General features: G+C 31.0%; 9 protein-coding genes and 14 long non-coding RNA genes across 36 annotated transcripts; 13 read left to right on the top strand and 10 right to left on the bottom strand.

The window, feature by feature from the left end:
- The first annotated feature begins 9,762 nt into the window (after positions 1-9,762).
- LOC121118203 (uncharacterized) lies at positions 9,763-11,907 on the top strand. The gene is made up of 2 exons (XR_005864367.2): positions 9,763-9,997; positions 10,083-11,907. It is a non-coding gene; the product is annotated as an uncharacterized lncRNA (long non-coding RNA).
- A 7,306-nt stretch (positions 11,908-19,213) lies between these two features.
- On the top strand, positions 19,214-31,206 carry LOC121117789 (uncharacterized). Its single transcript, XM_040712283.2, has 4 exons — positions 19,214-19,459; positions 19,517-19,672; positions 28,747-28,934; positions 30,871-31,206. The coding sequence occupies exons 1-4, from the start codon at positions 19,375-19,377 to the stop codon at positions 30,964-30,966; spliced, it is 525 nt and encodes a 174-aa protein (XP_040568217.1). The 5' UTR covers positions 19,214-19,374; the 3' UTR covers positions 30,967-31,206.
- Positions 31,102-33,983, bottom strand: LOC121117790 (uncharacterized). Of its 2 annotated transcripts, XR_011780141.1 has the most exons (3): positions 33,275-33,983; positions 31,785-33,217; positions 31,102-31,653 (listed from the first exon to the last, which is right to left on the bottom strand). It is a non-coding gene; the product is annotated as an uncharacterized lncRNA (long non-coding RNA). The 2 variants fall into 2 exon arrangements; XR_011780140.1 differs by having other exon boundaries at positions 31,785-33,983.
- Positions 33,984-33,994: 11 nt separating this feature from the next.
- Positions 33,995-41,216, top strand: LOC139905424 (uncharacterized). Its single transcript, XR_011780142.1, has 2 exons — positions 33,995-40,444; positions 40,508-41,216. It is a non-coding gene; the product is annotated as an uncharacterized lncRNA (long non-coding RNA).
- Positions 41,217-42,755: 1,539 nt separating this feature from the next.
- On the bottom strand, positions 42,756-43,880 carry LOC121119013 (7-methylguanosine phosphate-specific 5'-nucleotidase B). Its single transcript, XM_040713624.2, has 3 exons — positions 43,592-43,880; positions 43,303-43,529; positions 42,756-43,246 (listed from the first exon to the last, which is right to left on the bottom strand). The coding sequence occupies exons 1-3, from the start codon at positions 43,878-43,880 to the stop codon at positions 42,830-42,832; spliced, it is 933 nt and encodes a 310-aa protein (XP_040569558.1). The 3' UTR covers positions 42,756-42,829.
- Positions 43,881-45,533: 1,653 nt separating this feature from the next.
- Positions 45,534-47,272, bottom strand: LOC121119012 (uncharacterized). Of its 3 annotated transcripts, none has more exons than XM_040713622.2 (2): positions 47,081-47,272; positions 45,534-46,767 (listed from the first exon to the last, which is right to left on the bottom strand). In XM_040713622.2, exon 2 carries the CDS (start codon positions 46,759-46,761, stop codon positions 45,634-45,636), a length of 1,128 nt encoding a protein of 375 aa, XP_040569556.1. In that variant the 5' UTR covers positions 46,762-46,767; positions 47,081-47,272; the 3' UTR covers positions 45,534-45,633. The 3 variants fall into 3 exon arrangements, with proteins under 3 accessions (XP_040569556.1, XP_040569557.1, XP_040569555.1); XM_040713623.2 differs by lacking the exon at positions 47,081-47,272 and adding an exon at positions 46,984-47,028; XM_040713621.2 differs by lacking the exon at positions 47,081-47,272 and adding an exon at positions 46,826-47,017.
- A 297-nt stretch (positions 47,273-47,569) lies between these two features.
- Positions 47,570-49,279, bottom strand: LOC139905425 (uncharacterized). Its single transcript, XR_011780143.1, has 3 exons — positions 48,540-49,279; positions 48,347-48,486; positions 47,570-48,284 (listed from the first exon to the last, which is right to left on the bottom strand). It is a non-coding gene; the product is annotated as an uncharacterized lncRNA (long non-coding RNA).
- Positions 49,280-57,492: 8,213 nt separating this feature from the next.
- Positions 57,493-59,516, top strand: Cdc6 (Cell division cycle 6). Its single transcript, XM_040713478.2, has 2 exons — positions 57,493-58,364; positions 58,628-59,516. Exons 1-2 carry the CDS (start codon positions 57,597-57,599, stop codon positions 59,351-59,353), a joined length of 1,494 nt encoding a protein of 497 aa, XP_040569412.1. The 5' UTR covers positions 57,493-57,596; the 3' UTR covers positions 59,354-59,516.
- On the bottom strand, positions 59,339-62,069 carry LOC121118883 (uncharacterized). Its single transcript, XM_071888546.1, has 2 exons — positions 61,060-62,069; positions 59,339-60,995 (listed from the first exon to the last, which is right to left on the bottom strand). Exons 1-2 carry the CDS (start codon positions 61,344-61,346, stop codon positions 59,558-59,560), a joined length of 1,725 nt encoding a protein of 574 aa, XP_071744647.1. The 5' UTR covers positions 61,347-62,069; the 3' UTR covers positions 59,339-59,557.
- A 23-nt stretch (positions 62,070-62,092) lies between these two features.
- Positions 62,093-69,056, top strand: LOC121118882 (uncharacterized). Of its 3 annotated transcripts, XM_071888545.1 has the most exons (11): positions 62,093-63,762; positions 63,892-64,339; positions 64,403-64,550; positions 64,617-66,843; positions 66,915-67,050; positions 67,115-67,337; positions 67,408-67,742; positions 67,810-68,069; positions 68,128-68,266; positions 68,326-68,505; positions 68,570-69,056. In XM_071888545.1, the coding sequence occupies exons 1-5, from the start codon at positions 63,580-63,582 to the stop codon at positions 67,044-67,046; spliced, it is 3,138 nt and encodes a 1,045-aa protein (XP_071744646.1). In that variant the 5' UTR covers positions 62,093-63,579; the 3' UTR covers positions 67,047-67,050; positions 67,115-67,337; positions 67,408-67,742; positions 67,810-68,069; positions 68,128-68,266; positions 68,326-68,505; positions 68,570-69,056. The 3 variants fall into 3 exon arrangements, with proteins under 3 accessions (XP_071744646.1, XP_071744645.1, XP_040569410.1); XM_071888544.1 differs by having other exon boundaries at positions 63,366-63,762; positions 64,403-66,843; XM_040713476.2 differs by lacking the exons at positions 62,093-63,762; positions 63,892-64,339; positions 64,403-64,550 and having other exon boundaries at positions 65,173-66,843; positions 68,128-68,505; positions 68,570-68,800; positions 68,859-69,056.
- A 5,468-nt stretch (positions 69,057-74,524) lies between these two features.
- On the bottom strand, positions 74,525-125,445 carry LOC139905423 (uncharacterized). 2 transcript variants are annotated; one of them, XR_011780139.1, is made up of 4 exons: positions 124,845-125,445; positions 124,653-124,792; positions 75,303-75,456; positions 74,525-75,240 (listed from the first exon to the last, which is right to left on the bottom strand). It is a non-coding gene; the product is annotated as an uncharacterized lncRNA (long non-coding RNA). The 2 variants fall into 2 exon arrangements; XR_011780138.1 differs by lacking the exons at positions 74,525-75,240; positions 75,303-75,456 and adding an exon at positions 123,880-124,591 and having other exon boundaries at positions 124,845-125,419.
- LOC121118379 (putative oxidoreductase YteT) lies at positions 80,882-83,031 on the bottom strand. Of its 2 annotated transcripts, none has more exons than XM_040712947.2 (6): positions 82,846-83,031; positions 82,589-82,684; positions 82,300-82,530; positions 81,964-82,223; positions 81,570-81,889; positions 80,882-81,495 (listed from the first exon to the last, which is right to left on the bottom strand). In XM_040712947.2, exons 2-6 carry the CDS (start codon positions 82,649-82,651, stop codon positions 81,023-81,025), a joined length of 1,347 nt encoding a protein of 448 aa, XP_040568881.1. In that variant the 5' UTR covers positions 82,652-82,684; positions 82,846-83,031; the 3' UTR covers positions 80,882-81,022. The 2 variants fall into 2 exon arrangements, with proteins under 2 accessions (XP_040568881.1, XP_071744644.1); XM_071888543.1 differs by having other exon boundaries at positions 82,589-82,679.
- On the top strand, positions 85,513-86,926 carry LOC139905422 (uncharacterized). The gene is made up of 2 exons (XR_011780137.1): positions 85,513-85,958; positions 86,013-86,926. It is a non-coding gene; the product is annotated as an uncharacterized lncRNA (long non-coding RNA).
- Positions 88,978-90,733, top strand: LOC121118413 (uncharacterized). 5 transcript variants are annotated; one of them, XR_011780136.1, is made up of 3 exons: positions 88,978-89,033; positions 89,364-89,615; positions 89,807-90,733. It is a non-coding gene; the product is annotated as an uncharacterized lncRNA (long non-coding RNA). The 5 variants fall into 5 exon arrangements; XR_005864436.2 differs by having other exon boundaries at positions 89,339-89,597; positions 89,853-90,733; XR_011780134.1 differs by having other exon boundaries at positions 89,339-89,615.
- On the top strand, positions 94,581-97,621 carry LOC139905421 (uncharacterized). Its single transcript, XR_011780133.1, has 3 exons — positions 94,581-96,649; positions 96,704-96,843; positions 96,906-97,621. It is a non-coding gene; the product is annotated as an uncharacterized lncRNA (long non-coding RNA).
- LOC121119116 (uncharacterized) lies at positions 107,438-109,529 on the top strand. Its single transcript, XR_005864681.2, has 3 exons — positions 107,438-108,421; positions 108,491-109,244; positions 109,306-109,529. It is a non-coding gene; the product is annotated as an uncharacterized lncRNA (long non-coding RNA).
- Positions 112,841-114,152, top strand: Rrp4 (exosome complex component Rrp4). Its single transcript, XM_040713750.2, has 3 exons — positions 112,841-113,038; positions 113,107-113,540; positions 113,604-114,152. Exons 1-3 carry the CDS (start codon positions 112,947-112,949, stop codon positions 114,005-114,007), a joined length of 930 nt encoding a protein of 309 aa, XP_040569684.1. The 5' UTR covers positions 112,841-112,946; the 3' UTR covers positions 114,008-114,152.
- Positions 114,909-118,922, bottom strand: Tango6 (transport and golgi organization 6). 2 transcript variants are annotated; one of them, XM_040713747.2, is made up of 4 exons: positions 118,305-118,922; positions 117,919-118,174; positions 115,437-117,859; positions 114,909-115,374 (listed from the first exon to the last, which is right to left on the bottom strand). In XM_040713747.2, exons 1-4 carry the CDS (start codon positions 118,469-118,471, stop codon positions 115,212-115,214), a joined length of 3,009 nt encoding a protein of 1,002 aa, XP_040569681.1. In that variant the 5' UTR covers positions 118,472-118,922; the 3' UTR covers positions 114,909-115,211. The 2 variants fall into 2 exon arrangements, with proteins under 2 accessions (XP_040569681.1, XP_040569682.1); XM_040713748.2 differs by having other exon boundaries at positions 118,318-118,840.
- LOC121118507 (uncharacterized) lies at positions 120,211-121,787 on the bottom strand. The gene is made up of 2 exons (XR_011780131.1): positions 121,659-121,787; positions 120,211-121,595 (listed from the first exon to the last, which is right to left on the bottom strand). It is a non-coding gene; the product is annotated as an uncharacterized lncRNA (long non-coding RNA).
- Positions 121,929-123,300, top strand: LOC139905420 (uncharacterized). The gene is made up of 3 exons (XR_011780132.1): positions 121,929-122,336; positions 122,391-122,530; positions 122,593-123,300. It is a non-coding gene; the product is annotated as an uncharacterized lncRNA (long non-coding RNA).
- A 104-nt stretch (positions 125,446-125,549) lies between the features above and the next one.
- On the top strand, positions 125,550-126,482 carry LOC139905569 (uncharacterized). 2 transcript variants are annotated; one of them, XR_011780438.1, is made up of 3 exons: positions 125,550-125,569; positions 125,623-125,762; positions 125,825-126,482. It is a non-coding gene; the product is annotated as an uncharacterized lncRNA (long non-coding RNA). The 2 variants fall into 2 exon arrangements; XR_011780437.1 differs by having other exon boundaries at positions 125,820-126,482.
- Positions 126,483-127,088: 606 nt separating this feature from the next.
- LOC139905419 (uncharacterized) lies at positions 127,089-129,747 on the top strand. The gene is made up of 2 exons (XR_011780130.1): positions 127,089-129,230; positions 129,293-129,747. It is a non-coding gene; the product is annotated as an uncharacterized lncRNA (long non-coding RNA).
- A 2,592-nt stretch (positions 129,748-132,339) lies between these two features.
- On the bottom strand, positions 132,340-132,957 carry LOC121117060 (uncharacterized). Its single transcript, XR_005864037.2, has 2 exons — positions 132,752-132,957; positions 132,340-132,702 (listed from the first exon to the last, which is right to left on the bottom strand). It is a non-coding gene; the product is annotated as an uncharacterized lncRNA (long non-coding RNA).
- Positions 132,958-133,569: the final 612 nt, after the last annotated feature.

The raw sequence follows: 133,569 nt of genomic DNA, 5'->3' as shown, positions 1-133,569 counted from the left end.
ATATTGCCTGTATGAGGAAATGATCATCTGTATATATATAATAGAATTTGTATGTGTTTCCTTAATAGGTGCCCACACTGTTGACCCTATGAAGCCTGGCATTTTGTATAGATATCTCTCTTGAACCTGGTCAGGCTAAGACGGGATGCCAATTTTCGGGGAGATTGTCATATAATGGGGATTTATTCCATACCCAAAACACAAAAAATGTTTTTTGGAGCACAAAAGAGACTAGATAAGGGGTTCAGTTATAAATCAAAAAGTGACTGGGGTCTAAAAAAACCCTAAGCAAATAAGGACGTTTTCTAAATTTATTCAAAGTAAAAAAAGGTAAGTGCAAAAAAAAAAAAAAGAAATCGTTCAAAATTGCAGTTTCATTTTTTTTTCTTTTTTTCAGGTGGAAAAGAATGGATTTCCAATAGGATATTGGATTCGTAGATGAAATAAAGTTTGTAGAAATTTGTCTGGAAATTCGTTTGCATATAAATTTGAGCCATAAAAATGGATGTTTGAATGGGGATTAAAATTTTATGCGAATATTAGTGACTTGCATTGAAAATAAAATCTTTACTTTCTTTATTATTCTTGATTACTTTTTTTATAGAAATATTTTTTAAATCATAATATATGGTGCATCCACAAAAAATCAAGAAAAGGAGAAAATCCTAATGTACTTTTTACTTCACATATATTTTATGGATATATTTGTTTCATCTATAGACTTTCTATGCAAATGTTTGGAATGAGTTAAAATAGCTTTAGCTTAGAACCTTTATTTGATATAAGATACTTATATTGTCCCCAACGTGTCCTTTCAAATAAAATTTATCAATTTATAATTATTTGAGTGTGACGATTTGGCTTTTATTTATCGATGAATACAAATGTAATAACCACAAAATTTAGAGTAAAATGACACTAGCCTACTTTTGTGTTGACAGGCCACATATACACAAATACGTGACTTTCTGATAGTTACACTCATGTAGTTGTAGTGTAATAAAATTTCATATTATGTTTATATTTGTCTTTCAGTTGGGGGGGTTGAAGAGGGTACAAGTACAGATAAATTAATATATAGAGGCGACGCAGTTGGTAAATCTCTTGATATAAATTTCATCTGGATGTAGGGAAGTAGAGAACTAGGGATGTTCCACACGGTGACACCTAGCTCACACAATAATATATATTGTATTTTGTTGTCAGCTATCTATTTATCGGTTTTCCCCCCTAATTAGTGTTCTAAACGTTGACTGGTTGAATTAGAATTACCACATCTTAAGCTGTGAACAATTCCCCACAGTTATTGGATTATATTTCTATAGTTTAGAAGAATTGGCTAACTACCCACCGATTTTGGGTCTTTTTTTCTGTTTCTTTTCGGAGAAAAGGTTGCGTGGTACAATAAAGGTGTACAAAGGACATCCCTTCCCAATTTATTTATTTTCATAGCAGCTCCTTCATCCGAGCTTCATATTTAAAAAGTACATCTGCCTCACAATACCAAACTACAATCAAAAATAACTTGTCTCTATTTCTTTCTCAATGCGTGCAAACATTGTTTCGGCGGAGCAGGCCCCCTAATGCATCCCCTGTAGTTACGAAACTGGTTAATTATGATTAAAATGATATACAAATGTTTGCCATGTATTATTTTATAAATAATATAATAATAAAAACACATTTTTATCACTGAACTTGGATTAACTCGATTTTCCATTCATACTCCATTATTGCCACATCAATATCATAATTCATGTATTAAACCGTTACGTTTGCATGATATGTACAATACATGTTAAAATCTATATATTACCTATTTCTACTATTAAATAAATAATGGTATTCCCAGCTATAATATAATGCAACAATTCCTATGCTGTTTTTTTTTTTTTTTTGTCAGGTGGGATTTTCCTACTTATCTTATCCTTTATTAGTGTTCTGAATATTGATTGGTTGAACTCACATAATCTCTCGTAAAATCAATAAAAACTATTCTCGTGCATGAAAGAAAATTTCATAATTGGTCAATCTGAAGTACTTAACATAAAGCAATCTTCGTTGTATCTCTCAATCATCTCTTCAAATAGAGAAGAAAAAACCCCAAATTAAAGAGTAACTACAATAGCCAATTCTTATATAATTTCATTTAATTGTAAAGAATTATCAACAAATTATTCAAATTCAACCAACCAATGTTCAGAACACGAATAAAGACATACAAGAGTAAAATGTTCACAGTTGATAAGAAATACTTAAGAGTTTATAGCCGTAGGAACCGAATGGGAATATAGTTGAATGTTTTCCCAACATATGTTAAAAATTATAATAAAAAATTTAACACCCCCCCTAAAAACGAACTCCTATAGCTTTGTTGTTGATGTTTTGAGGATACCATCGGGTTACAAGCTGTGGCAGAGTAGCACAACTTTCTCAGGGCGGCCATGTGTAACTTTAAGAGGCACTACGCTACAGATTTACAAAATAGGTTTTTTAGGTGAATTTTGGATTTTATATTTGTTTTGGAAAATAGATTTCGGATCTTCATTTGAATTGACGCCCCCTTTCAAAATATTTTTGACTTTTCTTCCTTTCTTTTCTTTAAAAAAAAATTGAATATTTAAAAAAAATAATAATTTACTTATTCAATCCATTTTTATTTAAATATTTCTTTTATGACTTTTTATTTATAAAATACATTTTGTTAAAGGAATTTCCGTGATTTTTATTTTTAATGAACTTTTTCAATAAACTAAAAAAAAATTAATTTAATTTGTACGTCTAACTTTTTTTGCTCTATAAAATACTATGGTTACAGAGTTGTGATTTTCAATCCCATATTAAGGAATGACACAGCCATAAACATATAATGTAGGCCGGTGGCCCCTGAATTATAGACATCCCCCTTTCAAATAAATATCGGCCCTAGATATCTACATAGTTTAAAGAAATTTAGATTATATGGGTATTACTTAAAAGATAAGTGACAAATATACCAAATAAAAAATTTATTAAAAAAATATTTTTTTATTTAATAAATGTCCCAGTTATTATTTGTAAAGTCGATTTTAAGTGAAAAAAGTGCGTTTGGTCTCCCTACTATAATGTGCAATAGGGGTTTTCTATGATAATAATAAAAAAAAAAAAAAGTCAATTTAAAAACAAAGAAAGATCAAAGTATATTTCCTTATTAAAAAAATATAAGAACATAAACCAAAATCAAAGTTAAATGTTTAGATTGATGCATTTTTAAAAATGTTATATTTTTCATAATAATTTTGGAGTTTTTAGGATGTATCATTTTGATTACACATTAAACACACTTTGTTTATGTCTTCAAATTTTCAATTGTTTTAGTAAATAACGTTTTTCGAACTGTAATTTAAAAAACAACCTTTGGCGATTTATGTTTTTAAAATATCAATAAATGTATCTCTACCCCCAAAAAATAGATTTGAGTAAAACAAGTTACCTGAGTAACCTGAGTGGTGTCTACATGTACATTGTACATACATAATATAATGCCTTCTCACTCCCGTCTCTATGACCTATATATTATATATTTTTTACTCTTTAACTGCCTTATGCCATGAAAGAAAAGAAAATACGAGTTGTAGGATAATTTTGATTAAAAATCTTATTTACAGATTAAATTTTTACATCGTCTTCCCATAGGTTAAACTTCAAGTACACGTATAATATATAGATAAATAATATCAAAGAGTATGGTAGACATTGAAGAAGAATACATGGATTCAACCAAGATTCAATGAAACAAGTTTTATGTGCTCTTGCCCATTTTCATTCTTTTGTTTCATTTGGTTGTAAAAAAGTACATTATACATAAGTACAATGTACCTATGCAGGTACATTAGGGTGTTTAATAAAATTAGAACATACGAGATGGTTGTTCCTCATACACTCCTGGGTTCTTTCGCCAAAATATCACAGAAAAATATACAGTGTATTTTGTTGTCAGCTCGAAATATTTCTGCTTCTTTTCTTCTAATTAGTGCTTTGAAAGTTGGTTAGTTGAATTAGAATAAGGCCCTTTTAATTTGTGAACAATTACCGACAATTGTTGATTTATAACTCTATAGTCGAGAAGAGTTGGCTAACTACCAACTGATTTTTGACCTTTTTTTCTTTATTTACGAAGGAAAGGTCGTGTAATATAATGAAGGTAATAACATGCACCCTTTACAAAATCTACCCTCCTTCAACAAAAATTAATGGTTCCGATAAGTGAATAGATTCCTTCTCAATAAGAATAATAGTGATCTCACTAAGACCCAGAAGAGAAACAACAATGGTGCAGCTAGTTTTCAGGGATCTATCAATTGTATTCCACTGATTCTGGAGTCCTTTAAAGGTTTCAATTTTATGGCCGGACCCATTTATAAAATGAAGGTTTTTAGCTCGACTAATTTCATACTAGGTAAAGAAGGAACACAGTCTCTACGGACTCTTATATATGTTCCATTCAAGAAAAAATTTGTTTAGATTTCTACTCTGTCAACAAAAAAGAGAACTATAATGATTTTTTTGTATTTTTCGATTAATTATCGTCAACTTCTATCAACAAATTATTCTTATTAACTTTTTCAAGGCGTTGCAAATTGCACTTGCTCATCAGAATAAAATAATTAGAAATTGGAAGTGTTCCTTTGAAAGGCCATATTGGGAGCAATATAGGTCAGTTTCTTAAATCAACCAAAGGTTATAAACTACCTATAGCTAAAATTCTTGGGGATCTTAACCCATCCCACAAATTTGAATAATAATAACAATTATCTCATTTCTTGATTTTGTTCAAGATTGTTTTTATGCCAGAGCACCACATTTTTTTTCATGATCCAATGGATCAGGTTAAAAATAAATGAGGATAAAACTTCGTTACTCTTTCGTCTCTCCGTATTGAAACACCCTAATGTCTTTACAATGTTCGAAAACTAGTTATGTATATACAATGCACAGAGGCCGAATTTCATATATAGAGAGTGAAAGGACACAAAACTATGTAGATTATAACCCAATGACAACAATGAGAGCTAATGCAGCAGGATATATAATACAGGTATAAATACTATGATTAATAGTCTTGCATTCCAGTTCTGCGTCGAGTCAATATACCAATTTTCGAGTTTGATTTTTTGAGAATTTTCACATAATGTGTGAGATTCATTCCATGTCAATTCATCATTTTTTCTTTGTGACTATGTAATCTTATCTCACAGATTTCTGTCATTTTTATACTATTTGTTAAGATTAATAAGACTATACTCTTTGCAAAATTTTAAGTCATTATCTTCATCAACAACAGAAATAGGAGAGTTTAAAGATTAGAAAATTCGAATCCGGGATCAGAAAAAAAAATCTCCTCTGTTAACTTCTAATCTCTATAAATTCTTTATTTTTCTACATAAAATTTTCAAATTTGGAATACTTGAATATTATTAATCAAGAAATTTTTAGATTATAAAAAATATCATTTGTTGAAACTTATTAGTGATCTCGTCGAAATTATTTTGATCATTATTCGATTGAAGTAAAAAAAAAAGTTTAATCGAGGAAAAATTTTTTTTTTTTTAGGATTTATTATCTAAAAAAAATCCTATGGACGCCCCTGTATTGGCTTGAAATTTTGTATAGAGTCTTTATATATAGTGTAAACAAATTGTTTAAAAATGAATCAAATCTCTGAAATAGGTTCACAAAATCAACATAATTTCATGAATTGACATTATTTCTCCTTTCTAATACATACCTCAACACTTATTTGAATAAAAAGACGAGCCGCTTAAATAGTTTTTTACTATCTGTTTGAGTTATGCTTACTATAAATGTGACTAATCATTATTTGAATGTCTCGAGTTTTGATTATTTGAGTTCAAGTAAAGTCTAATTTTCAAGAAAATATTTAGAACGAGCTCTATTCGATAATTTTTTTAGGGTAGGAGTGGGCAATCTACGAGTAACAAGCCACATTTGGACAGGCAAATACTTTTTTGACTCTCTAAAAAGCTTCTGATTCAGGTGAACAACACAGTTATATAGTTTAAAATATATAATATATGAATCAAATACATAGTAATCTTTATTGTATGTATATCTCAACCTTTCCTCCTAAATGAAGAAGGGTAAGATATCGAAAAGCCGTAGTTAGTTGGGCAACTATCTACAAATGTGGAACTATTCTTCATTTAATAATTCATAAACAATAAATTATTCGAGTTCAGAACACTGATACAGCCACTGTTAGAAGTAAAAAAAATGGCAGCTAACAAAACAATAGATAATTGTTAATAATTTGGAGATGGGTAAGGTTGGTAAGAGGAACATGTCTCCTACATAGTTTCTATAATCTTAATTCGGTACATTTATCAAACAATACATATATTTTCAGAGGGCCCCTCATTATATATATTTTATTAAATTTTCATTTTTTTTATGTAGTAATAAATATAACTGGTTTTTTAAATGTGCCCAATAAAATTTACTATTTCCTTACAGTTCCCCTTTCAATACATATTTAGTCCACTTTGGTAGAGAGTTTGATGCAGAGGTGGATTTATCCTTTTAATTATAATAATAGTGTGCCCTTTTTTCTAAGTTCATACTTTACATTAGTATGCTTAAAATGCTTCCGTAGGCCTTAAGCAATGCAATTTTCCTTTTCAAAAAGTTTGACCTTCCAACTCCCCTATAAGTACAGTTAAATCTATTTTTTTTATATGTGTAAAAATTGTGGCCTTTGTTTCAAAATAGATCTAAAAATATTTGTTGATAGCAATTATGAAATATTTATAACATAAAACAACTTAAAAGATGAACAAACCAGTTTTGCTTCAACACAACTACATATTTGATGATTATCTAAATAATTACATATAATATGTAACTAATAAATCTTTTTATAAAATATTATAAATGAGGAAATATTAATATCTGTAAGGAATGGTAATCAGATATACGAGATCTAAAAAAAAATCGTTACTTTTCTAATTCAGAATTCAATTCTCAATTTCTTAGGTGGGTACACATTTGCATTGTTTGTTTGTTTTTGACAGATGAAAGATTAAAGGTATTTTGGTGTGCTCAATATTTTTTTAGTGGTAAAAAAATGGAAAAAATAAATCAATATAAGGGATTTTTTTTTTAAATCTTTTAAAAATGCTGATGTTGTTAACAGACGTAGTGGAAATGGTTACCAACATAATAAAAAAAATGAGAATCAAACTGAATTATTAATTGAATTAAAAATTAGAAATTTACGATTTTTTTAAATATCAGATTGGAATGGCTTACACTTTTCCCGCTCATTGGTTCATTTTTTTAAGCAAAATGACTACAATATGATCAATATTTGTCCAAATTTAGTTGGATTTTCCCAAGGAGTTGTCACTTTTAAGATACCAACGATGACATTTCTTTATCATTTTTTCTCGTTACGTATCCAATTTTGTATTCTTGTGCATTTATGGTGGTTGCGTAGTTAGTAAGAGTGATTTATGATATTCTTAGTCATAGTGACCGTAGCAGATAAAAAAAGTATTTCTTGTAGCAGAAGAATTATAAAATAGTGTTAGGTTTCGGTCTGAAAATCCTAGACCGATCTGAAATTGTTATATTTTGTTGGAAATTAATTTGGTCCCAGAAAAAGCTCGGTCTGGATCGGTCTCATATAAAAATTCGGTCTACATCGGTCAAGAGGAAAAGTTCAGTCTAGTTCGGTCCCAAAAAATCGATCTACACCGATTTTACTGATTAAAATAATATAAAAGGTGTTTAAAAGTAGCAATGGATGAAAACCAGGTTCATCGATGTACAATTATGTCTGAAAATAAATGAATATATAGTTTGGTGTTTCTACCTTTTCAACAAATACATTGTATTCCTCAAAAAATAAATAAAGAGGAGCAAACAGGTTCAATAAATTTTAACCATTTGTATCATTTTCAATGTCTTTTCAAAAGAATAATTTGAATACATAGTGGATATCTTTTGAAATCCTTCTTTTCGTAGATAATATATATATAAAGACAAACCATGGGCTCATTAAACAACTTTATACCTTTTTTTTTCCTACTCACACATGAAGAATGTAGAGCTTTTTTCTATTTAAAAAACTTGTAAACAAAAGCATCCTAACAAAGTAAAACAAAATATTAAAAAAAAAGTATGAAATTGGTATGGTCATTATCGTCTTTGTTTAATAACAAGTCTTGCATTGAAGGAAGAAACCAAGCTCTTTCTGCCCGAAAGTAACGCAAGCAACTAATCTCTGGAGTTAAAAAGTAGCGAAAAGTTTGAAAGCTAAGATAACATAGATTGACAGGGTCATAGGAACCAGTCATTCTTCAATGCCTTCAAATTGGAAACGATGCTCAGCAAAATTGAAGAAATCCTTTACTCTGCCAAATAACAACAGATTCCGATTCAAATACATATAGTAACCATCTTATAAAGGGAGCTCGATATTGTAAGGAACTTTTAAGAAAATAAACAAGACTTACATTGTAACCTTTTTTTTTTTTGGCCGATTGGAGTGACTATGGATGACTCAACTTTAATTGAAATTTTTTTCCTTTAATTATACAAATTTGCTATACTAATATGGAAGATAACTCCCCAACAAATCTTGAGTGTTACTTTGCTTTTTTCATGAGTAAATTTACACCTAGTTACTTAATACTCTCCTCAAGATTGAAAGAATAATGATAACAGCTTGAGAAAAATAAAAAAAATATTTTTCAAGTTGTCAACAACAACAAACCTCGAATACTAAAAAGTGCTTCGGATTTACAACCCTAAATATATTTACTCCTTTTTTTCCCCATTACAATGTGACGCGCTGAGCTTTAGCTATATACTCCTGTTGCTAAACTTAATTTAAAGACACGTTCATTATTTTTATCAAGGTATATGGAATAGAACAATTTTTGATTTGTTGTTGAGAGGAGTAGCTTACGTGTGACGTAGTTGGATCATAGTTGGAAATATTTTACAAAATTAAATGTCATAAATTTAAAAAGAATGGATGTCCACACGTTTCCTCTTCAAAAAATCTTCCAGAATTTCTTACTCGTAAAATGGATTCTTGTAAAAGAAGTGCTGTGATTTGTGCTGTGGCTACTGCTTTTCCTCTCACATTGATTCAGATCAGGAATGTTCTTACCATCGATTTCAAGGCTGAACTAATGCTGAACTATGGAAGGGGTTCGAGCAACAAGCTTCGGAAAAGCTTAAATCCTGAAACGTTTCCCGCCCTTCACATAGTTCCCGAGAATCCTGTAAAAATAATCGAGGCTGATACATCCAAAATTAGAAGAAAAGAAAGGAATACCTTCAAATTCAAATCGAGTAAATACAACTTGTTAATTGTAATTATGTATAATTTTCTAGGCTCTTATCCAGAAATACAAATAAGATGCTTCATAAATTAATCAATAACATCCGCAAAGAAAACTTGGATTCAAGTCTTGATAAGGATCATTCTGAAGAATCCCCTTTACCTGAGGCTATGGAAGTTGAACATTCATAAGAATAAATACAGAAAAATGTGCTAATTCAGGCTAATATTGAGGGGATGAATATCTTAATTTCAGGAAAGAGAAGAAAAAATTGCTTTTGAAAATAAGTAGGCTTCAAAAAAGAGTTATTTCTCTTCAAAAGAAAAATCTGTACAAGAAGATATCAAAGAGAAAGGAATCACAAGCCTTAAAATATAAGTTACAACAGCGATTTTCATCAAGCCAAGTCAATGTGTTATTGAAAAGCAAGATGAATGCAAGGCAAAAAAAAAGTGGACTGAAGAAGACATTCAAAGCTCTCTGATTTTGAGGTCAATGGCAGGAGGAAATATATATAGTTATCTTTAGATGAAATTTCCCTCCCTGTACCAGCTTTATCAACTTTGAGAAAATGGATTTCAAAATTTAAATCTGCCCCTGGGATTGAACATACACTTTTAGATATTTGAGGGAAAAAATGAATAGTAAGCGCATCTAAAATTAAATTACAATTGCAGTATTGGCATAAATATTTATAAGTAAATATTTTAAATTGTTTTTCTCTTCCAGAATTTTCTCTAAAGAATGATCAGTTTAAAGATCTTGGAGTGCTGTCTTTTGATGATATGGATTTAAAAAGTAGTTACGATTTCTCACTTTTCTATGATCAAGTCCATACAAGAAAAATGGGGGACTGCGTACCACATTAGGAATCACTGAGGATTCTCCGTATTTTTGGAATCCATCGGACACATGAAAGAAGATTTACGTCTTTCATGGTGTGCCTCACCTAATCAAACTCCTGAGAAACCATATATTGAATAAAGGGTACCAGTTACCTGATGGACCCCAAATCACAAATAATGATTTTATAGAATTGACAGCAAGAGATTGTGAAGAGCTAAAAATCGCACATAAGAACAAGGATATCCATCTGGAATGGGATGGTAGTCAAAGATAGTGTGTTTTTCTGGCCACACAATTGTTAAGTCATACAACAGCCTCAGTATTTTTAATACCTTTTTCTAGCAAAGAAGTCCCAAGCTTAGTTTATTAAAATGGTAGATTCCTGGTTTGATGTCTTCAATAGTAGGAAACCCATTGATGGTAAAACAAATTCTTTGGATTTGGTATCCATTTGGATGAACAAAAAGAGGTCCTCAAAAAGATGAAGGAACCTATAAAGAATATCCGGGGAATTGGTAAAGAAAAATCCCTTTTTCCTTTCCAGAATGAAATTTTGATTTCCATATCACCTTTGGAAAAAATATTCGAAGATTTGAGGGAATCATCTGGAATAAAATACATCCTTACTTTGCAGTTGAATCAGGCATGCCTTGAAAACTTTTTCTCGTCTTTGAGGGCTCTCGGAGTCTCCAATGATCATCCAACTAGTGTTGATTGTATAAATCGATTTTGATTAGTTATCCTTGGCCAAGCTGATAGGATCCATATTGTATCATCAGCAGCTCAAATTGAAGATAAATAAAACGATAATTTCCTTGGCTGTTTAATTAAGGACTTGGAAAAAGAAGTGAATGAGCAAAAAATGGATTAGGAAGAATATGATGATACTTTACTATTAGCAGCTGAATTAGCCTTCCATCCTAATTTAAAACACAAAGTATCAACAGATTCTTCCTTTTCTGCCTTGGACTGTGGTATTCAAACAATTCGAGGCCTTCTTTGAGGCTTATCATGGACCAAAAATTTCAAATCTACCTAAAGTTATTGAGTCATTAATATCTCTTCTCCAAGTGTCAGCTCCAAATTTCCCTCAGGATGTCGTAATAAAATATGCTCGATTAAGAACCTTTATTAGAATTAAGGAACTAAATAATAGTCTAAATGTGCAAAAAAACAAAGAAATTGGCCGAAAATTAAACAAATTATCACATTTTTTAACATAACTTTTTAAAAATTATATTAAATTTCTTATAATTGGTTAATCACAAATTTACCATATGTTAAACTTTTTTATGCAGATGATTTTTAATATTTAATAAAAATAAACATTTAATCTTTTTATTATAAAATTATATAATAAATTAGACAAACCACCCCCTACAAACACTGATAATCATGATCTAACTACGTCATAGCGTCAAATTACTTGACACACCTTTAGTGTTCAAAAAGCATAATACTCTATGACCCTGATTTTTATTTTTTAAATATACTCGCCTTTTTTCATATGTATATATGACGCTCTGAGTTATAGATCGTTGTTAAAAATTATGCCCGGACACTTTGCCGAAAGCCACTTTACAAGATGCCGTTTTAATGAACGGAAACTTTGCCTAAAAAAGTAATAAATATACTCGATGCTGCAATACTTTGTAAGTATTATTTCTATTTATGCTTCTCCAATTTTAAAATATAAAATGTTTAATTATTTGTCTCGAATTGTAATCATTAAGTGTTTATTAATCAATAATTGATTAATTCATTTCATAATGAGGATCTTTCAACAACTATCTCGAACAGCTATTAGAACCGTTTTAACAAAAATCATAACAACCGCCCAATAATTAAATGAAATTAGAAAGGAAAAAAAAATGTTTAAAGAGCAGGAGTTTGAAATGAATCAATTATAAATTAACTAGCTAAGAATTAGCCAGCGTTGCTCGGGCTATGGAAATCACATTAAAAATGCTCAAATTAATTAAGAAAATTAAAAAAGTATTCAGAAAATACTTCTATATAGATAATAATAATTAAAATATAAATGTTCCGTTGTTGTCAAAAAAAATCCTGATACTTCTAATTGTCTTGGATTCTTCACACTATATCAATCGGGTTAAGTAAGATAATCCACAAAGTCTCATAATAGGAAGTCCAACATATATGCATCTAAAAAATTGCATTTATAAGAAGTTAATTTTTTTTTTATTACAAAAAATTCCCAAATCGAAATTCGCGAAGATAATTGCAAAAAAAAGTGCTAATTTTGCAAAAATTATATAATAAAATATTCCGGAAATTAAAAATACGTTATTAGAAAGTTAGAGTCAAAACATTTATGTCCAAAATGTATTGTTTTGTAGCTTTTATTTTAAAAAAAGGGAAAATTAAAGTTTGATGAAAAAAAAGTCACAAAATATGAAAAATTATTCAAAAAATGGTAGATATTTAAGATTGACCGCAATTTTTATTTCATAAATTTATATGCAAACCAATCTCCAGAGAAATTTTTACAAACTTTATTCTATTTATTAATCCCATTTTCATTCGAAGTTCACTTTTTTGGACTTGAAATAAATGAAATTGCAATTTTCGCAGATTTCTATTTTGCCCGTAACTTTTTTGATTTTGAATTAATTTAGAAAACGTAGTTATTCGTATAGTTTTTTTGAAACGCCAATCCTTGTTTGATTAGTAACTCAAGCCCCTATCTAGTCTCCTTGAGCTGTAAAAAATAGTTTTTGTATTTTGGGTATAGGATTAGCCCACCTTATATGACGTCGCCCCAAAAAAATCGACGCCCCCGTCTTAGCCTTAGATGATTGCGATTCGTTGCAAATAGTTGAACATTTTATATTTTTGAAATTGGAGTAACATGAATGGGAGTGATAAGTACAAAGTATTGTAGCATAAATCCTTATCAAATATATTTATAATTTTTTCGGAAGTATGTCCTAGAACCGTTAACAATGAACCTTCATCAGATAATCAATCAAAAAAAAACAACTGACAATCTTTGTTTCATCAATACAGATAAATTAATGAATGGGAAGTACTGCCAATACGTAGCTACTTAATTTCGTCTTTTTTTTTCCTTTTCCAAGTGATTGACTCAAGTCGAACCTTTAATGATTCGCCTCAACACAAAACTGAAGCTAGAACCTAAATAAAATCAAATGAAGGTATCTTTCCATGTCACTTATTGGTGTCTTTTTTTTAATTAGTCTTACTAAGCCGTGTAAATTGATGGAGAATAAATGAAATTTACCTAATGGTACATCCGACAACAAACAATGACCTCATAGATGTTGAGGAAATCCCACAAGGTTAATATTATATGGTCATTCATAAAATAATAACGGGGAACATCTATAAAAGCTCCTGACCTTGAACATTATTTTTAAAGAAATAAATAAATGGCTGTGCCATTGAAATCATGAATGAAAGGTCAACCCTATAATCTATTTATGTATGTAGAGACATGAGTCATCAACTTTCTTTTGCGCTTTGATTATTATGGTTGGCCAATGGTATACCAAACCGTGTAAAAATAAAGAATTTGTTGAGTTAGGTTTGATATTATTATCTATGTTAAATGTAATAATAAGTATTCAACATTTTCATTTAAAGAGTATGCATATTTTCAAGTAAATGCGTGGCTTTACAGTCACAAAAATGATAAATATACAAAAAATACAAAGGTTTAAACCCTGTTGCTCGAACCAAGGAGGGAGAAAGAAATTAAATTGAAAATGGTCAAAATTAATTGAGAAAATCAAAAAATTATTCAGAAAATACTTCTACATAGATACTAATAATTATAATATAAATGTTCCGTTGTTCTCGAAAAAGATCCTGATAATTCTAATTGTCTTGGATTCTTCACAATATATAAATCTGGTTAAGAAAGGTATCCAAAAGTCTCATCATAGCAACCCCCCACCACCCAAAAAAAAAATACTCTTATTATTGGCTAACCTTAGTTTATCACTATGATTTTTTAAAAAAATATATTGTGTTATAAACTTCAAATAACATACCACCATATATGCATAAAAATATTGTAGAGATGAGAAGTTCATTTTTTATTTACTTCAAAAAATTTCTAAATCGAAATTTGCGAAAAAAATTACGAAAAACTTTTTTTCACTAATTTTGAAAAAAAAAAAAATTATATAGCATTTATTGCAATTCGAAGGAGAAGTATAAGCCTACCAATATTTTTTCATGCTTGCAAAAACAAAAAAATTATGAAGAATAATGTTGGTGTAAAAATATATCTCGATAAGTGCTTTATTTTTGCAAATACTACAAAAAATATGTTATAAAATGCTCCGGAAATTCAAAATACTTTATTTTATAATTGCAGTTAAAAATTTTAATTCCAAAATGTACTGTTTTATAGCATTTATTTAAAATTGATGTTTGATGAAAATATCAGAGAAAAAAGAGAAAAATATTGAAGAAAGTTGAAAAATTATTCAGAAAATGACAGATAATTTAGTTAAATATCAATTTTTATCAATCAAATTAATTTGCAAACGAATTTCTAGACAAATTTCTACAAACTTTATTTAACTTATTAATCCAATATTTCATTGGAAGGTCATTTTTTTGCACCTGAAAAAACCCGAAATTCCAATTTTCACCGATTCCTTTTTTGCTTATAACTTTTTTGATTTTGAATAAGTTTAGAAAATGTATTTATTCCGTATAGTTGTTTTTTGAAACGCCAATCCCTTTTTAATTTAAAATTGACCCCCCTATTTGTGTTTGATTTAAGATTATTTTCCTTGCATATGGTCTTAAAATAGATTTATATATATGTTGTGTTGCAACGTCTGTAAGAGTTGTAAACTCTATAAGTACATTGTAAAGGTTCCAATTTTCTTCGTTTTAAAATGCATAAATAATAATTTATAATTAAAACATTGTTCATTCTAATTACTAAATATACATTGATACTATCATTTGATTTTGATCTATTAAAACTATCCAGTAGTAATTTATAACTGTGGACATTTCAACTTTATAATGTGCCAAAGAATACATACGTATATCTGAGAAAATTTGTATAATATATCAATCATCCATTTAAAATTATTCATCTCCTTTTTGGTTGCAACTTGCATACAAATATACCTATATTGCAATTGAAAGGACGTTCTTTGTTGTTATTATATTATGTAATGTTTTATACAATTTATCATATGTATATATAAAATAGAGTTTGTGTTTCTGTCCTTTATGGGTGACAAGACCGTTGAACATAGCAAGGTAAAATCTTGCATAGGTGTCTCTTTTGAACCTGGTCAACCTAAGACGGGGTCCCGATTTTCGGGGGTGGGGTCATATAAGAGGGGCTTATTCTAAACCCAAAATAAATAAAAAAGTTTATTGAAGCTCAAATAGACAAGATACAGGGATTTAGTTATAAATTTAAAAGTATCTGGCGTCTCACAAAATAGCTAAATTTAAATTTATTCATAATCAAAAAAGTTAGGGGCAAAAAGAAAAAGGTGAAAATTACGTTTTTTTTAGGTACAAAAAAATGGATTTTTAATAAAATAAGTTCGTTTGCATATAAATTTTACATATAAAAATCTCTCATTTTATTTCATAACTTTTGCAATATTTTTAAAAACAACCAGTTGTCGATGGTTATTTTTTCGACGACATTCTTTTCTATAACGTTTTTGTTTTTGCAAGTACGATAAATTATTGGTAGGTTTGTGTTTCTCTTTAAAATGTCAATCATTGAGTTTTAATCCTTTTTTTCTATTTTCTTTGCAAATTTCGATTTGGCAATTTTTTGAATAAATTAAGAAATTGACTTCTCATTAAGCCCATTTTTTTATGTATATATGTTGGTATGTTATTTGAATTTTATAAAACAATATTTTTTTAAATTCATAATAATATATATTTTATAATGTTTTCCCACGGGGAAGGGGTCTAAACATTAAGAAAAAATAATATTGACCAAACTGAGTACTGATTAGTTAAATTTCTATATTCACTCAAAAAGGACAGAAAAAAAACAACTATTAAAAGAAGAGTTAATGTATCAAAGAGGAGAAACCACATTTTTGGCTCGAATACAAAACTAATCATATGTAACACCGAGTCAAGGAATTAACTTTCACTTAATATGACAGTTATTTTTGAGATCGGGCTGTCTCCAAACTAAGTTTTTTAAAAGATTTGGTCATGCTGAAAATAGTTTTTTTTTTTAATTATTATTTTTTTGTTAAAGCTTTTATGTAGTACTTATAAGTTTGTCTATTTTATAATATCAATCACGACGTTATCTACTAAATTTTTTAATTATTATTTTTGATTATAAACTGTCGATTTGTATATTACTCTTGCTTCCACTTTTTAAGGTTCTAAAAGTTGATTAACTTAATTTGAATTAGTTCTTGTTATACTGTGAACAATTCCTTGCTTTCCTCAAAGAATACTCCAACAGTTGGGAACAATGAGTTAAATAGCTACAAACTAATTTTGGGCCTTTATAACTTCCTCAACCAAGTTGAATGTTTTGTTTTCACTTCGATCTGTTTATATGGAGGATTATGGGAAAAGTTACGGACTAATTTTGGTAAAACTTAGGTGGAATTTCTTTTCTATTATTCTACTTTCTTTGACTTAAATCCATATGGAATAATATAGATCACAAAATGATTTTCAAATTTTTGAACTCATTAACATTGTATGTATATTATCAAGACTCAGATATTAGTATATAAACATTTTTAATTACAATGGTTAAAAAATACCGATATTCACTGTACATTTAAAATTAACTGATAAGTAATTACACATACAAATCTTTGGAAAAGAATTAAAAAGACTCAATTTCATAAGGATCTTTAAATACAGATGTACATTGCAGTGGTGTCTCCAGGGAGGAGGAATGAGTTAGCTCCCTACCTTATAGACCTTATGGTCTATAAAAAACCAAATCACCCCCCTCTCCTAAATAAAATAATCCTGCGGACACTCCTGCAAACCCATAGTCATATATTTATAAAATACTATTTTTATTGAACAAATTATCATGTACATATATCAAAGATAAAGTAACCGGACTCTCACAAAATTAAGGCAGCATAAGATAAGGGTATACTGGTCGTCCATGAAGTCTATTGAGACATTAAGTCTGCTGTGTGATAATAGCAAGAAACTAGGAGGTAATTTCCACTCTGGACATACTGTAGAGATGAAGTGCTAACTTTTTTGATCCCACAGATGATGTCCCCTATCCTTATCATGTTCATACGTTTTTCACTCCTTTTTCACTGTTCTTAACTTCAGTTATTCTTTTTTAAGATAATTTTTTCTTATGATTTAAAATCAGAAGGCAAAATGATTAAGCTCATTTTTTTTTTTTTTTTTTTTTTTTTTTGCAATATCACATTTTGATGTCTCAGATTGTGATGAAGCTTCACTTGGAAAAAATATTCCTTACCATATTTTTGGATATATTGTTTATTTCATTTTAAGAAAAGAGGAGCCAATGATTGTTGCAGTGGTATGCTCAGATCATCAAAGGATTTAACCATTTCAATAGATGAAATTTATTTTGATTTGTTTTAGGATAAAGTCAATAGAGGGGTACTAGTACCAAGTCATTCTATGTTTCTCACAGTTGCCCTCATCTATAACGTTCTCAAAATCATATTTGATAGGGATGTTGTAAGATAAAGTTTCCTCCCATAAAAGAGTATTGACATTAATTTAGGTATGGCTACACTGGAGGAAATGCTAATTACTCAAGACATGTGACATGGATTATCTGCACAAAGTGAGATAAAGGTCGTGGTTTTTAGACTTATTTGAAATTAATTGTTTCAAAATGTTTTATTTATTTTCAAAAAATGATGTAAATAAAAATTAAAAAATACATTTTTTTTAAAAATCAATAAGGACTTAAAAAAGCATTTTAATAATTTTTGTATTTTTGATTGGTTTTCTAATTTGTCAATTATAATAAAACTTTCTGGGTATATTATATTTGTATCTTTATTAATGGATATGTCATTCAGCTTCTTAATAACGCTCGTATCTTTAGATGTTTTTGAAAATTGATTATGATACAATAATTTTATTTAAACATTTTTAAAAAACTTTATTTACTTCAGTCTCCTTGAAAATTGTCATTATACATATTTCTAATTGGAATAAATTAAAGCTCATTGTATTGTGGTACAAATTTGAATTAAGTTTCAAAAAATGCTACAGAGTACATATTCGTACGTGAGACTAGATTTGTAGAAAAAAAATCCTTTAAAAAAAGTGCCTATTTATCTAGTACTAAACTCCCTGTACATCTGATAATGATAAAAAAGACGAGGAAATATAGAGAAAACACGATAAAAAGGCATTAAAATTGAATAATTCAAGTTTTATTATAATTATATCCACAGTGTTTCATTACAAAATTATTTTTACTCCATTTCGATTCTAAATTTTATCTTTTTCGTTCATATTTATTATTTTCTTCCATTATAACAGTGTAGCTGTCGTTTCTCACTTATTTCATGCATGAACGAGAAATCCATGAGTCTTGTCTTCCTATATTGCTTTGTCTCTATAAATGTACACTTATTGTGTTGTTGTGTGTGAAGTTGACAATAAAAATAATTCGTTTGTGTTGTAGAACAAGAATGAATATAACAATCATTTTATAGACAAGAATTTCTCTTGTTGCAACTAATGAAGCCCAACCAAAGAAATATTATAGTCGTAGCATCATCTAGACATTGTTACTATAAACATTAAGAATACAACCTAGATTAATATCTAAGCTGTTCTTACAGAAAAAACTTTTTCTCAAAGGTGATTCAATATCTGAATCACATCGATATGAACTAGTTTTTCTTGTTTCTGAGCCACTAATTTCCATGATAATATATTAAATGTATATATGATATGATGACGACAATATTCTTACAACTCATTGAGGGGTCATATTCCAAAATGATTGTAGAGTCAAACACAAGATGTGTGTTTGTATGTTAGAAGAAGGGAGGGACGCACTCAAATGACGTTCCTTGCCAATACATAGTACATATTTAATATTAAAATAAAACTCTCTATAGATAGAGGAAGTTATTTGAAAAGTAATAGAAAAATAGTTCGTTTTTAATTTTTAAAAAGTGAAAACGTGATTATGAATCCACGAATCATCTCTGGGGTCTTCCTTCTGATCTTCTTGGCTGATGTCCAAGGGAAAATATGTTGGAAGGAATGCACTGGTAATAAATGATTAGCTCCTGTATCTGAGAAACAAATAATTGATTTATGTTCATTAGAAATGGGTATCATATCCTCAGCTGATATAGATGGCTGCCATCGTCGATCTGGAAGAGATGGCCGAACTCCGAGGTTTCGTTGCAAGGGAATTGATGGTCCGCCTTGTACTGTAATAAGGGGTGAAACAGTACATCTTAATTTGGAATTCCGTCCAAGTAAGTTAATATTTAGGGTCTGAATAATGATAATATCCCTTTTAATTGAGAGTCATCCACCATTCACTCAAATCAGTCCTCTATACGGGGTTACCTCATTAATACTAAAATATACATTGTATTTTGTTGTCTTTTTTTATTTTTGGCTTCTTTTCCTATTATCAGTGTTTTGAAGGTTGATTAGTCGATTTCAAATTAGCTCTTGTTAAGATGTGAATAATTACTTACTATTTTTTTTAAAATAATCGTACATTTGGGAGCAATGATGTCATTGGCTTGCTACCAACTAATTTTGAGTATTTTATTACGTTTGTTTTTGTAGGAATAGTTGCAAGATACAATAAAAGTAACAATGTGTAGTAGGTACAGAATATGCATGATGTACACGTATGTATGGCCAGGCTACCGCGTTAGATCTGTAGATGGATGAGTAATTACTTCTCCTTGGGCAAAACAAAAGATAAAATTGAGTAGGATCTACTTATATACTTATATATGGGGTTAATTGACTGATGTTATCATCAAATAAGTTCTGTATTTATATCCTTGTAAATTGATTGATGGATTGATTATTGCCTATTAACTATAAGCAAATATTTGTACTCTTGGATCACCGTTCTAACTCTAAGTAAATCAGTCTTATTTGTATGTAAATACATGCCTACTTAAATATGCTACAACAACATACAGACCTATAAATCTGTTTGAAGAGCAACTAATTGGAAATATTCATCTCTGTAAATATACATAGGTTACGTTCATACATATATGTGCCTCCATTAAACTTGTTTTCATTCTTTTCAAACTTTGTAATATAATTTGTAATCGATCCTCAATTCCACTCCGAGTCCAACAAAGACTTACACTTATAATTCCTCAACAAATTCTCATTATTGTTTCTCATAACTTAATATGTCGGGTCTTTTGTTTTTCATGACTTTACATTAAAACTTAATAAATATTATTGTTTTTAGAGAATAGGATGTTTTTAAATTAATTTGAGGGGTTGGGGATCCCTCTCTAGCATTAATGAGCACACGCACTTTATACTTAATACATTTAATATAAAGAATGTTCCCTCTTGAATAATTAAATAATAATGACAACTTTGGAAAATAAATAAAAAACCTTGTTCAGGTTGTAACTACCAAAAGTCTCGCGCTCGTCTATGTTCATTTTTTTACAATGCATCCCTATTATGAGTCCTTGTAATATAACCCAAATTTTCTAATGCGTTCTAAAATGCATCATTTTCTAGGCTGGGAAAAAGTCATTATACTGTGAGTCAAAGTCGAGTATCACAATTTTTCGCAAATCTGGGTCCAAGTCATTGACATTCAGATCAAGTCCAGTTGCAAGACTTCAAAATATGAACTCAAGTCGAGTTGCAACTCGTGTCCCAGACTCCACCTCTTCATTATTCTTAATTTAGGCCTAATCGAAGTATTTATTTTGCACACAAATATTGGATCGTGTTTGATGTTCGAAATTGATTAATGGTGGCGTTACTGGTTTATATCTATTATTACGTTTGTTCCAAAGATTGTTCGATGGAATGACTTTTACTTCCAATTACAACGTGTCTTTAAGATTTGGGACGGGATCGGACGGAATGTCAAGATTTTTGGACCACTTCATCCCTACATTTTTTGATTGACACATATTCCTTACTCAAGTGTTTTCCTTGCATAAATTACAAATTATGTATGTATTTCTGCTTAAAGAATAAGACTCCATACATACTTCACATGTGTATATTAATTACTTTATCAAGATATGGAATTGACTTTTTCATATTCAGAATTAGCCATAAGTAATTGTTTTTTCAATAATATTTGTTTTGCAGAAATTTTTTGCAGTTTTTATCATCATCATAAACTAACTCATCCATGGTATCACAGCTTCTACAATGATTCACGCTCTAAAGACTATACACATTTATGCTCTATACTATTTACTTCTGCAGTGTTAAATCTGGAGAGAAACACAGATAATCATTAATAAAAGAGTCCGCTTGTGAGATCAAAGGATTGTCAACCATTCTCAAATAACAACTTTTTGAGTTATTGACTTTCCTTGAAAATGCTTTGTTATTTTTGGATCAGGACTAATTCTAAAAGGATAATTTAACCTGGAGTAATGAGGATAACTCTTTTGTATGTTGACTGTGATATTTGAGTGCATATTTTCAAGTAATTGAGTTGGTAAGAAGTAGAAATTTTATAATAACTGTCAGGTCTTGGCTTACAATATCTACCGGATGTAATATCACTGAAGGTAGGTATGTTCATTCCATAAGAATTAGCCAAAAGAACCTTTCGAATGAAGTAAATGAAGATAAACTTAATAATATGTAATACAAGTTTATGCGGCATTAAATTTATCCTAATAGCCATTCCATAAGTGAATCGTCAGTCTTGAGAAAATGACATGATAAGTCAATTAGTTATCACCTTTTAAATAAAAGGATCTCTCTTATGTGTACATACATAAACTATTTCATTTTTTTTATCTACATACATATATTTACTTACTGCGGGAGTCCTAGCATTGCTTGGAGTTATTGGTTAAACAGAAAATTTTCCAAGGCCTTTGTATGGTAGATTGGACAAAGTTCCCTTTTTCTTAACAATCATTAATTATGTCCAAGTTTTAATTTAAGAGTGTATTTAGAAATTATTATTTAAAATTAATATTTTTTTAAATATATTAAAAATTCCAACCACAAACATTAAAGGACTTCTTTTAAAACAATATTTTCAGTACTTCCGTCTTGCATTAAGATATTTTTTTATTAGCAACATTGTAGCACCCAGAGTATAACTTAGTATGGCTTTATATATATGTATTTTAGTAGTACACTCTGATCTTTAGCTACACACATGACACACTCGTTGCTATATTTTATTTCTTAGATTAAGTAGTCACGACGTTCTAAAATATGAAGCACCCACTCAAAAGTGGCTCATCTGCAGACAAAGTTTGTATGCGCAAATCTCATATATACATAAATTATATAATACTAAGTAGATAGCTCTTAAGTTGAATCAATATTACTTTTTTAAGACTTATTGACAGCAAATAGCAAGTATTTTTGCTATTTATTTTTACAAAATAGTAGATTTTTCAGTCAATTCAATCCAATTGTATCTCATTGTCAAATAATGAAATGTCTTAATGCCTCCCTATGGGCTCATCCATGAAATTCTAGATACATAGTATCTAGAATTCCATGACATATCTCACATACTTGAGAGCCCAAATATAATAAACCAAAAAAACAAACTCAGATATTCTATATTCTCAATTTTATGTTTTTGGCACCTCAAGGATCAACAAGATTATACAAGTAGTTTTTTCCTGTTTATTTTAATTGTGAGACGTAGAAAACCACGTATTATTTTTGAACGTCACATATGTATTACGTAATTCGCCACGTTTTAGATTTCCTTAAAATAGTAAGATTAACCAAAAACATAAAACCTTGATCAATGTATGTACATCGATGTAGGAAATATATATGTTACCATACTGGAAAAATGCAATACAATGTGTCTAAATATGTATTAATAATACCTACGTATACTTATATTTGTATTTGATTTTAGGTGTTCTATCTCTTGGTATTTCCGTATCAATCCCAAGAATTATAATTGTTATTGAAGCACTTTGCTTTGTATTTAAATATGTTTTGTTTTTCTTCGATTGAATAGTAGAGAGAATATGTATGAGAGTATGCCCAAGAAATCTATAAATAAACTCCAAAATAGAAATATTTTCCTGTATAATTTATATATACGCAAAAAAGAGTGTCCTTAATTTGGGACATGCAAACAGTCCCACCGGGCCCCTGTCCAGTATTAGAGTGATGCAACTTTCACAAGAAAGGCTATGTGTAAACTTGTTATTTGTAGAGGCTTATTTCATTTAAAAAATTAGATTTTTGTTCGGGGAACTTATTGGATCTTGTATATTTTTAAGAAAACAACTTTCGGATTTTTTTTTACGATTTTGCACCCTCTTTGAAATATTTTTAGATGCCTTTCCGGGATGAGATTACACTTGTAGTATATTTGGCTACCAATAAAATATTCGCATCAGAGTATCCATGGACCCTTTAGCCCCTACTATTCGACCACTGCCTGTTATTGGTCCTTGAAAAACATACCATATTTTAAAATGCCATCAGCATACGTATGTAGGAGTTCGACTTGTTTAGATGATATTAAATATTCATCATAGTACCTTGTATACTTTTTTCATTTTTATTTTCGTATAAAGGAATTATCACTTTTTTTTTTCTAAGTTAAAATAAAATATTTAAATCTTAACATTGGTGACCCCGACGTGATATCATGCCTCCTTAAAAATCACATTCTCATAGTCAAGACCATGCAGACAATGTCCCTCAGATCGAACAAAAGTACGTAGCGGAAGATGTCAGCAACTTAACTCTTATCGTAGCAGAACTACGTCTTCCCAAATTCTCGGCGATTGATCCGGAAAATTGGTTTCAAAGAATTGAGCTGGATTTTTTTGATGGCTTCAGCATTACCTGGTGAAGTTTTTAGGTCTATTCCTATTTTAAAAATTGACACTGGTAACCTCTAGCTTTTTAGCCTCGGCCTCTTTCAACGACACAACAGAAATATTTTACGTTTGATAGGGAATTATTAAGTGTTAAAGAAAGCATCAAACCTTTTCTATGGGGTTTGGATGGGCAAGTTTTTAAAGTTTTCACGGACCACAAACCTTTAGTCACTTCGATTGACATTCGAATCACTCTTGGGCACCAAGACAGTTCCATACTTTTGCATTCATAGCCGAACTCAATTGTGATATCTAACACCTTTATGGAAAATTAAATCATACTGCAGACATTCTTTCTAGAAGTATAAATAACATCACAATAGGCCCAACCTTCATTGAAGATATAATTGAGGATCAAAAGAAACAGGACCCTAATTTACTTAAGTTTAAAATTAAACCTTCTTTTAAATACATTGCAGGAACCCTACTTGCTGGTTTTGTCAATGTTGACAAATTCTGAGTGGCTGTGTCATCTCCAGAATTGCGTCAAAGAATCGTTTATTCTGTACACTAGGACAATCATCCAGGATTCAAAGAAATGTTAAGGAGGATTTCACTTTTTTATGCCTGGCCTAATTTGCGAAGAGACGTCAGAAACTTCACTAGAGAGTGTTTACCAAACCTTTCAGAACATAAAAACCAACGTTGTCTTTCAATCCCCCATCTGAAAGACTTTCCTTTATTCATGCAGACATAATCTGTCCATTCTCACTAATTCAGGGACAGCGCTATGTCCGAAATATTATGGATCGTCTCATAAGGTGGACAGAAGTGATACCTATTCCAGATATAACCTCCAAGACAATAGTCAATAATTTTTGAGTGGTTGGATTTCGAGGTTTGGAGTTCCAGAAACCATTGTGTCTGACAGAGGAACGCAGTTCACAAGTTCATTATGGATGGGTGTTTGCAGGACACTTGGAATTGCAAGCAACAACATAACCTCGTATCATCCAGAGTCCAATGTACTCATAGAACGTTTCCACAGATCGTTTAAGACCAGGCTAGTAGCACGAATGCTGGAAGAAAAAGAAGATTGGATCAATGTACTACATGTATATCCTTACATTTATTTGATCGATAAACAAAACACACTCACATTCTACAGATCATGGCCAGTTTTCTTCAGGGGTAACAGAAAGAAATCTTCTTTAGTATAAACATTTTCAAAGTCAAAAAATCCAGAGGAAAATACTTTCAATTTTCAGATCTATGAATTTGGTACAACCGTTGGCATAAGAGACCCCTATATTTATTTATTTTCAAACTAAAGGAAATTTTCACCAATTACGTTTTGAGTTTTGCTGTATATAAATGTTTAAATTAAATACACTGTACACGGGCAATTCCACAAAACACAATTCATAAATGGTTATTTTTCGGAAACTAATATCTCCTTATTATGATTAAAAAATAAGTTTATCAGTATGAATGTAGGAAAAATTGTCACTTTATTTAGTTTTCCTTGATGTATATCACAAACATCTAAGAAGTTGAAGTTCCCACTAATGTATATAATAAACATATTTTTGATCTACGAAATAATAATATTTTTAGTTTTTAGTGAGCCCTCTTGAGACTAAAATACTCAAGACAGAAACAAAATGTCAATTCGGTCTTGGAACATCACATCATATAAAATTTCATTTTCTCAAACTCTTAGTACTATTCTTTCATTCCCAAGGAGAAAACACGAATTGATATAAGTATTGAGTAATTAGATGTGAGTGTGTTTATGAAAAAATGGAAAATAACACTGAAGATTTCATGGGGAAATATTTTCTTCAATATTAAAGCCAAATTTGTGTTTTAGCCGACGCTTAATAACTCCGGGCACTGCCGAATACTACCGATAGTAGTATATGACTGTCAACACTAAAGTAAGCCAGAAGGAGTTTCCCCAAATTGAGTCTGGATCAGGTTAATAGAGTTACAAGGTTATATAATAACCTTTTCCGACAGATGTTTGACTTCCACCACACTTTTTAATAGAGACGGCATAGCGTATAACGTATAACTGTTAACAAAAGTACCTATATATCACCTTTCTTGACTGATACTGTTAGAGTACCGCTTTTATACTCTATGACGTCAAAATCTGTATGTCTTACCTACCAGTCGGTACTGTACATCAAATTGAAAAGTATAGCGAGCCTGATTACATGAGGGTCTAACATTGTATTTCTATTAACCTAGGTCTGGATTACATCTGTATTCTCTGACTCATTATGTTCCATTTCTTTTTAATAAAATATTTTGATTAATCTTTTGGAGACAACGCAAAATAAGCTTAACAGTAGCAAAAATGTATAAATCAATAATATTAATAATAGTTAGTTGGATACATCAAATTGTTGAATTTATGAAGTAAAAAATAAATGTATATTTCTCTTTTTTTTTAAATAATTAATCAAAAAAAAAAAAAAAAAAAAAAGTTGTGTTGATGTATCACATGTATTAGTAAAGATTGAGAAGCTATTAAATATATGTACGAAGGATATCCAAGGATGTTATAGGAAGTAAAATAATAAACTGCGAATTTTTCGTTTTCATAATTTTTGTTTAAAATTACTTTTGCGTTGGCACGGCCATATATATCTTTACATTTTTCGACAATTTTTTATTTATTATTATTATAATAATTATTTTTAGATTATATCTAAATTATAATGATGGCACAACAATAGACAGGAAATATATCAAAATGGTTCTTTTGCACAGTTTTGTATAACAAGTATTTCTTTCATGTTAAAATAAGTCATTTGATTATTTATTAATATAGATTAGGTCGTCCAATTAAAAGGAATGTTTTTATTGTCTGTTATGAACTACATAACGTACATTTATTTTTCAATGCTCCCCTAAGAAATAAATAAATAGATATTGTAGTTTGAGCGTTTGTATACATCTGCGACGCTGAACTCACTAACAATATAGATTTGAGTCTTTTAGTTACAATGCCTAAGAAACCGGGGGCCTTATATGTAAGGTGAGTGTCCTTATTTTAGGGTGGAAATCTATTTCTCCATAGACTAGAATAAGGTTGGGGTTTAATTGGAGTCATAGACGTAGAAAACGGTTGTAGCAGTCCCACAATAATTTAAAAATTAAAATTATTTAAGGAAATGATAAAAGATACTTAATATAAAATTGTTCAAAATTGAAAACAAAGATACAAAAGTTTTTCTTTTTAAACAATATTTTTAGTACTTTTATCGTGTTTTAAGATGTATAAACCTATATTACTATCAAATAAGCATCCAAAAAGATTTAATTTTTTAACTTATTATATCATGATGTACTGAATTTCAGATGCGTTTGTTGTTACATTTTAAAAAAGGTCAAGTAGAAACGCAGTTTAAAATATTAAATAATATTAAAAACATGGACTATACGCCAGCAGCATTTTATGTCCAAATGCCCCCCCCCCCTCCCCTTGGTCCATGGAACGGACAGGCTCATACTAGTAATGATATACAAATTAATTAAACGCCTCATGGATAACATAATCTCATTTTTTACCTTGGTCAAACAACACACAAAAATATTGTTAGCGTTATTTTTTATATATATTCATTGTCATTTAGCTTCTAGTCGTAGAATAATTTCATGGCTAACTTATTCATTTAGCATGCAAATTTTAAGTTGAAACTTTGTTTCATTACGTCGTTAACCTTTACAATATCTTGTAACGCAGGGGTGTTGATAGATTTTATCATTGGGGGAGCCCCAAAATTATCGACATTGTTATATAAATAGGTTTATTATATATACGAGGGTGGTATGAAAAGTTTCTGATTTTTTTTGTTTTTTTTTCTTCAACATAGTCTCCTTGTAGCTCTAAACACTTCTCCCAGTGATGCTATCATATTTAATATGGGATGACCTCTTTTCCAATCCCTGGTTATAAAAATGTTAAATAGTCACGTGACAGTTCATTATTCTATAAAATTGTGAAATATTGAATTGTCAAATCCATTGAAGACTGGATTAACTTCTGTAGTTTTGTATGTGCCCATTTTGAAACTATGACGGAAAGCTCCCATTGACTTTGTGAACTTTTCTTTAATAGAATATTTTGATATTTAGTAGAACTTAAGACCTGTATTTTACTAATTTTATGGTATTCAAGTCAGTGTATAAATTCCACAATGGTAGATATATTTATAAGTCGTCTTTGAATATAATAATATATTATATTATTACATTTATAAATTGAAAGTGGGAAAATTGAATTTTATAGGATCCCTCCCAAGAAATTGAATTTTTTCCAATATTGCAAACTGGTTTAAACGATTGAACTTTTTATTATATAAATTTTAAAACGATGGTCATTTTTGATATAAAAACGATAGGAATACTCCAAATCCTTGTTAAATATATTTTTAATTAAAAATTTTTTTTTTTAATTTCTTTGACCATATAAAATATTTTTTTTGTAGGACAACAAATTATAAAACTTTAATTTTATACTTATATCTTAGATCGTGTTCTCAAAAATGTGACTCAAGCAGCCTATTGGGAATCATCATTTGGAATGGATATTCCTTGGGCTGGCTTAGCAACAAATGCTTGTACATTCATGGTGAATAATGAAGGCTGTAAGGAGGGTGATCAAATGGCTTATCAAAGCTTTTCGTATCCCATATTTATCAATGAAATGTATCCTCCGGTACGTATTTAATTACATGTTTACTAGTGTTGGGTTTTAATCTAAAATCTTAGACCAGTCACTTAGATCGTTATATTTTTTGTTGGATGGAACTCATTTGGCCTTTTATGTAAGTTCAGTTTGTAAAGGTCACATAGAAAGATTCGGTCCAACAAATAAAAAATCGGTCACCTTTTGAAATTAGGTCTAGACTTATGATATGGATGAATGGTTGAGGACGTCATGTGTGACTTATATGACTAAGCTATGACGTATTACTCAATTGATGTACTTGTTCCAAATTGTTTTTGTACTCTTTGTTTTATAAAATAATGAACACATCAACAATTGTTGACTAAATACAAAATTTAATTGCTCCTTGTATGGGACTGAGAAAAATCGCTTCATAAAGTGAGGCGGTCCACAATTTGAAATAGATTAGATTTGAGATCCCAGTTTCTATTCAAATATTGATGCAAATAGGTCCAGAAATATAATTATCCCTACATATGACGCCATACAAATCATATTTGATACTTAAGATTTGGAATCTTCGATTTGAGTAGCTTGACAATTTTTTGACTCAAAAATGCCATGGATCATTAAATTTAAAAAGTATTTAAGTTTGACTGATTTTTGTCCCCAGTAATGGAAGATTATAATTTTGACAAAGCAATAACCTAAAGTTATTGTCTATATGGTTATTACTCAGCCGGAAGGAGGGAAGAGAAAATCGGCTTCAACGAGTTACAACACAGATGTTTAAATACATTCATATTATGATCCTGCATTAACGGTATTTAATAACGAAAGAGAAAGTGGAACAAATCTGTAATTGTATGTTAGTACTGAGTATTTTCTTCTTTTTTGTGTTCATTTAACGATCAATAACTCATGAAGTTAATAAAGTATTTAATAGGCACTTCAACATAAGTTAAGTCATTAACAATTTTTGCATGAGTGATTGTATGCCTACTCTACCTTGGAATTTTGAACATTCATTTAAAAGTAATTTACTAAATTGTTGTTCTTATTAATGCGCATTTTAGTTATGGATCTACTTTGGAATTTATTTTACTCGCCTCATAATATTATGGAATTAAAGAAAGAAAAAATGTCCAAAAATATAATGTTCAATATGCCCCATAACCCCATAACGTTATATGTTTACAACACTGGAAGGTCATAATTAAGAAATTTGATGTTTTTCTGTTTAATGACTGTTTTATGACCTTCCACACAAAACAAGATATTATGATTTTTCTTAAAATTGAGAGTATTCGTATTCTTCGACGAATAATTATCGTCAATTTCTTTCTATGTACAAATTAATTTTTTATTCCTTTGGTAAATTGTACTTAATATAATCATAATTGATCTTCACAATAAAAGAAAGTGACATTGATAGATTTGATTTGAAAAGACATATTGGAACCAATATGACGCACTTAAATCAAATATAATGGACTCAATGCCCTAACGATTGATTGAAATATGTTTATGAAACATTGGGATGTATGTACGAGTACATATGAAGCAAAAATTAATAAATTGGAATTGTCTCTTTTTCTTTATTTTTGTTCAAGATTGCTTTTTATTTTAATACATCACATATTAACAACATACAGTCTAATATTTCATGGACATATTTTGATCAATTATAGACTTTCTATATATATATATATATATATTTTTAATGATTTTAGTTACCAAAGTATTCATTTGATTCATAATACCCAAAATTTGTCTTATTTTAAATTTCAATTAAAATCTATCAATTTCTAAATTCTTCAATATGACAATGAATTTTGGTTACTTCAAGTGGGATTTGCACTACCTCTAAAGGGTCTATAATTTCTTGATTGAGAATGATTATAACTCAACGAAAAATACAAATTGCTTTAATGTTGATATTTATAAATATAAATTCATCGTTATTATTTTTATATTTATTTAGGGAACTTATAATCTCCGATGGGAGTTTACCTCACGGAATGAAAAGGGGATGGAGGACTCTCTTAGCTGTTTTCGATATGTGATTCGCATTGTCTAAAGAACAACAGTAATAATTATTCAAAAGACAATCAGGGATATCATATCATATTATGTTGATGAACTCTGTTAGAAACGTTTTATCCATCTACGATTCCTTCTCGATCTATAAACAGAATATCTAGAAAAAAAGTCATTTTTGTTCTTAAAATATATATATATATTTATTTCACAATAAAAAACAATAGTAGATGATTAATTTGTACATTTCTATACTTTCAAAAATAAATTTCTAAAAGCATTCATAGGGATAGAATTTGTTAACCCATATGTTCACCAGAAGAATGATATCGTCTACTCCCACCAGGGTAGGAAAAATTCCTTCTTTCTGAAAATCTTTGGAAGGAAGGGCTACCATCCACAATCTGTGTCCCTGTTCTTGGTATCAAATTTTTCCCTACAACTCCTCCAAGATAGGATCTTTTTTGTCTTGATCTTTGATAGGATGGAGTCTTTCGCCGTCTTCGTTGTTTTTCATAGTGGAAGGGTGCTGATGGTTCAAGAAAGAGTCTATTGGACCAAAATCCGGATCCTGCGCCAGGATAAGGTGGCCATTTACCTCCAGTTAATGAAGTTCTTTGTCCCGAAAGTCCACCACATCCAAGACAGTCTCCTTTAGAATTATGGATCAAAGTGAAGAATAGGGTCAATAATACACTTATCCCATAGTTCTTCATTTCCTTTTTTGCTAGAAGAAAATATGTATTTTAAAAAATAACAACATAGGTAATCATTAAAATGATAAATAGATTAACATAAAATATTAAAAAGAATAAATTTTCTGTCTTTTTTTTTTAGATTAAAAAATCAACTACTGACACGTAAAATTGTATTTGGAACTTTTTGTAATGATCAATATGTGGAGCTTGTCTACACTTTGAGAGGAAAATATAAAGTGAGAAGGCATGTATTTTTTCAAATTACTTTTTTAAAACGTATCTATGGGTCAGCGTCAAAAGCGGAAGATACGCAAAGAACTTTCATGGGACATGAGTACAAAGAGAACAAGTAAATTTGGGTCTCAATAGTAGAAAAAACATAGAGAAATTTTGAGGTAAGTATACAGGAATCTATGTAATTAAAAACCTTCTGCTCAGTTTAATTCAGATTTGTTCTTCAATACTGAGTAATTCCTCATAAAAACATTGATGCGATGATTTTCCACCAGTAATTTATATTCAATCGAAAATCATCACGGAGGATCTTATCATCATGCTGAGCAAGGATTTTATAAATGGAATTAGATAGTAATAATGATCAATAGTTATTTAAGAGAGCTGATTCTTTCAGGGTCGCTTTCAGAAAAGCACATTTTTAATTTATAGTAATAGGGCATCATCAAACTCAAAAAAAAGTATGTATCCACAATCTGGCGCAGATGTACCAAGTTGTATTAATAAACAAATAAGTATATAAATTACTAATAATAAACGCAGGATGGCGCCACTATCCTCTAGTATGTAAAGAAAATACTAACTAAGAAATAAACCATTAGGCCTGTTCAAATTTCAACTTTTTTTTTCAAACTTTTTAATATTTGACTTTTTCCTGTTCTTCAAGATCTATAAAAACTAAATATACTAGTCATTTGGATTTTGAACCACGTTTATGCCTGCCACATTGGGTTTTTAAATTTATTGTTAGTGACTCTAAAAAAAACTTGATTTTTTTAAAATTCTTTTGATTGTAGCTTCGCAATGGCTTTTCATATAGCATTGATATGGGAATCAAATCAAAGCCAATAAACTGTACTTCAATTTGTTTATATATGTTTTTAACCCTTTATTTGTGCCCATGCGTAAATTTTACTTAAGATATTTGAAAATGCGTGCTTTTTATATTTTTTCCTCGGTCTTTTTATGTACTCTCCTACTTTATTATTATCTTGACGTATACGTATACAAAAATAGAAAAAATATTTTTTTCCTTGAACAAAGCTAATAACTCTATACTAAAAAGCAATACAATGTACAATACTAGAAATACATTAATTCTTAATGGCTTAAATTAGACTTATGCACGATTAAAACATAAAAATATGCTTAAAAAATCCAAGATAGAATATACGAACGAAGCGCCCAAGACCGTGGCTAAGGAAGGATTGACGACCAAGGAGTTATTGCTGAGTGTTTGATATAATTAACAGGGATAAACTTACTATAAGATGCTACCCCTATGGTCAAACCCTCAATTCTGCCCTCTATGAACAACTCGACCTCTTGAAACTGGTGATCCAACAGAAGCGGCCAGCACTGGTGAATAGGGGAGGATTAGTGTTTCATCAAAACAACGTTAGACTGCATACATACTTGATGACGCACCAGAAGCTCCGGGAGATTGGATGATGTTGTGTATGACAATACCTGGATAAATATATATAATTAATATCGTATACTCAACGCCGAAGTGATGAGGGGACCAGAAGCACGGGACTGCAACGTGAGGAACTTAGGAAAGGAAGGAACAAGAAGAAGGGGACGGGAGGAAAGAAAGTAATACTCTGGTAAAGGGTTAAAACAGAACTGTATTCTGATAATAAAATATAATACATTAAAAGAGAATACTTAAAATATGAGATCAACATTAGCTTTACATGTATATTCAACAGATGGGAAGTTACTATGCATCCACCCCTAATGTTCAGAAATGGCACCAAGTGACTGCCATCTGTTCCTGTAGATGCTAAATGCGCTGGGGGTACAAATTTGGACTCAATAGAGGCCTGTGAAAATTGTTTACCTGAGTTTTTTTGATAATAGGGACAAGAGATTGTATAAAAAGGTATTATGAGGTTAAATTCTCGTTGACAAGAAGTTGTCGAACAGCAGCATGTTGGTATGTATCTTGGCACCCTTTTTTATAAAGATATAGTGTAGGTTTGTCCGGCGTTGTCCAGGACATTAAGAAATTAAGACCGCAAAATTGTAAGAATAGTTCTTGCTGTATGTTTAATGGAGTTTAATGTTTAAGGTTTGGAGAAGAAAAAATATTGAAGATAAACTATCGTTTTAAAAAGTGGACAAATTAAAAAAGGTTTTAAAGATACATAGAGTTAATTCTTAAAATTTGACGTTCTTTATTTTTTGTTTTATATCATGCAGAAGAATTAATAAATAATTTTAATTTTATATATAGAACCAAAACATGAACAATTTCTATGTTGTTCATTTTTTGCCAGCTGTCAATTTACTACCTTTCTTAACTCTTATTAGTGTTAAGAAACGTTGATTGGTTAAATTCAAGTTATTATATGATTATTTAATAGCTTAACAATAGTTCAGTATCTAATATTAAAAAAGAATAGTCCAAAAGTTTTGAAAACTGTATATTTATTAGGTATAAGTTAATTTATGGCCTTTTTTATTTCTCTTTTTAGAAGAAAGTTTGAGAGATACTATAAATATTACTATTTATTTAATTATTATAAATTCAAATTTATAACTTTATAAAAAGTAGAAAATTAATTTGAATATATATAAAAATATATCAATTCATTTTTCTTTCAGACCACATTCCACGAGTCTGTCTCTAAACGCGTTTCTCTCAACGAAACAAACAGTGCTAGGATTGGTGGCTTCAGTAAAATATATTTAATACTAACTCCCATTTCAATTCATTCTTTGTTTTCAACAAGTATCACAATGGTTCGGCCACTGTGCTCAATTTTGAAGTAAAAGATTTTAACTGCTTAGCAGCGAAGTTGTCAACGAAGATATCATCGACTACTTTATGAACATTCGGGATGTCTTCTAGAGCTATGTCACACCGACTATTGTACGAGTATCCCGTAGAAATAAATCCCATTGGAGCTCTCTTAAAGAAATATTTTTCGTATGGAGTTATAAAAGTTGTTCATTTCTGGTTTCTCCTTCTAGGGGCATCTGCCAATAACAATCCACTGCGTCAAATTTTGTGAAAAACTGGGAATTCAGGTTGATTTCAGAAACGCTTCCTTTGGAGTTTTGATAGCATGAACTAATCTCTTAACATGTGGGTTTAACTTGGTTAAATCAACTGTTAATCTCACTCTACTATTCTGTTTATGTATAATAACTATGGGGTGGCAATACTCTGTTATTTCATTCTCTCCTTTCACGATCACATCCTTTTTGACCATATCATCCAACATATTTTTCGCTTGTCCACGATAGCAAAATTAAGATGTGATGCAATTCCAACGATAAACGTTCTCGTACCATCGGATAGTAAGAATTGTCAATCCAGCGAAGTAGAATTATACTTGTCAGCCTTTAATCCTGAAGACTATGTGGCATGTGTTCTAATGGAAATTATCAGCCCTCTAACAATTGCATCAACTTTGCATTCAATACCATTTAATTTTAATATGCAATAAGTTGAAGTTAAAATCATATGCCATGAGATAGCATATCCTCTGAAGAAGGATCCTTATCTATAATGAGATAATATACCATCCAGGGAGTGAGGAAGCAATATCCCTACAACGGATTCTGACGTTTTAGAAAGGAGATGAAGGCGTTTGACTCAAGAAGCACACAAAATTTCTCTGATTTCTCCTTAAATTTTTGGGAAGCTCTTCTTATTATTTCCAATATTCTCTTAATTTTAAAATTATTTGGGACATCCTCTTCCATTAGCTTTTTGTTGTTCTTTATTTGCGCTTCAAACGATCTTATTTGTGTACCTCTAGATCTTCAAAGTTCGATTAATGAAGATATTTTATCTGTTTGGGACATCTTTGGAATTAAGAGACGAGCCTATCTACACCTACAAGTTCTTCTGTATCAAGTCTCACGTTGCCTAGGACTTTTCTTCTTTTTATTAAAATCTTCTGTGTTCCATTAGGACTACCAACTGCAACATGTGTTATCCGATTATATCGAGGGTTGACTTAGAATAATTACGGAGACTTCTATCTAGGTACATGCGTATCACATATATCTATATTTATTATCGGTGAGATGTATCTCTCCGATTATAACAATAAACATACATACTATAGGCGGGTACGGCATTTATCGTGCGTTTTTTGTATACGTGTATACATATATTAATTATATATGAGAAATTCCGTAAAAATTTTAAGCACAATGAACACACAATTTCAGGACTTAAATGGATCCATAGCACAAGTCATGAGTACCTGAAATTAAGCCCTGATTTTTTGCCAAACATTCACCTCAAAAACACGTTCTGATTTTACCCCTTAGCTATAATATGAAATATAATAATAATAACTAATTGGTTTATATGAATCAAAATATAGATGAGTTACTATATTTTTATTTTCAAAATATTATCTGATAATCATGTATTGATTAATTACGTAAATCTGATCTGGATCATCGATTCCTTTATTTAAACTTTGATAGCAATAGTGTTCTTGAACGTAAAAATTGGTTTAAAGTATCAATAGAAAGTACAATTTATAGACTTTCATATATGATTTTTTTTTATAGTATTTTTTGTTTAAATGAAAATATTTAAAATGGGATTATATAAAATGTGTTAAAATTCAACTCACACCACCTTTTAACAAACTTATAAATGTAAATTAAAGAAATATATAAACTTTTCATAACAAATTTTGCCTGTTTAATGTGTTTTTATCAAACAATTTAATATTAACGATAGTAACTTTTAGTTGTTAAATTACTCTATGACTGTATTTATGATAGTAAAAACTTATCACTTCCTTATAACTATTATTCATGATAGTAATTTCAGAAGGGGTGTAGTTTTCCACGGGATAACTATCCTAGAAACACGCCGATGCAAATGGAGGGGCAACTTTTGAAATTCCGGAGGGACCTAAAGCATCCGTCCTTACAGACGCCTCTGACAGGAATATTCATGTTAATGTGAATTAACCACTCTAAAAAGTACATAATTATTATTTATGTCCCTTTGTATCGCACCGACTACTGATCAAGAAAAAAAGATTTTGACAAAACACCCAACCACTCATCTACTATGACGTCAATATTAAAAGCGTGGTGGAAGTCAAATATCAGTCGTACACACGTTATGGACCATAACTGCCAATAACTTTTGTTTATTACCTTTAGAATTATATTTTCCGAGGCGAGATATTGAGGGGTCACTGCTGATCAGAAGTTTGGTGAATCGGATCTGTAAGGCTGTCAATTCTTGATGATTTTCTTGAGTGATTAAGTATGGTATTTCTATTTTTTATTTATTTAATGCTTCTTCAGAATATAGCCTACTTTGAAGAGGAAACGGCTCAATTACATGTTTTTCATGCATAAAGACTTTATTGATAGATAGAGGGATAAAATTATATATAAATATTAGTTGACTTACTAGAGGAGGAAAACATGTTCCTCCTAGATGTTATCGTCCCAAAATAAAAATTGAGATAGCAAAGATTTAATCATGACGAAAAACTATGAACATGGATATATATATTTTTAGTGTACCTACTTTCTATATTGAACAGTGCGCGCAAGTCTTTATTGCTTCTTGAACCCTTTGGGAAAATCCTTGATATTTTTTTTAATAGATTAAGATATTCATTATATGATAATACAAATATTTTTTATAAATAAATTTTTTTAAATGACTCATAACATTTATTTTTTACTTCATATGGAAACCTTTGAGCGCTAAATTGTGGAGGGGTAGCTCCCCCCCTCCCCCAATATATTTATCTTCGTTTATTTCTATTTTCAAGAGGCAACTTTCCCTATGGTTAAATCTTTCTTATCTCAATGTTTTTTTTTATAATACCCTCTAAATTGTTCTATCTTATCTGTAGCAAAATCCTTATTTTGGAAAAGTCTGCAAATATGCGCAGCTTTTATTTTATTTTATACTCTTCAACCATTAAGGTGTTGTTGTTTTTTTGTTGTTCTTTTGCACGCTTATTCTTCTATACTGAAACATTAGGTATATAAATAATTGTATGTACTTAAATTATAAAAATAGTAAAATTTTCAAAAAAGAAAAAAAATATTTTTTCAAATAGTATATGAATATAAAACTTAGGAAAAATTACTTTAAAATAATTACCTTTAATTAATGTATTAACATATTTTTATTTAAAATTGTGAATAAGGGTCTGAATAGCCTTCAAACTTGAACTCGATTATATTATTTTATATGCATATTCTCATACTTACGAATTAAGTTATAAAAAAACAATTCTACTGTTCATTAAATTGTTTTATACAATTTATTTTCAATTAAAATTAGTGATGCACTAAGAGTAGAATTTTGCTGCCTGAGTATTTTTGAGTTTCTCAAAAAAAATTGAGGAATTGTGAGCTATACTCGATACTCGCCTGAATACTCGTTACTCGCTTGAATATTCATTATTCGTCTGAATACTCTTTACTCACTCTAACACTTTTTGTTCACTAAAAACTTGTCACTAAAAAAAATATATTTTTAAAGAATTATAGAAAGAATCCTTGATCGAAATCATAGCTGCCTTTCGATCAAGCATTTCTTATCGAGGCCCAGACAACATATTTTTTAAGGTACATAATCATTGACTGATAGTTTATTATTGATGAAATAATTTAAAGCGACTTAATGGATGTTTTTCCAAGTGACGTTTGATTGAGGTCGTGCTGTTGACACCAGAAAATTTATATTTTTGAAGCATAGCCTGTAAAATCCCAATAATTATATCCCTCTTACAAAAAATTTATAAATAATACTATTTTTACCTTTACACATTTTCTAATAGGATAGAGTATGTGTAGACGGAGAGAAATGATTTCCATAAATCCATTAAAACTTGGTATAAGATATGCAAGGTTGACGTTTTTCCAATCTTGTGGTTCAACTCGAGGATCGAAAAATAAACAGGGCTCTTAGAAGCACATACTTCACCATTCATTTCTGGGAAAAAAAATAAATTATAAATATAAAAGAGAATGGAAGTCAGTCTAGGAAGATTTACAGGATATAATGGGCTCAAAAAGAAAAATAGAGAATCCCAAGTTTCGGGAAGTTCTGAGATTTTGACGCGTTACGAGGTTTTGACAAGTTCACAGTAAGACTCAGCTTTTTATGCCCACGACTCGAGTTTTTTGTGACTTTTTCATTTACTTCATAAAACTCTAGTACCAATTTAGGAGTTTTGCTCGTGGCAAATCACTAGTTAAAATCGTTTACTATAATCGCAGAATCTGTCGTTTGAATACTGTTTCTACCTCCATCATCTTGGATGTGTTACCACCTTTTCAATAGTGTTGGAATTTAAAAAAAAGAAAGGAACATATCAGAAAACAACTGGAAAAGACGTCGATGTGCAGTCTCAAAAATAAATCCTCGAATAAATAACCTCGCAAATCAAAAACTTAATATCATTAAAACGATTAAAATAACTGTTATCTAGGTTAATTGTATATTATTCTTCATATTTGTAGCTAATTAATTTGGAAGCGTAAAAACGGCAAGAATCGTCATAATTCACAAAGAAAAATTGGATAGAATTAGATTATTTTACTTGCTTTTTTTAGTTTAAAATTTTTTGGGCTATGTTGTAATGTATCCAAATGGTAACCCTGCTCTGGTTCATATAGCCATATTTAAGGGTGATAATTTTGGTAAGAATAGAAAAGCGTGCGAGGAGAAGAGAAGAAATACTAATGGCTAAGAGTGATAATTTTGGTAAGAATAGAAAAGCTTGCGAGGAGAAGAGAAGAAATACGTATGACATCATTGATTAAATAATATACATCTTCTTCTATCAATCAAGAACGTTATCATTCCCGCCTTTCTTATTCAATATTAATATAATATTAAATGGTGATAGTCGATAGAGAACTGAATAAAATGCCTAAAATAACGTCGCCTCCTGTCTGGATTTCTGAAAATGGAGGCCCAGGAATTTCTTACCGGATGAAAACAGATGATTTGTCGGATTTGTCGATATAAATGTGCATTTAGTCTCCTATCTAGAATTACACACCACTCATTATCCTCATCTCATATCAAGAGCATGGATATTCATCTAAAAAATCAAGTTAATGATGAATATATCAAGTCAGACTTTAACTCTGATCACACAAAGATGCTTATTCCATGTAATATAACCTTATCCATTGCTAATCATCTATGCTCAAAAAATTTATGGAGAAATACACGGGTAAACCTATCCCTTCCCAAGGTACCATCATTAAATTAATGGAGGATGTTGGTACTGATGTCATTCATAAAAATACATATAAAAATGTTTTGAGTCGTCCACACCAAATGACGATCAAGTTATCAGTAAAAAGTATAAAATATTTACTAATTTCGAAATGGAACTCTAAATTTTGTACCATCTAAGAGTAAGTATTCAATTTTTTTTTAAATCTAACCCTAAAATATGATTCTATTTTAGCTAAACATATCAAAAATTATTATACACAACTCATTAAATAGCATAAACAACTGCTTAAATGGTTACAACAACGGGGTAGTAGCTTTGGATGGTTCGCAACTAGTTTGTTTGAGACTAGTTTCCTCACTTAAAGACTTGGGTATGATCATTAGGTTTTCCAATATTACATAGTCAATAAATATTACTTTTTTTATCACTTAAGGCTTAGCTATAGTTGATAGGCTCCAAGAAATGGGGTTCAAAAACTCATAAAAGGCAAAAACAACTGCTTAAATGGTCACAGCAACGGGGGGTAGTTACATTTGGCGTAGCATTGTAATTAGCAATTGTGTATATCCTTCATGATAATAGTATGTTGTTATATAAGCATAAGTAACGGGGAAAATATCTTTTTTGATGCTCTTAATAGGGAGTAATATCGCCGGACATTACTACATAATTAGCTTTTGCTCTAAATCTTTACGATGAATTTATTTCTAACATTTTTTTATTAATATATTTATTGTCTAATTTTATGATTTTGACATTTACTTTATTATTAATAATTAGTTAGATCTCATCGGTAGAGATATGTCTATCCTGTGCACAATTGTATATAGCAACTTCCACATGAAGAAGAGGGGTGATTATCTTTTTGAATAAACTCCACGTCACACTTGTGTATTGCAACCTAAAGTTATGACATATTTAACTGGATTCCGGTGTCAGAACAAGAAAATATTATTTTGATCAATCTATTATTTCAATATTCTGTATTTATAATTTATTGTTATTAGTTATATGATTCTAATTGTTTAATTTTGTATATTTAACATAAATGAATGATGGTATATTTTTTAGTATGTAGATTATATTTAATTAAATCCTTCTTTTTTAAACCTAGAACTTCAAATATATTTCGAAATACTCTACTTTGTCGTTTCATTAGCTATTATTCTGAGAATAAGGTTCATAATGAATTACAATTGCATGGAGTGTGACGTTTTCAAATCTACTGTAAGGGATAAAAAACGTCCAAGTCAATTATACGTAGTATACCTTCATTAAACATTTTGCTAATAAATACTTTCGTTATACCCTCAAAAATCATAATAAAGCAGGCAAATGATAATCACATCAGTTTTTTAAACAATGACACCATATGTATTTCCCCCCCCCCCTTCTCCTTGCACGCGTTTTTCTCTACAATATTATCAACTTTACTCATGGCATAAGTGATTAAATAATATGCATCTTCTTCTATCAAGAACGTTATCATTCCCACCTTTATTATTCTATATTAATATAATATTAGACGGTGATAGTCGATAGAGAACTTAATAAAATGCCTAAAATAACGTCGCCTTCTGTCTGGATTTCTGAAAATGGAGGCCCAGGAATTTAGAAAATACTTACCGGATGAGAAACAGATGGCTTGTCGGATTTGTCGATATAAATGTGCCTTTAGTCCCCTGTCTAGAAGTACACGCCACTCATTATCCTCATCTCATATCAAGAGCATGGATATTCATCTAAAAAATCAAGTTAATGATGAATACAACAAGTCAGACTTTAACTCTGATCTCACAAAGATGCTTATTCCATGTAATATAACCTTATCCATTGCTAACCATCTATGCTCAAAAAATTTATGGAGAAATACACGGGTAAACCTATGCCTTCCCGAGGAACCATCATTAAATTAATGGAGGATGTTGGTACTGATGTCATTCATAGAAATACATATAAAAATGTTTTGAGTCGTCCACACCAAATGACGATCAAGTTATCAGTAAAAAGTATAAAATATTTACTAATTTCGAAATGGAACTCTAAATTTTGTACCATCTACCAGTAAGTATTCATTTTTTTTTCCTTTTTTAAATCTAATCATAAAATATGATTCTATTTTAGCTAAAACTAATCAAGAACTATGATACACAACTCATTAAATGGCAAAAACAAGTGCTTAAATGGTCACAACAACGGGAGTAGTAGCTTTGGATGGTTCACAACTAGTTTGTCTGACACAAATTTCGTCACTTAAAGACTTGTGTATTGGGTCCTTTAATATGCAGCATATTAAAGGACTCTAGGAAAAGAGTGGTCGGGGAAAAAATAAACAATCTAATCTAAAACACAGGGAATTAAGAATATGTTCCTAACGCAGTCGCCTTATTCTTTTCGCTAGGGGGGCACAGACTCACCACACTGGCTGCGTGCCTAGCTGGAGGAACATGTAGCAGCTTCTATTTTTAAACCATTCAGAATTGAGAACTACTAACCTTCCTTACCTTGAGTGTCCACTCTTTGTCTCGAGTCCTTTAATGCATATTAATATCATCAAACGCATAAGTATTTATAATTACTACTATCTCTAAGCGAAGTGATGACTGATAAGAAAGGTAGTAATTATAGAAATCCTCCGGTGGACTTTAATTATATGGGAAAGACAATAACTTATTGGAAAATATGTTATTACTATATTTTAAATAAAAAAATATTTATTTGCAAATCACGTATTCTTTGAGTAAATACAAGTGAATTATTTCTTTGTGATGTAATTTAGAATAAAATTTGGCAGATCATAGGACCTTTCATCAAGGAGAACAATATCATAAGATGATACATACAAATTTAAATGGTACTTGTCATCCACATCATGGTTTAAAAACCCTATTTTGAGTAGATCTCCCATCATCGGATCATGTAGTCCTTCAGACATCCCTAGATCACCAATTGAATCTCCAAGAAGTATGATATTTTTTCTCTTCATCATTTCCTTCAAGACATTATCATCTGCCATGTCAAGAAATGTCTTACCTTTTTTATTATACACGTGGATATAGGGCTTTATGATACCTTTGCAATGCTCTTTCTTTGAATCAAAATCAAGGAAATTACCCATTACATTAGTATACTCATCATGATATAACCCTTGTTTTTTCAAAAACCTCAACACCTTAAATGAATTTATAAGGTTATGTGCCTACCCATTTCAATGAAAAAAAATCTTACGACTTCACCAAATCCTGCTGTTACGATAAGGACTGGTATTCCATTCGCATATGCATTTTCCAGGAAATCCTTGGCACCATCTCGTAATGAAATTGAAGACTTTGCTTCTAGCATTAACTTCTCCATCATGTTGTCGTTAAAATTATGTTTCATAAACTGTTCATTGAATTCGTTATATGCATTTAGCATTGCTAGTATTTTCTCATCTGTATTTAATTTGGGGTCGACTAAAAAATATATTCTTAGTCAACTTAGAAACGCAAAATATTAATTATGTAAAAATACTAACCCTCAATGGGCCTATATTTATCTATAATTTGCTTCATGGACTCGAAAAAACCAGGGACTAGAGAAGACTCATTCAAAAGTTCCCAAGATGTATTTGCTCGGCCAGGTTTCCCATCGGATCTATGATAATTCGTTAGCGTGTAGTCAAAGTCTGCAACTATTTGAAGATTTTCCCGTCCTCCTTGTGATATCATTCTTTCCAACACATCATCCACGACCTCAGGGCTTTGAATCATAACATTGCCCTTATATTTTGATGAGTTAAGATATTCTTTCTGGATGTTTACCATGATGAAGTGATTTATATTCTTATTCTATATTTTGAGATAGATCATTTTATATTTTTCTCAGTCATAATGCAACATATGTGTGCCATTTGACTTATGTATTTTTTGGAAACAAGTTTAGTGTTATTTTCAATGATAAATTACTATATAGTATTATATTGACATTGTAAGTCATTTATGATGTAATTCCTCAATTTTACCAACATATTATGAAGGTAAGAAGTTCCACGTTGTATATTTCTATTATAAGAAAAGTTATATTACGAATTTTTATGATAAAATGGATTCAGATATCAACATCATAGGACATAAAGCAAAATAAGTGATTTATTTACCTTTTTCAGATATACTGGGGTACTAGTCGAGAAATTATTAAATTTTCCTTCATAATTTGTCATATTATATTGTGTAACTGCATCAGTTACAGAAATTACAAAAAGTTATCATAGAGCCTTTTCTAGTTGAAACTAATCGCCTTCATATGGCCAGTATGGCTCTAATATGTTTTTTTCTTCAGAAAATAATCTCAGAACACACAAGCCATATTAATAACATTAACTTTTTCTAAAATTGCCTTGGAAATATTTAGAAAAAAATGTTATACTTAAATCTTTTATCTACCCGCACTCCATACGATAACAACTTTGAATTACTAAGTAATTATCAATATGGAATATAATCAACAACTCTACTTATTATTCATTTTATTCAAAAAATATATATTAAAGTCAACACAAATTATAAAAAATCATATCACCAAAACATATTTTAAAGCTTAGGCGCTTGACCATGGATCTTCTCCAAAGAAGCTTGATGCCACATTATTAGCAGTAGCTTTGTCCATCCACATAAATGCAATAATGACTAATTCAAATATCCCAATAAAAAAACCTCCTAAAACATCAAGTAAATGATGCCTTCCTAAGAAAATCCTTGATATAATAACAGCAATTCCCCAGACTAAAAGAATTAATGCAAAAGGTAAAAAGATAGGATACAGAAAACTAAAAAATCCAGCAATCATAGTAGCTCTTGTCGCATGGCCTGAAGGAAATGAAAATTTATCCACTGATATTGATACGTCTGATGACATAATATTGTATGAGGGACGGCGCCGACGAGTAATAGCCTTTGATACAGCTACAGCTACGATATCCAAAATGTAAAAGAAAAAAATTTGTTCTCTATTTACTCTTAAAATTATACCTAAAAATATTGGTAGCAAAACAGATATTGATTCAGTTTACTTCATATTTTAATAATATAACTCAAGTAGTTATTCATTCAGTTTCATATCAAATAACCGCGTTGAATCTTGGTTTCAAATTGCGAAAAAAACCGTCCTATATTACATTTACGGTAACTAATCAAATTGAATAATGATTTTAAAAAACATGGGAAATGGAGAACAAATTAAAACTTATCAGAGCCATAAGCAGATTCATCCAAAGGTAATGATCAGAAGAGTAATATAGCATTGAAAAATTAAAAATGAGCCAACAAATCCCATGACATGACCATTCTAAATATTTAAGATTGTCAAAATAACTTTGACTTTTCCCCCATCTCTCTTTTCCACATCTAAATATTGTCTCCGAGATTTTTTGATCCCATTCTAAGACCTTTCTTAATGGAGTAGGAATATTTCTAGTCATCTCTGAAAAAAAAATTATAGGGAAAAATTAACTGATTAGTTTAGATATCAGATGCAACAATATTTAATTATATTTCGATTGAACCATGTACAAGTTGAAAATTAAGAGGCACATAGACTAACAGATCCAACCGAAACGTAGGCATTAAATCCATTAATTCGACTAATGAGAGGCGATGCTTTATCTTCAGTTATAATTTGAGTCCATTTTTTCATAAGTAATTCTTCAGCAATAGACTCGGCTTTTCCAATTTGAAATAGAGTTTCTTTGGGAACAGTGAGAGTTAAAACAATAAGACTGTTAGGATGAGGAGAATTTTCATTATCACAGAAACCATGGAAAACCATAGCGGATTCACCGTCAAGCTTGTCTATATTCAAAAGACCATAGCTTTTCGTTGAAGTAAGGCTTTTGTCTATACTGGAGTGCAAATTTTCAATCTTTTCACCCTTCTTTAGATTATTGACATCTTCTGGTATATTATTGAAGAGGTTTAACAGTTTTTTTGCAAAACAACTTGCAGACAATTCACTTTCTCCCATAAGAAGAAGAACACCAGGTTGCTCTGTTTGATCAAAAACTTTGGATACACTGACATTTATGGCTTTCCAGCCCTCCACAAGAGGAAAATCTTTTTTTAATTTCAAAAGTTTATTTTGTATCGACATTTTTAAAGAAGGATCATCAGATTCTTTAATAAATTCTGATGATTTGTATGCACATAGGGCAACGCCTACAAAGCCAATGATCATAGCTAATACAGCGTATTTGGATTTAAAAAGGCCAAATTCTTTATTCTGGATCGGAGCTTCATCTTTTACAAGGACTGAGTTATCAGTAGTCAAACTTTCTTCCAAAAAAGTACAATTGAGCAGACTACTTTGTTTATAACCTGAATGGGGAGGGCTGTTGATGTGATCGAACTTGGAGGCCTTCTTAGATCCATTGGACTTGGGAGTGCTGTAGTCCGCAAGTGGATTTCGGGGATCTATTTTTAAAGTTGTACACTCCGTTGAGTCCAGATGTCCTTCTTCCTCAGTTGTATTCAAATCAGGAGTAGATGGATGAGTTTTTGGTCGTTTGAGGGCATCCCTCTTTTTATTACAGTTAAACACGTCTTTTGGTTCATCCAATTCGTAATAACTCTCGATGTAACTTAGCATGGAACCTTCATCCTCACTGGAGTGCCTACTACTATTTGGACTACTATCACTCATCGTGGATTCCATTCAAATCTACGAATAAACATTTACAAGTTAGTACTTAACATTCCCAAATTAGAATAAATATTACAAACTCTACGGGAAATGAGTAATAAGAGGTTTGATCAAAAGCAAAGAGTTGAAAAAGGAAAGGTAAAAAGATAACTAAATTTGCAGCATAATGGGGTGCACCTTTACATTGTTAGTTATTATATTATAAGTTAAAATTTTAATGTAAAAAAATATTACTAATGAAGCGAAGACGCTAGTTGAGAGCTAGATCAATAGCTAAAATCCCAAGAATTATTCATTTATATATTATTATTTATTATATCTATCCATCTACCTTTTTACTTTTTCTTTCTCCCGTCGCGTCGCCAGTTATACCTTAATAGCTGATAGAGATATAACTTACAATATATTTATAGAATATATATTAATATCAGAGCCTTCTCTATGTATGCGACAATAGAATTGAGCGCCATCTTGCGTCAATCTTATGTAACTACAGTTCAGCTCTTAAACAACTTAAATTCATACGTCATTACTATAGTTGATAATATTGTATAGAAAAACGCGTGCAAGGAGGAGGGGGAAAAAGACATATGGTATCATTGTTTAAAATACTGATGTGATTATCATCTGCCTTCTTTACTATGATTTTTGAGGGTATAACGAATGTATTTATTAGCAAAATGTTTAATGAAGATATACTACGTATAATTGACTTAGACGTTTTTTATCCGTTACAGTAGATTTGAAAACGTCACACTCCATGAAATTGTAATTAATTAATAATCATATTCTCAGAATAATAACTAATGAAACGACAAAGTAGAGTATTTCGAAATATATTTAAAGTTCCAGATTTAAAAAAGAAGGCTTTAATTAAATATAATCTACATGCTAAAAAATAAACCATTAAACATTTAAGTTAAATATACAAAATTAAACAATTAAAATCATATAACAATTAATAATAATAAATTATAAATACAGAATATTGAAATAATAGATTGATCCAGATAATTTTTTCTTGTTCTAACATCGGAATTCAGTTAAATATGTCATAACTTTAGGTTGCAATACACAAGCGAGACGTGGAGTTTAATCAAAAAGATAATCACCCCTCTTCTTCATGTGGAAGTTGCTATATACAATTGTGCACAGGATAGATATATCTCTACCGATGAGATCTAACTAATTATTAATAATAAAGTAAATGTCAAAATCATAAAATTAGACAATAAATATATTAATAAAAAAATGTTAGAAATAAATTCATCGTAAAGATTTAGAGCAAAAGCTAATTATGTAGTAATGTCCGACGATATTACTCCCTATTAAGAGCATCAAAAAAGATTTTTCCCCGTTATTTAGGTATGCTTATATAACAACATACTATTATCATGAAGGATATACACAATTGTTAATTATAATGCAACACCCAATGTAACTACCCTCGTTGTTGTGACCATTTAAACAGTTGTTTTTGCCTTTTATGAGTTTTCTGAACACCATTTCTGGGAGCCCATCAACCATAGCTAAGCCTTAAGTGATAAAAAAGTAATATTTATTGACTATGTAATATTGGAAAACCTAATTATCATACCCAAGTCTTTAAGTAAGGAAACTAGTCTCAGACAAACTAGTTGCAAACCATCCAAAGCTACTACCCCCGTTGTTGTGACCATTTAAGCAGTTGTTTTTGCCCTTTACTGAGTTGTGTATCATAATTCTTGATATGTTTAGCTAAAATAGAATCATATTTTATCGTTAGATTTTAAAAGAAATTGCATACTTACTGTGAGATAGTACAAAATTCAAAGTTCCATTTCGATATTAGTAAATATTTTATACTTTTTACTGATAACTTGATCGTCATTTGGTGTGGACGACTCAAAACATTTTTATATGTATTTCTATAAATGACATCAGTACCAACATCCTCTATTAATTTAATGATGGTTCCTTGGGTAGGGATATGTTTACCCTTGTATTTCTCCATAAATTTTTTGAGCGTAGATAATTATCAATGGATAAGGTACATGCAATAAGCATCGTTGTGAGATCAGAGTTAAAGTCTGACTTGATGTATTCATCGTTAAATTGATTTTATAGATGAATATCCATACTCTAGTTATGAGATGAGGATAATGAGTGGCGTGTAATTCTAGACAGGGGACTAAAGCACATTTATATCGACAAATCCAACAAACCATCTGTTTCTCATCCGGTAAGTATTTTCCAAATTCCTAGGCCTCCATTTTCAGAAATCCAGACAGAAGGCGACGTTATTTTAGGTATTTTATTCAGTTCTCTATCGACTATCCCCATCTAATATTATTATATTAATATTGAATAATAAAGGCGGGAATGATAACGTTCTTGCTTAATAGAAGAAGATGTATATTATTTAATCAATGATGCCATAAGTATTTCTTCTCTTCTCCTCGCACGCTTTTGTATTCTTACCAAAATTATCACCCTTGACTATAAGTAATAACTATTTAACTATTAATTACTTAGTGGACGCTATCTTTATAGTGTTTTGTAATTCCAATCAGGTACACTAAGTGTTGTGCTCCTGGGTGAAGATGGGGCTATGACAACGAGCCACAATTTGTGTCGAAACAAGGACAGAACCCCCGGCCTTGCTGAGATCCATTCCAAGAGAAACAGATCTGAAGAAGACAGATTAGGCACAGTCCAAAAGTACAAAGCTGTGTTCTCTACATTTCAACCACTTTCAGACCCTTGGCAAGGATCTAAAGAAGAGGTAAGACAGCTGCTCACTTTTGATGTGTATGCTAATAACTGTCCTTCTTTTACAGGTACCTCAAACCAGATGTAGTACCATCCCTATGTCCAAACTGTCCCAACACCTAAAGCTTCATCAAGACCAACTCAAGATGAGACCACGTCACGTAGGGCTCAACAGTCTAATGAACTACAACAGCATGCTGTGTTTCACGAATCATCCATTGGAGCACTTAAGTACTACTCCATAGAAGACAACAGACCGGAGTCTAAAGACACAGCCCAATTTTTAGAGTTTGTCAGAACTATGTGGAATATCCTGAACGTCGAGACATCTGGAATTGGCTACGAAAAAAGAGATGAGCTTCGGGAACCAATCTCTAAGAAGAACAAACGTGGGCTCTGTTTCTTGAGAGTTTTTGTCGACTTTCTCATCGAGTGGCAAAACAGTAAAGCACCTGGCCTCACATCAGAAACCTTCCTAGCAACAAAGCAGACGTGCTTTGCCGTAGCAGACCTGGCAGAGTATTTTCTCCTAGATGAAGACTTCTCCTATGTTCTCCTCGGCATGTTCCAGTCTGATCCAATCGAATGAAGTTTTGGCGGGTACAGACAACTAAGTGGAAGTATCTACTACATCAGCGTGAGATAGATCCTGGAAGCAGAGAAAAGGATTCGTATTCTGAGTTTTGTCAAATTCTCAGGTAAATAAGATGTTTGTTAATAGTAAGCTTCTTTATTTAGGTATTATTTATTTTTACAATATGATAATATCATTATAATATTTTACTTTTTTAAATTTTCAGGTATGACTACTTCAGAAATTAAAGCTCTGCTGAACGAAGACCTCGTGAAAGCTAAGCTCATTTGGACTGACAACCAGATGACCTCCAAGAACTAGCTTCCAAGGGAGAGAGTGATACTTTGTTGCCGGGTATATTGGTTTTTCTTTGTAGAAGAAGATCAGCTGTACATCATGCCAAGAGTTAATGGTCATCAGAGACGCACCTCCGGACTCAATAACCTTCGATAGTCCAACCAATCAGCGTGTAGACCTGAAAGAGTTCATCAAAATAATGAGCAGAGGGAGGGGGGTTCTCGACTCCATCCGACCTTCTCTACCTCTCCTGTCTTTACATGCTTACTCCATGTTCTCTTACATCACAGCTACTCCTGAAGAGAATGACAGTTTACTTGGCAGCCTAAATCCTAGAGCTTCATTTGTTGCCACATTCATTGGCAGGATGCAGGACAGTTTAAACTATAAAATTATTATCGTTGTGGGAGTAAAGTTCGAGGAAGGACACTCCTAGTTAGCTTTTCATCAAAGAATTTCATTCGCTTTGTTTAATGTCATGTGTAAAAATTTAAGTGCTACACTGAATGATGATATCCTATTTTTAACAAAAAGAAAATGGCAGCTAAGAATTCAGAAGCTAATTTTCAAGCAAAATCATCTGACTTGTAGACTTTGACTAACTTTGTACTTTTTGATGGTACCTTTTCTTTTTTACGTCATACGTATTTCTTCTCTTCTCCTCGCAAGCTTTTGTATTCTTACCAAAATTATCACCCTCAAGAATAAGGAAATCCCCATTTGGAAACGCGTGACCGCAGTGTCTTGTCCTGTTTACGGGAGTCCTTGATACAACGGTAGCTATATTGCTACTTCTATTCCAACTCTGGATGATCCAGACATTGCACATTCATAACCCAATGAGGTGAACGGGAGAGTATGAACAACGGAGAACCAGAACTTCATGGGATGAAATCCACTTTGATCATCCCTGACACGGACACACACTTCACTTCTTGTAAGTGACCATGGTTCTCTTCCTTCCTCCACGAGGCCCAAACTGAGGTATAGCCCGTATTGCTCTGCCTTTCGTAGACAAACGAACGTTCTCCCTGTCGACAAAAAGGGGCTACCCAACTCCAACAGAGAAACGAAATCTCTCGTGCTCTCCAAAACGAGATAATACATTTATGATAAGTACTTTTGGAGTAATCTTCTTTTGAATGTAAACTTCCCAGTCCACCCTGCGATCAAGTTACCAAATTGACTTTAAGCTCTCGTCAGGACCTGTTATCCTTGTCTTTCTCATCTTTCTTTTTCATATTTGAGTAGCTGAGATCAAATAGGAAAAAATGGGCGGGGGGGTACTCATTTCAAATTTTGGAGAAAAAATTATATTATATGTCTTGGCACACCGTAATACTCATATTGAGCTTCTTTTTTTTCAATTTGTCAATAAACCAGGGGGTAGCTAAAACAGTATTGCCACAAATGTTCTCCTCAACCATGTATTTAATAGCCTTATTCACATCATGGGACCAGAAATTCAAGGGTGGACCAACCTTCATCTTATGCAATTTAATCAGATTTATTATAGAATTATCAAATTTATAAGCTGGCTTGAGGACAAAATCTTTTTGAAAATCTGCTACCATTTCAAAATGCTTTAAAGATACAACATTTGATGGTAGGTTTTCTAAAAGAACAATATCTTCAGGTAATATTATGTCATTGGTGCATAAAAGATTGCGTGTAACCCTGACGATTTGTTACAGAGTAACAATTGTAAGTCCGTGTTGGACTTTGACTAGAATTGGGGATCGACATGAGAGTAATTCTAGTAAATCTCCATGTTATATCACTTTTTGCTTCCTCTCTTGTCACAACTAATTGTACCTGTTCTAATAAAACGTCATGAGCATTATTCTTTCTCTTCTCCAAAAACTTTTTCAAATTGTTAGGGTTACCATGTTGATTTTCGGTCTTTTTTTTTTTTAACTTAGCCATTACATATTAAATTTTCCCCAAAAAAGAATAGAAACATATGAAAGTGCGACTTAAAAAGAGTAAGCTTTTTTACTACCATTCAGAGGTGATGTCTTAAATATGAATTAATAGTTTACAATTCTATTTTGTTAGTCGTCGATAAAACTCCTGCGAATTTGCCTCCCCCATGATTAATACGTGTTCTGCTCCTGGATGTAGTTCCAGTGTAAGTAAGAATTATGAAGTGAGCATTCATCAATTTCCAATGATGGACTCTACAATGTTGGCAACGTGGTTAAGGGGCATTCTGAGAGACACCAGTTATTACTTATTAGACTCCCATCAGCTAGTTAAAGATTACATTACAAACCTTATACGTCCAATGATTTCGTAGCAATTAAAACAAGGCGCTACTCAATGTAAGATGAAAAGTTTATCGTGGGAGAGTTGAATCGACTGGTGTTGGGGGTGTCGTAGAACCCAGCAGATCTCCATGGTGCGCTCAATTACTGGTTACTACAAATGAAACGAAGAATAGACAACTGGTGATTGATTACCTTCCAACAGTCAACATATTCAAGTTATTAGATGTCTATCCTTTACCTATTATCGAAGATCTCATCTCTAGGGTTGCTCTAAGTAAGTTATTCAGTGCAATCGACCTAAAGAACGCAAATCATCAAATTCCCTTTTTAATAAGCAAAAAAAGTATACGCCGTTTGAAGCCGGAAGGAAATTGTATAAATTTCGAAGAATACCTATTGGAGTGACAAATAGAGCTGCAAGCTTGCAAAGAATCATTGACTTCATATTAGTGAAGAAAGGCTCAAAAAGACACATGTATATGTAGACGATGTTACTGTTTGCGGAAGTAATCAATAATAACATGATGAGAATTTGAAATCTTTTTTAAGAGAAAATTTCTAGTTTCTAATAAAAATGCCATGTCCTACCCGTTGGAACTGTAACTTAACCCGTTTGTAACCGTTCTTAACCAATTATCCGATCTATAAGAAAATTGTTACTAAGCATTCAGATGATATGGATACTAACATATGTTCTAAGATGAAGAACATTGCTGTACTATCTGTAGCTGAAGACTTATGTGAAAAACTGATACCCATTGCCAGTGTCATTGAAAAATGCCAGTGACACTTGCATAATTATTTGTACCTTTTCAACGTAAAATATCCTGAGCCTTACAAGACAGCCATTAAGAAGCGCTTCAACGACGTAGCACAGCATTGTCACCTTGCTGCATATCTTCTACACACAAAATGTCAAGGCCAACCAGATGTATAAAACTCAGACTTGGCTAAATGACAAGGATTCATCATTTATCGCTGTTTTAATCTCATTTGAGGTACAAGGTGCAACACTACCATCATCCTTTTTTGGCGTTAATGCCATAAATACTCATCTTCTAAGCTGGTGGTAAGCTCTTAGTAAAAATATGTTAATTGACTAACCGGTTTATTAAAGTGATGGAACAATTGTATACTGCTGTTTCTTCCTCCACCTCGATTGAAAGAGTATTTGGTACTTATGGACTGGTACATAACACGCTCCGCAACCCATTAGGTAATGTTAAAGCAGCCAAACTTTTCTATTGCCATCGAATGCTGCGAGGACCACAAGAGATTGATTATTAATATTTTTTAATTTTAAATATATAATAGAAAAATTATTTGTGTTTTAAATAGTTTCATATCAAATGTATTTTATTTAATTAGTGAAAATATATTTTACCCAAACATGGTGAAATCTTGGGCAAAATATATTTTATACTACACGGGTTTAACCCAAGTCATGGGTAAAATTTGCAAACTGTGATTAGTAATGATTATTCGGAAGAATCCCCTTTACCTGAGGCTATAAAAGTTGAACATTCATCAGAAAGAATATACAAAAATGTGCTAATTCAGGCTAATATTGAGGGGATGAATATCTTAATTTCAGGAAAGAGAAGAAAAAATTGCTTTTGAAAATAAGTAGGCTTCAAAAAAGAGTTATTTCTCTTCAAAAGAAACATCAGTACCAGAAGGTATCGAAGAGACAAGAATCCCAAGCCTTAAAATATAAGTTACAGCAGCGATTTTCATCAACCCAAGTCAATGTGTTAATAAACAAAAAGATGAATGCAAGGCCAAAAAACTGGACTGAAGACTACATTCAATGTGTCTTATTTTGATGTCAATGGCTGGAGGAAATGCTTATAATTCCGAAGAAATTGTCCCTCCCTTTGCCAGCTTTATCAACTTCGAGACAATGGATTTTAGAATTAAAATGTGCCCCTGGGATTCAGCATAAACTATTAGATATTTTGAGGGGAAAAAATGAAGGGCAAGCGCATGTAGAATTACATTGCAATTGCAGTATTGGCATAAATATTTATAAGTAAATATTTTAAATTGTTTTCTCTTCCAGAATTTTCACTAAAGAACGATCAGTTTAAGTATCTTGGAGAGCTGTCTTTTGATGAATTGGATTTAAAAAGAAGTTACGATTACTCTCCTTCCTATGATCAAGTCCATACAAGAAAAATGTGGGACTGCGTACCACATTAGGAATCGCTGAGGATTCTCCGTATTTTTGGAATCCATCGGACACATGAAAGAAGATTTACGTCTTTCATGGTGTGCCTCACCTAATCAAACTCCTGAGAAACCAATTTTGGATAAAGGGTACCAGTTACCTGATGGACCCCAAATCACAAATAATGATTTTATAGAATTGATAGCAAGAGATTGTGAAGAGCTAAAAATCGTACACAGGATTTTTATTTGTTCAGTTAATACTCAAACAATCGTATTATTATTTTGATAAATTTTAACTATTGTTTTTAGTCAAAAAACTTATAATAAGCTCGTATGGGACATATTTAGTGATTTATTTATTTATGTAAAAATGGTACATCTTCAAAATATTTCAATATGTTTACAAGCAATTTAGCTATTTAGAAGAACATTCCTAAGTCAATAAGTTTGGAAATTGCAACGGCATTCAGATATTACAATATAAATCTATTAAAGTTAAGAAGTCACTTATATTTTTTAAAGCACATAGTCACTTAATAGTTCCCAATAACTATTTATATGTAATAACATAATAGAATAATGCATTGTAGACCAAAATACGGAGAAAGGAGAAGTATATTATCTTTGATAGTTTAAAATAATCTTCTACATGTTTTCCAAAGGAAAAATAGTCTTACGAGTACTAAGAAAATTAGGAATGAGGCTTGAAGTGTCCAAGATGTATTATTGTCTATATTTGCTGTACAGTACGAATTCAAACTTATAAATGGAATTGATATTTGTGATAGAATATTTAGTAGCAATTCATGCGTTATAAGCATTAAGGAACCCAAAGGACTCTTATCAAAGAAAGAGTATATTTATAGTAGGAGTTGACTTTAGGAGGATTGAACACAAGAGTTTTAATGAAGGATTTTTGGGTGGAGAATGAGAAATTTCTTAGTTCCTCACTGTATTTTCCATTATATTTTTTCTTGCGTAACTCTTCAGTTCAATAATATAAGTATAGGACGTTTTGATACAAGATACAATAACTATTTATATGCAATAGCGGAATAGAATATGCTTTGCAGACAAAACCATCGAGAAAAGAGAGGCACATTATCTTTAAGAATCTCAAATCGTTTTCCAATCACAGAATAGATTCACAAGTATTAAAGAAACCACTAATCAGGGATGAGGCTTAAAGTGACCAGGTTATATAATTATCCATATAGAACATACATCTCAAATTAAAAATTGAATTAAAAATATTATGTTACTTAACTAATAAGTAATAATAATTATTATATTATAATATGAAAGTCCTTAAAAATACAAGTCTACAGGTCCGTTCCAAGCTTATAGACGTATATTTACAAAATCTCGATAGATATGGTAACCCGTCTTTATAACATATTTACTATATGTTTTTGAAAGGCTGATTCTAAGATATTCATAATTACAAGTATTTTTAATATTTTATTTTAAATTATGAAATGTATGCATCACAGTATTTTGTATATTTTTTGAATATATGATAAACCAAAAATACATTTAAAAAAACTAAATAATAACACTGCAATTACTTATTGCATATATATGCCGGAAAATTTATGTTTCTTTTCTCCATTAAGATTTACATTATATATATTGCACATCCTTTCCCAAAAAAATGACTCCTAACTTTAAAGGATAAAATGTCCAATTTAAACTTTACTTTGAGTAATTTTTTTGTAATTATATTGTGGAAAAATGTTAAAGGTAGTGTTTGTAGCAATTCCAGGCTGAAAAATATACTTAACATAAGTTTTTTGATAAAAAGTATTTTTATTTCACTTCAAAAATGTTGCCTTAGTGTATATATTAATAAAATATATATTTATTAAATATCATAATATAATACTGCGCTTCGTAAAAATTCAAATAAAATATTAAATAATTATCATTTATATTTGAAATATTAAAATTCTCTACTCATCGCGAATTGATCTCTTCATGGTTTCGATCCTGGTATCTCATTCCCAAGGAAGGAGTTCACTCTACTCCATTATGAGGTCTTCCTTTGGTCTTAACTCTTGGAGAACATAAAACTCCACTTCTTTCGATTTAATGATTGAAAAATGATGTTAGGCCTTAGCAACTGTCAAATTTAAAGCACATATATCTAAATATCAAAATTTTCTCTCTTAGAATGATTAATTGTTTTTTTTTATATATTTTTTAGTTTTATTGTTATAACTTCAAATTGTTGTAGTACCTTTTTGTAATTATTTTAACATATCCTATTTTATATTTCACCTGCGGAGCCTTATATCCAGCTGAATCTGAAAGTGAAGAGCTCACATCGTTTTAAATCAGGACTTTTTATTAGAAAATATGTCCATTCATGAATTACTCCTTGACACTTTGTAATGGATGATTAACTTAAATATCTTTATTTGCATGACAGTAATTTTGAGGAACATTGAGGAAAGTGACCAACATTTCTTGTCATGAAAAGTATGTTATGCCTATAAGTTCTAGTACTAAGTATTATAACTCTTTGGTTATACTTATGTAACAATTACAATGTATATCATTTATCAAGCAAGTCGCATCTAAAGTCTGGCTTTGGTCTCTCCTGATGTATTTAATTTTTAGAGTTTTCGGCGGGAAAAAAGTGGCTTGGGATTTAAGCGAGTGACGTCAGAACGAGAGTTTTTAAATGCCCGGGAAAGAGAGGGCAAAAGAAATGAGACAAGAAGGTAGCCACAAGCTAGTTAGATATAAGGAGTCAGTTGGATCCTGTAATTTGAGTGATCATGGCTCCTGTTACTCAACAGACAGAAATAGATTTCCCTGTACGAAAGCTCCGCTCATCGACAGTGAAGAAGAACACGAATACCTTTCCCAAGTCCCCAATTAAGAAGACCCCATCCAAAAGAGTACTCAAAGTGCCTAAAAGTGCTGCTACAAGCCCCACCACTGCCCTACAGAACGTCTCGCTCAACAGTCCTTCGGCTAGGAAATCTCTCGAATCCCGATTTAATGTATCTCCTAAAACGAACATTCCTGTTCGAATCCATCGCCCTGATTTGAAGCGCTACAAAGACTTGAAGTGCGCCCTGAATGAAGATTCGCATGTCCTTCTGGGTCGAAAGACGCAAATTGAGGCACTCAAGCAATTTTTTAAGAGGAAGGGACGGAGTTTGTATGTTTCAGGTGCACCTGGAACTGGGAAAACGGCTTGCATTCAGTATTTACTGCAGCGAGACTTCCAAAATGCATTTCAGAAATTCGTTTTTGTGAATTGTATGTCTCTGAGGACTCCTTCTGCTATTTTTGGGCATATTGCCAAGGAATTGGGAATTGGAGAGAGTGAGGATCCTCAGTCCGACATTGAGAAGAGAATTACATCCTCCTCATCCAATTTCCTCTTGGTTCTCGATGAAATTGACCAGCTTGAGTCCAAAAATCAGGAGATCCTTTATACTCTCTTTGAATGGCCTTTCCTTCATGAAACTCAGTTAACACTCGTTGGAATCGCCAATGCGCTAAATCTCACGGATCGTATTCTCCCTAGATTGAAGGTAGTTATATTCCATTCATTTATGTATTATAAAATTGCTCCTTTAGCCAACGGAAATTCCCTTCTTATCAATGGAAATTAAGTCCGGGTCCGCAAGTTGTAGCAAGAGTAATCTCTGAAAGGAATATTAAGGGGATGAGAGACTCATGAGGTTTGAGTCCCCTCATTTGGTATTCCTTTTACAATATATGTATATTGAACTGATATAAATATTTAAGATTAATTAATTGATTGTTTTACAAATTGCTTTTTTTGTCTCCTTAGCTTAGGACTGGAATATGTCCTCAACAACTCTCCTTTCCTGCTTACTCTCGACAAGAAATCAATGATATTATTTCTGATCGTCTCAAAGGTGTAGGAGACGAAAATAGTGCCCCGGTCATTCATCCAAATGCCATAAAGTTCTTGGCTGGAAAAATTGCTGCACTTTCCGGTGATATAAGAATGGCTTTAGATGTCTGTCGAAGAGCAGTTGAAATGGCAGAGCTCAAGGCTCGTAAACAGACTCTACTCACTAATTCTGAAAATTCAACCTTTCCTACAGTAGATCTCCCCCTTATCCTTAAAATTGTCAATGAAGTATATGGTTCAAGAGTGAGCTCATCTCTCAAGGACTCTGACGCGAATTTGCCCCTTGTTCAGAAACTCTTGATTGCTAGTCTTCTTCTTATGACCACAGATCACGAAAGTATTGAAAATAAAAGAAAGAAAAAAGTGTGTAAAGAGGTTCCTTTCTGTAAACTTTACCGAACGTACGTGAACGTTTGTAAGAAGAGAAACATGGCTCCCATCCCTGAATCTGAGTGCATTTCTATGACTTCTCTTCTAGATTCACGAGGCCTCATTGCATTGAGATTAACTGGAAAAAGGAAGGAACCGCGTTTGTCACAGGTTTCGCTGAGGATCGACGAAAAAGAGGTAGAAGCCGCGCTCAAAGACAAAACTCTTCTCAGTGATATCTTAATAGACATTAACTGCATTGCACAATAATTTATTAGCATAAATTTACACTACTATTATTATTTATTATGTCAGATATATTAATATCTGTCTTTCATTTTTTTTCTTTGAGTAATTGTTAGACTTATGATACCCTCGAGTATAAATATTATTAATATGTTTTAGTATGAAATAAAATGTTTCGATGATCTCATATCACAGGTTTTGCTCTAAGATGAAATATAGTAAATATGCTTATAAAGCTAATTGAGGAACTGATTGTACTCCTGGTTGATTACGCTGCCTTGAAAATATAGAAGGAGATTGTATATTTCTTGACAAGTTACTCACGTCAACCTCTGCGTGAAAGTCTCTCGAAACTCTGTGTTCTCCGAAGAAGGGTAATAGTCTTACAAGGGTTTCTTTGCTTGGCCTATCAGCTAGTGATGAGTTTTTCTTAATCATCAAGTTGATAACTTTCCTCAAATAAGTTTGTAGTCTAGTCTTCCTATCTTCAACCACTTTTTCAGTGCGATAGCCTAGAGACTTTTTTGGCGGAAAATCGAAGGATCCTACTTGAGATTCTTGTTTTTTCAAATGTTTATTCAATATATAAAATTCTGAGTAGCGTCTATAGACGTTCCACTCTTCGTCCCCTATTCTGAGATATACTTGGTAGACATGATGTTTAGACGATGAGGGGTTACACGAGGGTATACCGGAGAGAAAGACAGATGGAATCCATATACTAATGAGAGGTCTGGCGCTAGTATAAGATTCAATTGATATCTGGTCAGAAGTGTCCTCCAAGTTGGCTTCTCCATCCAACTCAATAGGACCCCGAAGTTGAATCAGTTCTTGTCTATATCGTCTCAGGAGAGAGTCCTTGCTATTTAAGTTTCTTTGAAGAGATTCATTAAATTCTAAAAGTTCACCATGCATTTCAGCAACTTGAACAAGTTTTTTTTCATACTCAGACGCTTCATAGTGATAGTCAACATAGGGTTGGTAATTGCTCTCTAAATAAGAATCCTTCTCCATTTTTGATAAAACTTCATAAGCTCTAGGCCCATCTTGTAAACGTTGAACAGCCCCGACATATTTCTTTAATTGATGTTTCAAGAGTTCATTTTCTCTACTAAGAATACTAATACGAGCATCTTTTTTATCATCTCTTTCTTTAGAATTTCTTTTTGTTATATCCAACTCATTTTTAAGAGATGCTACTTTACGATTTTCGTTATCGAGTATAAGTTTTAATGAACAAAGTTGGTTTTTAAGTTCCTCTTTTGAGTCAAGCACAGAGAGTAAGTGAGATTTAAGCTCATCTTTCTCAGATTTTGTTCCTTTTTCATAAGTAATGATATCCTCATCCTTACCCGACGAATTTTCTTCGGATGATGAATGAAGTGTGTCATACTTGATGGGTGTAAGAGTCCCAATTTCAACATTTTTGATTGGAGTCAGTCTTGGCGAATAAAACAAAGGTTGATCCTCATCATCTTCTACGTCTCCACTTTCATTGAGATTTAGCTCATCATAAGACAAGGAAGTATGAGGAGATATATTTTTTGCAATAGTCTTTACTTCAATTTCAGATGTCTTTTCCTGAGTTAATTCATTCCCTTTGACATCTTTGGATTGGTCGTCCAAACAAACCACTTGATTTTTTCGTTTTTTACTTTTCTTGTGACTATAAATAAAATCTAATTTAAAACAACTCACAATTTGAATTTATAAAGCAAGCTATCCTTCACCTATTGGATATTTTAGTTGGCTGAGAAGATACTCTAGCAACAATAAAGTCTTCTAAATCATTCTGTTTTGTACTTTGATTAAGATCTGGATGATCAATAACCAAGGCAAATTTTATTTGTGACTCAATGATATCGGATAATTGTATCATTTTTTGCAAAGAAGGACTGCGTAAAATAGCCCACGGCTCATAAAACTCTTCCACATCATTGTCTTCAATACATAAAAGAGTTCTTTTGAGACTTTTTTCATTCAGAGCAATTCGTAGCCAAGAACGAGCCCATCCCATTTCTGAATCCACTGACTTTAAGTTTTTAGATATCCTTAAAACTTCATCTTTACAAAGTATTTTCTGAAGGAAACATAAATTAAAATGATAGATAATCAACCCTACAATATTATTTTGACATGCATTTTATCATTAATGTAAGAACTCGTGATTAACGTTAAGTAATACAATAACATAATATGTCAATATCATCTATGAAAATCATATCTTTTTTTGCTGTATTCATTGATTATCTATCATTGAATCACATTCCTTCATAAACTTCCACCAGGAAACATGTTCATTAACAGAACAGTTATTTTGAAAGAATATTGAGCTATTTAAGAGAGAGGCCGGGGCTTTGAATCCATGCTGAAAACATTTTTCCAAAGAAGCCAATAACTCTTTAACTGAAGGTTCTCCTTGTTCAGAATATAAAACAGACGAGCTTTCCAATTTTGTAACAAGTAACTCCAATGAACTGAAGATCTCGTCCTTTTCCTCCATTTAGTTTAATTAAAAATAAAATCTTCTTAAAATGTATAGAATTCGTATAAAAATATATATTATAACAATAATTAATAAAAGTAATCTTAAATAAAATGATAAATCTAATAATATGCTAATAGTAATAGCAAACGCCCCAGAGTAGTACAATAGTCAACAAATAAGAATTATTGCTTATTTAGTAAAGAACATTAGTTTTTTAACACTAACATAAAAAAGATGACATCACAAAAAGGCAAATGACGTCAGAAAAATTATACGTAAGTTGAAAATATTACATCTTATGTTAATATGCAATTATAAATATACCAATGTAAATAATATGTATCGATACATATTCGCTGGTTCAAGTGGCTAATGCCATCATTGATTAGATTTACATAAAATTGTGATAGATTACAAATATGCCCTAATTTTTTTTACCTATATTCTAGCTCATATTTCATATTTGAACAAATTACCTAGGCAATTTCCCCTTTCCAAAATTTTAAATTTGCGAAGAACAATAGACTATAGCTATAAGTACTAATCAGGTTATAAATTATACCTAATATAATGGAGCATTATGATTTAATACCAATATTTTCAGTTATAAAATTAAAAGTATATTTAAAATAATTTTAATACAAATAATTTTCAATATATTTATGTCTAAATTTATTGACGTGGTTAATATTTATTTATCTAGTGTGTATCGTCCAAAATTTGTTTTTATAAAATATGATATCTAACTCTATCCATACAAAAGGTTATTGTTGTTGGCTGAATGTAAAATCCATAAGATTGATTAATCAATGAATATATTAGTGAAAAAACACAGGAATAGCATAATTTCACTCCAAATCTCTTTGTTAGGATCCAATAATGGATCCATGGCAATACCAATGAGACACTAATTGGGAGAAAAATACAATGTATGTCGAAATATTTAGCCATGCATAGTATGTGTACATATTCGTTAGTTCAATGTCCCAATACAATATTTCATAAATTTACATGAAATTGCTATAGATTATATTAGAGATCCTATTTGAACTATTTCAGCTAATGCTATAAATATATAACTTAGACTCTACGATTAAAAATAGGTATAATTTGATTAATACCCAATTTTGATACGGATATCCAATAACTGTTGTAAATTTTAATTGACCCTATTTAAATAGTTTTTTAAATTTTTAATATTTAGACAGTTTTAGAAAAGCCATCTAAAGCTTGAGATGAATATATTAAGAGCTAAAATGAATAACATAAACGTTCATATTTTGGGAGTAAAATTTATTTTGTTTAAAAGGTGTTATTAGATACTTAATGCATCACATATTCCTAGATGATTATAATAGGATGCATTTTCTATTCTGGTATACAAATAAATTTCCACTTTCATGTATTGATAATATGTTTCTAATTCATCTGTCATACTTTATACACATGTATGTAGTCAAATATATCTATAAACTATGAAGTATGTCTTCCATTGTTACTTGTACTTTTCAATCAATAAAGTATTGAGTTGAAAAAATTATTTAAGAGATTCCCTTCATATTTTCGTGAAATCATGTCTGAACTAAACTTTGTAGCAAATTATTAACACTCGTAATTTAACAGAGTAGATGGCATGACGAGCAAGTGATCAAGGTTCGAACCTCGAGTGACGCATTCTAATATAGTCATAAAAGAGAAGAGAGAGAAAAAGTCATTTCGAACCCTCATATTCCCTCAAAAACTTAAACATTTGCTTGAAAGCATGTCTGGAAGAAGAAGGTCGACGTTTCAGGAGACAGAAGAAGAAGAATCTCTCTGGGAGAACCTGGAAGACATAGAGAATATTTTTGAGAAGGAACTTAAGGATCTAAAAGAAATTTCAACCTCTAGGGGACATAATACAAATGTAGAACATGAAAACGGGAGTCATTTTGAAGAGCAAGAGGTTTGTAGTCCATTATTCTCGATTAAACTTGAATCATGGCGTTAAATATATAATAAATAATAAGAAAAGCAATGTCTTTATAATGACAAATACATATACTCATTTTCCTGTTGAACTTGTGTCTTTCAGAGTTTGATATGGAATTGTGGACTCTGCGGATCATATTATTTCAAAGATCATTTGCATTTCAGCAATCACCTCCTCGAACATCATTCGGTTGAAGAGAGAAAACGACAGAACCAGAATTTTTACGGTTGCTTGAGTTGTGGAAATGGTTTTAAGGATCTTGATATTCTTGAGAGCCATTTACTCGTAGAGGAATTATGTCACAAAGATTATGATAAAGCTCTTCTTGCTTTGTATAAAAGACATTCTGTCCCTCGGTTCTTTGCACCCCTTTATGACAGATGTAAAACTTGTCAGGACAAATTCGATAAACTTTATAGACTTCTTCAATATTTTCCACGGTGTGGTCATTCGGAAAATAATCGGCCCAGAAAGATTTCTAGTCAAAGCGCACTCACTAAATCTAATTCAAATGGAAACTCTAATCAAGAATCATCTACAAATGTCATTTGTAATTAGAAATCTATTTACAATAATGCATGTTTAATCAAACAATTTATGTTGTTTTATATAGGTGGAAGGGATAAAAAAAATCGAAAGTCATTTTCAAATAATTCGACAAAGATAATGGATTCTTCACAAAATGAAAATAATTTACAATCACACATGGGATCTTCCGATGATTCGTTTCTATTGGACAATGATGATGATTATTTCAATGGGTATTTTTTTATAGGAACTCTCTCGATGAATAAGAGTAAAATTAGTATCGATAAATACAATTACAGGCGAAGTGAACAAGAAGTAGACCCGTTGATTTGCATGGGTAAAGTCAAAACCAAAAGCACAAGAACAAAAAAAAACAATTCTAATATATTTCATGGTTTTCAACCTACAAATACCATAAATGATAGCAACTTGGTTTGTCATGGATTTAATGGAGTTAAATGGATTCATTCGAGATCTTCAAATCAAATAAAAAACAGAATTAAAGGAAAAAAGTCATCAAAAAGAATCAAACTAAATCCTGCTCTTAATCTGGATGGAGCTTATGATGAAGATAGTAGCTCTCCCACTCATGGTGTTATTGAAATTATTGAAATTGATGCCGATGATAATGGTTGCCATGAAGATATTCAAGGGGTTGAAGGAATAATTGAGTCTTTTCCTTGTAAACAGGATTCGCTCTCTCAACCTTGTATTGAATGCAAAATCGATGGATTTGAATCAAGAAGAGCATTCTTATTTCATCAAGTATTTTTACATGAAAGGAGTTATTGTCCTCATTGTGATTTGATTTTTGAAACTTCCGTGGACTTGTTTAATCATGAAAAAGAAGTTCATACATTTTTTCCTTGTGATAATTGTAAAAAACAATTTTCTACCTATGATGGTCTTATAATTCACTTACGAAAACACCATGATACATATCTTTGCCCTTTCTGTAACTTAATTTTCTCAAAAGATACAATTGAAGGACACTTTTCAAATAATCATCGTCTACAAGTTAATCAATATACTCTCAATGAGTGGATCAAAATTGCTCTTAGTGGTATAAAAATAATATCAAATATGAATTCATTAACTGCGACTTGTTCATTTTGCTTGAAAATGAAGTCTCTTCACAAGATATACGATCATTATCGCGTTTGGCATAACTTTACTTCTCTACATTTGTTTAAAATTTTGGCTCAATCTGGATTCACCCTTGAACCTAATTCGTGTAACAATAATGTTCAATATCATTCAAGTGAATTTCAAAATGTTGGTTACTCTTTAGACTTTAATGGCAAATGCAGTTCCCAAAAGTATCCTCTCGATAGCTATGATTGCCCTGTTAAGAATTGTGCAAACAAGAAGAGGAATGACAAGGATTATGGACTTCATTTGTTGATTCATCATAATTTGAAGTATTGCCTAGCCTGTGATACATTTTTTAAAATTATCTCAGATTTGAATACCTATAGTCATACTAATTGTGCAGGAAATTCTTTTGAATGTTCATTATGTCACTCAAATTTCAACGATGTATTTTCGTTATTTCAACATCGGGTTCAAATCCATGGTCTATTAACATGTATTCTTTGTAAGAATCTTATATTTACTCATAAAGAATCATTTTATGTGCACTTTCGTCATTCTCATAACGTCCATAAATCATGGTATATAAATTTGGATATCAGTAAACAATTTGACCGATCTTTAGTTTCCATTTCTGAGTCTAAGTCAAGAATAAAATGCAATTTATGCGAGAAAGTAGAACTTAAATTAGATCAAACTGGTGCTCTTCGAAGTCATCTTTCATCTATACATGGTGTTGAGGCCTATAATATATTATTTGCTTCGTATGATGGTTTCAAAGATTTTAAAGTGTCTTCCATTTCCCAAAAGAAAAATGATAATTCCTCTTATGAATCAATACAATTTGAGGATACTTCTGAATGCATTTTTATTACCGAAAATGACGTTAACGTGATTATCGAAAAAACAGGTAATGGACAAATTATGAATGAACTAAATGATATACCCCAAAAATTACCAAAATCAATACTAGAAAAAGATAAAAGTTCCTATATTTGTTCTGTATGTGATGAGGGATTTAAGTCTTCGTTAAAATTACAATCTCATGTTGATGAGATTCATAGTCAAAGTGGAAAGAATTATAGATGTGACTTTTGTCCAACTATGACAAATTCTTTAGAATCAATGAAAAAACATTTATTAAAGATTCACAAGTCTTCCATTCTTATGTCCGAAGAATACAGTTTAAAATGCAACTACTGCAGTGAAAATTTTTGGAGCCTTGGAGAGCGGCATGCCCATATGAATAAAAAACATCCAGATTCTAAAATAGATGGAGATTTCAAGTGTAAAATTTGTAAGCATGTAAGTCCTAATAAAAACGCGTTAAGAAGACATTTTCAAAGAATGCATCCAGCAGAGCCTCTTCGAAGCAATGTTTCGTATAAGTGTGATATATGTCAAATTCTTTTTCAGTGGAAAAGTCAACTCCATGTAAGAAGAAATATTAACTACCTATTTTTTTTTTTTTTACAAAACAATATTTTTAAAATAATATAATTTAGGATCATGTAAAGGAGAAGCATAAAGACCAAGAAGAGAATGGATGTAATGTTTGCAAATTAAAGTTCAAATCTGTTAAAGCCCTTAAAAATCATGAAAAAAAGTTGTTCATTAATTTCTCAAAAAGATCATAATAAGGTATTTCAAATCGGATATTGGATATATTTATAAATATATTACGATTTTCTTTTTTGCTTCACAGACTCGAAATCCTAAGATAAGAAATCATGAAAATATGAATACCACGACTTCAGAGATGAATGATACATCTCATTTAATTGAAAAAAGTAATAGTATAGTTATTGAGGATCATGAAAATGTAGATGTTGGAGAAGCTAAAATAAGAAAGTTAAAATGTGAATTTTGTAATATTATTTTACAAACTTCAAATTCCAGAGAGGAGCATTATAGACGTGTCCACAATGGTAAGGCTTTAAATATTTTGTTTAAAAAGCTTTTATATACCTTTGTCCTTTTCTTTATCTTTTTTTAAAGGTTTGCTTCCCTTTACATGTGGCGAGTGCAATAAAGGATTTTCAACTAAGAGTTCATTGGTAAACCATAAAATTAAACATGGAAACTTTGTATGTTCTTTTTGTTCGAAAGAGTTTAACAGAAGGGACTCATTTAATGAACACCAACTCATACACACAGGCCCTAGATATATATGTCCTCATTGTCCAAAAGAATTTGTTCAAAAATCTAATCTTCGAAGGCACATAAGAATCCATTTAGGAATCAAACCCTACAAATGCAAACACTGTCTTAAGGCTTTCTCGGATAGTGCAGCTCAAAAGGCCCATGAATCGACTCACCTAAGTATAAAAATTGTGAGAGAAAATTGAATATATACATTTAAAATGAAGTATCATCATTAACTATGTTTCGTTGTTTTAGAGTTGTGAAGTTTGTGGACAAAAATTTGCTCGAAAGCAAAAATTAAACTATCATATGAGGATCCATACTGGAAATGGACTTTTGGTGTGTGAATTATGTAAAAAGGTATTTACAAATTCTTATTCCATGAAGAGACACTTATTAACACATTCAGAAAATAAGAACTTTGCTTGTAATGTTTGTTTACAAGTATTTTCATCAAAAAAAAACCTTTCTGTTCATTTGCGAATCAAAGAAAATTTAGGAAAAGAGTGTAAATTGTAAGTGGGTATTTATTAAGATTTTTTAACTTTTCTAAAAATTATTTTATCTTCATAGGTGCGGACTAGTGTTTCACTCTGAGACTGAGCTTAATGCACATTTATTGGGATATCATAAAGAAGCCAATGGATGTTCAAGGAAGGGTTATAAATGTCGTCATTGCGACTCCTCTTTTAATAGTTTATCGGATATTCGAGTACACTTGCTTATGAAGCATAACATTGATAAAGATCTCACATTTCATTTTATAAATAGCTTTAGAAATGAGAGTGAAAATACTTTATATCAGGAACCATCCACGCCCCAGAGTTTTAAATACGTTCAATGCTTGCTTTGTGGTAGACTTATAAAAAGTACTGAGGATTTTTATGTACATTTAATGACCATGCATGATGTAAAATGCTCAAAAGATGGTAACAACCAACGTTGTCCTTTGTAAGGATTCACCCATAATTTTTCTTTTTCATGATCTTTATTTATATACATTCTTTTATTGCAGATGTAATTTGGATATTGGATCGTCCCCCTTGGATTTCAATACTCACATTCGTTGCTCACATCCCGAATCTATGTCCCCAATGGTCGAAGAAGAAAAAATAGAGAATGCGAGTCATTTAAATGAAGAGTTTCTTGCATCACATTTTTTGGATACATCAATTGATGAGTCTTACGTTAAAAATGATTCTGAAACATTATAGCCGTTGAAACTTGCATTTAAAAATAAATTTGGGTATATTCATATTTTTTGGACTTGTTACATTAATTCATTATGAGCTTGTATTTTGTAGGTATAAAATATGACATACATAAGTATAAGAAGATCTATATATAATCGAGTATATTTTATTAAGCAAATAAGTAGGTATATTTAAATATGAGCATAAAAGCTTCGATACTACATATTATATGGAAAATGAAAATTAATACGTACATGGAAATTATGATAACAATTAAATTATCGTTAAATATATATTCGTATCATTACACTTACCGTAGTCTTAATCAACCCATGGGCCAGGGGCTCTTTCGGAGCTTTTGATGGGATATATATGTTTTGTGAAGATCTTTGACCTGCATGGTGTAGTTTACTTATTTTTAATTTGTTAAAATGACAGGAAATTCTCCCAAAGTCTATTTTCTACTCTGCCAATTTTCATCAATGGCAATTTTCTCAATAGTAATAATTCACTGTCCATTTTCTCGAGGGCAATAATCATAGAATATTCTTAAGGAAGGGATATGTGTAAAGAAAAAACTTAGTTTAGCGATTAATAAAGGAAAAACGGTTGTTGCAATTGTTCTTTCTTCATTTTTGTTAATTATTTAAAAAGTAGCACTAATGGTATTTTAAACTAGAAGTACTTATTTTATAGCAATAATTCATTTTCTCACCCTCCCCAAATCAGGCAGCTAATATGAAGGAGGGTTCTAATTAAGTAACATCATTGTCTCACTCCCACCTTCTCTTCGGGTTCTTACAAAAATCTAGTCTATAGTAAGGTTAATAGAAATACAAGGTTATATTATCATTCATCATATAATCGAGCTGGGTAGAATGTTCAATTTGATGTACTGTACTGACTGCTGGGAGACACAGATTTGGACGTCATACAGTATAATAACGGTACTCTAACAATAACAGTCAAGGAGGGACATATATAGCTACAGTTATATTCTTCATGTTACTATTAAAAAGCGTGTTGGAAGTCAAACATCAGTCGGAAAAGTGTTAAGGTAAAACCTTTTATTTCTATAAACCTTGGTTTCTAGTTATAACTTTATATGTTTACATTTGAAATCCTCTGAAGAATTGTAAATTAGTCTTAGTGATCATTCTTGTACATTAGCCAGTCATTAATAATTATATATAAAGGCGTATTATAGCTTTCAACGTCAGCAAAATAACATAAGTTTGATTGATTAACCTTTTATTATAACATTGTAGTCAATCAGAGTTGAAAATATCACTTCTGTGGTTGGAATTACTGATTGTAGGTAGGTTACAAAAAATGAAAAATAACTTAATAAAGTACTTTAAATAGGTTCCTGTAATGTATGCTGAGTGTAGAATGTCGTTGATACAAAAATTACTTCTATTTGTTAGATAAACACTGAGTTTTCTAGGCACTTTTTCTAAACCAAAAATTGAATTTTCTTCTTATATAGGTATGTAAAGGATTTAAAAAAATTTAGATTTGAAGAAGATAATTAATTTTAATTGATGTAACTTTTTCTTTTGAATTCAATGATGCAAGTATTTTAAATATTTATTAGATAGGAACGGAGTAATTTGATGGTTTCGACTGGGAATTCATCCCTTCTTCTCCGCGTTTTCAATTCAATGTTATTGCTTGTTTATTGGCTATGACGTATGTATCATGTTCATTTTATGTTTTCACGTTGAGAGAAGAAAAGAAAAGAAGATAATTGTCTGTATTAATTATTATTTAATATTTTTTATGTATGCGATGCGATGAAGACCGTTTGTGTTGTAAAATTATATAATTAATAATTAAATATTTATATTTCATAGATATAGATTAATCTGAATTATAATATAACGTAATATTTCTTACATATTATAACTATTAATTAATTAGAATTTAATAAGAAATCGTTTATTATATTTATTATTATCATATTTTTAATTTTATATTAACATTTTACATTAGTGACATTGTCCATATTAAAAGTATTAACATTTTATAAATTAATAAAGTATATTTTAATTTAATTTAAATTATCATTGTAAATTAGGATAAATATGTGATTGTATATCTTTAAGTTTAAATGTTTATATCCCTATAAATGCATTTACATTTAGTTCACACTGGCAATGTGCCTGGGCTATTACAAGGATTTGTTGAAAACCATGTTTCTAAAATCTATGTAGACATATCAAGATGTTAAAATAAAAGTAATTAGCTACTTAAAACTATATATGACTTATTTTGAGGAAAACTTAATATTGACCATGATTATACCAATAAGGCATCTATGAACTATATATTCCGTTGAGTTAGTGCATAAAAAAATTATAATTTATTGGAATTATAAAAGTTTTGTTACGATTAATATAAATATAATGGCTAAATTGGTATGAACCACAAATATGGTAAGTGCTAGGCTTAATGAAATTTTGTCTGGTGATAGATTGATAAAGAGAAGGATTAAGAAAAACATGGATTGGGAGTACCATTTCGAAAATATAAACGATTATTCGTGGTTTGAATTAATATTATTTTTATTTCATAAAAAATCCTTCTTCTCCAGCGGAGATAGTTTTGCGCGTTCCCTACAACGTTTTTAACAGACCTAACTCTCGTCGTTACCTTTATAGTATTACACAACCTTTCCCCAAAAAAGAAACAGAAAATACCCCAGAAATTATCTGGTAGTTAGCCAAATAAGTAAATCATACCAACTACCAACTGTGTTTAACACACTTTATCTCCTCTATTACTGTGATTTTATCACATCTAAGACCGTCTCTTCGACTTAATTTAAGATGCCAGGGTTAGATTTTAGAACATCATTACCCAATGTCGTTTCACAGCACTGAAGCAACTAGTCAACCTTTTCTTCATCCCAACCTTGTTGATTATTTTGAACAATTTCCATCAGTCCAAAAATCGTTCCATTCTTCCTTTGAGGTTTCGAACGAGACCAGACCACTGGTCTCTCACATGAAGGAAACTATGTACTTGCCTTATCCAGGGAGTATTATAAAGATGGAGAACGTACCTTTTTTTTGGTTTACCTTAGTAGATATATGTACGTTGTTTTTCTTTTTCATTTAGTCATTAAAAGTATCCTGAAGTTTTTAGTAGAGATGATTCGTGTATAAATGAAGGAGAGGGGTAAGATTTGAATTATTATATCAAGTTCTTTCTGCATCCGACAATAGGTGAACTCCAAGCTCCAGATCAACAACGTGCGGGGTCCCCATAGTGTAGGTGTAGAATGATGCTGGATGTTTTGAGCAATTTCTCTGCTCATGTTTGGGGGACGCTCGACCTACTAAGCATTTTTTGTAGTAAGTACAACGCGGGGCTCTTAGGTTTCAACCCCCATTAAGATAAATCTGGCCCTGTCATGGTGACCTTGTGTTTACTATCATCGAATGTTTGCAATTATAACTATTTTTGATGATTGAGTCACACTTCACTAGTTATTACATAGTTGTGGAATCTTATAATGGTTTTAAAACTCCAACTCCACAACTCTAAATGTATTATTCATGATATATAATAATATCAATTTTTAGATCTTACGAAATGCATTGTTGCTGTCCTGGTTTCATGAATTTGAACCTGAGGATCAAAATGTGAACAATGTTTTATCTTATTTGAGTAGTTAAATGGATTAATTCTTTATTTTGGAGGATATCAGAGATGCCATCGATAACTTCAAGGAAAAAAGTAATCATCTTGAATTTATATAAGAGTAGCTATTAATTCATTCAAAAACTCCATATGAGAGAAGATATTCTCCACTAATTATAGGAATGTCTGTGCTATGGCAAACAATAAGTCCGACTTAATATCAATAAATAATTTCGTCTGGCTTAATTGTTTTTCCTTCAGAAAAGCACATCAAAATAGTTACCAGGATTTTATCGATGGAATCAGGAATAGATAACTCAACATCTGATTATTTGAGTTTTAAAATAGCTTTGCTCGATGTTAAGAACATAAATGTCTCTATATTATCATAGACGAGGTGTATTCCGCTCAAAGAGTTGAATTCTCCGGGGAAAGCTCTACGAATGCGAGGATAATAGATCGACCAAAAAAATCTTGTGTATTATGTTTAAAAGTGTTCTAGTCAGGTATAAGGACGTAGTTGCAAGTGTTCTTCTATCGAAGATTGATTAAAAAGTCATGAAAAAAGGGTTCTTCAAAGTTCTTAAATTTGTTACCGACGTCGCCATTCGATCGAACATGAATTTTTTAAGAACAAATAAGGAAATAGTTCTACCCCACTCCATATTGAAAATCCGTTCTCCATCTCAATACAAAAGATATTCCTATTATTTTATTCAATCCATATTTTCAAAAATTTCTACAATAACCTAATAAATAGGAAATATTTAGTTTTTCCATCTTTTGAAAACCATGATGAACACTTGGAAGCTCATTCTCACCATGATGTCGACATTTGTCAAAAAGAAATGTGCCTATGAATCAAATATACACATCAAATCTCTCACTAAGTCTTATTTCCTCAACCTATTGAAAAATCAAAGTTAGTTTATCAATATATCATTGAAGTTCTTTTATGATTCTACTACATATATAAGCTTTAAAACCTTATGGAAATAGCAAGGGCTCCTGCAAAACTTATTTTATGAGTAAATGAATGTTGTAGGGATACGCTTAGCTCATCTAAATATTTTAATCGATAAAAATGGGAGCCATCAAATTATTGATTCTTTTCTTAATGAACCTAGTAGGGGTGAACTTGTGAGACCGAGAATTTTTATGTTTCTGATTATATCTGATATTTATTATTTACTTTAATATTTGTATTTGTTTGTGATATTATAAAAAATTGTCTTTTTTCTTATAAAGATCTGGGAAATGTATTTATATCTTGTCTAAAAGAAATACTGATGTCTCAAGATAATGTGACATGGATACAGCAAATGTGCAGATGGCCATGAATTTGTAACTTATTTGAATTTTGTTGCTTCTAAATTGTTTTGATTTATTTTCAAACAATTATATTATAGATACGAATAGTAAGGTTCATTCGAAAAAACAAAGACAGCCAAAAATTAATGAATAAGGGGAAAAAATTAAAAAAGTACATTGTTGTAATTTTTGTATTTTGTTTTGGTTTATATGTAATATATTGATAAATATAAAGTTTAATTACAAAGATATATTGTGTTTTTATTTATATTGATTCAGGTGTTGGGGATTGAGAACGAATTCTTTGAATTCGATAACAATTCATATTATAAATCTTCATTTTTAGAATGTTAATACAACAGAAACTCTTCAAATTATTCAAATGGGAATAAGATTTGAAAATAATTTTATTTAGGGACATTATGGAATATTAAACAATGAATATATTAAGTTAATTTCTACTATTATATAAAAAACATGTAGAAAAGAGTGCGCTCTCCATCTCTAAAGTACTCCCTGCCTTATCCCGAAAGTTGATAATTATGTACAGAAAAACGGGTGCAAGGAGAAAGGGGGAGGGGAGAGAAAAAACGGGCGCAAGGAGAAGGGGGGTGAGAAAAACTTATGGTATCATTGTTTAAAATACTGATGTGATTATCAGCTGCCTGCTTTATTACAATTTTTGAGGGTATAACGAAAGTATTTATTAGCAAAATGTTTAATGAAGATATACTACGACGTTTTTTATACGTTACAGTAGATTTGAAAACGTCACACTCCATGAAATTGTAATTCATTATTAACCATATTCTCAGAATAATAACTAATGAAACGACAAAGTAGAGTATTTCGAAATATATTTGAAGTTCCAAGTTTAAAAAGAAGGCTTAAATTAAATATAATCTACAGACTAAAAAATATACCATCATGCATTTATGTTAAATATACAAAATTAAACAATTATAATCATATGACTAATAACAATAAATTCAGAATATTGATATAATAGATTGATCCAAATAATATTTTCTTGTTCTGACATGAATTCAGTTAAATATGTCATAATTTTAAGTTGCTAAACACAAGCCAGACGTGGAGTTTAATCAAAAAGATCATCATCCTTCTTTCCTAATGTGTAAGTTGCATATACAAATGTGCACAGGATAGATATACCTCAACGGATGAGATCTAAATAATTATTAATAATAAAGTAAATATCGAAATCATAAAATTAGACAATAAATATACTAATAAAAAAATGTTAGAATTAAATCCACCGTAAATTGCAAAAGCTAATTATGTAGTAATGTCCGGCGATATTACTCCTTATTAAGTCCATCAAAAAAGATTTCCCCCGGTTATTTATGCTTGTATAACAGCATACTATTATCATGAAGGATACACACAATTGCTAATTATAATGCTACACCCAATGTAGCTACCCCCGTTGTTGTGAGCATTTAAGCTGTTGTTTTTGCCTTTTATGAGTTTTTTGAACATCATTTCTTTTGGGGGTAATCAACCATAACTAATCCTTAAGTGATAAAAAAGTAATATTTATTGACTATGTAATATTGGAAAACCTAATGATCATACCCAAGTCTTTAAGTGAAGAAATTAGTATCAGACAAAATAGTTGCGAACCATCCAAAGCTACTACCGCCGTTGTTATGACCATTTAAGCAGTTGTTTTGGCCTTTTATGAGTTCTCTGAACATCATTTCTTGGAGCTTATCAAACATAGCTAAGCCTTAAGTGAAGAAACTAGTGTCAGACAAACTAGTTGCGAACCATCCAAAGCTACTACTCCCGTTGTTGTGACTATTTAAGCACTTGTTTTTGCCATTTAATGAGTTGTGTATCATAATTCTTGATATGTTTAGCTAAAATAGAATCATATTTTATGGTTAGATTTAAAAAAAAATTGAATACTTACGGTTAGGTAGTACAATATTCAGAGTTCCCTTTCGAAATTAGTAAAGATTTTATACATTTTACTGATAAATTGATCGTAATTTGGTGTAGATGACTCAAGAAATGCTGAAAATTATCTCAACTTCACAATTTACAATGGGGGGTATTTCTATAAATGACATCATAACCAACATCCTCCATTAATTTAATGATGGTTCCTTGGGAAAGGACGTGTTTACCCGTGTATTTCTCCATAAATTTTTTGAATGTAGGATGATTAGCAATGGATAAGGGTATGTTACATATAATAAGTATCTTTGTGAGATCAGAGTTAATGTCTGACTTGATGTATTCATCATTAACGTGATTATTTAGATGAATATCTATGCACTTGATATGAGATGAGTATAATGAGAGGCGTGGAATTCTAGACAGGGGACTAAAGGCACATTTATATTGACAAATCCCACAAGCCATCTGTTTCTCATCCGGTTAGCATTTTCCAAATTCCTGGGCCTCCATTTTCATAAATCCAGAAGGCGACGTTTATTTAAGGCATTTTATTGAGTTTTCTATCGACTATCAGCATCTGATATTATATTAATATTGAATAATAAAGGCGGGAATTATAATGTTCTTGATTGATAGAAGAAGATGTATATTATTTAATCAATAATGCCATGCATATGTAAGGGGGGGGGGACTGATCACCTATTTTGATGATCTATAACTGGGTTAAGTGTACACACCCTCACGGCAGACCATCATCGATTTTAATGATTTTTGGTGATCTGGCTTTTCTATATGAAATAAGAGAGTGTGGGAAATATTAGGGTTCTGTGACTCACTTGGACTGTTCTAGGCCTGCTCAAAGTTGGCCTGATGCGTTGGACCTGTGTTGTTTAGAAAGCCATAATTCCGCTCATAGTTGCTCGATTTTAACACAAATTACGTTAAAAGATGCACAAGAACACAAACTTTAACTTATTTTCAACCATAGTCTTATTTTAATCACAAATATATGTTCGGAGCTCTGGTGCGGCCTTCAAAATGATGCCCCTGCCAAGCAGCAAACCCGATTTTATTTTTATTTTCGAGAACATGTATCCATATATATTTTCAAACATATCCAAAACTCAGAGTGGGATCTTAATGGGATCATTTCCAACAAGAGCATTATTTAGAGTATATGGAGCCGCTTTTATAGCATATTGGTATGATTGTTCTATATATAAACTCGTATTATATGTAAAATAACACTATGATATTAATAAAGTCAATAAGTTAGTATTCATAACAATGAAATTACGTATTCAATGTACTTTAAATCCCCACATAGTTTTATTGTACATTAATTAATTGAAACATCGAAATGCATTATTGTACTTTAATTGATGCGTGCATTTTGAAGAAAACTATTAATTCAGACACATTCTAAAATTAATATAACCAGCCGATAAAATTGTATCTGCAAATATGAAGGATTTTCGTAAGGATTGCGCAGATCCTATAAAAGTACACAAAAAGAAATATTACAGAACAGATCTTCGGGATGTTTCAATGCCCTTTTTAGTGCAGTCTTCTTCTTTATTAAAGGCATGTGATTGACTTTGGACTGGATGCAGGAAAACACTCAATAAAACAGATTTTCCTATATCACCAACATAAATCAGTGTTTCTCCAATAGCAACAGAAATTGATAACATATTTACTGAGGATGAAATTTTGGAGAAAAATATTGAAATTGATACATTAAATCAGTCACTGACTCTTTTATGGGAAAGTCCATTTGACCAACGAAAAGCTGATAAATCAAAAACCTATGTATTATCAAAGCGAAAAAAAGTACAGGAATCCGTAAAAAGAAAACAGGACTTAATCATTGGTTCTCCTGAAGCAAATAGATCGAATGTTCCAATATGTGAGGAATTCTGCATGCCTGAAGTGATTAAAGGTCTAAAAGAAAACTATGAAGTTTCAAATAATAAACAGAAAAATCATATTTTAACGATTTTCGCCAAGACTATGAGCATCAGATTAATGATGCAGAATTTCAATTGCTCACAAAGAATGGCAGTTCAGGCGATGAAAGATTATGTTGTAATACGAGAGCCTACTGGCAACAAATATATACAAAAGCGATAAATTCTGAACAATTTAAGAGAACTCTATTAGAGATTTAAAGATACAAGCCCAAATTTGAGCATTGGATTTTCAAAATTCGCTTCCCTGCGACCAGCAGAATGTGATCTTGATGGTACTCCTGGTACACACTCTGTATGTGTTTGCACTTTTCATCAAAACATTAAACTTATGATCATAGGATCGAGAATGGCCGAAATAACAACTTACCAAACGTACCGTCATGTTATTGCATCTATTGTATGCAACACTGCATTACCTTCGTGCTACTTTCGTACTTGTGATTCCTGCAAAAGTACTGGAGATTATGAAAATATATTACTCAACAATTTTGAACACAATCTTATCGACGAGGTACAATGTCAATAGTGGGTATCCATTGATAGATGTGAATTAACTTCTACAGTACTTCCAATACAAGATTTTGTTGACCGTTTCTTTGAAAAAACAGTCAAGCTAGCAAAACACGACTTTATTGGAAAGGCCCAAGGCAATTTCTTAACAAAGAATAAAGAGGAAATTACGGAGGAAGAAGTTGTGGTAATTAGTGACTTTTCAGAAAAATACAGTTTTATTGTCCAGGATGCGGCTCAAGCATTTTATTGGAATAAAGCACGGGCAACAATAAACCCTTGGGTTTACTATTATAAGAATAATGGTAAGTTATGTCACCACTCTTGCACTATTTTTCCGATAACAACCATCACGATGTTGTATATTTATACCTGAAACGACTTGTAGATCATTGAGTCTTATTAAAAAAATACATTACTTTTCCGACGGGTGTCCGAGCCAATATAAAAACTGTACAGCCTTCTTGAACCTCACGTTCCACCAAGAGGACTTTCAATTGTCTGCTGAGTAGCATTTCTTTGCCACAAGTCACGGAAAGGACCTTCAGTTGGTGTAGGTGGGCCTATTAAAAGAAAAGCTACGAAAGAGAGCCTCCCACGTCCTTATCAAAATCAAATTACAAAGGCGAAGGATTTATTTGAATATGCACGAAACAATATGAAAAATATGAAGATATATTTTTGCACAGAAGAAGAGTATGAAAAAGAAAAAGACTATTTAAAAGAAAGGTTTGTTTTGCAAAAACGATTTATGGTACACAAAAACTTCATTCATTTATTCCCGAATTAGACCGATCACTAAGAGTTTACTTGTATAGTGAATCAGAGGAGTCAAAAGTTGAATCTGGTATATGATTTAAGTTTAAAATGAAAATAATTGACTCAATCATAGTGTTATTTTATAAAATATATAAATTTTTAAGTATATTATACTTAAATAAGAATCCTATTTTATTTTATTAATCAACAGAAAATATGTATATTATATATAATACGAGTTTAAATATAGAACAATAATACCAATATGCTATAAAAGCAGCTCTATTACTCCACATAATGCTCTTGTTGAATGTGATCCCATTAACATCCCACTCTGAGTTTTGGATATGATTGAAAACATATACTGATACATGTTCTACAAAAATTAAAACATAATCAGATTTTCTCCTTGGCAGGGCGCCATTTTGAAGGCCGCACCAGAGCCCTTAACTTTTATTTTTGATTAAAATAGGATTATGATTGAATATAAGTTAAATTTTGTGTTCTTGTTCAACTTTTGACGTGATCTGTATTAAAATTGAGCCACTATGAGTAGAATTATGGCCTTCTAAACAACACAGGATCCTTACAAAGGATTGAGTTTTTTGCAGGAAAATTTTATGGATCTAACGCTGATGGCATACCCACAAGAACGGTGCTATGTTTTATGATTAAAAGTGTAGCAATGATATTTTTGCCATGTTTCTAATTGTTACAATAAATTTGAAGATTATTAAAGAATGGGTTATATCTGCAATTAAATTAGTAACAGAAATTGGATTCGATATAATCGCATTAGTTTGTGATGGCCATGCCTCTAATCAAAAACTCTGTCATCAATAATTATGTGAATGACAATTTAAGACATTAATAGAAAACCTGTATTCAATTGGAAATCGAATATGTTTGTTATATGACACCGTGCATCTTTTTCAAAATTTCTACAATAATTTCATAAACAAAATGTCATTTATATTCCCGTCATTTAGAGAAAATATATTTCAAAATCAAAAATATTCCTAAATGAGGAATAATTCAAGGAGGTACTTCTGTATCCCCCTCCTGGAGGTCCCATAAATTTCTTAATTGTCTACTCAAAAGGTATCTTTCGATACTCTGAACCACTTGGTATAGGATTAGACAATAATTCTGATCATTGTCCAAGATCATCTTGATTTATGAAAGACCGAACATAAAATGGCTTGGAGCCAAGACAAGTGATTCCTCCTCCAGGACAGATTTTTTAAGGGGATAATTAAGGAAGAGACTTAAAGTATTTTTTATGTGTCCTTAAAGAGGATTTTCATTCTTCTCAGGCATTTCACTGAGTAAAAAAACATGGCCTTCACGAGATGTAAATTGTTCCACCAAGGAAACATGGAAATTCCTTCCTCGATTGCTGCTTTATCCAAAAGGGAGGTAGGAATCGCAGTTGAAGTTTCTAGAAATGCCACTTCTCTCCTCATAGGCCCCTATAATTGTCTATAAGAAAAACACAAGTTCTTGTGTATTGTAGTTACCAGTTGATAATTGTGGCACTACCTACAGGCACACAATATACGGATTTACCATCGTAATAGACTTTTGTGAATCGACAGAACCCATTATTGTATAAAATTCATCAATAAAAGATAATAATTTTGCGTTAGATTTTGAGTGTGTCTAACATCTCCATTGATTATACAAAGTTTGTTCTACGTCGGATTTTTCAATCATGTATCTTAATTTTAATTAGCTATTTATATTTATACGTATTGACTCTTAATAATCTTTGATAGTGTAAGGTCTCCCTTACACTATCAAAGTGGAGGGTAGAAAAAGAAAGAGGAGGTGAAAGAAGTAAGACATGTGTAGAGGTTGTGAGATTCAGGGTAAACGGATTGTTTTTGTAAAGTTTTGGTGTCTGTTTCTAAAATAGCTTAGGTAGAACGGAATTACAAATGTATAGCTACGCATGACATAAAACAATAGTCTATTATAAAGACTTATGAATGATAAAAAAGGATATTGTGAATTTGATAAATTACCTATATTTATTCTTCAAATTAAAAAATAAATTGAGGTAAATGATTGACTAAGTTAATTAAACATACTTAATAAAATAAGTAAAAAATAAATAATAATTAAGATTATGAATACATTGGTATATTAAATATTCACATTCAGTACACTGTTGGTTTTTCTGGACCTTTCAGCTTCAAATACGAGTAAATGAGTTTTATAACACTCGTCAATATCAATAGGAGTGATTGATTGATCATTTGCGGCGATGGCTCGTACAAGTGAATTGACGATGAAAAAGTCTGCACCCTCATGATCCCTACATTTAATACCAAGTGGAGCATTTTCAGCAAATACGTCATAGGTTTTACGGGATGTAAATTCTGTCACTTGAATGGGAGAAATTTCATCCCCATTCCAGCGAATTTCACCAGCAGTCCCACAAATTCGGACTTCCCGGTTTAAATCTCTACTAAAAGCATTCATGATAATGGAGGCCTTTGCATCATTCTCAAAAACTAAATTCACTATTTGATGATCTGCGACATCATTGTCGCATTCGTAAACACAACGTCCGTAGCGGCCATTCTTGAGCGCCTTGGTTAATTTCTTGCGATACCCTAAAAATTACTCAGATTGCTTAGTCATGCAGAGTAACTACTCGTATTAATTGATAATATATAGAATTGCTTACCATGGGATCCTATAGGGTAATCTTCAATATCGCAAACTGCAGACATGGGCCATTGTTCCGGCCAGTGTCCTTTTACGTTATTCAAGTAAATTTTTTGAACAGAGTATGGGCAGGAGGAATGAACTTCACAATCAAGACAATTGGATGCAGCTCCGACTGGTTTGTTCTCCTGTTTAAAGTGTTTCAATCCTCCAAAAGACTGTATTGATGTAACAGGGATATCATTCATCCAATAACGAATCAGATCCAAGTCATGACAGCATTTTGCCAAGAAGGAAAATGTACTTTTGCTTTCATTATTCCAATTACCTCTGACATAGCTACATTTTTATTTACAAAAAATAAAAACTGATAACGTTATACGTTAAGAAACATACTTCTTAGTTTATCTTACCTGTGAGCAAAGTGCCACCACCCAATGTTTTCCGAATACTGAATGAGAACAACATCCCCAATCGTTCCACTTTGTATTATTTCTTTGATTTTAACACAGGGTGGAAAATGTCGAGGCACAAGACAAACATTAACTATGACATTATTGTTGATACATGCTTCAGTAATCTCCTCACAGTCTTCAATGGATGTAGCCATAGGCTTCTCTAGCAATAGATTGTATCCCAAATTAGCAAAGGACACTGCAGGTTCCTTATGATACTAGAGTTGAAAAAATGATAAAGAAAAAAAGAGTTAAATATTCCAAATCTCTTGGAGTGAGATTGTTAATCATTACCTGATCCTGAGTGCAAATAAAGGCAACATCTGCCACCTTACGAAATTTGGTGAATATTCTCCAATCTTCAACGGCCATTTCATCTGGAATATTATATAAATTCTGCATTTTGCTTCGTCTTGTGAAAGAAGGTTCGGCAACTCCTACAATTTTTAGGCGTGAAGGAAGATCCAAGGCATAAGTGGAATAGTTTTGTCCACGGAGACCCGCTCCAATGACGATAGCTGTAACCTAAAATCAAATAACTTTGTAGTTGAAGTACAAAAAAGGAAATATACATAAATCTCACTTGCTTCTCTATTGGTCCATTTAGCGTGTTCCAATAAGCTTCAAAGTCTTGTATGGGCTCCATTTCAGTTATTTAATGACTTTTACTCACACTGTCCTAAATTAATCTGCTTTAATTTCTTCAATAATTACAATATATATAATAATAATTGTTTTTATTATCATTTTTGAGATTGCATACATAATAAATGTATTTTATGTAAAAAATTGGCTTCCAATAAGACTTCAACGTAAGCATAATACTAACTACATACTTACAATTATGGCGTGAGAGTGACTATGTATGTGTAACTAATGATATAACTATGAGTCATGCTACCCAAGAGAAAATGAACCAGATTGTGGGGAAATAGTTTATTCAATTTTCAATTATATAATTCAAATGTTTTAACTGTAGATATTTAGTAAGATGTAAGTAGTGATCGTTTAACAAGAATGTTTGATTTATATAATCAATGGTACTTATTTATATATATAAAAGGAAATGTTGTTTTTTCTTCAAAATGTTATCAACAATGTACATACATTTATATCGCTTCTTAATATTTTTTTGTAAACATTGTGTATAATATACATATTGACCTTTCAGATGATTGATTAAGAATTATGTATGTACATATATATTTAAAGATTAATTATAGAAAAAAGCTTAACCACGTTTTTTCCCACCTATAAACCCTTTGGATTCATCCATAGTAAAATGAATTTGTGTAAGTCATTTTTTTAAGCTCTTTCTTAGTTCCAAATTATGATGAGACTGAGCCTAAACGAAGTTACATACATGCACTATTAAACAAGTGAGAAGCATGCTAAAGAAATATCAAAACTAACTTTGTTGGAAAATAATTAGATTACACTCAATCATAGTGTGATTACACCATGCAACAAAATTCAGGTCTCAGAACTCAATGCAAGATTACGTGAAAAAGTTTAGAAATTTAATAAACGGGGGGGAGGGACTTTTAAAATTCAATCTTTTAACAACCATACAAACTTAATTAGTAATTTAACCAGGGAGTGCCATAGAATACTCCATGAATATGCTAATCCTAAACTTGAAAAAGTATTTGTTTAACTAATTTTTGAAGAATATTTAAATACATCAACAATAACTTTACACGAAGAAACTGATGTTAGAAAGACTACTTGCACCCCGTTTGAAGCTAAGAACCCCCTTTGAGACCATCCATGCTGTTGTTCTTGACAGTATTACTGTAATTAGGAATAAATGTAATTTATTCTTAAAAAAGTTATTTGATAAGTACTCACTCTTACGAATCTAATATTTCAATATTCCATTTTATATATAATTATCTTGTTCCTGACACTTTTTACTGATAAACAGGATCTTACTTTATATGAATGACTCTCAATATGCTGAAAATCATCTCTAATTACAATAGGTGTGTTTCTGTAAATAGTCTCCTCAGAATTTGCTAGGTCTCGCAAATCATTGTACGCTGGATTTTCATTTAAAAATGTATTGAATTTTTGATTTGAATACTTGATATCATTAAGGTTATTTAATTATTCCCTGATTACTTCAAAATTATTGAAATAGTAATCAACTGCTTTCAACTAAGTTTCCTAGCGTGTGACGATTGGTGCTGGAGGTAAGAGAATTAGGTAAGAAGCAGTAAAGTTCCGCTATGCTAGCCCGGCATTCAAATACCTTTTTTTATTTATGAAAGGAGCTCGTTTGTCTTTGGGAATTATTTAAGTGTAACTTCAACCACATTATGGAGACCATGAACAACAAAAATAATATGTTTCAATTGGGGGTAGCTTCTTTTGAGGTATTTGTCGCTGTTTTAGAGTAGGACGCTCCATCCGTGACTTTTAACTTATTTTCATCAAAGTCCAAACCAAGAGTTAGTTGAATACTCTGAACGACAAAAATTACAACATTAACGGCATTAGTAACTTTAATGTCTATCATGTTGATTAGATAAGAACGACCCAAGAAACGGCCATCAAAAGGACCCATCAATATAGCTGTCATTAATCGTTCCCGGTTGTCTTTAGTCTCATCAACAGCTATGCAAATATACATATGTTCAATTTTCCCTTTAATTTTGGGGATTGCATCTTTACTGACAACCTCCATTAATCTATATGGAAATCGAGTCTTTCTTCGAGGGACAGTTCTAGTGGGATATTTCTTTATGAACTTTGAGAAAATGGGGTTATCTACGGTAAAAAAAGTATATTACAGGAAACTAGTATCTTTAAGAGGTTGATATTAAAGTTGTCAGAATCATCATGGGTCAAATGTTGTTCGTATGCATTCATATTCTTGATGTGGTACGAGGACATTAAGTATCGTTTGACTTTGGATAGGGGCTTTAAGAGTACTTACACTGGCATTTCTACAAAATATTTGGTTGTTGTCCGGTAGATAGCTCTGAATTTCATAGCCCCCATTGATTTCGATCCTTACGTAGGGAGAATTTTTTTCCCCACATTTCACTAATTTTAATGAATAAATAAGAAGAAAGGGAAAGTCTACCAACTTTTTGCATTTTCTAATCTCAAAACAGTAATTTATTTGATTAAATAGCCCAGCTTTATTAATGATATTAAGTCAGTGTAGAATGGGCGAGTTAAAAAAAAGGAAACCGAAAGTCAACTTATTAACCCTCACAATTTTTAAGAATGTTTTGTAGGAGAGAATGAATAATGTTCATGCCCCTTTTCTAGAATTACTCTCAAGTTGATCCCAAATTCTATTCTGAGTACAACAAAGACTTACAATTATAACCCTGCAACAAATCTTCAGGGTTACGTGCCGTCTTTTATGAGCACACACGAATATTCAATCAGGGTTTGAATATATTTGAATCTGTTTAGGAAAGGATGTTCTAAACTGCTGAGGAAATGAAAATTATTTTTTTATTTTACCAATTACAAAGTAACGGGCTGGAATTTGGAAAATACTTACCGGATGAGAAACAGATGGTTTGTCGGATTTGTCGATATAAATGTGCCTTTAGTCCCCTGTCTAGAATTACACGCCACTCATTATCCTCATCTCATAACAAGAGTATGGATATTCATCTATAAAATCAATTTGACGATGAATACATCAAGTCAGACTTTAACTTTGATCTCACAACGATGCTTATTGCATGTAATATAACCTTATCCATTGCTAATCATCTACGTTCAAAAATTTGTGGAGAAATACATGGGTAGACCTATCCCTTCCCGAGGAACCATCATTAAATTAATGGAGGATGTTGTTACTGATGTCATTTATAGAAATACATATAAAAATGTTTTGAGTCATCCACACCAAATGACGATCAAGTTATCAGTAAAAAGTATTTACGAATTTCGAAATGGAACTCTGAATTTTGTATTATCTCACAGTAAGTATTCAATTTTTTTTTCAAATCCAACCATAAAATATTATTCTATTTTAGCTAAACATATCAAGAATTATGATACACAACTCAGTAAAGGGCAAAAACAACTGCTTAAATGGTCACAACAACGGGGGTAGTAGCTTTGGATTGTTTGCAACTAGTTTGTCTGAGACTAGTTTCCTTACTTAAAGACTTGGGTATGATAATTAGGTTTTCCAATATTACATAGTCAATAAATATTACTTTTTTATCACTAAAGGCTTAGCTATGGTTGATGGGTTCCAAGAAATGGTGTTCAGAAAACTCATAAAAGGCAAAAACAACTGTTTAAATAGTCACAACAACGAGGGTAGTTACATTGGGTGTTGTTATAATTAACAATTGTGTATATCCATCATGATAATAGTATGTTGTTATATAAGCATACCTCAATAACGGGGAAAAATCTTTTTTGATGCTCTTAATAGGGAGTAATATCGCCGGACATTACTACATAATTAGCTTTTGCTCTAAATCTTTACGATGAATTTATTTCTAACATTTTTTTATTAATATATTTATTGTCTAATTTTATGATTTTGACATTTACTTTATTATTAATAATTAGTTAGATCTCATCGGTAAAGATATATCTATCCTGTGCAAAATTGTATATAGCAACTTCCACATGAAGAAGAGGGGTGATTATCTTTTTGATTAAACTCCACGTCTCGCTTGTGTATTGCAACCTAAAGTTATGACATATTTAACTGAATTCCGATGTTAAAACAAGAAAAAATTATCTGGATCAATCTATTATTTCAATATTCTGTATTTATAATTTATTATTATTAATAGTTATATGATTTTAATTGTTTAATTTTGTATATTTAACTTAAATGTTTAATGGTTTATTTTTTAGTATGTTGATTATATTTAATTAAAGCCTTCTTTTTTAAACTTTGAGCTTCAAATATATTTCAAATACTCTACTTTGTCGTTTCATTAGCTATTATTCTGAGAATAAGGTTCATAATGAATTACAATTTCATGGAGTGTGACGTTTTCAAATCTACTGTAACGGATAAAAAACGTCGAAGTCAATTATACGTAGTATATCTTCATTAAACATTTTGCTAATAAATACATTCGTTATACCCTCAAAAATCATAATAAAGCAGGCAGATGATAATCACATCAGTATTTTAAACAATGATACCGTATGTCTTTTTTCCCCCCCTCCTCCTTGCACGCGTTTTTCTCTACAATATTATCAACTATAGTCATAACCAATGATGAAAATATAGAATGGGCATGTTAAAAAAGAAACCAAAAATCAACATATTAATTCTAACAATTTGAAGAATGTATTGGAGGAGAGAAAGAATAATCCTCATGACGTTTCATTAGATCAGCTACAACCACCTGCGACAAGAGAGGAAGGAGAAAAGGATATAAACAATGACATTTGCTAGAATTAATCGGATACACACCCCCAATTCCAACAAAAGACTTATAATTATAACTCTTCAACAAATCCTCAGGGTTACATTCCATCTTTTATTACCAAACATGACCGTTCAAACAGGTTTTGAATATAATTGAATCTATTTAGGAAAGTATGTTCACTACTCAGGAATTAAACAATAATGACGACTACTAAGGAAAAGAAAATTCCTTCTTTATACTTCCAATTACAAATTAACGGCCCAGCTAAAAAACGCAACAGATTTACATCATTGGTTATTATTGTAATGGTATGGATAGTTGATACCTATTTATTCAACATTTAGGATCCGACATAGATTACTGAGTAATCTTGGCTATTAACGAAAATATAGTTAAAGGTTTTCTTTAAAAATTGATATCTATTTCAAAAAAAAAAGTATTTTATTTATTTTATAAATCGACAGGTGTGCCCAGATGTCATGAGAAATAAATTAATATTTTGAACTTTGCAAATCTGGGATAACGTCAAAGTAATCCCCAGCTATTTTACGCATTAACAAATGAAGAATTAGTAAAAAAAATACCTTCAAATTCCTATTTATACCCATATATTAGTAATCTCCAAAGTACTCATACATTTCTACATAGATATTCGATAAAAATCATCGATTCAGGTCTAGTTGATCCAAGTCTATAATTTTTCTAGTCGAAACAATCTTGATCAGCTTTCGGATTACTCTAGAAATTTCTGAAAGAAACATTTTTTCTTTCTTCAAACAAGATTAGTCATTCACAGGTAACCATCTGAAACTCCTTATAATCAGGTATATAAAAAAAGATAGCTACACAGTATGTAACTAAGAAATCATTATTTTATTAAAATACTAAATACAAAATACTCAGTTTAGCCCAGAGTTTTTGTTATCAACAGATAACTTTTCCTTTAATAATAGAGATTTGCTTTATTAATATAGTTTTTGGATATAACTCACTAAGAAATCCTCAGTGTTGTTCTAAGTTTTATATGACCAAATTTACACGTAATTTCTCAATACTTAGATCTTATCTACTCAAGAATGAAAGTGTAATTATGACAGCTTGAGTAAATTAAAAAAATATTGTTCAAGTTACTAACCACAACAACAAAAACTGTTAAAAATGTTTAGGATTTACTTGTACAACCAGATACAAATCAATCCTTTTTTAATATGAGGGATTGTTAGTTTCAGGATCTTTCTTTCACAAATTATGTCCAGTAACGCTATTGCCTTATTCAATCTTATTTATTCTTATTGCAGCTAATCGTTTATCATCTATTTTGGACTTGCAAAGTCTTTTTTTTAAATCTTCTATTCTTCTATATCGATTACACTTCTTTCCATATGCTGGACATTTTCCTCTTTTTCCATGATTGTTACCTCCGGAATAAGAGCATTCTATGTATTTTTGACTTATTATCTCTTTAACATTTTGTTGCATTATGATAGATATTAATCCTACTGATATTCTAGCCAATGCCTCTTCCTAGACTTTTCCCTTCTCTTCTCTCGGATATCTCGGGCGATTTAGATAATAACAATTTCTTTGTATCTTCATTTCTGATCCCCAGTATAATTAAATTTGACGTCCAAGCATCGAACATCATCTCGTGTAACCCAGCGTTTTAGCTTGAACACATAATGAAGTGCTGAATTAATCAAATTTTTCATCCTTTTTTTGTTTTCGTTCTACTAATTTTATTCGTTCTTATGCCATATTTGTATGTTTTCTTAGTTAATTTTCAATTAATAACATAATTTATTTTCTAAAATGTTCATTTTCAATGTTGATTTCCATGGCGTGATTAATTTTATTAAATATCTCAAGATTTCGTAATGATTTAAAAATTGATTTTTTCTTAACTTCTGTTTGGTCATTCATCCCTATCATCATTACATAATTTATTAAAATTTAAGAAACTTGCGCACTCTTATCCTCCAGGAATTAAATCCATCTATAGAAATTCATACTGATACTTCAACAGCTGGGCTCGCCATCACTTTTTCCGACGAGAAATTGGAGCAAGGAGATAAAAATACACATCCATATTCCTAAAAGCATAACTTTGGCTCAAATTATTTGCAAATGTATCTCTTCCATCTTTGAAGAATTGAATGGACATTTGTATACGTATGGAGATGAAATCAGGAGAACTGAAGACATCGCTATTGCAAGGTGAGTAGTTTCATTACCGTTCAAAAATATGACTTATTTTATTAAGATTCAATTTCCTTCGTATTTCCTTAGATAAGTGAATTTTGGCATCATTGTTTCCCTGAAGTGATAAACTTACTCCCAATTCTGTCAACATATCTTCTAAATCTTCGTTTTCAATACCGTTTTTTTCCATAAAATTTGATTAGTGTATAAGGTTGGGAAAAAAGTAATTACGTAATAGTAATTTTACGCTATATTTCAATACTTTATAAGATGTGTTACAATCATCCGATTAAAGCCAAATATGCCCTGTTCCGTTTGATAACTTGTTCCAAACAAGAATCCAACTTCATAATGTCTTTTTCGTAGAAAATCCTTGTTCCAAAGAGCTTCTAGCCCGTCATCAAATATGTGTGTGGGCTGGTGTTGTCTTGATGAAACACAATTCATCTCTTATTCATCAAATATGGCCGCTTCTGTTCGATTGCCAGCTTCAAATGGTCGATTTATTCACAGTAGATGGCAGAATTGAGCGTTTGGTGATAGGAAAATAGCTCATAGTATATTATTCTCTGCCAATCCTACCATGGTAGTCAATTTTCACTTGGCCACGGTCTAGGATGTTTTTTTGTATTTTGGCCACAATTTCGGTAACCTGACATTGACGTAATTTTTCCTGGAAAAATTGACCTTAAATGCACTCTTTTACCTGGAGCTCGTGCAAGATAATGGGACAGAATAATTTTTCTAACATAAATTCTAAATAGATAAAGGATATAGTGATGGATATTTCATTCATCGCTATTTAGCCGGAGCTCCTGGTATAAGAGTGCGTTTAAAGTCCATTCTTCATTGAAAAATTATTTATAATAAGTTCGGGAAAAAGTAATTTCATATTTCCCGATCTTTTCTAAACTAAGTGTATCTTGTTCATCCAATTTTATAAAAACTAAAGGAACGCCGCATTAATAGCAAACCACTTCAGAAATAAATTAAAGTTGTCAAGATATTGTTTCAATTATTTTTTAATTATTACTTTATACCTTGTACATACTGGGCGATCCTCTCCGCTGGCAATAATGTGTGAAGTGAGTATCTTACCGTAAATGAATCTAAAACTAAATAGCAAATAAAATCATAATTTATATATTTTATTTCTTTTAATTTATTATAGATTATAAATATATATATATATTTCTGTCCTTCATCTGAGATACACTCTCAAAAACTTAATACATTTTGAAATTCAATAACTGTCATTTCTTTGGCCTCCTCTTGCCTCTTAAAGGTCCAATCAAAAATCAATCCGCCTGGAAAAACGAGCATTCCCTTGACAGACCAGTGTTGAGCTGTACAAACTTCCGATATAATCTCATCATTTCTCCACCTTGGGAGAGACCCGTACTACTTCTTGCAAGAAAAAAAATCGAAGATGGAGCTTTGAAGTTTGAAACCTAATGAGAAGGGGTTTCCTTCCTAATAAAACCCAGGGTATCTTCCGAGAAAGAAACTGCCAGTTTTTTGGTCCGAATTGAAAGGAAAGTCCCTTGTGAAGACCTTTGTTTCATAGAAGGAGGAGAGTGCTGAGTTCATACTTATTCTTGGCCGTAGAAAAGACGACTCTCGAAGGAACCTCCTTCCTCAACTTGATTGCCTAAGCTCCATTCATCCTCCTCAAGGACCTCCTAGTTTATCTTAAAATGAAACTCGTCTAAAACATGGATACATCTGTTCCACTTGAAGGAGACATTTCATAGCTGTTACAACAGAACATTTTCGGAAGACTGGGATACATTATTATTTAATCTTATCACTGGAATTAATTATTGATTTATTACTGCAGTAACTCAACTTTAGTTATATATTTTTTAACACACGAGTATATTCTAGTTTCTAGCTAGTAGCTATAGTTGTAATTTTCTTGAAATTAGAAATAATGATGAAGAAGCTAATTGGTGGTAGATTATCAATGTATATTAATAAAGTAAAGTTTGTTTGTCTGTATGTATGAAAAACAGTCACCAGATACATAGAATATAGTCTTCCCTGATGTATACTATTAACATATTTTTAATCTAAAAATAACAATGTATTCGTATTAACAAAATTTTGTACGCAATAGCATGTAGCATCAATACTTAACACTGCTTTTGTTTTTGCTCTCTTATGGATATAGTAATTAGAATTGTGTAGTTTGTAATTCAAGAAAGAGTGTAAGGAGAAGGGGAGAACCAAATATTTGGTACACCTTAATTAAGACCCTTGTTAACATCAATTACCTGTTATATGATGTTTTAGAGGTAGAAAATAAATCAATGCTATAAAGAGGAGAACCATTAACATTTAAAAGAACATTTGTGGAGGGAATATATTATAATTGTATTTAAATTCGTAAATATTCATTTTATCATGCATTTTTAAAACATTTTACAAAAAAGATTGGCAATAATGTATACTTCAGAGGGAGAAGTTAGCACCTATGAACAAAAAAGGAGAAAGAGCAAACGCATCCACCGTTTTTCCTTTCCCAATTTTTGAATTTAGTTTTTTTATTATAAAATTATTTATTATTGTAAGTGTTTTGTATTTAGCATAAGGGAATCTGGCTTGTTTGTTTTTATTAGTGAAAGCTAACATAAGCTAATTTAATGGAACTTACATATATCATAAAATAATTAAATGCAGATTTCTTAAAGAATCTTTCATAGGTGTAAAACCCAAATAAATCCGGAAAAACGGGATCCCAGGATCAATCTCTCTCAAATGTCAGGAACAGCGTAGAAATTGTAATCACATAATGTATTACCATTCAAACAAGAAGCAATTAAATATGCAAAATAAAAGAATTACAACTACTATTATTATCATATATAATAATGCTGAAACAAATGTCAATTTGTCATAAGTTTAGTTGTATGCATTATACATCTTTTAAAACTGAAAGAAGTACATACTATCGAGTAATTTTTATTAATATAATTATAATCTAAACATTGAACTAGTTTCAATATAGATAAATATCCCGAATAAAGAAGTGAAATATTTGATGAATCATAATTTTTATGCTGAATGTTTTTCCCAAACTTACACATGTTTTTAATTGATTATGCTATTTTCTTCAGTTTTCACACTCTCAAGTTTCAATACACACTCATTCTGGGGGAAATGAATGTGAAGTATCATTTCGACACTTGTTGAGAGTCGTACAGAGCACTCATGCTCATGGTTTCTATATTAATAAAAATTTTAACTATGATTCTTTAGCAAGAACGAGGATATGTAGATGGGTTGTAAAATTGTTAGGCTTTATAGAATTTCTTACAACATGGAGCTTCAAAATTTTGGTATTGAAGTATGTAAATAAGATTTAATGTAGTAATGCATGTAATAGACAATCCTGGAGCAAAATTTCAATTCAAAAACTGAAAAAATGTAACAATATGCTGATATATAATTCTACAACAAAAAAATTGATGATTAAAAAAATAGTTACAAATAAATAGTAAAAATGCAAATAATATGTACATATGCTAGTATCTTAATATATTTGTACACAAGTGCGTTTTGTCTAAAATGTTTAAAAATGGCGGCAATTAAATATATATATATATATATAGGTATATCTTTCATTAAATGATTTTATACATCGACGTAAACAATGCATTTGGAGACTATCACACTGTTTCTTAGAAACTTTGTATATAGTAATCTTCAAACTTTAATCTGGTCTACTAGTTAGTTTTTATTTTTTATAAGAAAATTGTTGATTTTGTTAAATAATAACAGTTTGTTATAAATTATTGAAAAATATTAGTAATATTAATTAATCGACAAGTTTGACCGATTACTAATCAATCGAACTATCTATTTAATCTACCCGACAATTTGTTGATTGAGTCCTAGTTGAGAGCTTCATAGTTCATATATAGACTTACGAAGCTAATGAGAACAGAGATGGAATGATATAATTCCGAAAACTCCAAACTAAGGAAAACGGAGATAATAGTAAAACAGCTACAGCCACAAAATTTGCATTACTGCGAAATTGTTCTTCGATATTTTTTGGAGGAGCAATATTGTGTAAATAATTAAGTAAGGGGTTTTCATTGTTTCTACTATAACTTATTTATATCATTTGAACCATTGTTTATTTTGCTATCATTTCATATAATTATATCAAAGTTCAAAACCCACTTACTGAGGATAAATTTGAGATTGTAACGCTAAGTACAGAGGGTTTAGTTACAATAAATGCTGCAAGCTTTCTCATCAATTCTTTATTATTTGCTATATTCATGCTTCACATCAACCATATTTTTTGTCACACAGGAATGTCTACAGCTTTAATATATATATACTTTTTTATTATCTTATTATTATTACTATTATTATTTTTTTTTTTTTTTTTTTTTTGGGGTTATAAAAATCAAGGATTAAAATTTTTGCTTTGCCAAGGATTTGATTTCAACATCTTTTTTTTTCTAGAAAATAAGATCCTAAAAAAAATTATACTCCTGTTTTTCTAATCTGCTGTAATACAAAGAAAGTTAATCTATCAAAATCCTCAAATATGGAGTTATTTATTTCTAACAATATAATATTTAGTCTAGATATTTTTTGCCCTTTAAGCCGTGTGCAGAATAACTAGAAACCCTTTAAAACTTGTGATAATTCTCTGAAGAATTAAAATCCTTTTCTAAGTTATGAATCAAAAGAAATGTTAAATAGACTGTATGATATTGTAAAATATTTTTTTCCAAATTCGAAAATTATTTTATACCTAAATGTTATTCTATCAAGTGTAAACCTAATCATAATTTAATATACTTCACCAGCTGCTCAAAAAACGAAGATGATAAAATTGTTGCATGTACCATTTCATGATTCATGAAGCAAATTTGATATTTATGTAGTCTATTTATTCCAAATTCTAAAATTATTTTATGCTTATGTGTTCTCACTTCAATAATAAAATAATAATGATAACAACTAAGGAAATACGAGCACTACTCAGGTTGCAATTGCAAAAAGGGCGCGATTTGTCATTATCATATTTTTTTAACCTATGATAATAAACCCTTATTTATTCATTCAAAGTAGGGGGGTGGGGGGGAATTCATGAAAATGAAAAAAAAAAAAAAAAAATTAGCCCAACTTTTCAGATGCATCTTTTAAGTACTCTAAAAAAAATGCGTATTTTTTAAATCTATTTTCAAAATAATAAGATGAAACTTGCAAATGTCAGGAGTATTAGGGGTTGGGGGGTTGGCCGAAAATTATAAATAACTTTCTCTGGAGTACTTAAAAGATGCCCAGCATCTGGAAAGTTGGGCTAAAATTGAATTTGATTTTAACACCCTGCTCCCACAAATTATTCTTATGTCTCAATATGATCATGTTATATCATTAACCGGGTTCGGTTCGAACTTGTTAGTTACGGTTTTTTGGGTTCAAGAACTTTGATAACAGATAGAACCACGAGATCGATACAACCAAGGTAATTAGAAATACAAGGTATGTCAATAACATATATCGGGCCAGCTCTCCTTTTCAAATTGTGGTACCGTACCAACCGTTGGTCGACCTAAATTAGGAATTGTTTTTGTGACGTCAGAGTAAATGTGAAGAGTTTATATAAAAATATTGTATAGTCATCGTTTTATTAGTAATTAGTAATAAACTCATATTATACTAAATTCAGAAATTTTCCTAGTATACCTTTATTTATATAGTGACTGGCGATGTAGTCCTACAATAAAACTTGAATTTGTACGGTTGCAATTTGTGGCTCACCTAATAGTGTTGGTTACCACGATTTCTCAAAGGATTGCTTATTGAAAGAGATTTGGGAGAGATCCTGCCATCGAAAGGGTCTATGTATAATATTGAATGCATTGGATAAAAAGTATTGATAAAGTTGTATGAAACTATTTGAATCATATTTAGGAATTATATTTAAATTCTCAGTCCCAAATCAATAAATAAACATAAACAATTTCATTAAAACTCCACACTCCTAAAAATAAATAATTCTTAATTTCTAGTTTGGAATAATATTTTGTGATCTTGACTCTAAATCTAATAATTTTAATTACGCAATTCCTTTTCATTTGACTCATTCAGCAAATACAATCAACTCTACCGACTTTATGAATTAGTTACATTAGTATCCAAAGATGAATCGAATAATAATATTTCATATTAATTAATTATTTAAATGAAATTTACAACATAATGATATTGTACGAACAAACTGAAGTTGATACATTATTTTTGAAGAGCAAATACCTCAGTTTAAAGAATTAGTTTAATAATATTTTGAACATTTACGTTAGAAAAACCCATAATATAACTCTACTTTGATTTTGAGTTGTATACAATAAGTAAGGGTGATAATTTTGGTAAGAATAGAAAAGCGTGCGAGGAGAAGAGAATAAATACTTATGGCATCATTGATTAAATAATATACATCTTCTTCTATCAATCATTAACGTCATTATTCCCGCCTTTATTATTCAATATTAATATAATAATATTAGATGGGGATAGTCGATAGAGAACTAAATAAAATGCCTAAAATAACGTCGCCTTCTGTCTGGATTTCTGAAAATGGAGGCCTAGGGATTTAGAAAATACTTACCGGATGAGAAACAGATGGTTTGTCAGATTTGTCGATATAAATGTGCCTTTAGTCCCCTGTCTAGAATTACACGCCACTCATTATCCTCATCTCATAACTAAAGTATGGATATTCATCTATAAAATCAATTTAACAATGAATACATCAAGTCAGACTTCAACTTTGATCTCACAACGATGCTTATTGCATGTAATATAACCTTATCCATTGCTAATCATCTACGTTCAAAAATTTGTGGAGAAATACATGGGTAGACCTATCCCTTCCCGAGGAACCATCATTAAATTAATGGAGGATGTTGTTACTGATGTCATTTATAGAAATACATATAAAAATGTTTTGAGTCATCCACACCAAATGACGATCAAGTTATCAGTAAAAAGTATTTACGAATTTCGAAATGGAACTCTGAATTTTGTACTATCTCACAGTAAGTATTCAATTTTTTTTTTTAATCTAACCATAAAATATGATTCTATTTTAGCTAAACATATCAAGAATTATGATACACAACTCAGTAAAGGGCAAAAACAACTGCTTAAATGGTCACAACAACGGGGGTAGTAGCTTTGGATTGTTTGCAACTAGTTTGTCTGAGACTAGTTTCCTTACTTAAAGACTTGGGTATGATAATTAGGTTTTCCAATATTACATAGTCAATAAATATTACTTTTTTATCACTTAAGGCTTAGCTATGGTTGATGGGCTCTAAGAAATGGTGTTCAGAAAACTCATAAAAGGCAAAAACAACTGTTTAAATGGTCACAACAACGAGGGTAGTTATATTGGGTGTTGCATTATAATTAACAATTGTGTATATCCATCATGATAATAGTATGTTGTTATATAAGCATACCTCAATAACGGGGAAAAATCTTTTTTTGATGCTCTTAATAGGGAGTAATATCGCCGGACATTACTACATAATTAGCTTTTGCTCTAAATCTTTACGATGAATTTATTTCTAACATTTTTTTATTAATATATTTATTGTCTAATTTTATGATTTTGACATTTACTTTATTATTAATAATTAGTTAGATCTCATCGGTAAAGATATATCTATCCTGTGCAAAATTGTATATAGCAACTTCCACATGAAGAAGAGGGGTGATTATCTTTTTGATTAAACTCCACGTCTCGCCTTGTGTATTGCAACCTAAAGTTATGACATATTTAACTGAATTCCGATGTTAAAACAAGAAAAAATTATCTGGATCAATCTATTATTTCAATATTCTGTATTTATAATTTATTATTATTAATAGTTATATGATTTTAATTGTTTAATTTTGTATATTTAACTTAAATGTTTAATGGTTTATTTTTTAGTATGTTGATTATATTTAATTAAAGCCTTCTTTTTTAAACTTTGAGCTTCAAATATATTTCAAATACTCTACTTTGTCGTTTCATTAGCTATTATTCTGAGAATAAGGTTCATAATGAATTACAATTTCATGGAGTGTGACGTTTTCAAATCTACTGTAACGTTTAAAAACGTCGAAGTCAATTATACGTAGTATATCTTCATTAAACATTTTGCTAATAAATACATTCGTTATACCCTCAAAAATCATAATAAAGCAGGCAGATGATAATCACATCAGTATTTTAAACAATGATACCATATGTCTTTTTTTTCCCCTTTCCCTTGCACGCGTTTTTCTCTACAATATTATCAACTATAACAATAAGTCAATCCATCATTTTTTTACTCAAAAACCATATTTTAGGATTTCAGATATTATGCTAAAATTGAAGAGTTGCTTAAAATACAATGTGATAATGTTATCAAATTACAACTAGGACAAATATTATAGCCTCATAATTTTACAAAGCTCACATGAGTTTACCAAGTCAAATTTTGCAAAACAAAAAAAAAACATGAGGGTTTTCACCAGAACAGGCTGCGTGATTGGAGCTTGTGCTCCTCCAGATAGTATTAGAACTCATTGACACAACTTTGTTTATAGTGTGGGACCATACCACGGACGATTTCCCCCCACAAGGTACAGAAGGTTTGACCCCTTAAAATTACTTATATCAGCTAGAACATATTTTTTTTTTTTTTTTTTTGTCAGCCTAACCCCTGCTGGGTCTGGCTTCCAGTATAGTACATTGTCAAGACATCATAAACAACCATGACTGACAAAAAAAAAAAAAAAATAGTCGAAAACTTGAGGTCAGACAACAAGTAGCCCCAATAACGTTGAATTTACGGTTTATTTCACCCCATAAAGTATATAGACAAAACTTGCATCAATGTGTAGTACTATCTCAGGGCATTATAAAAAACTAAGACTGATAACCAATTTTGTTGTAATTGGCTTAGGCTGTTGTTCCTCTTACGACCCTTTATTAAAGATATGGATAGAAGCCGGATTACAAACTAAGAACACTCAGCGACATTTAAGCATTACTCCGTTCCATGCAGCACACGGTGATATTTTCTGAAAATCACTACCTGGCTATCATACCTTCATGGGTTGTGACTATACATCGTCATTCAATGGAAAAGAGAAAATAAAGCCACTCACTAAAGCTCCTCCAGAAAAGCAATGAAGTACAGACAGCTTTTAACCAGCTTGGACTTCGCATACAAGCAGAAATATCTCCCCAGGAGTATTGATGGAAGAATGTAAATGGTTGCTACTGGTTGTTGTAGTTTGAGGGCGATTCTTCCTCAAAATTGTTAGATGTTGTTTGCACTGAAGCAGAACTCTTCTAGGAAAAAAGTGCAGAAGGTAAATTACGATTTGCATGTTTGCCTAACAAAATTTGATGGTTATAAAAAATTTTCAAGAAAAAACTGAAAGTTTTAGAAGTTAAAAAAGTATGGAAAATTCCCTCATAAATGGCTAAAATAAAAAAAATTGTTCATATATTGGATAAAAAGGGTGAATTAGTTTAACAACTGAAAATTCCCATGGATTTTATCCAACTAAATTCCTTACTAATGCCACATACATCAAAATTACTTTTTTTAGCAATTTTAAAACTGGTAAATGATAACATTGTTCAGAAAATAGAATTTTGATGAAATTCTATTTCTTTTGTGTTTTTGTGTTAGTGAAAAAAGTGAAGACAGTGACAAAGAGATTTTAAATCCGCACTATCCCTGGCATATGTCTTTGAAATTTTTATTTAAATATGTATCTATAAAGCTTATAATACAATATGTAACTAAAAATATCGCGACATTGGGACTGTTATAATATCCCGATAAAGTATTATCAACATATTGTTTGAATTTAGAGGGAGGGGGGGAGTGGTACTTTTTGGGGGGTTACTTAATTTTCCCGGACAAACATTGGTTATCAGTATTAGTTTTTTATAATGCCTTGAGATAGTACTATACATTGAAAAAAGTTTTGTTTTTGTACATTATGGAATGAAATAAACCGTAAATTCAATGTTTTTTTGGTGACTTTTGGGGAGGGGAGGGGGATCTGACCACACTATCCCGACAGAATTTTTTTTTTCAGTCTTGGTCTCTTGACATAGTACTATACATTGATACAAATTTCGTCCATGTACCTTTATGAAGTGAAAAAAAATGTAAATTTTACAGTTTTTCGGTTGTTCGGGGGTCTGACATCAATTTTCCTGACATAATACTATACATTGGTGCAAGTTTTGTCTATGTACCCTATGGTTAAAAAAAAACCGTCTAGAGCCTATTTTCCGGAGAGTCTGGAGGCCAGACCCAGCAGTAAACACCCATATGTAAAAAAAGTATTCTAAAAAATTATTTTGGAGGAACAGAAAGATATTCATAAACATATAATATTTTATATCTTCATTTCTATGCCTCTGATTTGTAGAAAAAATACTGACTGGTATAATATATAAATAGATTTAACACGTAGCAGGCATATGTTATGTTAAATTAAAATTTTGGCATGCCTGAGTAAAATCAGCTCCAGGCAATTTAAACAAAAACAAAAAGTGTTGTAACTTTTCCTTGTGTCCTCATCTTAATATTGCAAATTCTTTGGGGACCTAAAAAATAAACAAAAAAAAAATATATATATCTATGTACATACTTTATAAACTCCAACTTCATTTCGCAATATTTGTGGTCATTATGCATGCAAAAATAAAAGCGCACAATGCTGCCAGATTTGAGATGCATTGGCTACGCATTCATTGGTTAAGACGGATATTTTAAATAATTTGTTGTCCCAGAGGCACACAAAATTCGTAAATTAATACTTTAATTGAGGTATGCAGTGATAATATATTTTCTTAATTCTTATCTCTTAAGTAAGTAAATACATTAAAAATTGCATAATTCGACAAATATGCTCAAGCACACAACGTTCAAACGATTAAATGAGGCTATATGAGGTAGAATATTGTTGAAAACCTAAATCTCTAAGAGTAAGTATGATTCTTCTTTATAATTAATCAATAATATATGTCATTGTAAGGATTTCTAGCATGGAGTCCATTTGAGTCGTATTTCAAAATAAAAAGGTTATTAGCCCTTGAAGAGGTATGAAGGGGAAAAAATAGGAACATACTTTACTTTTAAATTGTAATAGTACTTAAAGCTACAAACTATATCTTCACAATTTATAGACTTAATAATAGTTGTTTATTGATGACATTTATTTTGTTAATTCATTGAAGGATGAATTTTTTTACTCGAAAGAAGTTGTGAATCATTGGAAATCTGAATTTATTCTATAATGTTTATTATAAAATGGGTCCAGTTGGCTGGGATGGCATGTTCCCATCCATATTCTCTGAGCCCCAATTGATTGGTCCCTCCAGATGTGTTTCATTTATGAAACTTTTACGAAATATTTGCAGAAATTATTCCACTATATCTATCTATCTGTGACAATAGTCTGTTAGAGTGAACTATGTTCATAAAGGGAGTATCAACCAAGCTTGGATATTTAGTGGAATCATCGAGCTGTTCATACTTTCTTTAATTTCTGTAATTTGCAGTGGGGGTAAGACCAAGGTTTTGGACCAGTAATTCATGGGCTGAGGTATATTGTAGAATATTAGAAGGGGTGCTTAATACTCAAGGAAGCAGTGGTGGTGCTTTTAGACAAGCGGTTCACTTGCATAACCGTTGGACCGGGGTGTATTATGGTTTATTAGAAGGGACTCTTGATACTCAGGATAGCAGCGGCGATAGGTTTTGATCTCCCTTAGGGACCAAGTGTACATTTTGCACATTGCCTGCTCTAACGGGCATTGCAAAATGCCCGATTCTCCACATCGCCCGTAACATATTATACATGTATTATTATTGATTAAAAAAAATTGTGTTATAAATTTCAAATACCACACTAACATATATGCATGAAAAAATGTGTCTATATGGGAAGTTCATCTTTTATTTTTGTCAAAAAATTGTTAAATCGAAATTCACGAAGAAAATTGAAATGTTTTGTACTAATTCTGCAAAAAAAAAGTATATGGCATTTCAAAAAGGAACAAAAATCTAGGAATATTTTTTTCGTACTTTTAAAAACCAAAAAAAGTTATAAAGAATAATTTCGTCGTAAAAATATATCCTTTATAACTAGTTCATTTTTTAAATATTGCAATTTTTTTTATTTTAAATAAATTTATAAAACATCCTTATTCGTATAGTTTTTTTTTAAGACGCCAGACACGTGTTGATTTATAACTCAACTCCTTATCTATTCTCCTTGAGCTCCAAAAAGCAAATTTCGTATTTTGGGTATAAAATATGTGACCCCCTCCCAAAAATCGGCACCCCTGTCTTAGCCTGACCAGGTTCAAAAGAGACACCAATGCAAAGTTTCCGTCTCCTTGGTCCAACAGTGTGGGTACCCATAAAGGATACACACAAACTCAATTATATATATACAGATAATAATTTAGAACGTCTTGTTGTTATTTGAAACGATAATGGATTCATATATTGATTAAGGTGTGATGAGTCAAATTAACTAATTCTAGATAATGATAGCCACATATTATGTAACTTGTCAGTCCTTAATAGGCTATCATGTAATGTTAGTACAATATTCATGTTAATAACTACTTATATAATGTATATGATGTTTTATCATTGATGAACAATCCGGTAGAAACCATGGTCAGACTACATAAATATCAAATTTGCTTCATGAATCATGAAATGGTACATAAGTAGCTGGGTATGTATATTAAATTATGATTGGTTTTGCACTTGATAGAATAACAGATTATATTTCATAATCCTAAAAACTTAAAAATGTTTCTTTTGAAAAGAATGGTCATTGTCCATTCATTTGGAAATATTTATGAAAAAAGGACTTATAAGGTTGAATAAGAAAATAACATAAAGAAGATTTTTAATATTATAAATAAATATTTTTATTTCTATGTTGTTTATCTGAAATAAAGAGACTCTTTAGTACTGAGTAGTGAGCATTACTTAGTTTAAGAAGAGCTGGGATATAAATTATATCATGTAATAAAGAGATATGATTCGATTAAGCAAGGAGATTGAAATTACTCAACCTCGTTTTTGCTGTGGGGAAAACCTTCAATAAATTAATCTTTGATATTTTGCATGATTTGGAGACAAGTCATGGGACAAAGTGAAGTAACTTGATTTGTGTTGGGTCGGTCTGAGTCGATCACGTGATCGACTCACTCGGTCGGTCAAAAAAAAAAGAACTAATAATAAAACTCTAGTCATGTGACTCGTTCCTGCATCGATCTGAGGACTGAAGACGCAGACCAAAAAAGAAATTAGCTTTGAAAATTATACAACCGACCTGCAGAGACACAGGAATACCCTATTTAGAAATAGCAACGAATTATAATAATTCATATATATTATTTAAAAAAAAGGTGTGTGACGTCCAGTGACAAAGTTGGCGATAAGGCTGTAGAGCTGTGTCATCCTTTAGTGGTTGTTCCAAAATCAAACGGGAAAGTACGATTGTGTGTTGATCTGAACAAATTGAATGATCAAGTAGCTAGATCAATTCATCCTGTAATGATACCAAGAGATATTGTGTTAAGTGTACCCGGGGATATCTGTATTTTTTACCGTTATGGATGCAAAACAGGGATATTGAGAAATGGAGTTAGGTAAGAAATCTCGGGAATTGACATATTTTATGACACCATAGGGAAAATATATTTTCAATAGAGCTAAAATAGGATTTATTGCGGCAGGAGATGCTTATATTTTGACTGTTTCAAACAATTTTGTAGATCATGTGCAAAAAGTCGTAAGAATTTTAGAAATATGTCATGAAGAGAAAATTACATTAAATGGGGTCAATTCATTGTAGGCGATCGGAAAACAATACTAGTCACTAACCCAAAATGTACTGGATTGACTAATGTTACAAACTTTTAGTTATTCGGGCATCTATGTTATTCTTGAAAGTTTCAATGCTGAACAACCGATCCAAACAAAATAATATTCATTTATTACTTTGGTCCTGGTGGATGAAACACCAGATATTCAAGAGATAAACATTTATCTGCAGTTTTTTCTAGATACCATTGAGGAGGAAGAGTGTGGTACAGTATGGTACATTACCATGTTGGCCAATGGGATACCTGTAAAAGTAAAGGTGGATACAGGAGCTCATGTTACGGTGTTTCCTAAAGGATATATAAAGAAACTAAAAAGAAAAAACAATGAAAAAGCTGGGACCAGATCGAGGTACAGATGGGAATCTAATAGAAATGGAAGGCGGATCGTGGATTGAGTTTGAATGTGGAGAAATAAAACTAAAGGGAAGAGTCATTTTTGGAAATGTAAAGAGACCACTACTGGGATATAGCGAAATTATGAACTTAAAATTAATTAAAAAACTATTGATAATTTGGAATTTCCGAGTATTCCGGGAGAATATAAAATAGAACTAAGGAAAGAAGCAATCCCATGGCCCGAATTGGTAGCAAGGAAAGTTCCAATACCTGTGTATGATTTAGTAAAAGAGGAAATAAAAAAATTAGAAAATTATGGTATCATTGAAAAAGTTATTGACCCAACGGATTGGTGTTCACCTATTGAAGTTGTAAAGAAGGCTGCGAGAATACGTTTATGTGTAGATTATCAAAAACTATTCGGATTCCTAGGTATCCGATAAGTTCGTGTCACAGCATAATAGCTTGAATAAAAAGAGGTTATTTTTCAAAGTTGGATGCAGCTATGGGATTCCATCATATCCGTTTAGAGAAAGAGAGTAGTCTCCTCACTACATTTATCACCCCCCCCTAGGGAGGCATAAAATCAATCGTCCCCGTTCGGAATTTCGAGTGGACCAGAGGTTTTCCAGGCGAAACTGTGCCAGTCATTAGATCCTGTTGAAGGTGTGCATGTACACATATCGATGACATTTTGATCACTGGGATTGATAAGGAGTACCACGATACCAGGCTAAAGAAAGTACAAGATATTCTAAAGAGAAATAGAGTCCAGCTGAATGAGGATAAGTGTATCCGAGGAGTTACTGAAGTAAACATTTTGGGCTACGTGATATCAGCAGATTGAATCAAGGTTGATCCTGCAAGAATAAGAGAGGCAAGAGCACCGAGAAAAGTGGGAGAGTTGAGATCATCTTTGGGAATGGTAAATCAAATTGCAAAGTTTGTTCCTAATATAACGGGATTGACGACACCATTTCGAGCTTTATTAAAAAAAAAAAGTATATTATGTATGGGACAAGCCGCATGAAGAATGTTATAAGAAAATTCAAAGTGAATTTTCGAAAATAAACTCAATGGGAAGATAGGACAGAAAGGAAGAGTATCGTGTGAATACAGATGCGTCTGCACACGGTATAGGTGCAGTGCTGTACCAGAAGAAAGGATCAGGTTGGATCCCCATTTCGTATGCAAGTCAGACCCTGATGGGAGCTGAGAAGAGGTATGCTCCTATAGAAAAGGAAGCTCTGGCAGTGGTTTGGGCTTGCGAATATTTTGCCGAATTTATTTCGGGGAAGAAATTTCAAATCGAGACGAATCATAAGCCATTAGAGTGTCTGTTGGGAAGTAGACCATTACCTGATTTGCCTCTAAGAATGCAGAGATTTAAGCTGTGTATGCAGAGGTACGATTATGATATTAACTACATCTCGGAAGAAACACAATATATAGCGGATTTTTTTAGTAGAAGAGGGAAGGATGCCTCAAAGGATACTCATCCGTCGTCAGACAAAAGGATTGGAGCCGATATTAATTATATTACTATAGGAATAATCGATGGCATACCAGCATCTGACAAGCGTTTAGTTCAAATAGCAAGGTTGACTATGGAAGATCCAGTGCTGCGGAAAGTTTTAGAGAAAGGGTGGTCTAAAAATATAAACCAAATTCCAGAGAAAAATTAGACCGTTTTATCAATATCATGATTACATTTTTCGTTGGGGTAATTTAGTTGTTTACGAAGAGAGAATAGTAATTAATACCTTTAGAATTATGATGTGATATACTACATCGGTTGCATGAAGGACGTCTACCATCGTCACTTTCTCTAATTATTCTTCCTTTTCTCTCTCTCTTTCTATAGCAGAACTTTATTCTCGAGACTCAACTAGATATTAAATATACTGTAACATAGAAAAGTATAGATAGGGGAAATTAATGAATTAGATGTTACAAAAAAAAATTCTAATTTTAATTTGAATGAGTATGAATCAGTGAAGTAGCTAAGAATGAATGATACTAATTTATATATTTTCAATATAAACCTAAGATATTTTTTAACGACCACTTTCACCACGCTAATATAAATAAAATAACAAAAAAATATATAATCTTTATAAGCAATAACATGATTTATTCTTACCTCTTAATTAGCCAGTATTCAACTCCTTAACTTTTTTTTTGGTCTGAGTATCAGAGGTTCAGAGAAGCAATAGTTACTAACCTATATTTTCTCTTCAATCACTTTACTCGTACCGGCACTTATAGTGGATATAGCTCAATAATATAATACAAAATGTGATCAAAAACTGTATCCTTTGATAATTTGTTTTGCCAAATATATACTGGGAGATAGATGGGAAAGATATCTCTTGAAGTGCTGAAAACACCTACCTTACCCATCATGCTCCACAGAGACTCAATAGTCTGAGTATGAGCTCCAGTCAATGGGTCCACATAATTTCTCTTATGTGCCACAGTAAAGTGTTGCATACCTAAGGAATGTACCCGCCTTTAGGACACCCAATCGTCGGACATGACAGTAGTTTCAAGTTCGACGTACTTTACAATGAGTGGCAACAGAGTAGCAGCTCTTCAAATCTCAACCATGAAACAGTCACCATTGTCTCTATCACCCTCCCTCCCCCCCGTACTCGGTGCCCACCTCTATGATACTTCGTCCTTCCAAACTTGGACTCGTCGATCTCAACAACGTGCCCAGGCCCACCTAACCTGACAGGATGGTTTTCAATTTTTTTTTTTTACAAATTTCCCGCAAAAAATCATACTAACCTACAATTGTATGTTTAGAAAGGCCGGTTTGGTCTGCAGTAGTAGAAACCGTTGATAATTTCAACCAATGATAAAGGATCATAATATAATATTTAAAAGAAATGTGACTTTTTTCAAAAAAAGTGTTTTTTCATTGAATATATATTCCTACAACATGCCCGAGAACACCTATACTAGGGATACCTGCAAGCAATACTTCCTTACAATTCCTGCTGCACGAACAAATAACGAACGATAGAAGGAGTCCTCGGGCTTGAAGCTACCCAATCACAATTCTTCGGATGCAAGAGCATTGAAAATACCTACACGCATGTTTCCTCTACAAAATTCACGAGTAGAATGAGTCTGGGGATGATTATGAGTATATTAATGACCGTTGGTGTACTTTGAACAATCCAGATTATCATTTTAATAATTATCATGGTCATGTGTTTATGTATTGTATGATGCATTTTAATATCTAGTTGAGTCCAAGGAAAAAAGTTCTTGCTATAGAAAGAGATGAGAGCAATGATATGAATTATGAAAAAAAAAAAAAAAAAAACATTTTTAGAACATCAGAAAAAACAATTAAGCTATCCCGATGTTACTATAATGATAAATGAAATATAACTATTTATACATAGTTTATAGATAGTTTGTTTTATGTTTTTTTTCTTTTTTTAAATTCTCAAGTCATTAGTTAAATTAAATATTTTAATAAGATTATTTTATAGCCATTATTTTCTAAAATAACGATTACATATATATTGTTTTAATGATTAAAATAAAAAGACACATAATGTATTCTTGACATAACTGATTCTAAAATTTGTGAAGATTCAAGGCAATGCTTTTCATATATTTTAATTTTCCATTGTATTGTAATTTAATACTTGGCATTGGAGTCTTTCACTTATGTCTTTGCACATTTTCTTTCTATTAGTACAATCACCTCTTTCCATATCCACTGTTTAGCAGTTACTTCATTTTATCTTAAATAATTAATTAATTTCCACAAATTTGAGTGCATGCTTGTAATAGACTATTGTAATGCCCCATTTTTAGGGATAATATAAATTCAATACCAAGGATGAGATTATGAGTATTTCTACAAAAGTTACTTTTTTCAAAAAGTCTGTTTAACTTTATTGTATTTTATTCCAAAAAATAATATTAAAGCACTCTTTTCACCAAGAAAATACATACAAAGACTATAATGATATTTACATTTCTAAATATTTTTTGTTGAAACTTTCAGACCATTAAGTAATTATGCAATTATATACTTTTAATTTTATAAATGTTCCTTAAATTTTGAGTTATGTCTAATTTTTGTTGCTCAAAATCATTTGTCAAAAGTGTCTAATCCTAAAGTTTATGAGCTAAACTAGAACTTATGCCTTGTGCCTCCAATTCCTTAATAGGTGGATTGTTGGTGTATGTTTTCTGCTAAAATTGATACAATTATCAAAGAACAAGATAATGTAACGTGAATAATGAAATCAAAATCTGAAAACGGTCACTATTTTAGCTACTTCTTGGATATAATTCCTACAAATATTTAATTCGTTCGCCAAAAGTCGTCTCTTGGAAATTAATAGACAAGTACATTTGTCAAAGAAAAGAGCCTTTTAAAAAATATATACGACAAAATTAATAGCTTTAATAAAATTAAAAGTTAATATTTATTTAGTTCCTTACAGTTACGAAATAAATATAGTAAAATAATATAGTAAAATCAAAAATTGAATAATAATTTAAGTATGTTTTTAAATAGGTCAGTATTCTGAAATACACATAATAACTACAATTTTTTGTATGTAACGTGATTATTATTCTCTAATAGGTCTATAAAATTATAAAATATTATGTTTTTGAATAATAGTAAACACATAATCCTTACACACATCCATACATGGAGGAAACAATGATTATTTAGTCAAGATTTTATCGAACATCTAAAATATTAAATGAGGATGAGAGCCAGTCAAACCTCGTTTAGGAGTCTTTAACGAATAAAGAGGCAAGGAGACGAATATATGGATTTCACTTAATCTACAATCATCTTTAGTATATCTACAATGTAAATATACTGAAGCGTGCACGCACACATTACCGAACACCTTCATGTTCATGATTCATACTCCAATACTATATAATTATGATTCCCATTCATGATAATCCTAAATTAAAAAATAATATGTTTAATTATTTGTCCCAAATTGCAATAATTAAGTGTTCATTAATTGATTCAATTAATTATGAGGATGCTTTAAAAATTGGTTCGAACCTCAATTAGAATCGTTTTATCAAAAATCATGACAACCGCCCAATAAATAAATAAGTGAATTAGAAAGAGAAAATATGTTTAAAGAAGAGAAGGAGTCGAGTGTGGATTAAGATTATTCTGTGACTGAATGAGTGTCGATTGAGATTCAATGGACAATGCGAATGAAGAAGAATTTGGATGGAATGATTTGGAGATCCTATGTACCTGGTGAAGTCCTGATGGACTTTCCCGAGGTCGTTTGGTCTCAATAATTCTCAAGTTGTGTTTTTCATTGGAGTAGAATCCAACTTACACTACACAAGGATCACAAGTAATAATTAATTATTACTACTAAGTATGTTTACCAAGATTTTTCTATCTTTTTATAAAAGTTGTTGTCCGTGCCTAAGCTTAAAGAAGAAATGAAAAGTTGGTTCATCAGAAAATATTTCAACTAAAGGCTCATATTTCCTGTCTAATTTCCAATGCTAAATCTAGTATTTTCCCCTTTTTAATCATTATAGTCTATCCGAACTGACTCACTTCACATATCTCTTTATAAAGTATTCACATCTATTGTGAGATACATCAAACGAAATAAAAACATTACTCTTTTCTTGGTTATTTATATTTACTACTCCTTAGTCCAGACACTTCAAACTGTTGAAGAACCACTAAGAAGCGTGGAGTATCCTTATGGGAAGGGGATATTGAAATAATCAAAAAATTTATACATTTAAGTACCTAGTTATTTTGAGTCCGAAATCCAGTATTATATCTCTACATTTCCAAAGAACCAATAGCTGTTGAAACTAAATTATTCCAACAAATGATATATTTACATGATTTATTTCTGTAAACTTCTTTAAATGTAATGGAAACGAAAAAGTACTTTACAGAATATCACATTTAACATAAGTAATACATAACGATGAATAAATCTTAAAATGTATGAAAATTCCAAGCTATGTTCCAAATATTCGATCTTTTTGTCTCGATTATAATTAGGAGTAATGTTATAGATCCTTCTATTTTTTCCGAAAATTACTACATCTTTTTTCTTGATTATGGGTATAATTATAATAATTATCTTTGATGGTCGATAAAATATAGTTTTATATCTATATTTATAAATTATAGATCTGAAAAAATTAGGAACCAAATAAATATTCACGATTATGTTACTTGTAGTAAGCATTTTACGAAACAAAATTACAAACTTGAGAGTGTCGATTCCAACCCAACTAGAAAAAGAAAATCCCCACTTACTCGGCGTTTTCTCAAAGCTTGTTCCATTCCTTCCATTTTCCCAAATATTCCAACAGTTTCAGTTAAAAAAACAGCAATTCCTAGAAGTAATGCTTCCAGTTCAGCAACTAGGTATAATTTTTTTTTTTATAAATTATAATTTATAATATATGCATATTCCTATTTTTGTTTTTCAGATTTGAAAATGACTTATGACGTCAAATGCTGACAGAATCTACTTACTTCAAAGTGAAATCGCTATCTGATCTTAACAAAAAGATTGATTTCGCTTCTTTGCCGTCAGAAATTCTTTATATAAAAGGAAAAGATAATTTGCTAGTTTGTTCTATTGCCGATAAAGTTCCTCAAATTCAATATTTTCTGAACATTTTTGAAGATTTATCATTTCATATGCACCTTGATGGAATATGTATCAGTCAAAATAATTTTAAGCACATTTATTCAACAAATCAAATTCAAACTGTTTTCCAAATTGGAAGCTTGCTGGCTTATGTTAGATCCCTGACATTTTGGGGATTGTGAAATCTAGAATGGAACTTTGCATCTCAACTTTAAGGTGCGTTGACAGTGATGATGAAGAACTTGAGAGGAAAGTTATTTTTATTTCGGAACAGCTATTGTCAAAATCGAAAAATGGAACTATTAGCTATTTGTATGCTATGGAAAAATTGTAGTCCTTCCCTCTACAAAATTTTTTATATGAAGAGCGCTTATGTCTCCCTAGTATTTTACATCTTCGAAGATTGTCTGGAGAAGTGAGCATGTATATTGGGATACCATCTTTTACAATTTAGTATCTCAAAGCAAGGTTGAAATATATTGCTCCGGAAGTTAGAAAAGTAAGCTTAATTTTTGACGAAGTATACTCCTCCCAAAGAATTGATTCTGTAGGAGGAAAATTTTATGGAACAGAAGATAATGGTGTACCTACAAAAACAGTACTGTACTTTATGGTGAAAAGTATAACATCCAAATATTGTTACAATGATTCCTGTTGTTACAATGAGCTCTAATATCATTAAAAATTGGGCTATGCCTGCTATCAAAATCCTAACTGAACTTGGCTTTGATTTAGTAGCATTGATTCGTGATGGAAATTCATCAAATTGCAAGTTTTACAATCATGAATGATGTAAAGAGAATTTACAGTCATCGATTGAAAATCCTTACGCACCACGAAGTCAAATTTTCTTATTTTTTGATAAAGTACACTTGTTCAAAAACTTTTTAAACAGGAAAACATTTTTATTTCCATCATTTATTCTAAAAGTCTATTAGCACGAAGAATTTATCATTGCCAGTATTGATCATATTTTTCAACTGCATAGCAAGGAGCTTGGTCTGCCCATAAAGTTTGCCCATCTTCTAGACGGGCAAAAATTTGTCTTGGGAATATAATTTCGGATCCAATTGAACGTCATTTGGGACAAAATAGGCAACTATTTGGTCAGATTATTTTTTGAGGTGCCGTCAATTTCTTGAATGTCTTGTAACAGAAAAAAAAGGTTATATGCTCAGTAAAGTCATGCAAGATGGATGTTTCCAATGCTTTCGTCATTTTTAAAAAATAACAAGAATTTTTCGTTGATGAAATTGATAATATTAAATCTCAGCTCGATTTATTTAGTTTTTCAACCTCAAATTTCTTATTAGATCAACCATAGGCTAATTTATTATATTTTGTTTCTGGTTATATCAGTGATAAAAGTACATAAACCACTGTGATTTTACAAACTTTTTAATCTTGGAAAAACCAATATCTTTTGATATGGATTTTTCTGGGGAAGATAAAGATCTAAAATAAAATTTTCAAAAAAATGGTGATAGAAAAGGCCATAAACGAACATCGGATTTGTTATACTTGGTAACTTTACATGCAAATCAGTTATATAAATTGATATATTCTTCGGACATTGCCTGTCAAATATTGTTAAAATCTTCAAATCCAAGACGTTGTTTGACTAAATTGTTTATAAAATTGCTCCAAAATGGAACTCCATGAATTCCTGTTGATTTAAAATGTAAAAAAATAATCATGTTTATGTCTATTTTCAAGACCAAGTAGCTTTCAAATTCTTTAACTTTTGTAGCAAAAACTATGTCAATGTACACAATAGCATTATTATCCATAAGACCCGTAAAAGAAAATTTTTATGTTATCTAGCAAATAGAAAAAAAAACAAGTTGGCTTCTCAATCTTAAATATTTATTAGGTTCCCTATAAAAAAAGGTTTTTTTAAGAAATTTATACACTATACAATGTCTTTAAATATCAAAAATTCCATATTTTATTTATGCTTAGTTCAAATATATCGTTAAGGTAACTGAACTTAGTAAAGTTTTTCATTTTTTTTAAACTAGCGACTATTTAATGTATGCGAATGAGCTAAATGAAATGAGTTTTAGTAATAGTAAAGATATACTTATCTAAATTTGAATATTGTTATAAATAGTTGGTACTGTTACAGATTTTTTTTAAATCGGACTATATATGAAGGTGTAAAAGTTAAATTACTATCATAAAATTGTATACCTCTAAATGTTTAAGAGGTGGTTTCGTGAATACAAAATCAGTGATAAGTCTCCCTTTTAATATTCTCCGGATGAATATTGGTATTTATATGCAGCTGAATACAATTTGTTTATACTAATCAGCTGAAAAATACCTATGTAAATAATAAATAATTGCGAGTTCCATGCATGTTTGATGTTGCCCGGTTATATCTTATTTTATGTTTATTAATTATCATCGAATACAGTTACCATGGATATTAGTTTAGCCAATGAATGGGAGAAACCTCCAGAAGATGTGGATGAAGCGACTACCTTCGTGACTCCTGGAGATATTATAACCAGGTAACGTTTTTGTATGATTAAAGTATAAATTATAATTATTGTCTGATACTGTACATTCTTGATTTTAGAGAATCGGGTTACATGAGAGGACATGGAACGTACGCATCAGATGAAGGAAACGAGGAGAAGGAATGCTTGATTGCATCTGTTGGAGGAGTTGTCAAACGAGTCAATAAATTAATACGCGTACTTCCACTGAGAAGTACCTATCAAGGTGAAATCGGAGATGTTCTCGTGGGTAGAATCGTTGAGGTTCAACAAAAAAGATGGAAAGTGGAGGTAAATTCCCGTCTTGATGCTATTCTTCACCTTTCATCTGTAAATCTCCCTGGGGGTGAGCTACGTCGAAGATCCTCTGAGGATGAATTATCCATGCGGACATATTTGAGGGAAGGGGATCTCATCTCTGCAGAAGTACAAACCCTTTATAAGGATGGTTCAATGTCAATTCACACGCGATCCCTCAAATATGGGAAATTGGAAGGTGGAACAGTTATCAAAGGTTATTATGAGCACTGCTATAATTAATTATTCTTATGTATTCACCCTTACAATTTTCACTCAGTCTCCCCTTCACTAATAAAGCGACAAAAGACCCATTTCCACACGTTCCCTGGAGGTGTTAGCATGATACTTGGTCTAAACGGATTCATATGGCTGAGCATCAAATCAATGATCTCAATTTCTGAAGAAGATGATGATTACGAAAAACAAGAATATGAAAATGGCAGTAATTCTTTTGATGACTCAGATTTGGGACTCATAGAATCAAACCCTCGTTTAGCCATTGCTCGACTTAGAAACGTCGTTCTCGCACTTGCTGCAAATGGTGTTCAGCTTTGGGATACTTCTATTATATACGGATTCAAGGCTTCAGAGAACTACGACCCAAAAAGTTTGCTTAAAAGAGATGTTATGTATGACGTGGCTAGGAAAACACAATTGAGACTGGAGTCTGACAATCATTAATATACATTATTATTAATATTAATTACTTTCAATTATATATAAATGGATTTTTTTTATATTTTGCATTCTTCTAGGGTCCTTCTTGAAGGAGGGTCCCTCTAAATTCCAACTTTTGATATCCTTTACAAATAAATCTTAGATTATATATTTGTAGCATAAGTTTGTCATACTGCTTTAAAGGAATTGCCATTGTCCAAGTAAGTAGACTACCCTCTCTATTGGAACATCCTATACGTTCATAGAGTGCATTATTTAACATGATATCTAATCCACAAGTTACAGTACTCGACATTTTTTGTTTAAAATCAACTCTTTTGGGATTTGAATTGTTTTCTATTGCCCTGAATTGGAAGACGTACATTCCTTCGATTGGACTAGGAGATGAAGAAAGTAAAGCGATTTAATTAGAGATACATAAAAATATGAAATATATAACCTAACTTGTGTTGAACCTATATGATAATTAATTATCACACACTAAAATGTATAATTTTATCACAAATTAATAGAAACCCCGTTATACATCTTATGTCAAAACAATTTAATTAAAAGATCTTGATCAAGACTGAGAAAGTATGAATTTATAGTTACCTAGTAAATATTCCTGATGAAATGTTGAAAGGATTCTGTCTTCCATTGTTAGAATAGTTGACTCTTTCGTGATTAAAAACGATAACAGGAGCAAATACGTGGCAATTAACTTCGTATACATCGAAAATAACTTCCGTTAGAATACGTTTGATTGTAAAATGACCAGAATTAGTTTGAATAAGATACAATAATAAAAAATTAACACTTATCGCAATCACTACAGTTGCATTTACAGCAAACGTGCCGATCATCCAATATTTATGCGAAACCATTTTTGAGTTAATTTTAGTGAATAAAGCTCTAGCGGAAGTGAATTTGTGTTTATCACTCTATTTACAGATAAATATTCATTTGTATAAAATAAAAAAAACATAGTTCCTTTTCAACATTGGCCCAAATTATTGTAGTCTCAACAATCAGCCTTCTTTTTAATTATATGAATGTTGTTATCAAATCAATAAGCAAAACAAGATAAATAGATTTAATCAAAAATTCCTACTTTTTAAAATTTACTCTACAAGTCAATATAATGCTAACAGAGTAAAGTTCGACATTATAATTATTAGTATCAATCAAACAAATTAACAATAGTGTTAATATGAAATTACATGTTCTAAAATGGTTCAGGAGGTGCATCAAGGACATATATGGTCTTTTTGAGAGACTGGCCTGGATTTAAGAATTCCTTCATTATTCCATCTATTTCTTCAATGGCCTTTTGAGCATGATGGATAAGAACTTCGTCCTTTTCATTTTTTTCAAGATTTTTGAGTGTTCTAAGAGTTAAAGAAATAAAATAATAAAAACCAACAAGATATAATTTAAACAAAATGAATACCTATAAATATCCTTGAGTTTATCTTTAAGAATTGTAAATATATTTTTTCCAAGGCCTTCAATAATCAAGGCAATTACGTGTACTGCAGATCTTCGAACAGATAAAGACTTATCCAGTTTAAGGACATTATCCAGCACCATCATAATCTCTTCAATGTCATTTCCGAGACTAAAGTTCAAATTTTTGCATACCTCACCTAAATTACTCAAAACAGAAGATCTAACTAACTCTTCCTCATCACCTAAATGAGCAATGAATCCATTCAATAAAAGGTTTTTAAACTTTGGTGTAACGTCGCCCATGAGCTTTGTTATTTTGACTAGTGCCTCACCCAATTTAATTTTGGTATCAGCTACGTCGTCTTTGCGTTTACTAATGATATTAAATTCTTGCAAAAGCCGATCAAGAACTTTTCCTGGATCACTAGTCTTATTTCCAATGGCAACAAGGCCATTTATAGAAGATAAATATATGTACGTATCTTCATCTCCGAGATTTTGAATAAAGATATTAAAAAGTTGATCAATATTTTGCATAGTTTCTTCGTCCTTATTCTCCAAAAGCTGTGTTAAACGAATCAAACCAGAGCCACGAACTGGTAGTAGGGGATCTGAAAGGTCGTACAGGGCACTTTGAAATAGCGTCCTATTTTTTTCCTCTTTTTCTAATTCCTTAAGTGTGTTCGCCATTGCTTTTAACTTCTCAGTAGAGTCTTGAATTTGTTTAACTTTACCTTGAAGATCCTTTGTCGTTTCTACAACAACTCCACGCGTAAAAATAAATGTTCTTATTTTTTTGGCTAACGATCGAATACGTTCATCTTGATATTGATCCTCCAAGATCTTAAAACTATCGGAAATATTCATCAGATCATTCCAATCAGAGTTCTTAATGGATCTAGATTGAGTCAAATGTATGGATATAATGGTAAGAGCCATAGAAAGACTTTGAGATTCTAATACTCCACAGGATATATCCATTTCTGCATCATTGCTTAGTCTTTTTTGAGTAAGATAAGCTCCTCGTTCTATTGTCATTGATACGAAACGAATCATACGTGACGAATTTTTAGAAATATCTTCCTGAAGAGTATCATCTTCAGATAATAGTCCAAGGAGTCTAATAATCATTAAGTTTTTTTTTAACTGTGACATGGTATTTTCTAAATCGCTCTCAATTTGAAGTAATTTTTTCTCCGTTGATAACTCTTCTGCATTCAAATCAATATCAAATTCTTTACCAGACATGATTTCAGTTAATTTGCTAACTAATATCATGTAAAATTCTAGAGTCAAATCCCGAGAAATACTTGTTATCAAATCAACTATGGCAATAGATTTCTCATCGTCTTTTACATAAAAATTTGACTCTTCATCAAAATCCTTTTTTACAACTAACATTCCTCCAGCATCTCCAGGAATAAAATGCATACTTTTATCAATCGGAATTGTTCTAACATCGTTATCTGTCGAGGAAAGTTGGCCAAAAGCAAATTTCTGAATGACTGTAAGAGAGTGCTCCTGAGTGGAGTATTTTAAGTAGCGAACAAGAATTTCTTGAACAGAATTTCGCAAATGTGAAATACCAAAAACAATAGCACAGTGTAAATGGAGTATCACATCAATAACAGGTTCCAGATGTTGCAAAAAAGTAATAGAAGGATCAGTACCCAAAACGAAGAGGAAATGAAGAATATCAATGCATTTGCTCAAATCCTCTTCTGTTGGTATTTCCTCACTTTCAGGAGGGCTTTCTGTTAAAACAAGAAGGGGACTCAACAAAGAACCAAATAAATGCCTTTTTGAAAGAGTAAGGGAACGGTCAGCTATACCCCGTATACACTCAACTGCAATTTTCTTAAAGGTAGGTGTACCTATTTTAAGTATATGTATTATTTGTGGACAAACGAGTTCATAATAATTCTCTACGTCTCCGTAAGAATAAGTGGAGGGTGGACTGGCCAGTACACTTGCAATAATTTTAGCTTTTTTATCATCTTCAGATCCTCCAACATCTAAAACGCCACATATGACATTTGAAACTCCATTACAACGTAAAAGCCTTGACGTTAAGGAATCTCCCACAGTTTCTTTTACCCATCTGGGTACTCCCTTCCCACTTTGAAGAACAAGTAGATACTTCACTACAAGTGGTTGATAGACACGATTAATGAATTTCAAATACTTCTCTCGGAACTCTTCTGACTCTTTGGTGAGACTTTCATATAATTCAGGAGTCATATGAAATTCACTCTCTGAAGTTGGCGGTTCATTATTGGGCTTAGAAAGAGGAGCATATCCAAGTTGAATTAGAGCTGCTAAAATATCACCGAAATTTTTGGTGATTATAATTGCAGCTAATTCTTCAGGACCTTCAGAGAGATCCAGTAAACTATTAATGACAAATACAGTTCTTATTCGCTTCTAAAAAGTGAGAAAAGTTTGAATCAATATTCTGCGAACACTTAGTATTTGAGGATTACTTGTTCTACGGGTAATTCCTTCTGCTTTGCAAAAAGTTCCACATATTTGGATCTTTTTTCCAAGGGGAGACCAACTCCTTTAATCAAATACGGCACAATTCCCATTCCCAGAATAAGTTGAAGAAGAGAAGTTATGACCTTTTGATTATGAACACTAAGTAAAGGAGTCGTATCATTTGAGGTATTCTTAATGGGTTCTCTAAGTTGACTTCTAAGAGCTTGAAGCTCCATTAAGGACATTTCAACGAATTTCCATCTATTGAAAGAATAATAAATATTAAATAACAAATTTAAAAGGGAACCATTCACCCAGACACAACTCCAATAATAATAATTAATAATCAATAACAATGACTAATACATCTATTCCCTTCTCAAAATATCACCTCACATCTTCACCTTCATTCAGGGGATCGGAAGAAATCTCCTTAATCTTCTTAAGAAGAAGATCATTTAACCAATGCTCCGGAGTCTTCTCAGGATGACCAATCAACGAGGTTTCTAGGGGTGCCACCAAGGAGCTCAATCTTTTCAACGTTTTCAGATAATCCATTTTTATTTTTGAAGAGTGTTTATTTATAGACTTGTTTTAAAGAACAGAAATGAGTAATGACTCTCTCCTTGTGTCATGGTTAATCATAGTTTTTGGCAAAGGCCCATTTCACTCGTCAGTGAAAAAATTCGGTTTATGCTCATCTTTTCTAGTGCTCTCTCCTTAGAAATTAAATAGGTTTCCCGTTCCTGCGGTGTATTAATATTGTCTATTGAGTGTAGAATTTTGTTGACACTATAATGATCTTTATTTATAGTATAATCACTGAGGTATACTTATTAGTTATTCCCCTTTTCATAAGCCGAAAGTTGAATTTTCTTCTCAAACACCATCAAAAATGACGTCACGTGTTCTTTTGAATTTTATGTTTATATAGGTGAATGCCAGATCCTATAGCCAAGCACATGTACAACAAAGATTAATTAATCCTTTCCCTGCACTTATATTTATTTAACTAATTATATTATAACGCAACCTTTCATTAAATCAAAAGCATATATTTCAAATTATAAATTAGTAAATATGTTATTATATTTAACATAAATATATAAAATACAGTGGGTAATAACAATTTTAAATTATAGTTTAAAAGTATAAGAATAAAACATACGAACACTCTCCCTTTTAATATCCAAGTTGTTTTTAGTATTCCTTGTAATATCACTTCAAACTTTCGATTTAAGGTTTTTATAGATGACGTCATGACGTCTCTTCTATATTTCATATTTTTTTATCAATCATTGTGAACAATAATGTCTATGTCAGTCAATCGATTTTTTTTAAATTTTGTTATTTGAGTACCGGATCATACCCGTATTTTACCGGAGATGTCCGAAAGTTGTCCCAAAATAACTTTTTTTTAAAAGGCAATTTTAAATGCATTGGAGCTATTAAAACCAAAAAATAATAACACAGAATAGTAATTCGATTTATAAAGAAAAGTTAGCTAAAAAAAGAAAGGAAAAAAAAATTACTGAGTAATTATTGATAAAAAAATGTATATGTTAATTTACATGAATAATCTCTTAAAGTCAACTTGCAGCCAAGGAGATACTTCAGACATTTCTAAATTATAAGTTTTCTCGCCTAACTGAGGATACTTATCATGAAATTTATAAGTCATCCATCTTCTTTTGAGGTAGATGTGGGTTCTAATTGATTAAAAGGAGGCATATTTTGAGTCTCTTCATATGTGAATCTACGATTTTAGGAAAAAAATGGTGAGATTCTTTTAAACTGATATAATATCTATCACCAATATAATAAGAGAAAATAAAAATAAACAAATAGTTTGTGTGTATTATGTTTGATATGTTTCAACATTAAAATAATAACTAATATATCCTATCCATGCTGTGATAATCCTAAGTAAACATATTTATTTTATCACAAATTGATAGATGTTACTTTTATGATTTTTCCATGGAATAAAATCTAAATTATTTGAAAGTTACGCATTTTTTAAACATCCATAAGCCGAAATAACGATTGAAATTACTAATTTGATGATATATATTTTATTCATGAAACGAACTTTTTAAGGGCCTTTGAAAAACCGACCTAGGCACAACAGTTTCACAAATGCCAAACTTTTAAAATACAATAAGTGAAGAGAAATATAAGGCACCTGAAATCTTTGAGGGCTTGAAACCTTCCCATAGAGTTGGCTTTAAATATACGTGCCTAAATCAACCATATTAGATAATTACATGAGTGTCGAATAATTTTTTTTAAAGCCGTTTCTGTCATCATAAAATATGTATTTACATTAATATTTGTTTTACAAGTTAATGAAGTTGGAGCTGGATTCTCATTCTAAATTGAAATGAATTAATAAATAGAGTTATAATATTCATATTCTTTGATAAATATAACTGAAGACCATTATTATTTATTACAAACGTAGTTACATATTCAATTGTCATAGTATCATACTAGAAAAATACACTTAAAAATTTGTTGAAAGAACCTATAACTCACTTTTTATGGTTCTCATACTTGGCTTGATACATTGGAAGTATGAATTCACAGTTCTAGATAAAAACTTCGATAATTTGAGTCCTTTAGATAACTACGTAATGCAGCCTGTTTCGTTCACTTTGGGCAAGAAAGAAGGTTTATGAAGAGACGAAGACCATCGTTCTATTACAATTTCAGATTGCTCCAACTGTACTGAGTTTTACAGTTTTCCTCGCACTCTCCAACGACTCGACCTTTGACTACCTGCCCGAATCCTCCAGCTCTTGCCTAGTATTTTGAGAATAATTGTCCGTCAATCCAAGGGTTTGTCCAATATGAATAGTCCATCATGTCTAATGATATTGTACTTAATAACGGAGAATTAAGTGATTATCACTCCTCCCATTAGAACCAATGCCGTGATAGTTTATTTTTCTTTTCTCTTATTATATATCAATATATGATATTTCATATTAGTAATAGATATTTTATCAGTTTAAAAGAATCTTGCCATTTTTTCCATTAAGAGACTTTTTTTTTTATCTTAACATTTTTCCCCGACAACGTTTCTACATATAACAAGAGCAGAGGGAACAGCAAATTCTGCTTACTTACCCAGCATTACAAGTCAAGCGAGAAAACAAATGTTCTATCGAATCCTGATTATAACGAGACATAATTATAAATTCTACCCCATATTTATCTTGTAGGTAGGGAAACATAAGTAGAGCTTTAGAAGTAATGATCCTCCTTCTCTGAAAGATAAATGCTTTTCACTGACACATTTATTTACATTCTCCATTACTTTAATTACTTTTTCTAAAATATTTTTTGCTCAATGTAATGAATAATGATATCCACCGTAAGCGCACTTAAGCTTTTCCGTATATTTTTTTCTTGATGAGAAAATATTGTACCAACTGCAGATCAAATTGATAAAAGCCTGATGTTCATCAAGTTCTGGTCATTTAAGTCTTACTAAGCTGGACAGTTCATGCCTTAGTAATTGAGCTTCCAAGTACACTCGCTGACGATCATTACCTTCCCAATGATTATCATTTCATATTCATATGTATTGCCTTTAGTATATGAATCACAGCGTACCTCGCTAACACAAAAATTTGTTGTCTGCTGTCCCTTTTCTTTTTCCCTCGATAAATCATGCCTAGTTCATAATTTATTATTATTGATAAATAAACAAAGTAATGAGTCATTACTCATTCTATACTTATGCACAAGGGTGATAATTTTGGTAAGAATACAAAAGCTTGCGAGAAGAAGAGAAGAAATACGTATGACATCATTGATTAAATAATATACATCTTCTTCAATCAAGAACGCTATCATTCCCGCCTTTATTATTCAATATTAATATAATATGAGATGGTGATAGTCGATAGAGAACTGAATAAAATGCCCAAAAAAACGTCGCCTTCTGTCTGGATTTCTGAAAATGGAGGTCCAGGAATTTGGAAAATACTTACCGGATGAGAAACAGATGGTTTGTCGATATAAATGTGCCTTTAGTCCCCTATCTAGAATTACACGCCACTCATTATCCTCATTTCATATCAAGAACATGAATATTCATCTAAAAAATCAAGTTAATGATGAATACATCAAGTCAGACCTTAACTTTGATCTCACAAAGCTGCTTATTGCATGTAATATAACCTTATCCTTTGCTAATCATCTACGTTCAAAAAATTTATGGAGAAATACACGGGTAAACATATCCCTTCACGAGGAACCATCATTAAATTAATGGAGGATTTTGGTACTGATGTCATTTATAGAAATACATTTAAAAATCTTTTGAGTCATCCACACCAAATGACGATCAAGTTATCAGTAAAAAGTATTTACTAAAATCGAAATGGAACTCTGAATTTTGTACTATCTAACAGTAAGTATTCAATTTTTTTTTTTAATCTAACCATAAAATATGATTCTATTTTAGCTAAACATATCAAGAATTATGATACACAACTCATTAAATAGTAAAAAGAACTGCTTAAATGGTCACAACAACGGGGGTAGTAGCTTTGGATGGTTCGCAACTAGTTTGTCTGAGACTAGTTTCTTCACTTAAAGACTTGGGTATGATCATTAGGTTTTCCAATATTACATAGTCAATAAATATTACTTCTTTATCACTTAAGGCTTAGCTATGGTTGATAGGTACAAGAAATGGTGTTCAGAAAATTCATAAAAGGCAAAACAACTGCTTAAATGGTCACAACAACGGGGGTAGTTGCATTGGGTGTAGTATTATAATTAGCAATTGTGTATATCCTTCATGATAATAGTATGTTGTTATATAAGCATAAATAACGGGGTAAATATATTTTTTGATGCTCATAATAAGGAGTAATATCGCCGGACATTAATGCATAATTAGCTTTTGCTCTAAATCTTTAAGATGAATTTATTTCTAACATTTTTTTTTATTAGTATATTTATTGCCTAATTTTATGATTTCGATATTTACTTTATTATTAATAATTAGTTAGATCTCATCGGTAGAGGTATATCTATCCTGTGCACAATTGTATAAAGCAACTTCCACATGAAGAAAAGGGGTGATTATCTTTTGATTAAACTCCATGTCTCGCTTGTGTATTGCAACCTAAAGTTATGACATATTTAACTGGATTCCGGTGTCAGAACAAGAAAATATTATTTGGATCAATCTATTATTTCAATGTTCTGTATATATAATTTATTGTTATTAGTTATATGATTCCAATTGTTTAATTTTGTATATTTAACATAAATGTATGATGGTATATTTTTTATTATGTAGATTATATTTAATTAAAGCCTTCTTTTTTAAACCTGGAACTTCAAATATATTTCGAAATACTCTACTTTGTCGTTTCATTAGCTATTATTCTGAGAATAAGGTTCATAATGAATTACAATTGCATGGAGTGTGACGTTTTCAAATCTACTGTAAGGGATAAAAAACGTCCAAGTCAATTATACGTTGTATACCTTCATTAAACATTCTGCTAATAAATACTTTCGTTATACCCTCAAAAATCATAATAAAGTAGGCAGATGATAATCACATCAGTATTTTAAACAATGATACCATATGTATTTCCCCCCCCCCCTTCTCTTTCCACGCGTTTTTCTGTACACATATTATTAACTTTACTTATACTTATAGTTGATAATATTGTAGAGAAAAACGCGTGCGAGGAGGAGGGGGGGAAAAAGACATCATTGTTTAAAATACTGATGTGATTATCATCTGCCTACTTTATTATGATTTTTGAGGGTATAACGAAAGTATTTATTAGCAAAATGTTTAATGAAGATATACTACGTCTATACTTCGACGTTTTTTATCCGTTACAGTAGATTTGAAAACGTCACACTCCATGAAATTGTAATTCATTATGAACCTTATTCTCAGAATAATAGCTAATGAAACGACAAAGTAGAGTATTTGAAATATATTTGAAGCTCAAAGTTTAAAAAAGAAGGCTTTAATTAAATATAATCTACATACTAAAAAATAAACCATTAAACATTTAAGTTAAATATACAAAATTAAACAATTAAAATCATATAACTATTAATAATAATAAATTATAAATACAGAATATTGAAATAGTAGATTGATCCAAATAATATTTTCTTGTTCTGACATCGGAATTCAGTTAAATATGTCATAACTTTAGGTTGCAATACACAAGCGAGACGTGGAGTTTAATCAAAAAGATAATCACCCCTCTTCTTCATGTGGAAGTTGCTATATACAATTGTGCACAGGATAGATATATCTCTACCGATGAGATCTAACTAATTATTAATAATAAAGTAAATGTCAAAATCATAAAATTAGACAATAAATATACTAATAAAAAGATTTTATAAATAAATTCATCGTAAAGATTTAGAGCAAAAGCTAATTATGTAGTAATGTCCGGCGATATTACTCCCTATTAAGAGCATCAAAAAGATTTTTCCCCGTTATTTAGGTATGCTTATATAACACATACTATTATCATGATGGATATACACAATTGTTAATTATAATGCAACACCCAATGTAACTACCCTCGTTGTTGTGACCATTTAAACAGTTGTTTTTGCCTTTTATGAGTTTTCTGAACACCATTTCTTGGAGCCCATCAACCATAGCTAAGCCTTTAGTGATAAAAAGTAATATTTATTGACTATGTAATATTGGAAAACCTAATTATCATACCCAAGTCTTAAAGCGAAGTAAGTAGTCTCAGACAAACTAGTTGCAAACCATCCAAAGCTACTACCCCCGTTGTTGTGACCATTTAAGCAGTTGTTTTTGCCCTTTACTGAGTTGTGTATCATAATTCTTGATATGTTTAGCTAAAATAGAATCATATTTTATGGTTAGATTTAAAAAAAATTGAATACTTACTGTGAGATAGTAAAAAATTCAGAGTTCCATTTCGATATTCGTAAATACTTTTTACTGATAACTTGATCATCATTTGGTGTGGATGACTCAAAACATTTTTATATGTATTTCTATATATGACATCAGTACCAATATCCTCCATTAATTTAATGATGGTTCCTCGGGAAGGGATAGGTCTACCCATGTATTTCTCCACAAATTTTTGAAGGTAGATGATTAGCAATGGATAAGGTTATATTACATGCAATAAGCATCGTTGTGAGATCAAAGTTGAAGTCTGACTTGATGTATTCATTGTTAAATTGATTTTATAGATGAATATCCATACTTTAGTTATGAGATGAGGATAATGAGTGGCGTGTAATTCTAGACAGGGGACTAAAGGCACATTTATATCGACAAATCCGACAAACCATCTGTTTCTCATCCGGTAAGTATTTTCCAAATTCCTGGGCCTCCATTTTCATAAATCCAGACAGAAGGCGACGTCATTTTGGGGATTTTATTCAGTTCTCTATCGACTATCCCCATCTCATATATTAATATTGAATAATAAAGGCGGGAATGATAACATTCATGATTCATAGAAGAAGATGTATATTATTTAATCAATGATGCCATAAGTATTTCTTCTTTTCTCCTCGCACGCTTTTCTATTCTTACCAAAATTATCAGCGTTAGTTATGCATAAGTAAGGTTTTTGTACAATTTTGTACTATCTCACAGTAAGTATTCAAATTTTTTTTAAATCTAACCATAAAATATGATTCTATTTTAGCTAAACATATCAAGAATTATGATACACAACTCAGTAAAGGGCAAAAACAACTGCTTAAATGGTCACAACAACGGGGGTAGTAGCTTTGGATGGTTTGCAACTAGTTTGTCTGAGACTACTTACTTCGCTTTAAGACTTGGGTATGATAATTAGGTTTTCCAATATTACATAGTCAATAAATATTACTTTTTTATCAGTAAAGGCTTAGCTATGGTTGATGGGCTCCAAGAAATGGTGTTCAGAAAACTCATAAAAGGCAAAAACAACTGTTTAAATGGTCACAACAACGAGGGTAGTTACATTGGGTGTTGCATTATAATTAACAATTGTGTATATACATCATGATAATAGTATGTTGTTATATAAGCATACCTATATAACGGGGGAAAATCTTTTTTGATGCTCTTAATAGGGAGTAATATCGCCGGACATTACTACATAATTAGCTTTTGCTCTAAATCTTTACGATGAATTTATTTATAAAATTTATTTATTAGTATATTTATTGTCTAATTTTATGATTTTGACATTTACTTTATTATTAATAATTAGTTAGATCTCATCGGTAGAGATATATCTATCCTGTGCACAATTGTATATAGCAACTTCCACATGAAGAAGAGGGGTGATTATCTTTTTGATTAAACTCCACGTCTCGCTTGTGTATTGCAACCTAAAGTTATGACATATTTAACTGAATTCCGATGTTAAAACAAGAAAAAATTATCTGGATCAATCTATTATTTCAATATTCTGTATTTATAATTTATTATTATTAATAGTTATATGATTTTAATTGTTTAATTTTGTATAATTAACTTAAATGTTTAATGGTTTATTTTTTAGTATGTAGATTATATTTAATTAAAGCCTTCTTTTTTAAACTTTGAGCTTCAAATATATTCAAATACTCTACTTTGTCGTTTCATTAGCTATTATTCTGAGAATAAGGTTCATAATGAATTACAATTTCATGGAGTGTGACGGATAAAAACGTCGAAGTCAATTATACGTAGTATATCTTGATTAAACATTTTGCTAATAAATACATTCGTTATACCCTCAAAAATAATAATAAAGCAGGCAGATGATAATCACATCAGTATTTTAAACAATGATACCATATGTCTTTTTTTCCCCCTCCTCCTTGCACGCGTTTTTCTCTACAATATTATCAACTATATGCTTATGCAGTATGCTTCGTTTTCAAGAGAACAGAAATACAATTTCTTGTTGATCCCTCGTCGTTTATATAACTATATTGGCCATTTTAATATTAATATGAAGAAATTTTGGCTATTTCTTCATAAAAATAATATGAGTGATATTCTGGAAGTATATAAGAGATAAATGGCAGTTGGTATGATTGACTTATTTGGCTAACAACCAGATAATTTCGGGGATATTTTCTGTTTCTTTTTTGTAGAAAAGTTGCGTGATACAATAGAGGCAACGACGTGATATGTAGTGGAGTCCAATCATTTTGTGATTGACCTTTTAAAACATTTCGGAATAATTTTTTTGTTTGTATTCCACCTTTTGGAAGATCAAATTTATTTGTTAGTTAATTATTTATCACAAGTTTAATTAGATGTGGTGAATCAACCATCAAAATTTTTCTTCTTTCGAAGTCATAATTTTCACAGTTCTTTTTTTAGAAGTAGTCCTTGAAGGCTTGATAAGCAAATATAATTCTCAATTTTTGGGCAAGCTTACTAAAATCTACCATCATCACTTTCTCTTTCTAATTATTCTTCCTTTTCTCTCTCTCTCTCTTTCTATACCAAGAACTTTTTTCTCTAGACTCAACTAGATATTAAATATACTGTAACATAGAAAAGTATAGATATGGGAAATTAATGAATTAGATATTACAAATTTTTTTTTTCTAATTTTAATTTTAAATACGTTTAAAATATATATCCATAATAACAAGTTGATTTTTTCTATAATATCCTTAAGTCCACTTCCGATAAACATCCTATATACTTCATCTTTTCAGATAAAAAAAAATAGAATGCTTGTAAGCAATAACATGATTCATTCTTACCTGTTAATTAGCCAGTATTCAACTCCTTAAATTTTTTTGGAGATTCAGAGAAGCAATAGTTACAAACCTATATTTTCTCTTCAATCACTTTACTCGTACCGACACTTATAGTGGATATAACTCAATAATATAATACAAAATGTGATCAAAAACTTTATCCTTTGATAATTTGTTTTGCCACATACATACTGGGAGATAGATGGGAAAGATATCTCTTGAAGTGCTGAAAACATCTATCTTACGCATCATGCTCCACAGAGACTCAATAGTCTGAGTATGAGCTCTAGTCAAGGGGTCCACATAATTTATCTTATGTGCCCCAGTAAAGTGTTGCACACCTAAGGAATGTACCCGCCTTTAGGACGCCCAATCGTCGGACATGATAGTAGTTCCGAGTTCGACGTACTTTGCAATGAGTGGCAACAGAGTAGCAGCTCTTCGGTCTTCAACCTCAACCATGAAACAGTCACCACTGTCTCTATCACCCCCCCGTACTCGGTGCCCACCTCTATGATACTTCGTCCTTCCGAACTTGGACTCGTCGATCCCAACAACGTGCCCAGGCCTACCTAACCTTACAGGATGGTTTTCAAAATATTTTTTTTTACAAATTTCACGCAAAAAATCATACCAACCTACAATTGTATGTTTAGAAAGGCCGGTTTGGTCTGCAGTAGTAGAAACCGTTGATAATTTCGACCAATGAGAAAGGATCATAATATAATATTTAAAAGAAATGTGACTTTTTCCAAAAAAAGTTTTTTTTAAATTGAATATATATTCCTATAAGATGCCCGAGAACACCTATACTAGGGGATACCTGCAAGCAATACTTCCTTACAATTCCTGCTGCACGAACAAATAACGAACGATAGAAGGAGTCCTTGGGTTTGAAGCTACCCAATCGCAATTCTTCGGATGCAAGAGCATTGAAAATACCTACACGCATGTTTCCTCTACAAAATTCACGAGTAGAATGAGTCTGGGGATGATTATGAGTATATTAATGACCGTTGGTGTACTTTGAACAATCCAGATTATCATTTTAATAATTATCATGGTCATGTGTTTATGTATTGTATGATGCCTTTTAATATCTAGTTGAGTCCAGGGAAAAAAGTTCTTGCTATAGAAAGAGATGAGAGCAATGATATGAATTATGAAGAAAAAACAATTAAGCTATCCCAATGTTGCTATAATGACAGACAGATTCAGATTATCTGATACAGCATTGGCAGCAATTTGCAATTCTTTGCTGGAAGATATGAATTTGCATACTCCTAAGAAGACTCTTGATAGACAAAAAATAAGACGAGAACGACAGAGAATTATGAATAATAGTTGTGACCTTAGTTGAGGCTTGAAGAAATGGAAATAAACTCCATCGATAGAAAGAAAGGAATATTTATTGATGAATCATAGATCTTGTCCGAAGATGTTGGGTAGCCTCTTATTTATCTACCCTATCTACTTTTACTATCAACGAGATTAAATATCTCACGAAGGTGCATCTCTTTTCTTGGATTCATCTCGCTTGGCCTTAGTCTTATCACATTGTGTAATATATTTTATTAATATTAATTATTACGATATTATTAATGTTTCTTTCATTCATTTTAGACTCCGGCTTGATTTCCCACTCAAGCTGGAAATCACCAAAGAATCTTATCAGGACAAACTACTTAACACTATTTCTATCCCAGATGGTCGGTAAAATCATCATGCTGCTTTTTATATTTCCTGAATTACTCTATCACTCTCCAGAAGCCTTTTTTCCCATCTTGGAACTCTGTCTCTCTCGATCATGCTCAATCAAGTGTGTTATCTTTTCAACTTTGTTTGGATCATAGTTTATTAGAAAAGACATCAGCCCTTGAGGATACCATGCTTTCTTTACACTTACGTTGTGGAGTACGACTTTTAATCTCTTAATTACTTTTTATTTGACATGATTTTGCATTTGTTATTTATGTGCCAACTATTCATACATAGTTTATAGATAGTTTGTTTTATGTTTTTTTTTTCTTTTTTAAGTTCTCAAGTCATTAGTTAAATTAAATATTTTAATAAGATTATTTTATAGCCATTATTTTCTAAAATAACGAATACATATATATTGTTTTAATGATTAAAATAAGAAGACACATAATGTCTTCTTGACATAACGGATTCTAAAATTTGTGAAGATTCAAGGCAATGTTTTTCATATATTTTAATTTTTTCATTGTATTGTAATTTAATACTTGGCATTGGAGTATTTCACTTATGTCTTTGCACATTTTCTTTCTATTAGTAATTAGAATCACCTCTTTCCATATTCACTGTTTAGCAGTTACTTCTGTTTTTCTTTAAAAAAAGGTCAATTGATAAAATTATGTATTGGAGCAAAAATTAAAAAAAAAAAAGAAATATATATATATATATATTTAAATAATATTGTAGACGCTCCTGAACAAGGTTGCCAGATTGGTATTTTTTTAAGCAGTTCGGCCTTAGAAAAATATATTTGGCCTAAATTTGAAAGAAATATATATTTAATAGATACATTTTTCATGCAATTTAATTCTATAGGTTAAATTTTCTAGTGGAAAAGCGGCCCATTATATTAAAAGGTTGGACATAATTGGTCTTTACTTTATGTTCCTTTTATTTCTAACTACACAATTGGTAGTTTTGTAGAAAGTTACAATGGCGCCCTGTATCTTTTCTCTCTCTAAGGCGCGGGATTTCAATTTTAACGAAATATTTAGCTAATTAGAAATAAATAAATACGTAGAAAATTACAATCTTACCTAGGCTAGAATACCCTATTTTATAAAATGATGAATGGGCCTAGCATGCCATGGAGGATTTATTATGGTATAGGGATCAGCAATACTATCGTACAGGGCCAATGCGAATCAATTTGGCGCCCTATGCAAGATATTAGCCAATAATATGTATATTCAATATGGTATTCTCACACAAAGCTGAATATATTATTTGCCTTAGACATTTATTATATTCTGTGAAACAATAAAAACCTATAATAATATATAGTAAATAATTAAATAATCTATCATAAAAAAATGCATATTGCCAATGCAAAGTATAAAGTTGAAATACGTAAAAAACGAAAAGCTGTAGACTAGTATTACAAAATAAATTATAAATATTACAACTGTACGAATATATGTACTTCATTGAAATAGAGTTCTTAACTGGTCGGAGCAGTGCAATCAGGTCGGGTTGTTGCCAAAAATATAGACAAAAAATTTGGAACTAATACAGTAAGCACCTCCCCCCTCCCCCAAAGTTTTGTAATAATGCCTTTAAAATATAAATAACATACCCCACATGTCTGAAGAGGTTAACACTATCGACAAACTAAGACCACTATGTGCATATGGGAAATGAGCACATAGAAAGAATTTACAGCATTTTGAAAAAATCAACAAGCCATTAAAACCCAATCAGAGGTCTCCAAAAAATTTTGCCAGAAAATAAAACAATGAAACCCGACTGGGCCAGACAATTAACAATTAAAGGCCGACATGGCTGGGATTGCCTGTTTTGATTTTAGTAAACTACGCCATTTAGCCTCATTTTTATGTATTGAGAAACAAAAAGGGTCTTATATATTAATTAATATTTTGTATTTTGGACTTTTTACACTAGATAAATATTAAATAAATAATTAAAAAACGAACGATTGAATGGATAAATGAACGGGGAAAAAATGAATGAATGAACAATGAACGTAAAGTTTTTACAAAATGAATAATTGAACGGAAAAAAAATTGAACAAGTACAAGGCTGACAATATAATATATATTAAGATATAATAAGATAAACGAAAAATAAACGAGTATGACAGTGGTTCGAATGGAAATAGTCCTAATTCCTTTGTTGTCCGTCATCAATTATAATATCATTAGACATATGTGAGGATTTTAGGCCTCTCTCAAATACCTAAAGGATTGATAATAAGTGGACTGTAATAACTTACTAATATAATATATAACACGGAATAATAATAACGGACGTGTGTATAGTTGAAGATGTATATTTCAAGTGTTAAATAGAAAAATAAGGGGAAACGCATTTTCCCCTTCAAAAGCATGTATGTAAAAACCCCTCCTACGTGAGGTATGGGAAACAAAGGGAAAAAACCTCCATGCGAAGTGAGGAGGGAAAAATCCACCTGCAAGAAGAACAATTGAAAAACCCGCTTTTTTGTTGGCGGGAAAACTATGTGCATGAATCATTCATATTCTTGATCCTATGCATGATTGGATATGTGAGGGATCCAGATTCCGACAACATAGTTAGTGTTGGATTGGTTTAAAAAGACTCCTGTCCTAATAAAATTTCTTTAGCGACAGGACCGGCCCTTATCGGTCTTTAAGGCTAACTACAACAGCTTAAATTACGCAGTTACTATGTCCCTTCAGCTTTTTAGAATAACTACTTTCAATAGACAAGATAACTGTAGTTTAAAGTAGGAAATCTGTCGCTAGAACTTATTATTATATGTTCATTTAATATTTTCTTCGTTATTATATTATTCAATCTTATTGGATTGAATTACTATTACCGACTAATAGTGACTTGTGAGTCAGTGTATGTATACAAAAACTAATGTTTCCTGAATATTTGCTTTAAAAAAAAAGACAGCATTAAAAATATTTAATATATGAAATCAAGTACCAAATACGTATTTATTCAAATATTATCTAGTAATTATAATTGAATTGAGTCTCTAAACGTATACATTTTCCTCAAAACATCATTAAACATACAAAATATTGAAAGAAAACATCTAACCATGACAAATGTATAGGTACGCTTCTAATAAAATATGACATTAATACAGTAGACATAGTTAATCGATATTGCTTAGTAAATGTATATCACGACAGTAACTTCCACATACTGACCAATGTACAGCTTACATAATCTCAAAATTAGTTATCCTTAATAAATATAATTAAACAAAGTATTAAAAATCCTCCAGATCTTCGAGACAAATATTCAGACTCCAGATATACCTTAATAATAAATTAGTCCTAATATTAAAATATTTACACAAAACAACACCTTTTTCCGTTGAAATATTCCTCACTCTCCATCCTAATTTCGTTATTAGCTTCTTGAATCGTTTCTTGATTGTGGTCTCATTCTTCATGATTTTCTCCCGTGTTTGGAGTATTTTGCGAAAGTTACCGCTCTGGAGATATAATTATAAGACATCCAAGTTCAACCTGAGACTATATATACATATATATTATTCAAATAATATACGTGCATGACTAATGAGATGCAAATTATACAGAGGAGGAAGAGAGCGAGACATATGGTACACCTGAATTAAACCTTTGTTAATATCAGCATCCTGTTGTATAGTTTTTTTAGGGGAGGAGGGAGAAAATGAATTACTGTTATAAAGAGGATAACCTTCTACATTTAAAATATAATTACTGCAAAGAAAAATATTATCATTATATTCAAATTAATATATATTTACTTTATTAGGAATTTTAAATCAATTTACAACAAAAATAGACAATAATGATCAGAGGTAGAAATTAACACCACGACGACAAATGAAATAATGAACAAAAAAGAAGGAAGAACACACGCAACAACATTTTTTCGAAGATTAATGTAATATTAATAGGAACTTTTTTGAGGGTCGATGGTAAACTTTAACGTCAGAATGCTTAACTTTAACACTTCTAACTAATCTATTAGAACCGGGAAAGTTAGGAACTATCAATCCTAGAGGGCAGTTCTTTTTCCCTTGGATGCCGTGAAACATGACTACAACGTCGCCAACAATAAAGTTTCTTTGCTTGATCTTCCAATTAGATCCTAATTATAAATTTAAGACACAATTTTTCATCCAATGTGTTTTA

Source organism: Lepeophtheirus salmonis, chromosome 5, assembly GCF_016086655.4.
Source record: "Lepeophtheirus salmonis chromosome 5, UVic_Lsal_1.4, whole genome shotgun sequence".
In the NCBI taxonomy this organism is placed as follows: Eukaryota; Metazoa; Arthropoda; class Copepoda; order Siphonostomatoida; family Caligidae; genus Lepeophtheirus; species Lepeophtheirus salmonis.
This window is presented reverse-complemented; position numbering and strand designations above follow the sequence as displayed.

Coding starts and splice junctions, on each gene's coding strand:
- Tango6 (XM_040713747.2), bottom strand. CDS start 118,471: ATGGATTATCTGAAAACGTTGAAAAGATTGAGCTCCTTGGTGGCACCC. Junction 118,175..118,304: donor AATGAAGGTGAAGATGTGAG/GTGATATTTTGA, acceptor TTCTTTCAATAG/ATGGAAATTCGTTGAAATGT. Junction 115,375..115,436: donor AAACTCAAGGATATTTATAG/GTATTCATTTTG, acceptor TTTAACTCTTAG/AACACTCAAAAATCTTGAAA.
- LOC121118882 (XM_071888544.1), top strand. CDS start 63,580: ATGTCTGGAAGAAGAAGGTCGACGTTTCAGGAGACAGAAGAAGAAGAA. Junction 63,763..63,891: donor GTCATTTTGAAGAGCAAGAG/GTTTGTAGTCCA, acceptor TGTGTCTTTCAG/AGTTTGATATGGAATTGTGG. Junction 64,340..64,402: donor ATCATCTACAAATGTCATTT/GTAATTAGAAAT, acceptor TGTTTTATATAG/GTGGAAGGGATAAAAAAAAT.
- LOC121118379 (XM_040712947.2), bottom strand. CDS start 82,651: ATGGAGCCCATACAAGACTTTGAAGCTTATTGGAACACGCTAAATGGA. Junction 82,531..82,588: donor ATGGACCAATAGAGAAGCAA/GTGAGATTTATG, acceptor ATTTGATTTTAG/GTTACAGCTATCGTCATTGG. Junction 81,496..81,569: donor TTACCCTATAGGATCCCATG/GTAAGCAATTCT, acceptor AGTAATTTTTAG/GGTATCGCAAGAAATTAACC.
- Rrp4 (XM_040713750.2), top strand. CDS start 112,947: ATGGATATTAGTTTAGCCAATGAATGGGAGAAACCTCCAGAAGATGTG. Junction 113,039..113,106: donor CCTGGAGATATTATAACCAG/GTAACGTTTTTG, acceptor TCTTGATTTTAG/AGAATCGGGTTACATGAGAG. Junction 113,541..113,603: donor AGGTGGAACAGTTATCAAAG/GTTATTATGAGC, acceptor ATTTTCACTCAG/TCTCCCCTTCACTAATAAAG.
- LOC121119012 (XM_040713622.2), bottom strand. CDS start 46,761: ATGGAATCCACGATGAGTGATAGTAGTCCAAATAGTAGTAGGCACTCC.
- LOC121119013 (XM_040713624.2), bottom strand. CDS start 43,880: ATGGTAAACATCCAGAAAGAATATCTTAACTCATCAAAATATAAGGGC. Junction 43,530..43,591: donor TAAATATAGGCCCATTGAGG/GTTAGTATTTTT, acceptor TATATTTTTTAG/TCGACCCCAAATTAAATACA. Junction 43,247..43,302: donor CAGCAGGATTTGGTGAAGTC/GTAAGATTTTTT, acceptor AATTCATTTAAG/GTGTTGAGGTTTTTGAAAAA.
- LOC121117789 (XM_040712283.2), top strand. CDS start 19,375: ATGAATCCACGAATCATCTCTGGGGTCTTCCTTCTGATCTTCTTGGCT. Junction 19,460..19,516: donor ATGTTGGAAGGAATGCACTG/GTAATAAATGAT, acceptor TATGTTCATTAG/AAATGGGTATCATATCCTCA. Junction 28,935..30,870: donor TCAATGAAATGTATCCTCCG/GTACGTATTTAA, acceptor ATATTTATTTAG/GGAACTTATAATCTCCGATG.
- LOC121118883 (XM_071888546.1), bottom strand. CDS start 61,346: ATGGGATGGGCTCGTTCTTGGCTACGAATTGCTCTGAATGAAAAAAGT. Junction 60,996..61,059: donor CCAACTAAAATATCCAATAG/GTGAAGGATAGC, acceptor TTTTATTTATAG/TCACAAGAAAAGTAAAAAAC.
- Cdc6 (XM_040713478.2), top strand. CDS start 57,597: ATGGCTCCTGTTACTCAACAGACAGAAATAGATTTCCCTGTACGAAAG. Junction 58,365..58,627: donor GTATTCTCCCTAGATTGAAG/GTAGTTATATTC, acceptor TTGTCTCCTTAG/CTTAGGACTGGAATATGTCC.